We start from the raw sequence: 144,179 nt of genomic DNA, 5'->3' as shown, positions 1-144,179 counted from the left end.
TTGTTGAATTTAACAAACATAGATTTAACATGAGTAGTAGATAAACTTTCAGTTTTTTGTTTTTGTCTTTTAGGTTCATCAAATTTGTAATGTACAGATTTAGGAACAACAGAAGAAATTTTACTTAGCTTTTGTTCCTGTTTATCAGTATTATAAGAATCTATTTTAAAATAATTTAAAACTGTTTTAACAAACATATTCTTGAAAGATTTTTGGGTATACCAAGGTTGATACCCCAATCCAACTTTATCAAATTTAGCTCTTTGATTATTTATCATTAGGTTCAACTTTTCAGTGCTCAAAGTAAATCTTTCAACAATAGATTTTAATTTGTCAACTTCTTTAGTTAATCTTCTATTATCTTCTGAAAGCAATTCATTATTTTTCTTAAGTTTATCATGGCTTTCAGTGAGAAGTTGGTTTTTTTGATTAAGTTCTTTATTTTTTTTAATTAAGATTTCAGTTTCATTAGTTAGTTTCAGTTTTTCATCTATTAGGATTTGATTTTCATTCTTCAAGTTCTTATTCTTACAAATAAGTTTCTCATATTCTAAATACAAATCAGAAAAGGCATCATGAAGTTCATCAAATGTAAAATCAGATTGAGTTTCGGCATGTACTTCATCTTTGAATGAGAAATCACTTTGTGTTTTAGTACTTACCTCATCTTCATGTCCTACAAAGCAAAGATTTCAATTTCAGCTTGCTGTTCTTCTTCTTCAGAGCTAGTTTCAGATTCACTAAAAATGTTAGTGCATTCATATTTAACTTCAAGCATATTTCAGATTTTCTTAGCAGTTATGCAAAAAGATATGCTATTAAGTTCACTATCATCTAATGCACAATATGGAAAATTCATGATTTTTGAATTCTGTTGAGCCATTTTCTTATCATAATTAGTGTTTGTGTGTGGACCATTAACTATGATACTCCATAAATCATAGTCATGTGCTTGAATGAAAATGCGCATGCGTGCTTTCCAATGTGTGTAGTTTATGCCATTAAATAGTGGAGGTTTATCAATTAACTGTCCCTCTCCTAAAAAACTATCTATTTGAGTTGTCATGATCTTTGGCTCTTGATCGTGAGATCAATAATTAACCTTAGAGCACCTGCTCTGATACCACTTGTTGCCCAAGGTAACAACCCAAGAGGGAGGGTGAATTGGGTTTTCTAAAAATTATGTTCCCTAATTAATTCTGAATTGAATGCAGCGGAATGATAAGATGTTATCTTACTTAAGCTCTAGGCAATTACAAGTAAAGCAGTGGAAAATTAAGCTAGAGCAACTACACTATGGTTTTAAGGTGCAATTGATCTAAAATTAACTTATAGTTGTATGATCAATTTTAATCTATGTGAATGGTTTGAATGGAGTGGAAGTTAAGCAAGCTCTAAACAATCACATATAAATCAATAGGAAATAAAGCTAGAGATATTACACAATCAAGTATGAATCTAAGGCATAAAGCACAAAAGATAAGGCATCACAAATATGAAGATGTATAGTGGTTCGGTGCACCCCAACACCTACATCCACTCCCCAAGATCTCTTGAAAATTTTACTATAATTCCTCAGATTACAGCCGGTTGTTTTACAAGCTCACAATCTAACTTGTTGGTTTCACGATATCACAACGAACTCGGTCGGTTTTCACAGGCTCACCGACTAGAACCAATCCGACTGTTTTCACGGGCTCAAAATCCAACCCAGTTTGTTTTTCTCGGATTACCACCTACAACCTACAACATTGGTTTTCACTGGCTCACCAACAATCCTTAACCCCTTAATTCAATCCCTTGATTGAATCAAGTTACAAGATGTCAAAATAGGAGTTTAAACTAAATACAAACTTCTCAAACAAGCAGATATAAAAATCTAAACAAATAGAGTAAAGAGAAGAAGCCCTCAAACAAGTTTTGCAGATGAAAGAACTCGGCTTCTCCTTTACTTGATCCTCTTCAGATTTCGCACGAGATAGAGGATCACTGAGGCAGCACACAGTTGGAGAGAAAGCTTTGGGATTCACTCAGATGCTCTTCTTCTCTCACTTTTGCTTTTAATGGCCCTATTGTGCTTTTGAAAAGTTTCTCTTAAAATTCCTTTGAAATCTCTTTCCTATGTATTTTCTCCCACTTCTCCACCATCTTCCCTTGCTTTCCCCTTGATTTTATAGCTTTGGATGGCGTGGGAACAAAGATCTAGTCGTTAGAGATAAAAATAGAGCGTTGGAGTCGAGAAAAAAACTAGCCGTTATGCCTCCCAGCGTGCTCGAGTCGTCTCGCCCGTCCATGAGTCGGCTCGGCTGAAGTGGAAGACGTCTTGCATGATTCTGGAATTAGTTCTGGCTCGGGATCCCTCTGACAGATTATCGGTTGATTCTCGTTGGAGTCAGCTCGTGCGGTTCGGGAGTCGTCTCACATGTTGGTCCGTCGAAAACGAGTTCTCTGCCTTGTCTGAGAGACTCGACTCGTAATAGTTGGGAGTCGACTCGCACTTCATCCGAAGGATGGGAGAAGCCTCACGCTTGACTCGGTCGACTCGCGCTTTGCGACCCAAAATACTACTTTCTGTCTCTCTGAGAGAGTCATCTCGTAGCGATTGGGAGTCATCTCGTGCTTTGTGGAGACGGCTCGAGGGTGTGCCAAAATGCCATGCTTGTGCCGGAGTCGACTCGTACTTCCTGGGAGTCGACTTGAGGACTGTTCTTTTGAATTTTTCTTTGAATTTGCTCTCCAACTTGAATTCTTTATACTTGAAACTTGGGCCAATGAAGTGTGTTTTTCTTCCAACTTTTCTTGAGAGCTTTTGAGACCTTCTTGCATTTTTCCAACTTGCTATGTTCCTTACAAAACAAATTATCTTTCTTCTTGCAACACAAACATTAGTAATTATACTTCAAGATTTTGTGATCATCAAAATCAATCTTTGGATCAGCATAACCTATTTATCCTTTTCTTGTTAATGTGACCTAGCCTACAATGCTAAAGGTAGACATCGGAGACACTATCTATTCTAGGGCGCTTGCTTGACGTGCACATTACATTAACAGATTGCGATAATATGTAAATGCCATTACTCAATTGTCCATTCATTATAGTAACACCATTCATAACGATATCACAATAACTCTTCTTTATTGAAATTTCAAAACTATTCTTGGCCAAAAGGCCTACAGAATATCATTCAATAAAAACGTCGGACAAAAGTGACAATCACTCAAGACAATTACATGAGAGTTAAAAACTAATTTGAGAGTTCCTAAAGCTAGAACTGGAACTGATCTTCTATCTCCAACATTCAGGAATCTTTCTCTATCTCCAAATCTCTCACTGACCTAAAGTCCCTGCAATGAATTGCAAATATTAAACGGACTTCCAGTATCTAATACCCAGGTCGAATTATCACAAACAGAGAAATTACAAGGTATTATCATATAAGTACCTTGATCTGCAACTGATTGCACTTTTCTCTTGCTCAGTCTATTCGGATTAAGTAAGACAATGTATTGAGGACAGTTTCTTTTTCAGTGCCCCTGCTTCTTGCAGTAGAAGCATTCTGCTTGACTCTGGTCAGCTTTCTTCTTGGTTTGACTCTGCTGAGATTGCTTAATACGCTGCACCTTATTTTTATTTTTATTTTTCTTCTTCCTTTTCTTAAAGGGACAATGCCCACCCGATGATCCTCCCACCACATGCACCGACTCCTTTTGGAGCTGATGGTCCTTCTCAAAGGTTTGCAGTAATCCCAGCAATCCATCGTAATTAACTGCAGGTTTTGTCAATCTAAAAAGAGTAAGGAAAGGGCGGTAAGATGTAGGTAGGAAATTCAAAATCGCATACTTTTCCAATTGATCGTGCAGAAAAAATCCGAGCGTGTTCGGGCGCTCAATCAACTCGATCATGTACAGTACATGATCGGTAACGAGGCCCCTTCCTTCATTCGGACACTAAAAATGGCACAACTAGTCTTGTGCCTTTCAACATGATCGGGAACGCCAAAAGACTCGTTCAATATTTGAAGTATGTCTTCTGGCCGAGCGTTCTAGAACCTACGACTGAACTCGTCGTTCATAGCAACCAGCATAATGCAACGAACCATGGTTCGGTCATTGAGCCACTTTAAGTAAGTATCTCGGAATGCTCCCCGTGCATTCGGAGCAGGTTGCTTAGCTGCCGAATCTGTCAGAATATACAAAATTCGTTCGTGCTCTAAAACAATCTTCAGCTTTCTATGCCAGTTATTAAAGTTGGGTCCTATCAGCTTGTCGCTATCTAACAGAGATAAGAGCGACAAATTTGTGACCATTTCTGCGTAAAAAAAAATCATGAATCTTATTAGTATATGAATTAATTAGACCCAAAGACTTGGACTTTAGTCTAAAGGTTCTTCCACTATTTTATACAAATTATTAACATCTACATTCAATTTGAAGAATTACCCTAATCCTTTAGTGGGCACTAGAATCCACGTGATCGCATATGGGCCCGAGTGTGGCTCGACTAACCCATGTGCATCAATGGGTAGGTTCTTTACCAATTGTTTCATCTAAACAATCTCTAGTGTTAATTTTGCCCCAAGCATCTCTTCAGCAGGCGTGTGGCGCCTCCACTAAAAGTTCTAGTTAGGTCCAACCATTCACATGACAGAATTCAATGTAACTCACTAACAAATAGCCAGGCCCGAGTGTGGCTCAACTAACCTGATTACCTATTAGAAAGCAAAATTGAATCATCATATTATGGATGATAATTCTAATGGCTAATAAGCACCAGGCGTGTAGCGCCTCCAATGATTATCGAACCATTGGACCTATTATCATTCAACTTAATGGGAGACTTTGAGCTAGTTATCTCTACAACTATTTCATTTTAGGGATCTAATAATTTTTGAGGATTTGATTTAATAGAGAGAAGAGAAAAGAAGAAAAAAAGAACCGGTTAATCTTGATCCTTCCACTAACTTCACCTAATCCAACCCGATTCTTAGGCACCTAAATCAGTCATACTGATTTTATTTACAAGCATGGGTCAACTCGAATCATTAAGTGATCTAATCAAAAATGATTGACCAAGTCGGCCAGATAAGTAAGATCAGTGGAAGGAATATGCCATAACTCAATAAAGACGAATCAGTGCGAGTAGCTCCCAATAAAAAACCACCGGTCAAAACTGCCAAACTTACCTTAGACACCGACTAGTTAATCAATTTTGCTTTTGACCATCCTAATGACTCGGGCTCAACCACTGAGCCTCAATCAAGTTTCATTTGGTCTAATTAAAGACATGGACTTGATCAAGTACAACTATTGTATTTGATTGAGTATCCTTGACCTTATTTAAATTACTACTTAGTTAGATTTGATCAATTACTCCAATTAGTGCATATTTGATTTTTACCCTAGGTCTAACCCAATTCACTAAAACTTGATTTGAGCTAACCCAAATACCCCCAAGATTTATGCAATGTCAATTAGATTTCAATTCACAATTCTAGATCACTTAATTCTCAATTAAGTGTAAGTTTATAAAAAATTTCAGATCATTGCATAGGTCTTGAATCACATGTTAATTACAAACTTTTAGTTCTTAAAACTTATTTTCAGATCTGAGTTTGTCAATTAAATATGCTGATTTCAGATTTAATTCATGTTTAAATCTTATTTGATTTAAGTTCATACATCATATATACAAACTAACATGAATTTAATCTAAACAATATACATCATATGCATCTGATTTCCAGATCTGAATTATCATATAAAAATAGCAATTAAATCAATCATAAAGCTCTTTTAGATCTAATCTAAATATATCTATAATTTTAGATTTAATTACAAAGATTAAAACTACTTTAATCTTCTTTTCGTGGTTCATCTTCAAGGATTGGATCACAGTGGCATCCCTACATGCCATAAGATATCCCATTGAATGGAAAAAGAGGGTTATAAACCCTTCTTTCTCCTATAACTGGACGACCTGGTGATCATTCCAATCGGATTACTTGACTACTAGGATGAGAAAACTTGTTTTAGGCATAAATGTTTAAACTACTTTGAACCTGTGGCTCTGATACCACTGTTGGGAACCCTAGTGGTCGCATGCATATATTTTTAAAAATTTTACAGCGGAAGCATGAGTTAAACTATTTAATTTCTATGCATGCTAGAGATTATATCTCTACAACAAAAATAGATCCAGGACTTTAAACATTTATCCTAAACAAGTATGCATAATTCTATGTCTAACATGTAGTCATGCAGAATTTCAGCAACCTAGTTGATTTCTAATCCTAATTTCTAATAACATCAGATCTCATACCTTTTTGCTTTGAGGACTTTGATGATGCCCTGATCACCTTCTGTAGCCGCACATGCGTCCAGCTTCTACAGATAGTTCACGCGAAGCTCTAAGATGATCCACAACTATAGGAGTGCTAGCTCGCGCAGAGGTGTTGCAGTGGCTGAACTTTTCTCACTCAAAGCACTCAACTTTTGATTCTTCTTCGAGAGGATGAAGGATGAAGATGAAGGAGAAGAAGGAGGAGAGAGGACAGCTGGCTCTCAGATTTTTTTCAGAATTACAAATCCTTTCTAAAGACCATATCTTTCAAACTTTAGGCATGGGGCTCTTTTTATAGTCAAAAGACCCTCCATGCCTCACACCTATTTTGGCCAACGAATTTGGCTGATAAAATTTCCAAAAAATCCTGCTAAATCGAAAGCTAAGAGATGAACAAATCCTCTTGCAATTTTGTGCCATGAATCCCTAAAAATCAGGAGGTTCATGCACCCCAAACTTCAGCCGCACGCCACCCTACTTCATGTGCCATGCTATCCCTACAAATTAGAGATTTGATTCCAGTCTTTTTAGGAAGATTTGAGGCACCATATTTTTTTGAAAAATAGCCCCATGCCTTCTCTTTCCTCACGCCAAAAATTGGCCAAAAATAAAGAGGACAGGTGCCACTAATTTTAGGGATAAGGATGAGGTGTCTTTCTTCTCCAAGAAAGAAGTTAGGGTCCTAAAATTTAGGGATTCTTCTTCTTATCAATTTCTGAATTTTTGAACTTAGAATGCTTATCAAATAAGGACTTTTAATAGGCTCGGATCAAGCCCAATCCAATTGGGTTAAGTCTGATTAATTGGGTCGAGCCTAATCAACTCGGATCGAACCCAATCCAATTAGGTCAAATCCTAATGTAGCCCAAATTGAATTTTATTCAATTTTGCTTAACCTAAGCTCAATCATTCAATCAATTGAGTTCATTAGCAATCTAATTGCTAATTAATCCTTCAATAATTTAATAATTATTTTACTGTAATTTTTGCTTAGGGTAATTTGTCAATCGAATTAACAGATGTACCCCTGGACGATTCTTAATCGTCGATCAGCCATTTGATCAACGTAGAAACTTCTATGCGTGTGATCCCATAGGTTCGAACCTAAGCCGATAACATAAGCATGACTTTCTGTACTAATCGAAGTGACCATCTAGCAATGGTACCCGACGTCCGGATAGACTGAATAATCGCAAAGCAATATTCTGAAATCCTTGGAGTATGGTTACCGTATAATTAATCCCTATGACTCCAAATGCCTAAGATGACTTTAGAGTTCTGTCAACTCTTTAATCAGTGCATCTAAAATATGTTTCAACTTTACAAATTCTGTGACTCCTCACAAGGATTATCTTGGTCAAGATTTTGCTAAATTGAACACAGGGGCATTATCTCCTGTCACCAAGAGGGATCAATTCCATCTTGACTCACGCACTGCTTCGCAAGTACTTGACTGTACCCAGTAGCCTTCCATCACCGAATTAGAAATTCAGATAGTCCGGTACCAAAGTACAGTGAGTTGTTTGCAAGTCACTGTGGTGATCTCAGGTCTGAGGGACACTTATATCCATATCCACTCGGAACATCTCTTGACAGCAGAGCGTTCAGGAACTGGTCACGTTCAGTGAAGTGTACTCCTATACTTCACCTGTGTGACATATCAGTGTCTCTACACTTCTTGGTTAAGAGGACAACCAACGTATAAGGCATACAACGACCTATTCTTGATAATGCTATTGTCCTAGTGATAGCATATCATTTGGTCGTGAACTAGTTTAAGGACTCATAGATAAATCCTCTTTTATCCTTTAATAAAGTCCTAAGGACTTCATTACATTACTTGAGTTCACGAAGATGCAAAATATGTAATAAAACATTGCCAAATAATTTTTATTAATTTCATTAATTCATATACAATTCAATAATCAATAGGCTGACGATTGTTTTTCAGGACACAATTTCCAACAGTCCGATGGTAGCGGGGTGGAGGGTCCCCCCTGCGTCGGTGGAGGCTCCGGAGGTCCCTATGGGGGTGTCCACGGCAGGAGGCTCGGCAAGGGTCGATCAATTGGTCTTCAGGCCATGGATGGCAGCAATGTGCGTTCGCTAGCCAAGAGCAGTTGTTGGCAAGGGAGAGCCGAGGAAGATGACGGCCGAGGCGCCACCTGGGTCGACTTGGAGAGTGGCCACACCGGAACCGGGCCCAAGTTCACCGCGGAATGGGCCAATTTTGGCCAAGTCCTCGCTGGACACAGAGGGCTGGAAGAAGCCCAAGAAGGTGGCAAGGTGCAGCTCACCGAAGAAGGAGGCCTTGGGTGGTAACTCGACACCGGCGACCCAAAACTCAGGTAGACTCCTGGTTGACTTAGTTCGGACTGGGGCAGAAGGTAGCGGGCCTCGCCATGACCCGACCCCCTTTTAAAACGGGCCAGGTGCTGAACATGGCGTGGGCTGGCTTGTAGAGTCCTTGGGACCTGGCCGGGCCCACGTGGGTAGGGACGGCCTGAGCGTGACATGAGGGGCAGCTGGGCCTGGCCCACTAAAGCAGTCCGGGAGCCCATCTAAGAAGAAGAAGCCCGCCCTGGCCGAGCCTGCGGGCCTCGGGCAAAGCGGCCTCAAGCTCGCTCATCCCATGTCGGGCGAGGGTGCTGGGTGCCAGCCGGGGGATCGTCGCAGGTTCCATAGCTGAAGCTTGTCGCCAGCGGTGCATAAGGGGGGACTGAGGGAGCTCTAGGCTGGAGCAACAAGAGACACAACTGACCGACAGCATGGCTCCGATGGTCCCCCTCCATGGGCGTCATTCATTGAGTTGGCACCGGAGAACATATGTGCTGGAGTGCGGGGGTGGAATACAATGGCCGCCGAGTCCCTTAGGTGGAGTAGGGAGGCAGAGAGAATGGACGCAATAGTCGCTACCAAGGGGCTAGTCCCCATCTCTTCCGTGGGGTGGGGGGATATGCGGGGAGATAGTCTTAGGTGGGCAGTCCGATAGCTTGGACCTAAATGGGCCTCCACACTAGATGGTGGCTTAGCAGCTAAAGAAGATGCTGCTGAGACCTGGGTTGGAGATTGATTTGGAGTGCGCAAGACTTAGTGGGGATACCGAGCTGGAGAGCATGGACCGGGCGACTGCCACCCTACACACGTGATGAAGGTGCTACTGTGGAATTGCCGAGGAGCCAGTAAGCCTTCTTTCAAGCTAGCTTTCCGTAGACTTGTGCATATGCATGACCTAGACATTTGTGTTCTAGTTGAGACCCATCTGTTAGGAGCCAGTCTGCAGTGAGTGAGGCGTGCTATCCCCAACTCCTGGGGAAGCTATGTAGTGGAGTCACAGGGGTTGTCGGAGGGAATCCTTGCACTCTGGCGGCTAGGTGATTGTAACCTAGTCATATTTTACAAGTGCAATCAGCAGGTGATCATGGTGATATTAAAGGGGAGCAAGCCCCTGTGGGTCCTCTTGGTAGCTTATGCAAGAAGAGTGTAGTGGGATGAGGCCACTGGTCTTATCCAGATGGGGTACTTGTGATGGTGGTAGGTGACTTTAACTGTATTAATAGCCCAGAGGAGAAGCCGGGGGGAGCCCTTCACCAACAAGATGGAAGTTAGGGATTTCCAGGATTTCATCCAGTGTAATGGACTAACCGACCTTGGTTTCTCTGGACCGAGGTTCACTTGGTGCAACAACAGGTTTGGGCATGCTCGTGTCTGGAAGAGGATTGATAGAGCTTTTGCCATGGCCGGTTGGATCCAGTAGTTCCCGGACTTCTAGGTGCGACATCTACCCTGGATTGCCTCAGATCATTGCCCGGTTCTGGTGAGTACCTCACACCTTTTTTTCATTAATAGTTATTTCCTCTTTGAGAAGGTTTGCCTTTTTTATCCGCAGTCCTGGGAGGTGGTGCATGAGACGTGGAGGACACCAGTGTGGGGTAATGTGATGTACAAGGTCGTCCGAAAGCTGGAGTTAACCAAATGCCGTCTACTCAGATGGAATAGGGAAGAGGTGGGAAAATCTTTAGGAGGGTGGAGGAGACCGAAGAAGCCATAGCTAGCCTCCAGGCCTAGGATGTGCGTGGGCCCGACTTATCTGATATGGAGCAGGGGGAGCTTCGGGGTCTATTGTCCGGGCGCCACTCACATCTCAAGCAGCAGGAGGTATTCTAAAAACAAAAGTCGAGGGTCCAGTGGATCGTAAAGGGAGACAGGAAGACGAGGCTTTTTCACTAGTCAACCATTGTCCGAAGACAGAGGAACAGGGTTGGCAGGATCAGGAATAGCAGCAAACAGATGACGGAGGACCTTGGGGCCATTCAGCAGATCTTGGAGCAGTTCTTTAGGTCGAGGTGGACCGATCCAAGTGGCGGCGACGGTGCAGCAAGGGAGTCTCCTTCTGGGCCAAGAGACTCAAGGGCCGAGAATGAGGCATTGGTCAAGCCAGTGTCAGAGTCTGAGGTCAGGGGTGCCCTATGGTCCTTAGGCGAGGACAAGGCCCTAGGGTCAAATGGATTTTTTTCCGATATTCTTCGGAGGTATTGGTAGATCCTCAAGCAGGAGGTGATGGCGGCTGTCTAGCAGTTCTTTTAGTCTTCCACAATGCCTGATGAGTAAAAGAGGACCTTTATCATATTGATCCCAAAGAGACAGGATCCGATGAAGCCAAGCCATGTTAGACCGATCAACTTATGTACCACCTTGTACAAGGTTGTGGCGAAGATCTTGGTCCGGCAGATGAGGGGGATCCTTCCAGACTAATATGCCCGGAGTAGGGGGCCTTTGTGGGTGGCCGGTCCATCTCCAACAATGTGGTTGCTGCTCAGGAGTTCATGTGTGATCTACAGAAGGAACTGAGAGGCAGGAGTTTGATTGGTATCAAGCTTGATATAGAGAGAGCCTATGATAGAATGAGGTGGGACTTCGTGACTCACTCCGTGGAGAGTTTTGGTTTTCACCCACTATGGATCAGGTGGATTCAGGGGTGTGTTCAGTCACTGGCTTTTGCCATTCTAGTGAACGGCTCGCCATTGCCATTCTTTGAGTCTTCAATTGGGCTGAGGCAGGCCTGCCCTTTATCACCGCTCCTATTCATCATCTGCACCGATCACTTGTCTAGAGCACTACGACATCCTCAGCGAGGCAGGAGATGGAGGCCTACACACCGGCTTCAGATTTCATTCAGATTTCGCATCTGTTGTTTGCGGATGACTGCCTATTGCTGGCCGGACAACAAGGCGGTTGGCTCTGGTGATCTGGAGGATTCTGGGGGATTATTGTGTAGCATCTGGACAACAGATTAACTTGGCAAAGTCATCCATCTGCTTTAACCCAAAGATCCATCCAGATGTGAGGACGACTATTACTGGCATTCTAGGGATTGGGGAGTAGGAAGAGATCTTGAGATACTTGAGGGTCCCGATCTCAAGTAGGTGGCTACGCAGGGCAGACTGTACCCTGATGGAGCAAGGCATTGGGAGCAGATTCGAGAGCTGGCAGGTGGGCACCCTATCAATTATGGGCCGAGTCATTCTGGTGAGGTCAGTCCTGATTTTGATTTCTATTTATCCGCTATCCCATTCCTTGGTGCCCATTGCAGCATTACAGTGGATGGAGCGAAGTTTAGGAGCTTCCTCTAGGGGCGGTATGGGGGCAAAAGCGGTGTTCATCTTCTGGCGTGGGACTCTATTTGTCAGCCAACTAACAGTGGAGGGCTGGGGGTCCATTCATTGATCGAGCGACGTGAGATCCTCACGACTAGGATGGTAGCTAGGTTTACTCTACAGCCGGAGAGCCTTTGGGGCACTCTGATGAGAGCCAAGTATGGGGATCCGGTCGACTAGGGTGTCTTTCATACAAGCCGCCGCAGTTTCTTCATTTGGAGAGAGATCTGTGCTGCCCGTGCATCGGCAGTCATACCGAAGATCAGATGGGAGATTGGAGACGGGCGCGCCATCCGCGTTTTGGAGGATAGATGGCTATCCGAGATGCCACTGAGCAGCTGGCCTTCCATGACTGATGTGGGACAGTTGGAGAAGTCCAGAGTCTGTGATTTGTTTGCTTCTGGCAGGCAGACTTGGGACGAGGACCTTGTACGACGGAGCTTTGGAGATAGGTTAGCTGAGCATGTTTTATCGCTTCTGATTCCAGCTGAGGAAGCAGGCGACAGGAGGGTATGGAGCACGACTGGGAGGAGAGAGGTGAGGGCTCGGGATTTATTCCGGATGGTCAGGAGGCTTGCGGCTCGGCAGATTGCTGGAGGCTGGATATGGCGGCTATGCATCCACCCACATGTTGCCTTGTTTGTCTGAAAGGTGGCGTGGGGTTGCCTGCCTACCAGAGGTATGCTAGCTCGGCGTGGGATAAGCATCTCTTCGGACTACGTGGACTGTCGGGGGGTGGGGGGGGAGGAGTCTATTTTTCATGCCCTCGTTGGGTGTCTGAGAGCCGCCCAGATCTAGGGGCACGCCTCGAGCCCCCATGGTCCTCAGCAGAGATGGTCGTCTACTGAAGATTTCCTGCATTTTCTGGACACCTCATCGCAGAGCCCAGACCGGGATGTACCAAGCATCAGGGCTGCCTATCTAGCCTATCATTGCTAGTTGGATAGAAATGCCTGAATCTTGGAGGACAATAGAACGCTCCCGAGCCAGGTGGCAGAGAGGGCTCTTCTTCATGCGGCAGAGGTCATTTGCTCTACTACGTCATCGTCCTTTGGGATGGCTGGAGAAATCTGCCCCCCCCCCCCCCCCCCTTTTGCTCGTGCAGTGCCCAGGATCGTGCTGATCCCATAGGAGCCCCCACCTCCTGATTTTTTCAAGGTGAACTTTGATGGGAGCTAGAGGCATGAGATATGTCATCCATGACCACATTGCCAAATTGATAGCAGCTGGGGGTCGGCGGATCTTTGACACGTCCGTGGTATGTGCTGAGCTACGAGCTGTATGAGAAGGAGTTACCTGTGCGAGGCGTATGGTGGGGCGAATCGCATTATCTTGGAGGAAGACTTGGCTACGGTCATCGATTGGATCCGGAGTCAGGGACAGAGAGACGGCTCTAGTCTGCTTGTCTACGATATTCGCAAGCTTTTGGACGAGGGTGCGCTTCTGAGGACATCACACGTCTATAAGGGGGCGAACAGCACTGCTGACTGGGTGGCCTTCTTCGCGGTCCATCACTCTTAAGGCTTCGCTTGGGTGGACCACGGATCGGTGCCTACTCCATTGAATCATACTCTTTTTTCTAATTTTGTTGGTTGTATTCACACCCGTCGGGTGTAAGCCGCCGTTGTACCAAAAAAAAAAATAATGACTCATGACTGCTAAAGTTGTTGCTCATAGCCAGAGCAGCCTAACATATTTAGGCCTGCTAAAAGCTTTAAACCATATTCGAGTTACTCTCACCAGCTATCAATTCTATACACTTGAAACCAATTAAAATCATTGATGAGAGCACAAAAGTGCGACCTACATGTCACCTAAATTAGTATTATTGCTAACCGATAATGATAAATTCACTGGATTAATATTATATTTGGGTTTGGCACAGATTTTCATAAATCAGAGATAAAATGCACATTGAGTACAAATTTGAATTCAAATCGGGTCCGAGTCGGGTTCGGGTCCGAATCGGATCCATTTCTTTTGAGCCTTTGGAAAATAATTTTGGACAAATCTAAATTAACTATGAGGTGCTGGGTAACCCATGACTTGAAGGACTTGCAATAGACCTTCAGTCAGAACAAATGATCCCTGACGAACTGAGTCCGTCCATTTACAAACCAAATTTCGCATCACACTATTTGTTTTTTTTTTTTATCTATATGACTGAACTTAGTGTCTCCCAGCTCCCATATCAGGAGGGCCAAAGATCGCACAACGCCCGCGCCTCCTTCAACCCGTGATCCAGAGATCGCATGCCAGCGCCCCCCTCTTCCAGAACCGAGAGTCCCAGCATCACGCGTCCGTGAATGGCATCTCCAGTGGTCCCGAGTCCCTGTTTCGTCCGCATCCTTAGCGTCCCAACCGCGTGCATCACCGCCCTCTCCTTCCTCCTGAGATCCCGTGCGAAAGAAGGGGAGAAGAAAGAATTCACCGCGTCCGCACCTCCCAGCGCCCGGATCCGCGTCCCCACCTTCCGCTTCAGCTCCCAGCAGCCGTCCACGAAGCTTCCGCCCGGATCTCATCCGTGATCGACTCCTCCCCGCGTCCTCACCGCGTCTGCCATCACCTTCCGATTCCAGTCCGTCCGCGGCTATAAAAGGAGAAGGAGGAAGAGGAGGGGGTGTGCTCGGTTGGGGCTGGTCCAAGGAAAAAGAAGAGAAATGCTCTGTTTTCTCTTTTGAAAACAGAGCATATTCTGTTTGTTTTTTTTCTTTAGTTTTCTTTTTTTGTTTTATTAAGAGTTTTTATTTGAGAGCAAGTGTTTTGGGATTTTTAGTTTTATTCATGCTAAAGTTGTAATTTCTGTTTTTAATCTACGTTCTTCAAATTATGCAATCTTTTAATTTTTCTTTGATGCAATATATTTAATTTTCCTTCATGCAATCGATGTTCTAGTCTTCAATATCCCTAGCACTGTTTTCATCCATTTTATGCCAGAATTTTCTTTTTCATTAAATATATAAATGATCCTCGAATTTAAGTACCTGTCTTTCAATTAATTTCAATTAGAAAACATTCTCCGGTAGACCAGGGAATCCATCAACATCTTCAAAATAATGTTTTTCTTTAATCATTCAAAAATTGATTTCAAATCCGAGTGAATGTTCTAATTTTTATGCAACTCCAATCGCCTCCCTGTGGATCGACCTCTTACAACCACTATTCTTTGGGTAGAACAGGTAAGAGTAGAATTAAATTTAAACTTTGTTCGTCGGTTCTAACAACGATCTGTCTAGCATATTTTTAGGTAGACAGGAATCGGACGAACAGAATTTTGGCGCCGTTGCCGGGGAGGCAAATCGAGAAGCAAGAACGATCACGAAGATCAAATTGGATTTTGGATGCCCGGAGTGAACGCACTCCGGTAGTAAGTTTTTATTTTTATTATTTTGATTATTTTCAGTTAATAATTTCGTAGTTATTAAATTCTGAAATTTGAAATTCGAAAAAAAAAAATTTCAAAAAAAAAAATAAATAAATAAAATATAAAAAATATTTCAAAATTCAAAAATTCAAAAATTTAAATTCAAAATTTGAATTCTGAAATTCGAAATTTGAAATTTAAATTTAAATTTAAAAAAAATATATTAAAAAAATTCAAAAAAAAAAATTTTTTTTTAAAAAAAATCTATATTATTTTTGCTAGTAATTGATTAGGCGCAATCCCCCGAGGTGATCATACCTCTATTGGGGCTCCTCACGGAGTAATCTCCAGAGCTTATTCAACGGGCATTCGGAGATTGACTGATGCATAAGGATTAGTTTTAGTTTACATTCAAGTTATTCCTATATTAAAAATTAAAAAAAAAAACAACATAAAATTAAAAATAAAAAAATTAAGAAAAATAAAAAAATAAAAAAAAAAATTGCTTGCTCATTTAATCAGTACAACCTAATGACATTGCATAAACTAAAAAAAAAATTATTGATTATTTGTTGCATCAAGCATTTGCATAAAATAATTTAAGGGCAAAACCCACTAAAAAGATAAGGTCGGGAAGTCATTACCTGTCCTTAGCCCAAAAATCACCACATTGCATACTTATCCTAAGCCAAATTAAATTAAAATCAAATTAGACGTTGGCCTTAGGGTTTTCGAGCTCAATTAGGCTCCTGGAAAGAAGCGGCTGAAAGCCACTCCAGTGAGGATTTAGTAATTGGTGATGTCTAGGAAAGTTTTACAACAGTGAGAACTGTTACGGGTATTGTGGTATTGGTGTATCCCTTCTGGCACCACCACACACCCCGGGACTTTCCTGGTCACTGATTACTGGATCGCTTAACTGGTAAGCTCAAGCTTAATCTGAAAGGGAGATTAGGAGCTGTCTAATCTAGGAGAGAATTTCAGGAACTTTTTAACCTGATAAATCTCTGTGCAACTAGATTAAAAGCTACTAAACCTTCTTTAACCTCAAGATTAAAGAGCCAATCTATTGTGTGGTGTTGATTGTGGTCATCTTGGTCTAGCCCTTCTTCTTATCTTTTAGGATTTCATTTAAAAATTGAGTCTAATTAAGTTGTGGAAAATGTATGCATGGTAGAAGGTCATTAAAGGATAAGTTAACCCCATTTGATCCTGAGATTGACAGAACTTTTCATCACAACTTGCGAAGTGTAAACCAACTGTCAATCTCTACAATGGGTGAACACATTAGAACTTTGAATGAATTATTCGCACCCGCATCTGCTAGTCCCCCTACTTGCATAGTTTTACCAATTAATAATGCAACCCAATTCGAGATTCGGGCTGCAACAATAAACATGTTACCCAAGTTTCATGGATTCGAGAGTGAACAACCCTACATTCATCTAAACAAATTTTTGACAATCTGTCAAACGTTTAGAAATCAAAACTTAGATGAAGAGGGTATTAAATTAAGGTTGTTTCCCATGACTTTAGAGGATCGTGCTGCTGCATGGCTATATTCCCTAGCTTCGAATTCCATCACATCATGGGAACAACTATCTAGGAAGTTCATGGCTAAGTTCTATCCCATGGTAAAAACTGAAAAAATTAAGGATGCCATCAGAACTTTTAGAGGAAAATCTGAGGAGGAATTTTTCCAAACTTGGGAACGGTTCCATGACTTGTTGGTCAAATGCCCACACCATGGGCTTGATAAGGCTGATCTGGTCCACTTCTTTTATAAAGGACTAACTCCGGCACATAGAAATATGATTGAATCCATGCACAAGGGTAGGTTCATGAACCAAACCCCAGATCAGGCTTATGAATTTCTTGTTGACTTAGCTGAAAATGCCCAAAATTGGAGTAGCTATGGTGAGGAAGTAAATAGAGATGAGTTCGGGTCTAGAAAACCAGGTAATTATGAAATGAAAACAGACCCAGAACTCAAAAATGTTATGTCCAACCTAGTGAATGGGATGAACAATTTAAGTAAAAAGTTTGATGCTTTTACTGTTTCCACTAGTTCGAGTTCATACAAAGAGTCAAATCCCATCATGAAAGTGGAACACGAGTCATATAGTTTGTGTGTCTTGTGTAACAGTCCGGAGCATCTAGTGGAGTGCTGCCCTAATCTGCCCATCATAAAGGCCGAGCAAGCAAATGCTCTAAATTCATATAGTGCCTTTAAGAAGCCCACTCCCAACTCGTTCAGCCCAGTTTACCACCCTGATAATAGGTTCCACCCAAATTTCTCATACAAGCAAAATGAACCTATTCAGCATCAAGGTGGTCTACCAGGTTTTCAGAACAACTACCCCAGGATAGGTCCATCACAAATGAACCAACCCTTGGTTCCATCTGTACCTCCGTATAATGCCCCTATCCCACAGCAACCTTCACCATTAGAAACCATGATGGCTAATATGATGAAACAACAACAAGATTTTATCAAGCAACAACAACAGACCAATACAGCCCAAGCCCAGACTAACCAATTTCATGCGCAAGCGATTGCAAAACTTGAGGTTAGTCTAAGCCAAATAGCTAACTCTCTAGGGGATAGGAAGAGAGGTGAACTGCCAAGTCAGCCAGTACCTAACCCTAGTAGGCAACAGAATCAAGGGCTGAGAGGCCAGTTTCAGATTGATTCTAATGGAAACCAGAACCATGAAGTCCAAGCAATTACTACTTTACGGTCTGGCAAGCAAGTGGATAATAAGGTTCAACTTCCTATACAAGAAAAAGAAGAAAAGCATGAACCGAATCCCACTCAGAAAAAGGCACAAGAACAGAAAACACAAGGAATAGAGGAGAAACCAATAGAGACATACACACCCAAGGCTCCCTTTCCCAGTAGACTTCAGGACTCAAAGAAACAATCTAACTTTGATGAAATAATGGAAGTCTTTAAAACTGTTCAAATAAATATACCTTTTCTCGATGCCATAAGACAAATTCCCTCCTATACAAAATTCTTGAAAGATCTTACCACGGTTAAAAGAAAAACCAGCATTCCTAGGCAAGCTGTTATGGCTGCACAAGCCTCATCTCTCATTCAACAACAGATTGCCCCGAAATTTAAAGATCCTGGTTGCCCCACCATTGAAATAAAAATAGGAGAGACGATCATCCAGAGAGCCCTATTAGATTTAGGAGCCAGTGTGAACCTACTTCCCTACTATGTGTACCAAAAGTTAGGTTTGGAAAAATTAAAGCCCACAAATATTACCCTTTCCTTAGCAGATAGAACGGTGAAGTACCCCAAAGGGATTGTAGAGGATGTAATAGTAAAGGTAAATGAGTTTTACTATCCTGTGGACTTCGTTATCCTTGAGACCGAACCTGTAATACATCCAGACAATCACACACCTATAATTTTAGGTAGACCCTTCTTAGCCACAGCAAATGCTGTGATCAATTGTCGGAATGGGATGCTAAAGTTATCTTTTGGCAATATGAAAGTCGAACTTAATGTCTTTAATATAAGTAAACAACCACCAGACGACAAAGAAATCAATGAAGTTGACATGATTGAAAGTCTGGTTCAGGAGACTTTCTTACAAACTTATAATAAGGACCCTTTAGAAGCTTACCTTGCCCATTCTGAGGAAGTGGTCGAGCATGCACCCCCTAGTTCTGTTCCTCTTATAAGCATAGATCGTCACCAGCCAACTGTTCTTCCTTGGACTCTTCCAAAACCATTCTTAGATAATGGTTGAAAAAAAATGGGGATCTACATTTTGTCTGGCTGAAGACATAAAACTTAGCGCTCTTGGGAGGCAACCCAACATGTAAATATTCTCAAAAAAAAAAAAAAAATTTGCAGGTTTGGGGGTATTTTGCCCCAATTTACCCGCCCATATCAGGTACCTTCTTCTCTGTCCTTTTACTGCTTTAAATTTTCTTTAACATTGAGGACAATGTTAGATTTAGGTATGGGGGTGAGAATATTTTTGATTTTTCTTTTTTTAAAAAAAAGGGAGAGAATATTTTTGATTTTTTTTTTTAAAAAAAGGGAGAGAATATTTTTGATTTTTTTTATGCAATTAAAAAAAAATTAAAAAAAATTATTAAAATTTCAAAAAAAAATAATAAAAAAAGGGGGATTTCAAATTTTTAACTCAAACTCTAATCTTTTTGGCTGTACAAACTAGGAATTGCTCTGACAATAGCTTTGAGTTAAGAAATATGATAGCAGTTCTAGCTCAAGTTTTCATCCAACCTATCTTCTGCTAACATGATACAAGATGAGTTAGCACCTACACGTAAGCACATGAATAGTGGGGTATGTAAACTTACGACTAATATGAATACTTTTAATTTTTGGGATAATTTAGAGTTATATGTGTGATGAACACCCTAGCCTAACCAAAAAAAAAAGAAAAAAAAAAGAAAAAAAAAGATAAAATAAAATAAAATAATGAGTTTAATTTAAGTCTTCTCACTGAGTAACCGGGCCTCTTGCCTGGCAAGCAGCGAGTGTTCGCGTAAAAAGGTGAGGACATTGAGATTAAACTCTGAGTGACTAATTTGGCCTTGAAGCCTAGTTAACCTGAGTTATTAAGCCTGTTAGGGTGTCTCTACACCTGGTGCCCTAAGCCATCTGGATCGGGAGTCATTGGCCTAACACTCGCTACATGGGTTAGCTAGAAAGCTTAATAAGGCTAGATATTGCACAAGTCATTCTTCTTAGCACTCAGTCTGAAAAAATGAATAAATAAATACGGGGTGTTCATTACCATTTAACTCTAGAAAGTCTTGAAAATTGGAGTGATCATGTTGGAAGTAAGTGAAAGCCACTCATTTATATGATACTATCTTGCACCTCACTACAGTCTTGACTTGTTAGCAGATAGATGGGGTGTAATGAAACTTGAGTTAGAGTCTGTTTAAATATAATAACAACAAGTCTCTATTGTCCTTGCAATTCTAGTTTCATACAGTAATACTTGTTCAAATTTCGAGTTAAAATTTGGAATTCCCTAACTGATGAAGTTTGTGGGTAACTTCACTGCAAACCCTCACGAGACAACACTCGTCCACTAGGGTAACCTAGGGGTTTAAAGGCTTGTTGCACGTGCTAAGTGCAATCGTAATGCTCTACGAAAATGAGTATTTATCTTACTATTTTTAAATAATAAATTACACTTTTGCACTCTCATTTTATCATTTTCACACTAAATTGCTAGAGACTAGCAATAAGCTAGTTGGGGGGTGTGATGAGAGCACAAAAGTGCGACCTACATGTCACCTAAATTAGTATTATTGCTAACCGATAATGATAAATTCACTGGATTAATATTATATTTGGGTTTGGCACAGATTTTCATAAATCAGAGATAAAATGCACATTGAGTACAAATTTGAATTCAAATCGGGTCCGAGTCGGGTTCGGGTCCGAATCGGATCCATTTCTTTTGAGCCTTTGGAAAATAATTTTGGACAAATCTAAATTAACTATGAGGTGCTGGGTAACCCATGACTTGAAGGACTTGCAATAGACCTTCAGTCAGAACAAATGATCCCTGACGAACTGAGTCCGTCCATTTACAAACCAAATTTCGCATCACACTATTTGTTTTTTTTTTTTATCTATATGACTGAACTTAGTGTCTCCCAGCTCCCATATCAGGAGGGCCAAAGATCGCACAACGCCCGCGCCTCCTTCAACCCGTGATCCAGAGATCGCATGCCAGCGCCCCCCTCTTCCAGAACCGAGAGTCCCAGCATCACGCGTCCGTGAATGGCATCTCCAGTGGTCCCGAGTCCCTGTTTCGTCCGCATCCTTAGCGTCCCAACCGCGTGCATCACCGCCCTCTCCTTCCTCCTGAGATCCCGTGCGAAAGAAGGGGAGAAGAAAGAATTCACCGCGTCCGCACCTCCCAGCGCCCGGATCCGCGTCCCCACCTTCCGCTTCAGCTCCCAGCAGCCGTCCACGAAGCTTCCGCCCGGATCTCATCCGTGATCGACTCCTCCCCGCGTCCTCACCGCGTCTGCCATCACCTTCCGATTCCAGTCCGTCCGCGGCTATAAAAGGAGAAGGAGGAAGAGGAGGGGGTGTGCTCGGTTGGGGCTGGTCCAAGGAAAAAGAAGAGAAATGCTCTGTTTTCTCTTTTGAAAACAGAGCATATTCTGTTTGTTTTTTTTCTTTAGTTTTCTTTTTTTGTTTTATTAAGAGTTTTTATTTGAGAGCAAGTGTTTTGGGATTTTTAGTTTTATTCATGCTAAAGTTGTAATTTCTGTTTTTAATCTACGTTCTTCAAATTATGCAATCTTTTAATTTTTCTTTGATGCAATATATTTAATTTTCCTTCATGCAATCGATGTTCTAGTCTTCAATATCCCTAGCACTGTTTTCATCCATTTTATGCCAGAATTTTCTTTTTCATTAAATATATAAATGATCCTCGAATTTAAGTACCTGTCTTTCAATTAATTTCAATTAGAAAACATTCTCCGGTAGACCAGGGAATCCATCAACATCTTCAAAATAATGTTTTTCTTTAATCATTCAAAAATTGATTTCAAATCCGAGTGAATGTTCTAATTTTTATGCAACTCCAATCGCCTCCCTGTGGATCGACCTCTTACAACCACTATTCTTTGGGTAGAACAGGTAAGAGTAGAATTAAATTTAAACTTTGTTCGTCGGTTCTAACAACGATCTGTCTAGCATATTTTTAGGTAGACAGGAATCGGACGAACAATCATTTCCATGAATAATGAAGCATAGTATCGTGGTCATTACATATATATTATATTATAGGCATCTAGATATGTTTACAAGTGATTTTGTTTCATTCATGCAGTTGAATTACCAACCCTCTTATCTATAAATTGCCATGTTTTAAATTTCTTCTGTAAAAATTTACATGAACCATGGATGCATGAAGATCTTTCAATGCTTTATTTTGTGATTATTAAATGACTAAAGAACTTATAACTCGTTTGATTCGTAAAAAAAAAATTCATCACCAAAATATTCTTAAAAAATATTTTTTACATATTTGATTGATCATACAAAAAAGATATTTGAAAATATTTTATGTTTGGTTAAGTATCTATATTATATGACATACCTATTATGCTCTTAATTTAAAAAAAAAAATTCTTATCTCATTCCATCTAAAAACTTAAAAATATTTTTAATTTACAATTAAAAATTAAACTTTTCTATATCCCACATAATTTTTTTTATAAAATATAAAAAACTTATTTATATAAAAAACTACTTTCCCATCTCTATTTAATATATATATATATATTATATTTCGCTGATCATTCTTCCCCCTGCTCCCGAGAACTAAATGGGTGGGAAGCATTGGTAGGATTTCTATCATCCCATCTTCCCTGTTCTCATGAATGCAAGGTTGGCCCAGCTCAAGCCTCAAGGTCTGAGACTCTGGGGGACCATAGATCAGCATGCACCGACAATTAATTATTCCACGCCAACCATCCTTTTATTTGTTTCACCTTTTTGACCCTTCCAACTTCTCCCCCAGATATGTAAGGAAGAGAAGAGAGGATTACTTAACTCTTTCCCTCTCATTCTCATTCATTCCACTTCATCGTCCCATAATATTACTTTTTTCACCGTCACACATATCTTAAACCAGAATGCATGAGAATATGACAAACGTCTTGGGCGCATGGCAATTCTAAACCTATGGTGATAACAAATTAAAGTTTGTAAAAGTCTCAGATCCACATTAGCAGGCACACAGATCTACCAACATATAAACATATCCCATACATCCTTCCTTGTACTTCCCATCCATGTGCACCATTAAACTTTGTATTCAAAAGCAACTTGCATGAATCAACTTATCTTCTACTTTATTCTTCTTTAGCACAGCTTTTCTTTGTTTACTTTGACTTCCACCACAGCTCTTTATTCACTCAAAGAGAATAAGACTACCGTCCAGGCACTAATATATAGTAAAACATATGGAAATAGCAGTATCCAGTAAAACATGTACTCATTGGTGACAGCATATAAGCCCTAGCAGATAAAGTGAAACCATATACTAAGACAATTAACTAATCTCCGCCTCCATGGATTTACAGAAAAGAAAACAGGAAAAGGTTTCAAGAGGAGAAAGCCAGCCAGCCACCCTACCCAAATGGAATCTAAACTCCTTTCTGCTGGCCACTACGGAAAGAGACAAACTCTAGAGGTGGAATGTCTCTAGAAGATTTGGTCATCCAAGCTCAAGCTCTAACCACCAGTGCAGCTTGTGATCAAATCCTCAACAAAACCATGCCTGAGAATATGATGGTAAGGAGGAGAGAGCTCGTCCCAGCCTTTGAGGGGAACCCACCGGCGCTACCATCAGTAGATATGCTGTTTCCCGAGGGGCCCAGCCCTCCCAAAACTCCTCCTGTCCCGGTGGTGGTGGGCGGGCTGAAGGTGGTGGGTGTGGCGCCGGTGGTGGTTCCTGGGGTGGCGGTGCTTGGGGTGGTGGTTCCTGGGGTGGCGGTGCTTGGGGTGGTGGTTCCTGGGGTGGCGGTGCTTGGGGTGGTGGCGGTGGTAGGTGCAGTACTTGTGCCTGCAGAGCTGAGGAAAGAACAAAAAGAAAGGAGGAGAAAGTTAGGATTTTTCTTTTTCTTTTGTTGCTGTTGTAGAACCAAAGAGCTCAGTTTTGAAAGATTAGGAAACAAATAAATTATGGAGTTTATGTGTGTAATTTTGGTATATAATTAATACAAGCCATTAAAGCTTGCAAGGAAGTAGGTAGGAAGTAATCTTCAAAGAATGGGAGGAAAATTGGAATTCAGAATATTTTTAGAAAATACTCTTCTACCTCAATGGAGAAAGAAGCTTGTTCAAATACAATAAAATGTAATAGAAAATACTCTTCTACCTCAAACAAAGATGAGAGGACAATTCAGGAGGAGGAAGGAACCATACAATTGAAGAATAAGATGGCAGAAAGAGGCACTTGGAAGATCTAAAGAAAAGGGGATCAGATTCCCCTCAAAGTCCACTAGAATAGAGATCTTTTAAACAGGCGGTTGATGATAGAAACCAGACTAAAAGCTCTTATACTCTTTATAAGACTAAAATTTGATCAATGCAGCAACCCAACAAAATATAGATGAAGGAAAATAGGAATCTTAGAAACCAAAAATATGTCCCAAAAAATATTAGTTGGGGGAAAACCGAAAGAGAGTAGTCACAAGAGAGGAAACCAAAGCATATGGCAAAAAGTAGTCACTAGAGAGGAAATCTACCTTTCATTGCAAGGAGAAAATAAAATGAAACAAAGATGGTGTCAATGATTTCATCAAAGATCAGAGAAAATATACCTGGCACTTGCAGGGTATGTGCAACCAGAGGAACCTGCAAACCACAAGATAAAGGTTGATAGATGAAAATAGGGTAATTTTCTTGTATTTGAAAATAGGATTTTTTTTTTTTTCCCCCCTGGAGACTTACTTGGGTCTGATGAAGTGAGAGAGGCAGTGCCGGAAAAGTCACAAGCCTGCTGTGCCTGCCCCTTTCTCTGGTAGTAGCTGTTGGCAGCATATGAGCAATGGGCAAGAACAGTGTTAGGATTGTAGCAAGCCCCATTTTGCTGAATAGGAGTGCAGTCAGCCCCAGCTCCACAAGCATAGTCCAATGCCTTCTGGAGAGCAGGGCTGGCCTGGTCAGATCTGCAAACACACCAAGCAGCATCTACCACCACAAAAGAAACACTTTTAGCTCATTTTCCACAACAATAGCATAAGGTAGATTGGAAGAAGAAATTCTCTGCAGAGGAAAAAATTTCAGACAATCTGAAGAAGGCCCAATCCATTGCCTAAAAATCCATGGTTTGTCCATCTAAGATAGGAAAGGGGGGAAAAAGTGCCGATTCATAGATTTAACCAATCTACAATCCCTCAAGTACCTCCCCACCTCAAAATCCACACAGAAAGGAAAGGGGAAAAAGGAGGAAAAAGAAAGAAAAGGTAAAACTACAGGTGGATTTCAATCTCAGAACAGATGCAAGTTAGAGCTGTACATCTTGCCCCAGCAACTAATTTTTCAAGTGAAGCGAAAGAAAAACCAGGACATATACTCAGGAAAACAGATATGTTGGGGAAGTGAAAGATGGTTATAGATCTTGAGCTTGGGAATGATACAAAAACAGCTAACTTAGTTCTTTTGAGAAACTCTACACTCAAGAAGGAGAGAAAAAATGCAAGGAAAAACAAAGGGAACATTAAGTATAAAAAAACAAATCTGTGCAAAAACATAATCGTACCTGATCCACCAATCACAGCCAACATGAGCACCATAATCACTAGAGCAGCCATGCTTGAAAGAGATGAAGTCCTCTGAGAGAGAGAGAGAGAGAGAGAGAGAGGTAGTTGGGAGGTCTCAAACACAATTGATAAGAAGAAATTTTTGAAGTGGAAATGGTAGATGCGGCAGGAGAAGAAAGGAGTGTAGTTTGTGTCTATTCCTATATGCACCGGCCTTTATTTTTTACCAGCTGCTCCGCAGAGGTGTGTCGTTTGGGAAGCGAGCCACACTGGCTTTTCGCTTGCTCCTTTATAGACTCTCATAGGCCTACGGCTTCTCGTGGGTGGATTTTTGGGAGGATTCTGGAATTAACCGGCGTTTACAACCACGGTGGTTGCGCCGGGGGCTGTTTGGCTCGGTGCTCTTTTTGACCGTTGATGCGCTGTCCCCAGAATCCGACACTTAGCTGGTCCCCGGTTTCTCTGCTGGCTCGTTTGGTCTGACGTGGTTGGGCACAGCATTTTTGATTTTTTTTTTGGTTTCGGTACAAATTTTTACTTAAAAAACATCACATCATGATTCATATGACCCTTCCCTTCCATCCTCTTCAATGATTCTATTCCTTCCAGCTTTGGCCTCATGCCGGTCCACCAATAACTATGTGATCAATGATTTAAAAGGATGGAGGCTTGGCTATGAAAGAAAACCTCTCTGTTGAAGTCACGTAAAATTTTTTTGCACGGGATCCTGTGTGTTCCTCCGAGACACAAGCCATCCATCTCTAAATGGTATCGTGCACAGGTGTTAATTCTCTTAGGTGACGATGCCTCCGAGAGCAGATAAAATGAATGCGTTTTTCCATCCATCCATCTATATATATATATATATTTGTATAACCTTTTTTTTTTAAAATTCTGCAGGTATTTATTTTTTATCCAACACAAGTCGACTGGTCAATTTTTTCATGCTAAAGTGCTTACTTTCTGAGAGAACCTGGCATGTATATTTGCCGACGAAATGGCTTTGCAAAGCGAGGACAGGTGGAAGATTCGAAGCGCACTCATAGAATTTTTAAATATGCATACATGGGACATGCATTGCCTTCATATATATATATATATATATATATATATATGAATACAAGCATATATAAGGAATTATATGTGTTATTCATTATATTTGTTGATATAAAAAAAATGCATGAGAAAAGACATGCTCGGTGATAACGCAAGGCAACTTTGCCCGAGTTAATCAAATACATATGCTTGTAGGAGTCACCAAAGTAGGTTGGAAGGATGTGATCTCGTTGCAGATGATGATGGGGACCAGGCCAACAAGGAGCACAATGAAGAAAAGGGATGTCATCACCTAAAGCTTTCTATATGCTAATGTGGTCTTGTCAATATTACTGATCAGCGATTCCTCTCAAGCTACAACTGCTGAGAGATGGTTGCTATGCCTGTTATTAATTATCTCAGCATCCATTTTAAGATTGGAGAGTGAAAAGGACAAGGACTTGGCGTGTAGTTACTGTTGCTTTCTAGCCTGAAGGATAGGCTCGAGAAGGAACATATCATGAAATATTTAAGCCTTCTAGTATGGGACTATCTTGAGTTCTCTTGCATGGCTAAGGACTCATGACGCTTGGATGGTCTCTACCGCTTTAAATAAAGTTCGGAGAGTGATGGGGCTTTACTATCATGATCAACTTGATCACGGCTTTGGGTGGCACATCCATTTGAGAGTCATCCACCGGCCCACCAAAACTTTAACAGCCCTAAAGAATCTGCTTTCTGGACGATATAGTTCAAGATAATATTTGTGAACACGTACAACTGTTCTATCACAACATTTCTTAAAATTATCATCTTATATACTTGTCCGAGAGAATTATGCTAATCCAACGCAAAAATGGCTGAGTCAGGTGAATTATCTAAGCAGCTCGAAACCGTAAGAGCATCTAAATGGATTCGATGGCTTTGATGACTTATGAGAGAGCGATGACTATATAAAGTTGCACCACCTGCTTAATTATGTTCTAATGGTCTAGGATCAAGAACATTGTTTTCATGAACAGCTTGTGGAGGGTGGGATCAACTTCACTTCTTGATGAAAAAGAAGACATATATGTATATATATTAAAAATAGAATCAGAGAAAAAGCAGTATTGTCCTCAATAATTTGATGGCTTTCGGTTTGAATTCTTTCATTACGTCTAACAAGAGGTGGCATGCACAGACGCACAGTCACACACACACACACACGCTTATCCAAAATGCCGGTTTTATTCACTCTTTTCAGTCAGACTCGCACTACCTGTTTCTTTGGTGATAAACTATTACTTGAGATTCACAGCCATGCGTTCCTCAGTTCTTATCTCATTTAGCTGTTAAAAATATAATTATATCCAGTACAGTGAGATTTGAAGTAGAAGTGGCATAAAATAAAAAAGGGGAAAAAGAAACAGAATGGTTTTATGAATTTTGGCCGCACTAGATGGGACCCACAAAAAGAGCCGGTCACATGCGTTCTGACTGCACCGTGCAAAGTGCTGACGATACATCGCATCCCAACCGCCAGTACATTCTGATTACACACGCACAAAAAAAAGGACTCTTTGGACCGCCAATGGACAACTATACCCTCACTTTCATGAGTACTGCTAAAAACTAGGGGTGGCAAAATATGACCCGACCCGCCAATCCGACCCGTGTTCGACCCGCCATAAACAGGTTTGGGTTTGGCCTAAACAGGTTCGGGTCGTAAACAGGTCGACCCGTTTAACCTGTTTATTAATTGGGTCGGATACGGATTTTAGATGTCTGACCCGTTTAAACCGTTTAACTGTTGGGCAGGTTAAACAGGTCTAAACAGGTTAAACAGGTTAAACGGGTTAAACAGGTTAAACAGGTCTAAACAGGTTAAACGGGTCTAAACAGGTCTAAACAGGTCGGGTTGGGCAGGTTAAACAGGTTGGGTTGGACAGATTAAATAGGTCTAAACAGGTTAAACGGGTCAGGTTGAGCAAACAGGTTAAACAGGTCGGGTCGGGTTGGGTAAACAGGTTACCTGTTTATTAAACAGGTTAAACGGGTCGGATCGGGTTACCTATTTAATAAACAGGTCAGGTTCAGGTTTGTAATTCCTGACCCATTTAATAAACAGGTCGGGTTCAGATTTATAGTTTTCTGACCCGACCTGTATTTGACCCGACCTATTTATGCCTGATCCGACCCGATTGCCACTCCTACTAAGAACGTTTACTGTATGTCTGTATTAATGCTGTATATTCACCCACAAGAGGCAGCATGATCTTGCAAAGTCCGCCAACCTTTTTATGCACAAACGTTAAAGTTTTTATTTTTTTTTTGGTTCACAACACAGTCACGAGTTGGGCCAACAAAGTCATAAAAAAAAAAAATGATAAAAAGCAAACAAACACACACGACTTCTCCAAATGACATATTTTAAGTGCTGAGCAGTAAAAGGGATAATCCAATTAACAACAGCTCTATTCGCCTTTCGGTGCAATGAGCAGCCCAAAAAATGCTACAATCTCTCGTTAGCCTGCATATATCATAAAGCAGCGGCTGTCCGTTCACAGTCTGTGTTAGTCTCGAATCCACTCGGTGATCACCGTAGTAGAGTTTTCTTCAAAATATATAATATTTCCATAAATAGTGCCATCTCATGCAACTTTTAGCTTATCCCGATGACAGTCGCATCGAAGATGTGTCGTCCTCAAGTTACAACAAGTCTGAAGTCATGATCTCTGATCACAAAATTTATATCTTTTCTGCCTCCACCGTCAGATATACTTCCGTCGAAGTTCACTTTGAGATAATCAAAGAGTGGGCACAAACATAAAGTTAATTTTTTTATAAAATCTCTTTACTCCTTTTGTATTCTTGAGTTGTTATCCAAGTTTATTTGCCGAATCAGTTTTCAAAATTGTTCTCAAGTAATCAAATTTTTATAAATTATTTATATTTTTTCTGAATTGTTTATGAACTACCCATAGCTTGCATATTAAGATGATGCATTATAATGGTAATAATATTATTTCAATAAATACATTTAAGGAATATAAGTTGCATAAGAATTTGCTGGCTGAGTTTTTTTTTTCCTCTCTATAACGGATGATTCACTTTTAGAATATGAATCCATCAAAAATAAATAATAAATTTTTAAAAAAATTTGACAACTGTTCCTCATCCACCCAAAAAATAATAATAATAAAAACACTACCAGATGAAGCCACATAGTTTACGGCAGCGTTCGTCTTTCTGTGGTTATGCCTCGCCCCAAAGTAGAGTAACCACCGTTGCTTGCATACTAAATTATCCAATCAAACTAATATAGGCATTTCCATGATTAAAGGCTATTAAGATTAAAGAATTAAGAGTGCTCCTTAGGATACCACTTGAGTAATGCAGCACCTGATGTGACATGCTTTCATAATGTTGTCACATCCGTGGGGCTCAAAGAAAATAATATTTTTGAAGAAATGCTCGAGTAACATAGGTTCTCACACAAAAGAATTATATTACTGATGTATAGCTGATGAATAAAAAAGAAATAGTTTCAGCAAAAAAAATAAAAAATAAATAGTATTCTTTTATATGTGGTGCTATGATTGGGGTGTCACAACCCACCCAAGTATTCTTCTGACAATTTAGAGTCACAGAGCTCTGACTTCTGCCTTGAGGCTCGAGCGAGGTCCAATTTTTTAACAGGTCATGGCCTCGAGGAGACTGAAGTGGGGAACCACAGGGCCATCATGGCATTTAAACACTCACTGTTCAGAGCAGAAGGGGGACAAACTACAATGGTGGGGGTAAAAAAGACAGACTGCAAAGCCTGGAAGCTTCTCTTTGGCCAGAGTCATCGTTGAATGAATTTTAATATGAAGAGTGGAAAAACTCATTAAAAAGAAAAGAACAATTCTCCTAAAAAGAAAGAAAAATGGCTCAGTAAATGTTATAGTTCTCTCTCACTCACTCTCACCGTGTGTGGAATTCATGACTTAAAAACTCATTCATCGAATTCCCTTTTTCATTCGTATCTCATTCATCACATAGAATTAAGGTCTTGTTCAGCTGACAATGTGTTCTCAAGATCTGATATTTTTGCTCAGGTACTCTAATAATTGGTGTCTTTACAGGACTTCAACAAGTTACACTTGGTATTTACTTTGTCGCTAGCGAGAACATGATGACATGGAGGTGACAAGCTTAAGTGGTCCTGATAACCATGGTAGAGCAGCAAAAAGTAAGGTGCCTGGTGCAAAAGATGGTATCAAACTATCAACACGGGACAAAATTTTGACCATATAAAGTAAAATGACAATCAAATAAGAGCCAAATTCCAAAAGTACAGATGGGATATATCCTGTCCCTAACTCTACCTCTGATTCGGGAAAAAAATAAAAAATTCATTTAGTTGCACCCTGGGTCTGAAAAAATGTCATTTACTAAGAAGTTTTATCTTTAATTCAGTCTATTGGAAGGAACGAACTTATTTGCAGCAGATCCTCTACAACACAAGATGATTTTATTGAGCTATAAATAAATGGCTACATGATGTGAGTCCTTCCATATTAACCGGTTGACGTTAAGAACTGAGTGCGGTGCTTGATCTTTAGAATGAACTAACTGCTTGATTGACCTTTAAAGTTGAGGTAGGGGAATGGGCTCTTCTTGGTATCCATCTCTCGCCTTGAAGCAGATGTTGAAAAGTAATCTAGGACATAAAAGGAGTCCATTTTATCCATTGCAATGTTCTAGTAAGGTCATGTTGATGATTATAAACAAATCTTGAGCTTCATAAATCATCGAACGAATTGTTAGAATTTTTAAAATTTACTGCAATTATTTGTAATTTTAGAGATTTCTTTAAGGGGCTTTATGTAATTTTTCATATTGACTCTTTTAAAATTCCTTTTATTTTGGGCCTAATAGGCGGCTAATCTTTTACACGTGCTCGATGGTCCAAACCTAAACTATGATATGGCTAGGGTTGGCAATTTCCTTTATTTTGGTGAAGGTTGGTTATAATTAGGTGGGGTACAGGCTAAGCTAAAATATTAATATGAATTTGGCCCTCATTACCTGAAAAGAAATCATGAGCTCAATAAACCTATAAAATCCATCCCCCAAACAAAATGCTAAAAAAAAAACAGTAGAAGTACATGTTCAAGATTTCTCATATTTTCTTCTTCACTTTGATTTCTTTATCTACTTTTTTTGGATGCCAACAAAAATTCCCTTAGTTTTCATTATACTTTATTCTTTTTTCATTTTTCCGGAAAAAAAAAAAGGGAAAGAGGGGGGGGGGGGGGGGGGGGGAGCCCACCCCCGGGCAGCAATTCCCACTGAGCCCCCACTCCGCCAGGAGAATTGTTCGATGCGGGTAGAAATGACCATGTGTTGGACACTCCGGCCGGTTTTACTCATACCCACCCCATCCGTAGGCCCGGCATGGTTACCCCTCTGGGCTCCGGCATAAACCCTCCGTGTGAGTACGTCATATCTGGCACCACCAAGACTACCAGCAGATCAATACGCCCTTCCAGACCCCGTGTCCGAGTAGGGAGCATCCGGTCTTCACAATTTAATTGACGCTCACGCGTTTCAAACTCGGAACCTCTTGATTGGAAGTAAGGCCAAAGTACCAATGAGCTACTACCTCAGTGGCATACTTTGTTCTTTATTTGCTAAGTCATGTAAATGACAAAAGAAATGCTAATTGGATTAGCGGTTACTATAAATCTTTGTAAAATAAATGTATTAGGTACAGATTTGCTTTTCAACAAATTACAAGCGGGTCGGATATGGGCTAAAAGCTTTCCTGACCCGACCCATCACCACTCCTACCCCCCAAGTGAAGGCACCTGTTTTGGTCCATTACCCCTAATTGGCCTGCCTTTCTTGTGCCTCACGAGTCTCCAAACCTTGGCAGCCACCTCTACTCCCTGCTTCTTTGAGTAGTCTTTGCTCCTTTGAGTAGTTTTTACTTCTTATTTTCCCACTTGTTTTCTTTGTTGTTCATTGTGCAGATATGGAAAGTTAAATTCTTCCTTCGCCGTTACCATGCTTAATTGCTTATGGGGGAGTGTGTCAAACATGTGGGACCTCGTTGTACAACTCTGTCCAAGAGACGACAGAGCTCTTAAACCAGCAAGCTATGCCTCTACCCAGGTTAGAGATTATTTTGATTTATTTTACTTGATTTACATAGTCATGATTTATGATATTATTCATAAGTTTTGTAACACCACTCACTCGGCTTTCATCATATTCAAAGCAACTTTAGTGGCTTATCTGCCCAAATGCCATGAAAAAATAAGCTACCGTCAAAATACTTTTTACCTATTACCCAACACAAACTTCTTTCCAGTTATAGTGCAACCTAGTATCTTGAAGAACATCTTGGATCTAAGAACTAAATAGCACACTGTTGAGAGTATATCACTATAAACATTTCTGCTGCACTAAATTTGACATGCGAGAATCACAGTCAATTGATTCGTACAATATATGTATATATATTTTAAATTCAACAGGATCCAGCATTGCACTTATTTACAAAGTTATGGCAAGCGACCAATCATCTTAGGCAGCTAGCTCTATAATCGCACTTTGAAAAGATTGTATAGCTTACCATGTTGAGGTATTAATCCCAATCAGCATCAAAAAAACCAGCATCCTTCATCTCAGAGTAGTACACATTCTCCAAACGCAAATCTTCCTCCTGTAACCAACCAGAACAGAGAAAATAAAGCAAGGACATTGTAGCAGTTATGGTAATTCTTAAATGATCTTAAATATATGAATCTAATAACAAATAAAGGGCATATGGAAGCTGACCTGGAAAAAATCTGCTAGGAATGTTACATACAGAAGTGGAAGGTAAAGAGAGTGGTAGCATATAGTTGCTAGATTGAACAACCTGTAATGTAGAAGAGTATTACATGTTAGCAGAAATTATTTTGAAAATGATACCTTGTCTTTTGAAAAGGCAAATAAAATATACCAAAACCCAAATCCAGCTCCGTTTCCCATAAGCACGCAGGCAAACAGCGATAACAGATTCAATGAGAACATTGCACAGATGTAGTTATAAAATGCCGGTCTTGCTGTAGAGGGTCAAAAGAGACGAAATTATTGGATAGCCCAGCAGAGAGCATGGCTTAGAAAGACAATTGGAGAAGATAAGCTACAGAAGGATACCTGGTAACCTCTCTCTCCACTTTGAATGGTGCATGAACAAAATTATGCCATAAACTGCAGTAAGCAACAGCTTGTGCACAATCCACAGACCCCATTTCACACGATTGGCTGATTCACTATAATCAATGAATAGCGGAACTCCAAAACCAAATGCATAGATAGCCTGAAGAAGAAAGAAAAAAATTCAGAACCATATCAAATACATGCTTGATAGACATAATCAACAGCCATGGGAACAAGTGATCAAGCTTTAGCGGGAAATTTTCGTCTCAGCATTTGCACATATTCAAACTCGTCAATTTGGTTCTGGAAGGCCATAAAGACCAGAATCAGCAGCAGACAAATGCATATGGAAAAAAGATTCTGTCGATCTACTGCAAGTCATGCACCTCGTGCCCAAGCTGATGTAAGCTAATGAATCATATAGTTAGACTGTTCTGTTTTTATACTTCATGTATTTTAAGTTATGAAGTTTTGAAGTCATAGCGGGCGTAGAACTACTCATATTGAGCTCATATATTAAGTTCATCAATTTCTTTTTTCTGAATGGGAACATCAAGTTCTTTGGAGTCAACTCACTTTGATGGAATTGTGTTAATTGGTCATATTTTTGATTGAAAGATGGGCCGTGGAAGTCATGGAGCTAAAGCCATTATGAAGTGTAATTCTTATCAGTGATGATGTCTATATGTAGGGCTTTATGCAGCATGACAATTTGTATTTCAAAAATTTATCCATCCTCCCCAAGGCAACAACAAAAATAGAAATAAAGGGAGTACAGCAGGTCATTCCCCCTCTTCTTCTCAAAACATTCTTTTCCATTCCCTCCTCATCTTAATTCGTCCAAATGGAAACAAATTGTTTTTCCTTCTGAAGGTGGCTTCCTTTTCCCTTTTCCATATGGATTCTTGTTTTAGTCTTTTAGACCAAATTCTTCTGGATTTAAGCACCTGCTTTCTCAGTTTTATGCCATGAATTATCATACCTTCTCTCACTCTTACTAAAAATCTGGTGCATTGCTTATTATCAGTTTATTGACATTACCTGTGCTGCTCCCTGGGAATAGCTAGCGTTACTGCATAAAGAGTTATAGAAAGAAAAGATAAATATTTGTATTTCTCAATTATCATCCTCTTCTGTTAGCAGAATATCCAATTACTTCAATACGTTGAAAGGTATATCAAGAAGTTCCCCTCTGTCTATGAGTTATACAAACTTCTCATCTTTGTAGAAACAGGTAATGACATTTAGGTATGAGACGCATGCAAGTTCTTCCATTCAGCAGTTATGACCCCTACCAAGCAAAGAGATAAAAAAAGTCAAAAAATTCCCTAAGTCACATACTGTGGCAATCTAATCTTTTTATTCCACAGGAATTTGGTTGTGTTAGTTCAACACTCCTACACCCTGCTCATCAAGATCACCTATATCCAAATTTTGATATATTTAAAGGCAAATCAGGATTTCTCAACACTTCAGCATCATTCTTGCTGGTGCTCTATCAGTTATCATCATCATGCATTCATAAAATTGCCAACAGTAGTCAAGAGTAATGAAATCCTAAACTGCTATGCCACAGAAACTGATAGGTATTACATACTGTTGGTGTAAGGATAATTGAATGTCTGCTCATTTATCTCTTCTAATTGTTCAGGTCATAGGTTTCATTAGTAACAGTTGACACATGGCAGCATTGAAATCATTTTCTTTTATATAAGATTAGAAATAAGAATACCTAAAACTGTTCTAGACAAAGCTAACATAAAAGTGCTAGCTGTTGGTGCAGACATAAGTTGATGAAGGATGTCATAAATTTGATACCTAACCTATGAATGAAATCGAAAAAGCACGTTGAAGGACTATATAGAATTTTTAATTAATAACAATCACACAGACTTAATGCAGCAATACTTACCTTGATTAATATATCTGCAGCAACTATGACACCTGAGATAACAAATGTCCGTGCTAAAGCTTCCAGCCCACTTGCATGATTTCCTTGAAGTAAAAAGGCCACCAAACTAACTTCCAAGAACAACATCCCTGATTTTGTAAACAATGACAACATGTTCCATGAGAATTCCTTTTCTGAAGTGCATTGCCATGCCTGTGTTTCCAATGAAATAATGATCATCAGAAAATGAGATAACTAGATAAGTAATATGGAATATAGTTTAAAAGTAGATCCATTATTCAGAAGTCCAATGTGAAAGATAAATCAAATCAGTGATTGGTATCATAATGCTAACAAACTAAGATTAAATCCACACTCGGGTCAAAACAGAAACATGTTTTGTTTGTAAGCAATAGGGTCAACTTGACCTCAACACTTGGCATGGGTGCCAAGTGTCCAAGTGTAACAGAGTGTCCTCGAGTATTGAACACGGCATCCTCCACAAATCTAGGCATGGCGACATGGCATATGTGTGTAGCACGCACGCGCGCACACATATCTTCGAGTATTGCTTTTTAAAGAAAAAAAGAGAAACTTAGTGTTATAGATGCTGCCTGACAAGAAAATTGATGGAATAGCCATAAGACTGCAAGTTGTTTAATTTATTTGTTAGGTTCATCTAAAGTTACTTACAATATGTTGAAATACTTAAATCGATGACTAATCATGATACATTTATGTTTAAGACATCACAATATTCGCTTGAAGTGCTCATATAATACAAAGACACTTTCCTTGAAGTGTCCACAAAACCTCAAGGACACAACTTAAAGTCTAGCACTAAAAACCAAGAGTTCTAGCATGACACTCCAATAAAAATGCTAACTGCCAAGTGTCAGACACTTTTTACTGATATCAAGCAAGTCACTTCAAATTGGAGTGGCCGACCATGTCTTGTTGTTTCGTGCCCTGTCCAAGTGTCCAAAAGTGTCAACAAAGATTATTTTCAAAATAGAGTATGAAACTGACTTGCATATATAGTTAACAAAATATTTTTCTCTGCAATGATGTAAAGTAACAAAGTTCATAACAAAGCAGCAATGAAAGTTTAACCAAGAAAACTTGGAATGAGATTGCTTCAATTTTCTTCTAAAAATTAATTCTTGTTGCTTCAAAAAATGTCCTCCTATAAAACCCTAATACCTTGGCAGACTTTTCCATGTCAAGCTAATGTACTCGCATATTATTGGAGCTAATGCTGAACAGAAACATAAATAGAGTGATTCTCTATTACTAGGTATGGTAATCACCATATCCATGAAAGTCCTAACCAAGGTCCGCCGTACCGGTACCGGTCGGCGTACCGGTACCGGTCGGCGTACCGGTGGCCGGCCGGACCGGTACGGTACCGGTCCGGTCCGGTACGTACCGGCTGGTACCGGTCCCGTACCGGCCGGTACGCGGTGGTTTCAAAAACCACAGCGCGCGGCGCTGTGGTTCTAAAAAAAAAAAAAAAAAATCGTACCGGTGCGAACCGGCCGGTTCGCACCGGTACGAGGTGCGTACCGGCCGGTACGGGTGCGTACCGGCCGGTACGCACCGGTACGATAAAAAACCGGAAATACCGGTTTTTAATCCGTTCCGGTACCGGTCCACGGCCGGACCGGTACGTACCGGCCCGTACCGGCCGGTACGGACCGGTACGGCATTCCATGGTCCTAACCATGGTCTGCCGTATCGATCGGTACGGGTCGGTACGGGCCGGTACGTACCGGTACCGGATGGAACCGGTACGGTACAGCTATATTTTTCGGTTCCGACATTCGCAACTGGTACCGGCCCCGTACCCTGTACCAACCTGCCCGCACCGATCTCAAATTTTTTTTGGCTTTTGGCTCGAACCAGCCGAACTGGTACAGTACCGGTTCGGTTCGGTATGGTACCGGTACCGTACCGGTACCGGTGCCCACCAGTACGTCGGTACGGTCGGTACAACAAATCTTGGTTCTAACTAAATTCATAGATTTAATTCACAAGACGACAAAAACAACATATTGAATCTTAATTTGTGAAGGCAACTCACAACCAAGGTAAATCTTAATTTGAGCAGGCAACTCATAAGCAAGGACTTAAGTCCTAAAGAGGTACTGAGACACCCCACTGTCTCGAGTGTTGATATAGGGCATCATCTTGAGTGTCGGGATGAGACATCACTAACCCCATCGTCAAGATTCGGTATGTCCCATTCCATGGAATAACCGGGAGGGCCTCATCCCATAGGATTTGCATCCTTGTTAACTGTTATACTTTTTTTCCTTAAAATTCGAATTTTCAAGTTAGATAGTATTCTACATGACAGAGCCCAAATACAAAGATGATTCCAAATAATCAGCACATAGTTAGCAATCTTGATCTATGAATAGCAAATGATCTTCTTTCATGCTTGTATGCATGTGAGGATTTTCATATTTATGAGAGTCCCTCTCTAGAGGCTGTTCTCCATTAACATACATGCTATGGAAAAAGGTGACAATGACCAGCAGAAGTTAAAACAAACCATGAGGTAACCCTTCTGCTGATAGTACAAAAGCAGTTATCATGCTCCCTAGTAATCCCTTTTGAATACATTCCATGGACATCGTAAAGGAGATATGTTTGAAATTAGGATAACCATTAGGGGGTTGTGGCAGGTAATCATACAAAGCTGCAAGCGCTTTTCACAGATAATAAACTGAAAAGAGACCTCTTCCTGACAAAAATAAGTATAAAAAAATATGTTCAAGTTTGTGATTGTAGTTTGTCTATATTGAGGACTAGCTACAAAGAATATCTCTTTTCAATGATTCGACTGAGTGTGCAGAAAAAATTGTCATTGACTTTAAAAATTGTCAAACCAAAGTAGTATATTATAGCATGTTATAGTATAAACTTCGATATATTTTTTTTTGAAATCATAGGCTTCCAAATTTTTCCTTCCGATGGATGCCCAGTAGTAGCACAGTATGACACTGGCTACATGCTGGCATAGGCAAAATATATGACACAAAATTTTTAATCTGAAAACAATATCCATTATAAGGTGATAAGTTGCATGAATGACAGGGTATAGCTTGAATTGCATCATATGGTTTGTGTGCTCAATTATGGTTACGATTCCAGTCTAAACAAATAAAGCCACTACTTCTCTCGTTAGATAGATTTAAAATACCTCCTTCAATCCTAAATAGCACAACAGTTGGATCACTTTAATCAATTCCTTTGAAAGAAACCATGACATTAGTTTGATTCAGGTTAAAAAAATTATCTTGCAAATATTTACTCCAATTATCATGCTTTTAAATCACATGATGCATCATAAGGCAAAGAAAAAAAAAATCAACATCCACAAAGTTTAGAGAGAATTTTTCAATTGTGCTCAGTTCACCTCTTAAAAACTATCACGAGAACTTAACCAAAGAGAAAAAAGAACACCCAAAAGTAACCCTGGCATCTTTAGCTAGTCGGGAAAAGATTGGTGTACCTGGAGAGCGCACCACAAGAGATTGAGAATGCTAATGAGCCAGAGTAGGGCGTAGTACGCGATCATGATGTAAGACCGGCCATAGGTGAGCTTCGCGACGTTCTTCCGCGCCTGGGAAGCCAAGTACACGACGAAGAGGGCCGACGGAACGATTACGGCGAGTTTGTACCAGATTCCGTGACATTCCGAGACCGACGACGAAAACACCGGCCCGTTCGCCCCTCCTTCCGCCGGAGGCGGCCCGTCCGGTGAGACCGCAAGGGGGATCCCCGAGATTTGCTCCAGTCCTCTCATCTTCGCGGCTCTTCGTGGAAGCGCATCACGAGAAACCTTCGCCTCCAAGGTCCGAGTATAGAAATCGGAGAAGGCCGGAAGTCAAAACTCTTGGTGGAGATCAGGAAGCGAGGTTCTCAGAAACCCTAGTTCTTGGTGTTCGCGGGTTCCGTAGTCGCGATGAGAACGAGGACCTACGGGTCGGATATAAACCGACCGAATTCGTATCCGCATCCGATTCGGACCGGATTCGGATATAAATTTTCTGAGTCCGACTAGATCCAAATACGAATCCGGATACTTTCCCGGATCCGGATTCGGATACCGTAAATATAAATATATAGCCAAATAGCCAGGAGGTCCCGGATCCAGGTTAACCCGATCCGCGTTCCGCTGTTCCCTTCCCAATTCCCTTCGATCCCACTTCGACTCCGCTTTGAAGTCCGGCAAGGGTGCGTTCCCACTTCCCCACCTCTTCCCTCCTCCGGAGCGAAGACAGGTAATCGTCTGCGAGAACCCTTCCTAACCGGCGAGACGAGCATCTCGAGCGAGACGACCATCCCAGTGCAGTGCCAGGTAGTGGAATTTGAATCTTGAGCCTTGTTTGGAAGAATTTTTGGAGAGCCAAAAAGCATTTTCTGGCACTTTTAGATAAAAAATGGTGTTTGGTAAAATTTTTGGAAAGCTGTTTCAGCTTTTGCGGGAAGCTGAAAACAGCTTTTGGGAAGAAGCTCCAATTTGGAGCTTTCCGAAAATGCTATTTTCATCCTTGTCGGAAAGCTGTTTTTTGGACCAAAATACCCCCATTTAAATCTCACTTTTTTTCCCAAAACCCTCATCCCACATCTTTCTCTCTCACCCATCCTCTTCCTCTCCCTCTCTATCTTCTTCTTCCTCTCAACGTCGCCGCCTCTGTTCCTTCTTCCTCTTCTTTTTTTTCTTTTTTTTTATTTTGGGAGCTCGTGGCTGCCCACGGTGGCAGCCATTCATTGCCAGCGACCCCTCTATATTTCAATGAAATAAAATAATAAATAAATAAATAAATAAAATAAATAAAAAGAAAAATAATGAGTGAGTGGCAAATAATCTGATCTAAATAAATAAATAAATAAAAATATTAGTAATTATTTAACCAATTTTACCACCTAGCTAGAAAATTTGTTAGAAAGATAAATGGTCATTAGAAGATGAAAAATTAATTTACACTAATAATTATAATATTTTATATATTTATTATTATATTATACTATAAATATAATATTATATTACATTATATCATAATACATTGATATGTTATGTTAAATAATTTAATATTATATTAAATTATTGTTCTATAATACAAATGTTATAGTACTATATTATAATAATATTATATTACATTACATTAATATTATATTATATCATATATTTATGTATTAATATATATTATATTTTATTATGCTCGTTGTATAATACTGGTCATGTCATTTATGGTCATTTTGTCACACAAAAGTAATTTCTCAATTTGTTTACCAAACACATGTTAAAGTGCCACAGCACTTTAGAAATGTAGTTACCAAACAACAAACAGCTTTTTATAAACGCTCTGCTTCAGACAGCTCTACTTCCAACAGCTTTACTACTAACAACACCTCTAAACAGGGCCTTGGTTTCCTTTTTATTTGCATGTCGGTTTTCATGATTTATGGGTCCGGAGTTGGACGGTTGTGGGGTTTTAATCCGCGAGGTAGCGTGGATTTACTGGTTTGTTGGGTTTTGACGCTTCTTTTAGTGGGGGAAGTGTGGAAAGATTAAATCTTTTGGAGGTTTTTTAGCGGGGGTTTCTGGGTTCTTGGGACACGGCGATAGAGGGAGGTCTCGGATTTTGGAGTAAGGTGGGATTTCTCTGGGTGCTTAGTTACAGGATTGTGCGCCATCTGCAGTTGGTTGTGTATACTCAGTTGCAGATTCTTCTTGCACCATATGTCTACGATCAGTTTATTTTTGTTCTATCTAAGGCTGCAAATGGGTCGGGTTTCGGGTCGGGTCGACCCGAGACCCGACCCGGCTTGACCCGCGTAGATCCGATCCGATTCGAATTTTAGGATCCGCAGGTCCGAGTCGGGTCCTAAAATTGGATCCGAATCATTTTCTGGGTCAGATCTGAGTTTACCGAACGGATCCGATCCGACTCGAATGGACCCGACGAGAGAAAGAGAGAGGGAGAAAAAGCAAAAGAGAGTTTTTTTTTTTTTTTTGTGCGGGTTGTGGCACTATTGGCCCGTTCGGATCCTCTCTCGATCTATTACACTGTTGATACCTCTGGTGTCTCGATAGCTGGCTTTTTTTTTTTTTTTTCCTTTCTGTTTTTTTGTTTTCTTTTTTTACTTTTGCAGGGAGGAAGTGAGGGAACACTGAACTGAATATGGGTCATGTGCCAATTTTCTGCAATGGAATTGGATTTTGGAAGAAGGTCTGGGATTTTTTTTATCCTCGTGAGAGGGGAGCTAGGAGACACCAAGTTCCGTCTGTTACGGGGGAACTAAGCCGCCATGCTCCACGTGACCGGCACGCGCGCCCATGAAGACTACGGCTGTCCTTTGATCCAGCAATCCGACCCCGAGTCGGACATCTTCGGCTCCACAGCCCGACCTCGAGTCGGCTGCCCTTTGATCCAGCAATCCGACCCCGAGTCGGACATCTTCGGCTCCACAGCCCGACCTCGAGTCGGCTGCCCTTCGATCCAGCAGTCCGGCCCCGAGTCGGACATCTTCGGCTTCGCAGCCCGACCCCGAGTCGGCTGCCCCTTAATCTAGCAATCCGACCCCAAGTCGGATGTCCTCAGCAACGCAGCCCGACCCCGAGTCGGCTGCCCCCTGATCCAGCACTCCGACCCCGAGTCGGAGATCTCTTGATAACGACAGGCTGCTTCCCAGAGGCACGCCGAGGCCTCCTGCTCCACTACTCCCTGCAACGGCTGTATCCGATGCTGTTTCACGATCTCCTGTATCAACCGTATAAAGCGGAACTCCACTACGCCCTGTCATGGCCGTACCCAGCGCTGCTCCACGACGCCCTGTAACGGCCATGTCAGTGGCCACTCCATCGCGCCCACGATGACAAACCCCCCTCAGAGACCCCCCAGCCAGGTATATATGCGGCTGGGGAGAGAAGGGGGGGTAAGCGATATCTTCCAGAGCACTCTCTTGCTTGCGATTATTATCTCTCCTTCTCCTCCAATCTCCTCTGACTTGATCGTCGGAGGGCCCCCACTACCCCAGTGGTGGTGCGAGGCTTGCTCGCAGGTTTCCCGGTGGAAGGTGGAGCGTAACCAACACCAACCAAGACAACTCAGACGGAACCCCGTTCACACCGCTGTGTCAATCGTTCTCGGTTGGGACCACCAGCAACAGTTGGCGCTAGAAGGAGGGCCTGATCTCAGAGCGATCGTAATGGCACGGCGAGGTGGTCGTGGAGCTTCCAATGCCTCCGGTCGCGGGGCCTCTCGCGCCTCCGGCCGGGAGGCCGCTGCGTCTCCAACACTCCACCGTTCCACCCCCGATTCAAATGGTCGAAGCCGCTCAGTTCGACCAGTTAGCCCAGCAGGTCCGCACCCTCGCGGAGGCGGTGCAGAACCTGCAGGGTGTGATGTCTCGGGCGCCGCAGCGGGCCCAGGAGCCGCTGCTCCCTGAGCGCTCACCTGTCCTCCTTAACCCGCGCTCCTTCCTCTCCCATGGGGAGGAGCGCCGGCGCGAGGGAGTTTCTCGAGCACGGTCCATTCTGCCGGGACCGTCCCATCGAAGCTGCGCGGGGTACAAGAGGCGGGCCCGGGCGCGTTCCCAGACCTCCCAGTCCTCAAGGAACCCGCGCTCCAGTCGGTCCCCCTCTCGGTGCTCCTTGTCCCCCACCCATCGGTCGCGCTCCCTGGACCGGCGGGTGGACGATCTCCACCGACAACTCCAGGTCCTGAAGGGCCACTCTAAAGATCCCTTCGCCGACTTGGAGATCTCCTCCCAACCGGCGCTTGCCTCGAGGATCCTGCGGACCCCAAATCCGCCGGGATTCAAAATGCCGGCGATCGAGCCCTATGACGGGGCGGCGGACCCGCGGGATCACGTGGAGAGTTTCAGGACTCTTATGCTCCTCCATGGAGCATCAGATCCTCTCCTCTGCAAGGCCTTCCCGGCGACCCTCCGTGGCCCAGCCAGGGCGTGGTTCGCCGGCCTGGAGGCTGACTCTATCCAGTCCTTTGACCAGTTCACTCGCCTCTTCATCAGCCATTTCGCCGTCAGTAGCCGGCGGCGATTGGTTTCCGACTCCCTCTTTGATGTCCGGCAAAACGAGGGAGAAAGCCTGCGGGATTACCTTACCCGCTTCAACAAGGCTACATTGGAGGTCCGGAACCTGAGCCAGGAGGTGGCTCTCTCAGCCCTGAAGCGTGGCTTCCGGAAGGGCAGACTCACCTTCTCCCTGGACAAACGCCTGCCGCGGAGCTTTCCGGAGCTGTTGTCTCGGGCGAACCAGTATGCAGACGCCGAGGAGGCAGCCGCCCACCGGAACAAGGAGGCCGCCGAGGCCCCTCTAAAGCTCGGGAAGAAAAGGCGAAAAGAGGCACCCCAGAGGAGGAGCCCGACGCCTCAACATCGGCGCAGAAGCCCGTCACCGGCGAGGAACCACGGCGCCCCACGCCCTCGTTCTCCGCACCGACGCTTCAACCGGTACACCCCACTCCTGGCCCCCCGGGCCCAGATCCTTATGGAGGTCACGGGGCAGGAGAACCTCCCGGTCCCGAGGCAGATGAAGAAAATCCCTGGGAGGAGGCCCTCTCGAGCGTACTGTGAGTACCACCGAGACCACGGCCACGACACCGAAGACTGCTTCCAGCTTCGGGACGAGATTGAGGCTCTCATCCGCCGAGGGCGTCTCGGTCGATATGTAAACGACCGACGTCCCCCCGCAGACCCGCATCCGGCCGACCCGGCCCCTCAGGAGCCTCGGGAGCAGATTCGACCCGTCGCGGGCGTGATCCACACCATCACTGGGGGCTGCTCTCGGCCCGTGAGGAACGCAGGGGGCTCGGTGGAAGCATCAGGAGTGGCCGTCACGAAGAGGCAGCGGGTCGGAAATGTAATCACTTTTTGTGATGAGGATGTAAAGGGGGTTCAGACCCCCCATGATGATGCCATGGTGATCTCCCTCACTATGGCGAACTATGATGTAAGGCGTGTTCTTGTGGATAGTGGAAGCTCAGCTGATATTTTGTTTTACGAGGCCCTAGTCACAGGACTCAAACTCACCAAGGAGCTCGGCATCCGGCGTTTGAAGGTCTTCACCGACTCCCAGCTGGTGGTCGGGCAGGTCCGAGGGGAGTTCGAGGCTCGGAGCCCGACCATGCAGAGCTATGTCTGGAAGGTGCAAGCACTCATTCCCGACCTCGGCAGTGTTGACATTCAGCAGGTCCCAAGAAGCGAAAATGCCAGGGCCGACAGGCTGTCCCGCTTGGTGGGCGCAGACGCGCACAACTTGTCAAGGGCGATCTACCTGGAGACCCTGGATGCCCCGAGCATCGGCGAGGCCGGAGCGGTGATGGCGATTGATCCGGAGCCATCTTGGATGGACCCGCTCGTCGCCTACCTCGCCGAAGGGATCCTTCCAGAGGACGAAGATCAAGCTCGGCGACTCGTCAGGAAGTCCGCCCACTACGTACTCTATGAAGGGAGGCTGTATCGGACCTCGTTCACCGCCCCCCTCTTAAGGTGCCTCCGCCCCTCGGAAGCGGCCTACGCCCTCAGCGAAGTCCACGAAGGCATCTGCGGATCGCACCTGGGGGCTAGGTCCTTGGCGCATAAGATCATGAGGCAAGGCTATTATTGGCCTACCTTGTTGGAGGACTCAAAGGATCATGTGCGGAAATGCGACGCCTGCCAGCGCCACGCCAACGTCCAGAGAGTCCCTTCTGTCCCCTTGGCACCAATCACTGCACCCTGGCCCTTCGCCCAGTGGGGAATGGATATCCTCGGACCATTCCCCGTCGCTTCAGCTCAGCGGAAATTTTTGATTGTTGCAATCGACTACTTCACCAAGTGGGTGGAGGCAGAGCCGCTGGCCACTATCACGGAGGTGCAAGTCCGGAAGTTCGTGAAGAAGAACATCATTGTCCGATTTGGGGTACCTCGGGTCCTCATCTCGGATAATGGGCGACAGTTCGACAACAAGCATTTCCGTGACTTCTGCGAGGAGTTTGGGATCGAGCATCGGTTCACATCTGTGTCGCATCCCCAAACCAACGGCGAGGCCGAGGTCACAAATCGGACAATCCTCCAAGGAATCAAAGCGCGAATCGGTCGGACGGGGCAAGCTTGGGTCGAAGAACTCGAGAATGTCCTTTGGGCGTATCGGACCACGCATCGGACCCCTACCGGGGAGACGCCTTTCAGCCTAACCTATGGCACGGAAGCCGTTGTCCCCGTGGAGCTCGGACTCCCCTCACCTCGGGTGGCCGCGCACCGACCCGAGGCCAATTCGGAACAACTCCGAGGGAACCTGGATCTCTTGGAAGAAGCGAGGGAAATGGCGCAGGTTCGGATGGCGATGTATCAGCGGAGGGTGGCCCGATATTACAACTCCAAGGTCCGACCGAAGCTTTTCAGAATCGGAGATCTGGTGCTAAGGCGAGCTAAAGCGTCTCGACCTGCGGAAGGTGGGAAGCTAGCGCCAAATTGGGAAGGCCCATATAAGGTTCGCTGGGTAAACCGACCTGGCTCCTACCAGTTGGAGGCCCTAGATGGTCGAGAAATTCTAAGGAGCTGGAATTCCGCTAACCTGCGGATGTATCACCAGTAGAACGACGATGCCAGAAAGACAGTTCAAAAATGTATAACATTTTGCATTTCAATAATTTCTGGTTACAACGGCGTGCTCGTGTGATTACAAGGAATTCCCAGAGGGGAATTAGGGTGTAAAGAAAGTAAAGAAGAGGTGGAGACTCCGAGGAGCTGAAGATCTGGGATCCCGAAACCTCCATCTGAAGCGGTTGCAATTCCGTCGGAAGTGGGTGCTTCCAACCGGAGGCGCCATCGGCGTCTCACGAAAGAGACGAAGAGCCGGCGCGGATGAAGAAGAAGTGGACGAAGGAGAAGTCCACACTGCCTCCAACCGGAGGCGCCATCCACGCCCCACGAAGAGGATGAGGAGCCGTCGCCGACGAAGCTCCCGCTGCCTCCAGAGGAACGCCACCTCCAAGGGATATTCCGGTCCTCCCCAGTGTTAGGGGAGAGAAGGAATACAAGGGGGAAGAGCATATGGAGGCGCGGTCCCGGATCAGGCGTCTGGTGCAGAGCTCAATCGGGAGGCTGAACTTCAAGGAGGGGAGATGTGATCCCGGATGAAACGCCTAGAGCGGAGTTCCGCCGGGGAGACCCTCCTTGCTGATCCCAGATGAAACGGCTAGTTGGCTGAAGTCGCGAGGGGCGCGCCTCCCGTTCCTTCGGCAGGAGTCTCTCAGCCATGCGCCAGAGAGAAGGTCCACGATCCATGACAACTTGAACAGCTCCGGCTTGGCAAACTCCATCGCACTTGCACCTGTATTTATAGCCAAACTGCAGCCCCCCGGTCGTTCCGATGCGGGTGGCTCCCATAAATGCGGACGCATTGAATCCGGAGCCGTTCTGGCTCTCGAGGCGTATTTTTCCGCGATTTCCTAAGCGTCATTCTCCTTAACCGCATTCTTTGTGCAGGACACTCCGGGTGGCACGTACCCCTAGGACCACATATCTCCGCTCGCGCCCAGGCCGCATCCGCCTCGAAGAACGCGCGCATCGCGGCCGCTTAACTGACACTCCTCGCAAGCAGCAACTGGCGATCCGATTTCCCAGGTAACGCATCAATTAGCGTTTAATGCCCTTCTGGTGTTCCCCAGGCAACGCTTGGAGAAGAGGAGAAACACGATCGCAGCTGGCCACGGAGAAACCCCGTCGGGCTGCAAGCGACAGGCGCATGGCCAACGAGCGGAATTTCCCGAGGCCCGGCCCTCGGATGCCAGGCTAACCCGATGATCATCCCGGGAGCAGACTAGCCTGAAGCCCCGACCGGTCGCCTTGGCTTGCGCCAGCCTTGGCCGACCAACGAGCGGAATCTCCCGAGGCTCGGCCCTCGGATGCCAGGCTAACCCGATGGTCATCCCGGGAGCAGACTAGCCTGAAGCCCCGACCGGTCGCCTTGGCTTGCGCTAGCCTTGGCCGACCAACGAGCGGAATCTCCCGAGGCTCGGCCCTCGGATGCCAGGCTAACCCGATGATCATCCCGGGAGCAGACTAGCCTGAAGCCCCGACCGGTCGCCTTGGCTTGCGCCAGCCTTGGCCGACCAACGAGCGGAATCTCCCGAGGCTCGGCCCTCGGATGCCAGGCTAACCCGATGGTCATCCCGGGAGCAGACTAGCCTGAAGCCCCGACCGGTCGCCTTGGCTTGCGCCAGCCTTGGCCGACCAACGAGCGGAATCTCCCGAGGCTCGGCCCTCGGATGCCAGGCTAACCCGATGATCATCCCGGGAGCAGACTAGCCTGAAGCCCCGACCGGTCGCCTTGGCTTGCGCCAGCCTTGGCCGACCAACGAGCGGAATCTCCCGAGGCTCGGCCCTCGGATGCCAGGCTAACCCGATGATCATCCCGGGAGCAGACTAGCCTGAAGCCCCAACCGGTCGCCTTGGCTTGCGCCAGCCTTGGCCGACCAACGAGCGGAACCTCCCGAGGCTCGGCCCTCGGATGCCAGGCTAACCCGATGACCATCCCGGGACCAGACTAGCCTGAAGCCCCGACCGGTCGCCTCGGCTTGCGCCAGCCTTGGCCGACCAACGAGCGGAATCTCCCGAGGCTCGGCCCTCGGATGCCAGGCTAGCCCGATGACCATCCCGGGACCAGACTAGCCTGAAGCCCCGACCGGTCGCCTCGGCTTGCGCCAGCCTTGGCCGACCAACGAGCGGAATTTCCTGAGGCCTAACCCTCGGATGCCTGGCTTAGTGCCGGAAGAATTTCCTGAGGCCTAACCCTCGGATGCCTGGCTTAGCGCCGGAAGAATTTCCTGAGGCCTAACCCTCGGATGCCTGGCTTAGCGCCGGAAGAATTTCCTGAGGCCTAACCCTCGGATGCCTGGCTTAGTGCCGGAAGAATTTCCTGAGGCCTAACCCTCGGATGCCTGGCTTAGGGCCGGAAGAATTTCCTGAGGCCTAACCCTCGGATGCCTGGCTTAGCGCCGGAAGAATTTCCTGAGGCCTAACCCTCGGACGCCTGGCTTAGCGCCGGAAGAATTTCCTGAGGCCTAACCCTCGGATGCCTGGCCTAGTGCCGGAAGAAATTCCTGAGGCCTAACCCTCGGATGCCTGGCTTAGCGCCGGAAGAATTTCCTGAGGCCTAACCCTCGGACGCCTGGCTTAGCGCCGGAAGAATTTTCTGAGGCCTAACCCTCGGATGCCTGGCTTAGGGCCGGAAGAACTTCGAGAGACAGGAGTCGGCAAGACGCTGCCAAGAGTTAAAAAGAAAAAAAAAGGAGGACGAAAGCGAGATGAAGAAACATTCGACTTGTATTAATTTTCATTGTTTCAGGGCCAAGGCCCATACAATTTGGCAAAACGCCGACATACAAAAAAGAAAAGAGGACAACGAAAGGTACAAGAGGTCAGCTTGGAGGAACCCCCGGGTCGGGAGCGTCGGGCTCGTCCGCAGGGGGTAGGGAGGCGGTAGGAGAATCAGCAGGCGATGGCGCCGGAGAGGAGTCGAGAAGGGAAATCCCACTCAGGTCAACTTCGGGGTACTTAGCCGACACCCTTGCCAGGCCCTCCTCGAAGCCTAAGATGAAGGATTCGGACCCCGCGTCCGACGCGTCACGGACGAACTCGTCAGACTGACGATAGGCCTGTACCGCCTCCGACATATCACGGGTGAACTCGGCGGACTGACGATAGGCCTGTACCGCCTGGCGCCCGATCTCCGCTCTCTTCTCGGCCAGCGCCGCCTCTGCTCGCTCCGTAATCTGAGCCTTAGCCTCCAAGACCTTCGCCACAATCCGGTCATCAGCCTCGGAGGAGACCCTCAGCATATTAGCCTGAGCCTCCTTATGCTTCGCCTCGGCAACAACGGCAGCGCAAAGGGGAAACTCGAAAATGTCTGTAAAGAGGAAGACGGACGGGGGAGGGCCCCCGGTTAAATAGGCGGAAAGGCGGGTGATGCCTCGATGACGCCAGAGGACGCCTGGCCGCCGAAGGGTCGCTCGCGCCCCAAAGGCGAATCGACACCATTAAGGAAGGATGTCCGCCGAAATCCTCAGACTGCCAGATCAGCAACAACCGCCATACGCCATAAAGAAAGCGGGGAGCTCGAAGCGCGCGCGCCTCTCCGAGGGATGGCGGCAATCTCGAAGCATCACTCCCTTCACCCGTTCCCCTTCTGGTTCCAGGCTCGGAAGTGGGGGGCTACTGTTACGGGGGAACTAAGCCGCCATGCTCCACGTGACCGGCACGCGCGCCCATGAAGACTACGGCTGTCCTTTGATCCAGCAATCCGACCCCGAGTCGGACATCTTCGGCTCCACAGCCCGACCTCGAGTCGGCTGCCCTTTGATCCAGCAATCCGACCCCGAGTCGGACATCTTCGGCTCCACAGCCCGACCTCGAGTCGGCTGCCCTTCGATCCAGCAGTCCGGCCCCGAGTCGGACATCTTCGGCTTCGCAGCCCGACCCCGAGTCGGCTGCCCCTTAATCTAGCAATCCGACCCCAAGTCGGATGTCCTCAGCAACGCAGCCCGACCCCGAGTCGGCTGCCCCCTGATCCAGCACTCCGACCCCGAGTCGGAGATCTCTTGATAACGACAGGCTGCTTCCCAGAGGCACGCCGAGGCCTCCTGCTCCACTACTCCCTGCAACGGCTGTATCCGATGCTGTTCCACGATCTCCTGTATCAACCGTACAAAGCGGAACTCCACTACGCCCTGTCATGGCCGTACCCAGCGCTGCTCCACGACGCCCTGTAACGGCCATGTCAGTGGCCACTCCATCGCGCCCACGATGACAAACCCCCCTCAGAGACCCCCCAGCCAGGTATATATGCGGCTGGGGGGAGAAGGGGGGGTAAGCGATATCTTCCAGAGCACTCTCTTGCTTGCGATTATTATCTCTCCTTCTCCTCCAATCTCCTCTGACTTGATCGTCGGAGGGCCCCCACTACCCCAGTGGTGGTGCGAGGCTTGCTCGCAGGTTTTCCGGTGGAAGGTGGAGCGTAACCAACACCAACCAAGACAACTCAGACGGAACCCCGTTCACACCGCTGTGTCAATCGTTCTCGGTTTGGACCACCAGCAACACCGTCCAATCAGTCATATGGACAAAAAATAGTGTGATATGAAATTTGGCTTGTTGACCGACTTAGTTAGTAAGTCGGGGTCATCTGTTCTGACTGGAGGTCAATTGCAAGTCTTTCAAGTCATGGGTCACCCAGCACCTCATAATTATGATATGACCAAATGAGATTTGCCCAAATTTTTTATAAAAATATAAAAAAATTGGATCCAATTCGAATCCAAATTCGATCTGATTCGGATCCGAACCCAATTCAAACCCAATTTACATCCGATCTGATCCATTAAATTGAGATCATCCAAAATCCCATCCGACCCATTCGCACCTCTAGTCCTGTCTAAGCGTCAAACCAGCCGTCTAGTCCTGTCTAAGCGTCAAGATACCAGTGAAATCGAGTTGTGGAATCAAGTTAAATTGGTATTCGGATTCGCGATCGGACGCGGAGTGAAACCCGTTACCAAGTACCAACCTAATCGTATTTTCCCTCCTACACGGCTTCGACGTCCGTCTCCGGCGAGTTGGAGACCTTTATTCCCCTCGTTGGTGCGGGAGCACGCTTTTTTTTCCCCTAAGTTCGCAGAGCCCGGAGCCCGTTCCTCAAGAGTTCGTGGTCGTCTGCCGTCGGAGGTTAGCTTTTTTTTTTTTTGCTCAGATTTCCAGGTTTTAGTTTCTAAGTCGGTTCTTGTTTAGGGTTTTGGGTTTAAGATTAGAAATTTCGACTTTGCCTACTTTTGATTCCATGAATCATCAACATGAAGTGTCTCCCTTGGTTTCAAGGTTGTTTTCTTCTTGTTCTTCTATCTCACGGAGTGTAAAATGATTTAGTATCAGAGTTGAGAGACTGGAGTTGAGGTCAAGATCAAATTGGAGTACGCAGTTTTCTCTTCTTGTTTTCATCTCAACGTGAGTTTGTTTGATCACATATTCAATTGCATAGTAAGTATAGATGCTTTTAGTTCATCAGCCGAACCCTTTTGTAGTTTACAATTAGAGTTGAGTAAGTTAATTCTATGAATCATATGGTCTGTAGAGAACTCGAAGTAGAAAAAAAGAAAAAAGAAAAAAAGAAAAAAAAAGAGAAGAAGGGAAAAGAAGAAAAAAAATTCACATTTAAAATACGGATAACTGCCCAAGAAATCGGCAATTTCTAGAATGAAGATTAAGCACATGATGCTTGTGTGACACGTAAGTAGTGATTCATATACACTCTCCTGAGGAATATTAAACTGAATAACATATCCTTGTCTGCTAAAATTGGAATAAAGATTCTAGAAGCTATTCAAGCATATATTTTGTTGAGAGTTTTGACACCAAGGACTCTATTCTGCTTTTAAGTAAATGAATTTGTTACATTCCAATTCTGGTATTAGAAATTAACATTTAGCATTGGAATTTGGGAGAAAACGTAAAGAGTTGGTGGATATGCGTTAGTTGGAGATTTATTGCATAAATGGATATGTAGATGTACAAATTATTTTCTGTGGTCGTGTCTTTGTTGAACATCATTTGCATGGGCATATACCAAAACATTCATGACTATTACTGTAGTTGGCAGAAATTTTCAGGAGCTTTTTTTTTCTGGATAATATGATCATTGATCGTTGAAAAATATTTCAGGGGGCTGCAAATTTACTAGTGTTTTTGAGTCTCTTGGGCATAAAATTTTTTAATTAGATGTATCCATGGTGTCATAGAGATGACTCTTTTGAAGTTCATCATGACAAGTTTGTGGCAAAGCTCTTTCTACATGAAGAGCCCAATACTTGTTCACTCAATCTGGTTGTTGAAATCATCCTCTTGCTTTCTTCAGTTCAGAAGGAAGTCTACAAAGAAGGTGCTTAACAACTTAGGTGGACTGAATTTTCACCCTTCACATTTCTTGTCATTGCTCTTTCATTTTTTCCATCACATGCCTTTATTAGCACCGCAGTCATTTAAATTTTTTTCAGAATTTGTTGCACATTTTCTAACTAGCCATAGGAACATCAGCCTTTTAAAATAGTAACATCACTAATGCAAATATTCATTAGCATATTGGTTCCTATTATATTCACCTAACCAAATGAAAATCTTTTGAACTGAAGATTCTTCAAATGATTTCTTGTTAATTATGTTGGAATTTTCTTTCACTCATGTATACATTTCAATGCGAATTTAAGGCCCTCTTTGCATTGGAGCCTTTTGCCTAGATAATGCATGTCCAAGCCATCCCAACTGGTTATCCAGCATTTTGTCCTTTGCTGGTGCTACTCCCATGCTTCTTTATTTTTCTTATTTTTAACTTTATAATTATACTACTATACTAGTATTCTGCATGTGTTATCCATGTGTTTTAATTATAGTGGATCATTACCTTACATATGCGGGTTCATCCATAGGTATCTCACTTCAAGGAATAGGAATTGGTATGTATTGGCTTCCTTAAATCTCTCAGATTCATGAAAAATCAAAAAAAAGAAAAAAAAGAAGAAATGCATGAAGCATTGGAATCTGGCTGCATGTTGAACTCCAGGCATTCTGCATTATAGATAGAGATCAAGCACACCAATTGTGCAATGCACATTAATTCTAATCCATCTAGAAAGCTATTAATCTAATATACTCTGCTATGAAAGCCATAATTTGACTTTTTAGACCTGCTTTCATATAATTAATTCTCTATTGTGGTTTATAATATTCTTTATCTGTCATATATTACATCTAATTTATAGAAAAAAATCAAGTACAACTGTTACGTGTAATGAATGAAACGTCGTTGGATTGAAGTGGTTTTGTACAATTGAAGTATAATATGCAAAACAAGGATGTTTGTACCTGATAAAGCACTTAATTATGCTTATGTTTTGCTCTTAGCTTATTTAATTTTCATTAAGCAATTATGATTTCCTAAAAATTGTCATTATTTGTCTTGGATGGTACCCTTTTTTTCCTTTTTCTGTGGAGGTTAGAACACGGGAAAACACATACTCTGCTTCCTGAGAGGTTCAACCCCTGTCCTTTTTTGTAGGAGCCAAGAAAAACGTCAAACAACAAATCATTGATTGAGCCTTTTTCTTTTTCTTGAGAATATAAGTACGTTCACTCAGCCAGCTGCAAACTTAGGAGCTCAAACTCATCTGTTGTCAGTAAAGAGGGTTGCACATATTTACAAAGGGGTGCATTTACTAGTTGACCAAGGGACATATGTTATCAGATATATCACCGAAGTTCTAGACTTTCCCTCTTGTTTTCTATTTTTTGTTCCATGATTCAATCCTTTTCTCCCTTTTATCTGTTCTAGGTTATTATCTTAGGACTGAAGCACTATGGCTTCAAATTGTCAAGCTGCCCCATTGGTTGCTTCTCCGTCATATCCAAACTCCATTGCATGGTCGAAGGAAAATCTGGTGGCCATTGCTTCAGGCCATCTCATAACTATATTGGTAAGCAAATACATGAAGGATGTTGTATCAGTTATTATTGAAGATCTAATTTTCCTTTTGTTGAAAAAATATTCTTTATCTAAATGTTATTTAGCAAGTTATGTTTTTGTACTTTTTTTTTTTTTTCAGAATGCAGCTTTGCTTGCGGGTCCTCGAGGGTTGATTACGCTTTCCCCAAATAAGCCATTTCCTGTAGGGGTGGTGAGAAGGGAAGGTAGGTTTTGTGATTTTTCCTTTAGGTTTGTGGATATGCATATTAGGGGTGGCAAAATATGACCCGACCCGCCAACCTGATCCGTGTTCGACCCGCCATAAACAGGTTTGGGTTTGGCCTAAACAGGTTCGGGTCGTAAACAGGTCGACCCGTTTAACCTGTTTATTAATTGGGTCGGATACGGGTTTTAGATGTCTGACCCGTTTAACCCGTTTAACTGTTGGGCAGGTTAAACAGGTCTAAACAGGTTAAACGGGTTAAACAGGTTAAACGGGTTAAACGGGTCTAAACAGGTCTAAACAGGTTAAACGGGTCTAAACAGGTTTAAACAGGTCGGGTTGGGCAGGTTAAACAGGTTGGGTTGGACAGATTAAACAGGTCTAAACAGGTTAAACGGGTCAGGTTGGGCAAACAGGTTAAACAGGTCGGGTCAGGTTGGGTAAACAGGTTACCTGTTTATTAAACAGGTTAAACGGGTCGGGTCGGGTTACCTGTTTAATAAATAGGTCAGGTTCAGGTTTGCAATTCCTGACCCGTTTAATAAACAGGTCGTGTTCAGATTTATAGTTTTCTGACCCGACCTGTATTTGACCCGACCTGGTTATGCCTGACCCGACCCGATTGCCACCCCTAATGCATATGCTTGGCCAATAATATAGCTTCTTTATAAAATATTCCTACTGTTATAACATTGCATGCGCATAGATATTTCTGGAATGTGGATACATGTTTGCACATGTAAGGCTTTGAAGTTCCGAGCAAGTCAATGTGCTAGTGCACACTGATTGTAGGGAGGATCGGGCTTGGGAACATCGATGTCCATCAATAGTAAGTAGTATGTGTACAAATTATAACTGATGCCTGAAAGTCTAACACTAAACGATGTTCAGGTTATTATAATTTTGACTACTAGTAGAAGAGAAACAATCACCAGCTACTTTTTTAGTCTTATCATTAACTTTGGTGTATCTGACTGTTGGTAGGATGACAATATTAAAGCAATCAAGTTATTTGTACTTTAGACATTCTGTAGGCAAAATGTAAATCATGATAAATTACTGTATATGTATATTATGATGTGATTGATGTTCCTTGTTTCATAAATTTTTGGAAATATTTGCAGACCTTCTTACTCCCTGTCTGATGTCTACTTGTTTATCACGTGACTTTCGTCCTTGTGCTCGATCCATTTCATGGTCTGATCCAGGATTTGCACCAAATTCAGGGTAGGAAGTTGCCTTTAGTCTCAGTTCTTTTTTGCTAGAGTTAGATCTGTTTTATTACAGCTGTGATGCTGCTTGCTGTTGATTTTTCTTTTCTGCTTTTTTTCCCACATTTTTTCAAACTTAATGCATGTCATCTGACTTAGCTGTTAAGTCCTGTCTTGTTTTATGGATGTGATACACATGTATACTTGAATTGATGCAGATCCTTTCTTGCTCTTTGCACTACCGAAGGCCGTGTGAAGTTGTATCGCGCACCTTTTTGTGAATTTTCTGCTGAATGGGTTGAGGTATGTTTTAACAGAAAGTACCTCTACTGGAATTAGTGACTAGGATACCATTTTGATCCTCAATATATAAAATGACATTAGAGGCATGATCGCATTAATCTTATATGATTTGCAGATCATATTTTGAGCTCTTAGAGTTACAAGCAATAATCAAGATTATAAGCATTTAGACTGACATGAGAAGGAAAATCTTATATTTTACGCTGACTTATTAATTGTCATGTCAAGTTACTTTCTTGTGATGTTGGCTAGCGGATAATAAAGATTTTTGAATAGTATTTACTATTTACATCATGTATGTAAACATTGTTCTGTTCAGGCTTCTTTAATGGAGTGGAGAGAGGCTAGTGGTTTAAGGGATAGTCATGCAACAGTTAGGCTAGTGGTTTAAGGGATAGTCATGCAACAGTTGTTGTACTTCGTTAAGTCTATGTTCCCAATTTTCCCTTCTTATATATTACTATTTGAGTTGCTCATGATGGTAGTTTGAGAAGGAAAGTAATCAATAGTTTTCTTTGGAAGGGGCTGATGAACAAAAACCATTAGATCCTGAAATAGTTTCCAAATCCAAAAAGAGGTAAACATAATTTGATTTTACTAGCTGAATGGCTGGATACACTTGGAATATCAAATTAGCTGGAAACTGGTGCAAAAGTACTAGCTATGGAGAGAGTGGCGCTGGGTCAAAATATAAGAGCAGGAAGAAATATCTCCAATTATGAAGGAAAATAATTTATATTACTAGATACTGATTTGTTTAAAATTTTGAAGTGGACTTCAAATTGATGAAGAATACCAAGTACTTTTTTCTAGGCATATTGAGGACATTAATTCTAAGCATAAACATGAATTTGTATGAGCAAATGATGGTGAAATAATTTTGGAATGTCAGAGTACCTTCATCGATGTAGTTTCTCGAAAAGGAAAAGATGTCTCATAAGTAATGACCAATCGTCAAGTATTTAAATTTAGAAAACTCTTCAGGTGAACTGAAATATATGTACATGAATATTAGATAATGAGCCATATTTTGCTTAATTACACATAAGGTGATTTTCATAAACAGACTGGCAGTAGATGAATATTCTAGTGGATAGCAACACATGGATAGCAGTAGTACAAAGTGTTAAAGAACTCTAAGAAATAACCTAAGGGGTTATGAAGTGAGGCTTGTATGAAGTAGGGAAGAAAACATTTGTCGAAGAAAAACTGTGGTCTTTTGGAGATAATCAAAGGAAGAACACGTTATGGACAATTTCTTAAAAAATAATGAAGTCCTCGTCATTTTCTTCTATTCTCGATCCTAAATGAAAGACTTTTTTTTTTAAAAAAATTCTTTTCCACATGTTTCCTTGCAAACAGATAGGCAATATTTTAGTAATATGTGTATCTATTCTTCATAGCTACAAATTCATGGAAGGTGGCAAAACATGGAAAGTCTCATTAATCTCCTATATTCTTGTTGGTTTTCCAATTCCATCCAAAAGGAATGAAAATAGAAAGATTCACGTGGTAGTGGATTGCTCTGCTTTGTATCTGGATTTTGGACTGACATTGACTTTTGATGCCCTCCAACCCCCACCCTTTTTTTCTCTTTTGAGAACTAACTTTACCGACTAGAACCATCTAGATGGATATGGAATAGCTACCTATCATTGCCTAGACTATGGTTTGCCATACAACCTCTTACCGCCCCGGTATGGAGCGTACGATACCGTACCGAAGAAAATCGGTACGTAACTTAACTTCAAGTCCGTACAAGCTCCATATCGAGGCGTACGGGGATAAAAATTAAGAAAAATGACTAGAGAGTTATTTCGGTACAGAGGTGTACCGTACCAACTTGAATCGATAAGGTATTGATAGAGTCAATGAGTGCCGGACCGGTACTGAGATCCGTATCAGTCGGTGATCGGTATGGTTCGGTACTGAACCGAACCGGACAATACTGAGATCCGTATCGGTCGGCGATCGGTATGGTTCAGTGCCGAACTGAACCGGACGAAACCGTCCGGTTCCGTCAAATTCTGGCCGGTTCCTGCTGGATCCGGCCTGTTGGAGATCGGGTCAGCTCGATTCGGGCTGAACCAACCCGTATGGCTCAGTTTAGCATTCCTTGGATTTAGTATTTGGTATCGAGATTGTAGATCTTGGCCCAAACCACATGACATTTTGATGGTGCCATTCCCTTTTATATTCTAAAGTTAGGTTAAGATTAGTTCCCTTCCTAGATATCAAATAAAAAGAAAATAGAAATTTTCACGCGAGTTTAAGACATTTGCATTTTTATGCCGTTTTTCATGATACTTGGGTTTCACTTACTTTTGCATTTAAGGACTACCCTCTATTGGTGGTGATGTAGTCCTTGTGGAGGATTGAGTGTGAAGAGAAAAATAAGCATCATAGGTACTAATTTTAGTCCACATCTGATGTCTTTGGAGTCCATTTATGGCTGTAGAAAGTTGTTTATATTATTTTAAGTTTCTAGGGAGATTTATGCAACTTTTTAATTATGTTTTGGTTGGATGGCTAATATGAGATCTTGTTCTGGTCTTTTCCTTTTAATTTCAGTCCTTGATTTAGTTCAAGTCGGCAAGTGATGGGGTCATCCATGTAATCTGATCTTGGTGTCCACCTCGAGGAAAGAGGGGGAGCCCTTGCTCCCTCCCATGGTCGACATAGAGAAAAGGGACATCTAGATCCTTCTAGTCGTCTAAAACACAGGAAGGGGAGAAAGGAATTGAAGGAAAAATAAAGGGAAAAAGAAATGAAAAGAATGGAAAAAAGAAAAAGAAGAGAAAGAAGAATAGGAGAAGGAAAAGTAAAGTAGCTAAACATTCTGAGCGGTCTATCAACTCTTCATTTCACATCGTCCTACTATACAAGGACTTAGGAGCCTTTTGTGCTGGTTAGTACCAGCTCCTACATGGCACTCCAAGATGGAATTTGTACAAATACCTCTGGGCATTGGTTCTTGGGGGAACCTCTTCAGCCTGTAGGTGCCTAGCTGGCACCTGTTGGTATCATGCGTTATGGAGTTTAAAGGCATGAAAGCTCCTTTTATTTTCACTTTTTTGGTTGTACCCATTCCTGTTCAGTACCTGTTTTCTGAATCCTTGCTATCAAAGGCATTTTCATTTTCTTATTTATTTAGGAGTCCTATTGTAGTCTTTGACTAAATTAGGTTTCCCTATGGTGCACTGAGAGGAGGAATAAGGGTGTATTGAGAGGATAATTACTGCGATTGAATTAATTTCCTAATTTTTTTGTTCTTTAACCTTTCCAATCTCTTTTTTATGATGTTTTCAGTGATTGGTGTTGACCTGAGGCCCGTTCTTTGTCTCTGGAGTGTCTCTACATCCTTAACATGCAGATTTTTCTATACTCTATCCTGAAAAGTATAGATCTCAAGTAGATTGGTGTCAACCTGAGGCCTCTTCTGTCTGTGGAGTGTCTCTACATCCCTAACATGCAGAATTTTCTGCACTCTATCCTGAAAATTTTAGATCTCAAGTCTGAATTTCAGATAGTAAAATCTGAAATTTTAAACCTCACATATATTGAGTTTTGCCATTGGAGGACTGATGTACAGCAGTTGGCCCATCAAGTTGGTTTCGTGCTAGTCAACTTAAATTATATTTTTCTTATTTTCTGTGGCTTTCTGTCCTTGGCACCATCTCTTTTGTTTTTCTCCATGAGCTTCATATCAAGCACATCATGTACCTTCTCTATTCCTCCTTAGATGTTTTTGCATTTATTCCATCAAATACGTTATCGTGATTCATGAGCTGCATTTCACTTAGCTTTCCTAATCAATTTCCAGTTTATTATAGGTTTTGGACATTTCTGACTTGCTGTATGACTATCTTGAAAGTATTAATTTTGGGGAGTTGAGTGCATCGTTGCCATCGTTTTCTCAAGTGAGTTTTTACGGCTTTCCTTGCTCTGGCTTGTAGAATGCTTTTGCATTTAATTGTTCATTCAAAATGTCCTTATTGTTCTTTGTTCGATGATTTGTGTAAATATTTACTTAATTCCAATTCCTTCTACTTATCTCAGAAGCAAGCCAATGCAGGCTTTGTTAAAGAGAGAGGATGCGACACTGAATTGCATGGTACCAGTGGCAGTGAGAATGCCAGATGTAGAAAAAGAGAAATTTTAAGCAGAAGGTACACCTCAATTTACTTTAATAACATCGATAAGATTTCCTATATCTTTTCTTCTCATTTTTTAATGAACAACATGAATCTTTTTTTGCTTTGCACCATTACACACACTTTGTTCTTTAATCTACTATGGCCAGTAAAGTTTAGCGCATATTATATTTGCATCTTTTTAACATTATTGGGGGTATTTTATGTTTTGTTTCCTTAACTTTTCAGAAATTTTACTGCTAAAATATGGTAATTATAAGCTTAACTGTTTCTGTCCATAGCCCATTGGCTTAAGTTCCATATGCATGTAATAACTGAGGCATTAGATATGCATTAGAAATACATGCACACCTTAACATGGTTAATTTCATTAAACATGGCATGTTCTGTTATGATATTTTACTATTTTAATGGAAATCTCTCTCTCTCTCTCTATATATATATGTGTGTGTGTGCGTGCGTGCGTGCGTGTGCGCTCATGCGCGTGCGTTTCAATTTATGACCAAAGTTTCATCTCATCATACAAGACCTTTATAAATTATTAATAACTAAGCCAAATATTATTTTATTAATTTAGTATGACCTTTCAAAAATCATTTTTCTCAATTTATATGATAGCAACTCTGAATGATGTCTAGGTGACCAAACAGCTATCATAATATGAGCATGAAGAGAGAATGTAGTTTGAGCAGATTAAGTTTACAAGAAAGCAAATATCCTTTGGAAGGTAGTAGGAGGTAGGAAGAATAATTAAAGTTAGAAACAAGAACATTGAAGTAGCCTAAGATTTGCATCTTGGAAAGGATAGGATATTTAGATTATATATTGGTTTCCTCATGTACATTGAGGTCCTCTGAAGGTACCTATAAGGAGAGGGGTGCAAGTACTAGTAGTAGAAGGGACAAGGTGGATTATGCATTGGTTCATGTCGATTGAGGTGACGTATAAGGACCTAAAAGGCTTGACTTGAATGTTGGCCTTGCCTAGATTGAAAGAACTTTATAAGAGAATTCTGAGACTTAGTTTTAGCCAATTTCAAGGCAATTATGATGTGTGGGAGGTCAAGGGACCACCTAGTGCATATGATCTATGTGGGCAGTGTATATAGTTAATATATTAAATATTTTTTTAAAAATTAAAGCAACAAAAAGTGATAGCAATATCTTTATGAATAGTAATAATATTAATAATAGTAATATCTAGTAATTACTGCTCGCTATTTAGTGCTTTAGGCTTAGTGGCAACAATTATAGCATATTTAAGATAGTGAATTATTAATTTTACACATTTGATCCATCTAGGATCTGCATCCAACCCACCCATGAGCTTGAACCATTCCTTTTTGTATGGGCCTAGATAAGAGCGGCCTCAGTGCGTCGCACAATGCTAAAAGGATTACATACAACATACAATAATATGCAGGCCATGTATGCAGCCACAAAATGCTAGTACTGCTACATATGCATCCACACGGTGCTAAGTGAGCCGTCTTTTCAGCCCATAGATGACCTTGGAACATCATGTGCGTGTATAGCCACATATAAAGAATGCATTGTTGTCCTGGGACACAATATGCATATGCAACCATATATGCAGCTTTATGCATCGCATTCTACAATAGTTGTCGTCACTAAGGTTTTGGCCTGCTAGTAATGTAGTGCTAAAGTGAAGATGGTATAGGAGTAGAGGTTAGAGTAGTTTAATTGTGGTCTAGATGTTTCTGTTGTGGTTTGAGGGTGAGACTTGGTACAATAGTAAAGTTGCTCCATTGTGACCCATAGGTCATGTGTTGAAAACATGGAAACAACCTCTCTCCATACCAAGTGAGGCTGCATACATCTGACCCTCCCTAAACCCTACAATGGGGGGAGCCTGATGCACTAGGCTGCTCTTTTTTGTTTTTGTGGTGGTTTGATTGCAATTTCTGAGGTTCTTTTGGTTGACAATCAGTCATTTGACCATATCATTTTGTGGAGCATTTTGATAAGAGTTGTACTCATGGTCTGACGAATCGGGGCGAACTGGCTGGTTCGGGCCGTATCTGACTGGTCCGGCGTGTAACTGGTAAGCTGGAGCTGTGGAAACCGGTACGGGCCGAACCCAGCCAGAGCCGGGGAAGACGAAGAGAAGAAGAGAGAGAGCGAGGAAGAGAGGGAGGGAGGAGAGGCCTCCGCTGCCCGCGGAGGGCCGCGAGGGGCCGGTGGAGGCCGAGGGGGCGGGGAAACCCACGAGGGCCCAGCGGAGGCCGAGGCCGCGGCTGCGTCACAGGGGACGCGGCCAAATTAAAAAATTTCAAAATTTTTAAGTGAAGTCGGCAAATCGGTTGCCAACTTCACTTAAAAATCTCCAAATTAAAAAATTTAGGAATTTTTAAGTGAAGTCGGCAAATCAAATTTCGAGATTTTTAAGTGAAGTCGCAACCGATTTGCCGACTTCACTTAAAAATCCTATATTTTTTTCCGCGGCCTCTGCCGCGCCCCCGCAGGCTCCCCTGCCGCCCCTCCGGCCTCAGCCGGCCCTCCGCAGGCGGCCTCTCCTCTCCTCTCTCCCTCCCTCCCTCCCTCCCTCGCTAGCTCTCTCATTCTCTTCTTCTTCTCCAGCTCGGGCGGAAAAGAGTGTTTTGGTTCGATACCGGTTTAAACTGGTACGAATTGGAACCGTACCAGTCCGGTAGGCGACTGGTACGCCTACCGGTACTGGTATCGGTACGGCGAACCTTGGTTGTACTCATAGCAGGCGCCTTTGATGAAATAAATCTTGGCTACTGCTGTTGTTTCTGAATATTGTGTCTTAATATTTGTATCAGGCCTTGACATTGTACCCTGAGTTTCCCTACTATTTGTTGTCCATATGTTTCAACTTGGTTTTAGCTTTCTTCTAGCATTACTAGTTTCTTGTTTGTTGTTATATTGTTTTCCTAGATTGCTTTTTTTTTATTTATTTATTTGTGTTCTGTAATTTGTACATCTCCTTTTATGACTTTTGTATTGACCTTTGTTTTCTTCAGGTTGTGTTTTACAATGATTGTATATTTCCTTATACGACAACATATATCTCTTTGTTGTTTTCTTTCAACATCTTGTGTAAGGTTCACTGTCTCGATACTGGTGCCACATTAGCTCTGTGTCTGTATGGTACGGTACGCCTCCTACCATCCGGTTCGGGCCAGTACGGCAAACCATGATCTTGTGCATTGGGATTATTCCTGAAACAATTTTTTCCTTTGTCATCTTGCCAGGGTTGCGCTGCAAATTTTGAGTCTTGTAATACATTCTGCTTTGTCATATTGTAATCTAAATCGATTTTTTTTGCAGAGTTAAGCGCAATGAATACAGCGAATCTCCTGTAAAAGAAAGAGAAAATGACCTCCCTTTGATAACAGCAGAGCAGTATGCTTCTCGTAGTTCACTTTTATCATCCCTTGTTGTTGCCTGGTCGCCTGTGTTGCAGTTATCTGGAATCAGTCCTTGTTTCTCTAATAAATGTGCTATACTTGCTGTTGGGGGGAAGTCTGGTAATATATCTTTCTGGAAATTCAATGAACCAAAATGCTATACTGTTGAGCATGGCAGCGTTTCTGTTGATGCAATGCTCATTGGACTTCTCCAGGCTCATAAATCATGGATCACTTCAATTAGTTGGGGAACTTGTGCTGCATGCTCTTCAAAATCCCAGCTACTGTTGGCTACTGGGAGTTCTGATGGAAGGTGAGTCTACTCATGCTAGTAATTTGTGCTACTATTGTTTCTCCTCTTTTTTGTTAGTAGTAGGGTTTGCAGTTTTTCTTGTCACATTTTATGCGATGCACTTATGAATATCTGCCTCTTACATGATTCAAGATGAAAGTACATACATGATGCAATCAAGCCTTGGAGCCTGCTAAATGAAAGAACGGATTTGATACACCTAAGAACAGTGCATGTAGTATCCTGGATCTGCACTAAGTTGTCAATCCTTAAGCTACTTTTTCGTTGGATATGCTTTCAGCACAATTGGCTGACAATTGAAGCATTTCCATATGAAAAACATGGTGCAATGACCCAATCTGATGTAAAATCAATTATGGCCAGTTTTGTTGGCCTCTATTTAATTTTACAGGAGCAAGTCTATGGATTTGATATTCTATTTTTTATTAGTGACAATCTAGTATCACTTGTTAATGAATTATCTTGAGTTCTTGGCTATCATAAAGTGATAGATTAACCATTTTGGATCCCTTTGAGGTCTAATGTGATATTCTGTATGCATGTTCGTCTGTCTCTTCACCCATCAATTGGTGCAGATCGGGAATGCCTATTTGAGACTTGATGGTTGATGCCAGTTTGACAGTCAATTATAAAATTCTGCCCAAACCATGAAATTTGGTGAGTGATCTTTAGGGTTTGCTGGAGTTAGCAGTGTGGGTTTTTGTATTATTCTAAACCATGAAATTTGTGACTTCCAACTTCTCCTAGTTTGCATGCTGTTAGTGTTGTTGTATAGATGAATATTTTGAGTGAAGTGATTTTGATCAAGTTTTCACATTGAACAAGGCTTGAAACCTTCCGCTCTTTGGCTTCTGGTACTTGTAGATAGAATCTAGTTTATGGCAGTGTATAGTTGAGATCGTGGTGGTGGACAAAGTGATTGACTGAAGCTTCATCTTTTCTGAGGACACCTTTTGGGGTCGGTTCCTTTTTCCTTTTGATCATGTGACTATAAATCAGGCTGTATACAAGAAAATCCATGCTTCTGCTGTTTCTGCAGGAAGAAAGGTGTTTCCATTTTTGGCAAATAATCTAAAGAGTGGTAGAGAGAAAAGTGACAGTTCTACCTAAATTGGTTTCCTGTTCATGTTATTAGCATTTGTGTTCTCTCTACCTCATTTTTATCAAGAACATTACTCCTATAGACAGCTGATTTAAAGAGAGAACAATATTCAAATTACAATTGATCATTTATTATCAGTGTGAAGATATGGTTGGGAGATGTTGAAGAGTTGATCCAATCTTCAGATGCTAACAAAAGTTCCTTTACCTTATTAAATGAGGTAAAATTCTCTTTGTGCATGCTAGTGTTATTTTTCCTCGTCTTCTTCTTTCTGAAACTTGATTAACCAGCTTAACTGGCATTTTAATTCATCTGTATTTACAAACAGGTGACAGCTGTTACACTGTCCCCAATTTCAACAATTTCGTTGATTGTGCCAATACAATCTCAAGATAAGGTGGTTTTAGCCATTGGGAAAGGATCTGGATCAATTGAAGCATGGATATGTCATATATTTAGCAACAGAATTCAAAGTGCTGGCATCTATGATGCACATGACCAAGTGGTATGTCTACATTTTCATGGAATCATATGCCATTATGCTTATTATGACACCTGACATGTTTCTGAATATATTATAGGTGACAGGTCTAGCTTGGGCTTTTGATGGTTGTTGTTTGTACAGCTCCAGCCAGGTTAATTAACTTCTGCTGTTCAAATGCTCTTGTTATTTGAATGATGTCTATCAGCTACTTGTCCATGTCTGGCGATTATATTATATGAACTATGGCATTCACAAATTTGTATTGTTCCATAAGATTTTTTTCTCTTGTTTCCACTTAGGTAAAATCGGAAGATGGAGGTCTAACAATGATGATATATGAACATTGAATGTGATATATTACCTCTAAACTGCTGACATACCAAAAATCATATGTAGTGACTTCTAACTAGTGCATTAAGTGGTCAAAAACAGACATTATATTATGTTATTTAAATTATCTATTTTTGACTATTCGACGCATAGGCTAAGGGTCAAATTACATGGTGTTTTTGTCTATAGGCAAATTAAAGGTAGTAGATTCAATAGCTTAGATTGTTGTTGTTAGATCCCTTGTCTTTTGATTTCACCTAGTTGGATTCAACTTCAAATCTGGTCGACTGGAGCCTATATATATGTATTATACACACACATATATATATATAGTGTGAGAGAGAGCTAGACTTGGCTACACTCAAGTGAATCTTTTTTTGTAGATCCGGTCAGGTCTAGATTGGGCAATGGAGGTTCCTCATCAATGATTTGAGCCATTGGTTATGATCTCCTACCTCTAAGCTACTTACACACCATAAATCATATGATTTGAAAATCGCTAGCCTATGCATCAAGTGGTCAAAAAAGTGTACCGTTTAAATAACACGAAACAATACATATTTTTTTGACTAATTGATGCATTGGCTAATTGTCTCTAAATCACATGATTTTTGGTGTGAAAGCAATTTAGAAGTAGTAAATTGCATTCAACAGCTTGGATCATCCCCTATCATCCAATCTTGAGATGACAGGATATGAGTGGAGATCCACTTAAAAAAGTGTAGCCAAGTCAAGCTCTCCCTCTCCCTCCCTCTCTCTCTCTCTGTCTCTCGTACGCACACACACATATATATGTACATATGCATGTCTCACCCATTATTGTTTCATTTTACAAGAATAGGGATTATTAATTTATGTCTTCCTATTGGGCTTTATCTCAGCACAGCATGTGTTGGAGTTTCTAGGTAAAGATATGGTTGAAGTTTGATGTATACATGCTGTACTAATTACCATTATCTAATTCTATAGCCTGGTTATAAATTTTGGCATGTTTGTCTGTTATAAAATAATGAGGTTAAAATATTTTATGTGCCAATGATTTTAAAACCAGTGACTTGGTTTAGGGTTTGAGATCCAAATGATTGAGCTACAGTAAGAACTTAGTTGAATGACATAAGCTTTGTTTGGTCATTTCTGAGGTGCTAGATGTTAGGATTCAGGACTTATTGGCATGAACTCTATTATTAGATCACCCTCTCTTAATTAAATGAGAAGCCAGATGGTTCATTTTTCTCTCTACCATAGATGGGAGTAACAAACCAACACCTACCACAGCTCTCCCACTCTCACCACCAGAATTATCATTAGATGACTTTTACTTGGTTCCTTCAAGTTGCTTCCATCTGGAGTCATCTCATTATTTTCTATAACTGCCAGCATATTGGCGGGAACTGAGAAGTGATCACCTCAGCCTCTAATTCCTTCCAACTTGAATCTTTTTTTGGCTCTCTCTCCATGGGGCTGTTTGGTTGACAAGTTCTGCTAAAATAAGTCCATAGGAAAACCATGGTTTGAAGTATGCGGTATGGTCAGTTTTTCAAACCTTGACAAAAACTCAAAATGGATGAGTTCTGCAAAAGAAGTTGTTGGTTATTTTCCACAGAACCTGTTTTGCCAAAAATTAGAAGTCATAAAACCTGAAAAAAATGAGTTCTACTGGAAAACAGGTCTTCCCTCGTTTTTCATAAAACTTGCTTTATGAGAATCATGTTTTATGATCTGTTTTACAAAAAACTCAGACAACCGAACAATTTCCAAAGGAAAAAGGCATATATGCAGATTTGTGTTATGAGCTCAAGACAATCCTGGACTAGGGCCAGCCTAGCCTATTGACTTCTGTTTGAACATTATGTATCATGTAATTATAGTCTTGCTCCATTTCCTTCTTTTCCTCGGGGGTGCTTGCATATGTATTACTTCAGTTGATTGCTTATATCATGGAGAATTTATTATAAAGTTGTTTCTGAGAATTTGATAAATCAATCTTCAGATTAGATGGCGATATGTTAAAATATGCTCCTCCTTTTTGTTCGTTTTATAAAATGTGTTGTTCGAAAGCTCAAGCTTAAAGCTTTGGATTCTGTATGCATATATTGGAACTTAGTAGCCACTAGCCAGAATCTTCTATGCAAGGTAATGCACCCGCTTGAGAATCGTCCTAGAATCTCAAATTCAGAAATGCTTCTTAAGCATTTCTTTGCTGAAAATGCTTCTAAAATATCCGCTCCCCCGCAGCTGCATGCGCTCCCGATTTTGGCAACTAAGTATTGAACTTGTTACTTTTACTTTTGCTCCTTCAAATTGGATTAAGTTGATGCATGTGATGGACGTGTTCTTGGCCCAAAAAATTGCGTGATGTGCATCAATGATGAAGAAAGAGATGTCAGAATGAGTTTCACTAGTCTTGCATAGCTTAGTTGTCTTCCTGAGATATATGGTATCATTGATTTTTTCCTAATTAGTTTGAGACTTTGAGTTGTGAATTTTTAACTCAGGTTGGAAGGACTGATGGTTGGTTTGATTATTTTATACGACATCTTTTTTCAAAGTGATCATTAGTCCCTTGTGGAAAAGGCACTAGAGAGTTTGTGACAACCTTTTGAATTGTTGGATGTGACATGTGCTTCAGTATTAATTAAAAATTCAAGAGGAATGTGAATGGTGCAGGAATTGGTTAAACAGGGAACAAAATTTTTAGATGCAAACAAGATAATAGGTTTTATATGAAAAATGAAGGTACTATACTAGAAAGGAAAATAAGGATAAAGCATGAAAGTACATAGGAGCAAGGTTTTAGGTGCTGTGTTAGCACGACACTGGCATCTTATATGCCTTGCTGTGCCAGTGCTTGGCATGCACTAGCATGCATCCCACATCCTGGTCCAGGCCTAACAAGGTATGTCTGGTATAAGTGCCATGCCGACTAGCATATTCTGTGTTTAAATCCTGACAGGGAAAAGAGGAAAAAAGTCATTGAATTGACCACCAATTTTTTTTCTGTGATTTTTTCCATAAATCAAGTTCAGAACCAAAAGAGTTTGTGTATTTATACCAGAATAGTCCTTCCCCAAACCTCAAAGAGAGAGAGTATTTCTTTCTTTTTTTTTTTTTTTAAAGAACACTTCTTTTATTCTTTGACCCTTTTACTATTAGGTCAACCGTTCTCCCTTAGGAGAGCATCTAAAATATTCTGTGTTTGAATATCCATCTTCTTTGAAAAGGAAGCATGAACAAAAGGCCTTCTAAGATACGCAAGTAAATAGCTTAGATTTTGTCAAAAGAGGCCAAAACTATGGGCCTCTGTTGAAACCTTCGGGCATTTCAGAGCTTGCTTTCTTGGGTGCAATTGTGCCTCACTGTCAGAGGAATTTAGTACTCTGTTGCTTTGGCTACTTGTTGCAGGCTAACTTGGAAAAATTCTGTTTTACAGACGAGGTACAGGTGGGCAGCCACAACCTGCTTGTTCACTTTTTCTGTCTAACTGATGCTGCTCACTTGTGGCTGGCAACAGCTAAATACAGAAAAACTTGACGGGTGGACGGTGCCACTTGAAATGCAACTCCGAATTGTTTGCAACATTGGTACTCTCTGCTTGTAGGGTTGCCAATTGGACAACATATTCTCTTGCACGTTATGTAATAGGTCGACATTTATGAAGTCTTTTACCATCATTATGTCTCTACGATTCTTGGGGCCTCTGTTTGCTACCTCTTGTAGCAATGCTACGTATGTCCTTCCTTCATTTTTGTTTAAAATCAATGGCATCCAAACAACAAAATAATGCGTCAATTTCTTGATAGCCAATTAACTCCTTTAATAGTGGAAACCTTCTCTGTAACACTAATTACTTCTTTCCTTATTTTTGTAAACAATGTCATCAAAAGTATGGCATTGGTTTTGTTACTTATCACTTCTGGCACAAGCATAGGTGTTCACTTTCGAATTCCTACATTGTTGTCATGTGATGGGATGACTCGTGAGCTGGTTAACCTAGATTCAGCTTGTTAGGGAATTATAATTGGGCATTATCCACTCCAATATCATTTGTATGCAATTGTGAAATAACAATATTTCTGCTGTTTTGAGTCTTTTGACCAATCTATAATCTGCATATTATGTGGTACTCTTGATCATTAAATTTGTTCTTTTTTCTTCTTTATTTCCCTGGCTTCTTTTCTTTCTGCTAGCTTAATGAAATTTCACACCCCTTGTTAAAGTGAATCAGAATTTAACAAGTAAATCTGCCACATTTGTAAGCCTACATTATCATATGCCATGTATGGCTGTCATAGAAATGTAGAAGTTATCTCATTATCATTGATTTATCATTAGCTGTAATTGACACCTTAATTTTCTGCCATTCATGACAAACCTGTTGCATGGAAATTTTATTGTCACTTAAACAATGTGTTCTGGTGACATATCACATTAATAAGCATCAAATTTAATCTCCCTCCCTCCCTCCCTCTCTCCCTCTCCCACTCCCCCCCCCCCCGGCCCCTCCTCCCTCCCCTTTTTGGAGGCCACTAATTAGGCAGGCTTTTACTGAAACAACTATATTTTTGCAATGATAGAATAACTCTGTCCGTAGTTGGGTCTTGCACGGGAACTATCTTCATGAAGTGCCTTTCCCTTCAAAATTTCCTTGGCTCAGAAACTCAACGGATGTAAGATTTAATGCTTCACATTATTTATTTTTATACCTATAAAAATTCTTGGTTTTTGATCGATTATGAAATCCACATGCAGCTTTCACAAGTCTCTGATCAATGTTTTGGTCTTGCACTATCTCCTGGAGAATTGATGGTTGCTGTGGTATGTGTGACCAACACAATCTTGTGTATCTTTTTTTCTAGTTTGTTTCATTCACTGCCTTTAAGCATGTGACCCTACACTTTTACTGTCAGCTGAACTGTATATACAATTTTAACAGTAAATGGTTTAGTCCTTGCTGTTTTTGAGCTACTAATTTATGCTGATCTGGACATATAACATCAAATCAGAGACATTTCAAGTGCCTGATATCAATCTTTATCACATTAAATATCATACATTCCAACTAAAGCATGTGAAGGTGATTACAAATTTTTTTTTTTTTAATTGAAAACTCCTGTGGGGAATGGAGTGATTATTTTTTCAGTTTGCATCATGAGCTCATACTGCAACCAACTGTAAGAGCTCTCAGCAAGATGAATGAGAGTCATGAACGAAACGATATGATTGTAGTAGGGACATGATAAAGAGTCGATAAAACTTGAGATTTGTAGATCTCACTAAAGAACCAACTTCAAAAGCTCTTTGAATGGCATGACTAAAATTTTTGCTAGTAAGAGGTAAATCCAAGTCAGAAAGTTCTTTCAAAATTAGAATGGTTAACCTTTCTCTCAATATTTCTGCTGAAAAGAGAACTTCAAGTTGTAAAGACTCAGTTTGTCAGACCAAAAGGCCTATTTGTGTTTTGACTGACTGGCCATCACTCACTTTGAAAAATAGCAAAAGACCTGCTTTGCCTTTTCAAAGTTATGGTTGCAATGGTGACTTGGCCTGTAGTGGCAAACAAGGATGGAGCCAAGGGGTTCTGCTTCTATGTCTGCTCCACAAACTTTCTCTTATAATGTGCCCCCGAAGCCAAATACTTTCCCAAGAAAGCCGGCTCCCTGCCTCCGCCACTGCCACCATCAAGTTTTCAATCAATCTTTGGTTTTCTAGACCACTATTTCTATTTTTATCTAATGACCTATTTGGGTGCATAGGCCAGAATTACCATGCAACCAAAATTGTAAAAATAAAGTGACGCGACAAGAGGATCTTATAAAAACTAATAATATGGAACTTTATAGCATTTGCTGCTTGTCTGCTCGAAGGAAATTTTGTAGGGAAAAACTAACTGCAGTAACAACAAGTTATTTGCAACTATTATGAGCTTGTTGTATGCATGGTCTCAAATCTCAGTGGGACATCTCACGGATACCGGGACATGGATACTATCTCGAGTGTCGGGATAGGACCATCTCTCCGCTATTCTAGCATTTTGATCGGCACGTCTTGGGACATCTCCTATCCCAAGTGTCAGGATGGGATGGGACGGCAGCACACTCTGTTCCATGGGCAAATTGGGACATTCCTGCCCCATGGGATTTAAAACCTTGGTTGTATGATTATAGCCATCACAAACCAGATCTTATTTGATGCTTTGCATTTCACAAAAATAAAATAATATTTTATTAAATATAAATTAAAATAATACTTTGAAGTTTCAAATCTCTATGTTAGGTGGAAAATGTTTTTAATGATAAGTGGGACAAAATATTCATACTTAGCTAGTGACTAAATAAATAACACTTTTATTGCTTGTTATTTTTTTGTGGTCATAACTTTTTTTTAATCAAGGCATGCCGTCTCGGTGCTGGGCCTCATACCAGCGCCACCCTGTTACTATAGCGGTGCATCTGATACGGGGGACAGTTTGGTGTACCGAATGTTGGTACCCCCTCTCCGCGTACCGCGTAGTGGTATCGAGCCAGTACAATACGATATGTCTCGTACTGTCGAGTTTGGTACAGTATGGTGTACCTTGTAATTTTTATCATTACTTATTTGATTATATTTTTCACGGTCAGGTTCTAGAAAGGGAGAGACAATTTACAGCTGAAGTTTTAAGTACTGCAAGACTAAGGCCAAATTGTAGTTACATTCTAATAGCAAGCTGCTAACAATATTCTATTTTATGGCTTCTGGTGGATATTTCGTTTTATTGAAGGCTTTTTACTGTTCATGCTGAAAATCTATATTTCTTATATTTCATCACTTTAGGTGAAAGCTCTTAAATTTAACACTTTCCCTTCGAGTTGTATAAGAGTTATGCTGTTGTTTTGATTTATAACATTGTAAGCACATTTTATTGCTTTTGCTAATATATTATAGCTATCATTTTGCTAGCTTCAAAAATGGGGTACCTTTTCAGGTTGATCTTCATTATTATCTTCTTGCTTTAGTTTATTTGTTTGATTGAAATCTATAACTTCTTTTCTTGAATGTAAGCATTAGTGAAAATCTTGGATGAGAGTTCAGGTCACATAAACCATATAAATACAAATTTATGGTGTCATAGGCAGTTACCCGACAGGTTTTATTTTTAGTGTAAGTGGAACTCAGACTTGTATCTCCAGGATCTTTTGTTCAGTCATAGATGCAAGATGCTGCAGGGGAAGTTGTTATTTGAAAGCATCCATGGTAATAAAATTGGTATATGCTTTGCCATTTTCATTGTTTTAAACCTGTTCTAAGCAGCGCTGGAAATGCCATTGGGGTTGTTTCATTGCAAATACACGTCAACTCCTGCAATATTCATAGTCAATAATTTAGTGACCTCCTGCAATATTCATCGTCAATAATTTATTCTTTTCTTATTTTATCACGGAAACTGTATTCTCTCATATGCTTTCAAACAAAGATTTGCTCTATTTCAGGTCCGCAGCTTTGATGCCAATCTCTTGAACCAAATGTATCAGGCCAGGTAGTTGTCTTTCTAAGAAGCATGTAAATCAGTGGTAGAATAAGCAATGCCAAAACCTTGAGACTAGAACTCTTTCTAATAGATTAGATTTCATATTTGTCTATCGCTCTGAAATTAAAATACTCTTGTTGAAAATATGCAGGACTCAGAAAGCAGTGGTCGAGTTTTTCTGGATTGGAGGCCAGTCACTCGAAATTCCATCAGAAAAGCACCTAAGTTTTAGTTCTGAACCTTCATCTGATTTTTCTGAGAGAGACTTGTTTAACTGGGAAACCAACATTCTGCAGTCTCTAAAGACTTATGAGAATGTTGACAAGCTGCTTGTCCTATGGGATATTTTGGCAGCATTGCTAGCTTTTAAAAAATTGAATCCTACTTTTGTGGAAAATTTACTATTCAAATGGATCACAAGTTGGTTTTTGGACTATCAGTCGAGCATTTCTATTGAAAAGATATTGTCTCATGTCCATAGTATGCTGCCGAAGATAAGCTCTCGCAAAATTCACCTTCTCAACATTATTTGTAGAAGATTGATGCTAAGCGATGAAAGAGCTGGTACACCTAAACGAGAACAGCATAAACTTACTAAATTAAATAATGATGAAGCGAAAGTAGCGAAAGTAGAATTGTGGAATAAATTGCTTTTCAAAAATGAAAAAGAGCTACAAGAGAGGCTGGTGGCTTTTAATTTTGCAGCTGCTCTGAGTCGTGCAACTTGTTCACCCAAAGATTTTCCAGTTGGTACAAATTGGTTCCCTATTGGAGTTCCTCAGATGCAGCAATGGGTTGCCATCAACGGTGGACTGGTGCACAATCAGCTGAAAGTTCTTAGTGCAAAAGTTGAAGAGCTTGGAAGCAGGTATTTACCAGTTAGTTATGTAACTATTTCCTGTCTAGAATATTAAGACAATCTCTCATATTTTTTCACTGTTAATTCCTGTTAATGCCCTTGCATCGGAATTCTGTTTTTCATCTCTAATAAGATCTCTCTTGTGATATATAAAAAAGTTTGTTTGAAGTTGAGAGTGATGTTACTTGCATCTGCGTGCAAAGGAAAATTGTGAACTAGTACTTGTTATGCATCTCCTGGAGTTATTCATGGTTTTGCCGTTGATGCATTTGCCATAGAATTATTGGCCTGTATACTTTCTCGCTAACCAGGTTTTATTTTAGATACCAATTTCCTACATTTTGAAGTGTTTCATCTCCTATTTTCCTACACTGTCTTAATTAGGATATTTGTTTTCTGTTTTTGGAATCTTCTCTGAGAGGACATGAATGAGCAAAAATTATGAATATGTCCTGTGCAGTCATCTTGCTATTGCATTGGTGTCTGCAGAATTTGCTCCAAAATTGTGTTTTTGTTGGCAACTACATCTGGAAGTTACTAAATTGCATTATCTAAACATTTGTTGTCGAAGAAATATTGCATTAGAGTACTGATGTGTGGTACAGGGTGCTAAGATACCCCCCGTGCGATGCGACATTCGCAACGAAATTCGCACGGGACGTCATTCATCGGATGAACGTGCCTCGGATCGTAGAATTCAAAAAATTTTCTGGATCCAAATTCAGAAGATCTTTGAACTCATTAGGAAGGGGAGATTAGGATTTGAAGAAGGTTGATTAAGATTCATAAAATTGAAACAAAAATCAGAAGTTATAGATTTGAAGATCTCATTTTCAAAAATTTTGCAGGTGTAGAACACCGCAGCTTGATGATCTTTCTAGGTTCCTGGTTAAGCCGCACGTGTCCGGCCTCTACAGGTATCCACACGAGGATCTAATCATCTGAGATAGGGTCTTACCGGAGTGCTAGCTCCTTGCAAAGACCTCTCATGACTATCAAATAGATTGGAAGATAAAAATCTGCAGCATACCTTTTTGAAGAAGAACCCTTTCTTCTTCAACCTTGCTCGCGATAGAGGAAGATGAGGGATGTAGCTTTAACCGTGGATCTTCCTTGCCTTGATGCCGTGGAAGAAGAGGATGCAGAGGACCCTCTTGCTGCCGTGGAGAAAAAGGAAGAAGGGGGCTTGGCGTGAGGAAGAACTCCTTCCTTACTGCCGTGTGGAGTGCTCTTCCTTTGGATCTTCTTTTTTTCTTCCAACGCTTGGAGGAGGAAGAAGATTAACCTTCACCTTGCTGTCGTGAGAGAGGAGAAAGCTCTTCTTTTGCTGCCGTGGGAAGGGAGAAGAGAGGGAGAGAGGAGGCGTGGAGAGGATTGAATCCTATGCACATGCCACACCCCTTTAAATAGATGTGGGTTTAGGGTTTTTTCTAAAGTCTATCATGAGTAGGAGACAAACTTCTCAAAATAACCCACCCTTGGATTAATGCCAAGTGTCCAATCCATGTCCCTATGGTGCCATCAAATCAATGCATGACATGTGTCCACTTAATCAATTGATTAAAGCCTAATCCAATTAGGTTTAATCGCTATGGCGCCATGATCAAGTCTTAATCCAATTAGGTCTTGATCAATTTCAATTACAAGCCCAATTCCTAATCTTATTAGGACTTTAGGCTGGCTAGGAGAGAGATGGTGTGGCGCCATGCATGATAGAATGCCATGTGGACGTTAGAGTCCGCATGGTGTGAACACGACTTAAGTCCTACGACGACATGTGGATTTTAAAATCCGTGCAAACCCTGGTTTAATCCAATTGACCCAATCATGAAACCAAATCAATTTGGGTCGAACCCAATTTAATTTTGGCTCATTTAAACAACCCAATTGCAATCAATTTCACTTAATTTTTCTTCCATTAACTCAATAACACATAGTGGGTTAATTCAATCACCAATCATATTGATGATTGTCTTCTATTATGATTCTAAATCACAATTATAATAGTCAGACTAATTAAATCCTCTATAGGCTCATTTGGTTCGCGGGAAAAGAAGGGGGCAAAGTGTGGTCAACGGGAAAGTAATGAGATGCCTCTTGTTTGGTTGGAGTTTTCAAAGGAGAGAGATGAGAAAGTTGTATTCCCATGGGAATATGATTCCCACATTTCATGGAAAAGTCTTTCCCATGAGGCGGGAATCATTCTATTTTTATTTTTTTCCAAAAAGGCACTTCAGCATTAAAGAAGCATTAAAGAGGCTTTAAAGACCTAATTTTTATTAAGGGCATAATACGAATTATACATAACTTTCACAAGAAAGTGGATGGCCAACCAAACATAAGCACTTTGGAAATTTGTCACTTTTCCATGGTCAACCAAACATGCCAAAAGTACTTTCCTAGACATTCTCTTCCTAAGAATTTGTTTCCTAGGAATCATATTCCTAGGAGGAAAAATGCTTCCCGCGAACCAAACGAGCCCTATGTGTGTGATCCCGTAGGTTCTATTCTGACTGGTAGTGAGACATATTGAGATTTCTATCTTAATATCACTGAAGCTCTTTTCAGTGGACTGAAACAATTTCAGTTCTACTCTCAGGGTTCACTGATCATCAAGTGAATGCCTTTGAGTCTCACAATCCGCTAGTGACACTTAGCAGTATGTGGTAATAATCCAGCAGAATAGAATGTCTGAACCTCTCGGTGCAGTTAGCGTATGATACAGCCCCTCTATCATGGATCCCGACATGACGGAGGTTATGGATATCTCGTCAAACACCATTATCCCGACGAGATATGTCAAAACCAAGAAACCTTCAAGATTGGGTTTAAATATGAGTACTATATATAGGGGGGCCCTGGGCTTTTGATAAGTAATGATGATGGTCTTCAATAATAACTTGGCTAGGGTCGAAATCATGCGAAATGATTTAACGTTCCGTACTAATGGTGGATGAAAACCTTGAGGGGAAGATTGTTTATATTTATGCCAAAGTATATGTGGGTAGGGTATAATGGAGGCAAGACATTGCTAGGGTTTAGACTTAGAAATTGTTTAACAAGTTTCACCTAAGTCATGGGTTGGGTCTAAAACTTTTTGGGCCAGAGGTATCATTTTGAGTTGTTTTAACTTGGGTGAGTTTGTAATTATAAGACCCAACCTAGTCAAATAAGTGGGTCCAAATATGTTTTTCAAGCCGTACCCAGAAGTCCAATTTTCTTGTGATTTCTTATGCATAAACCACTTTCAACTCCAGGCTTATTCAAGCACACCTATCAAGCATTCAGAGAAGCCATCGAAGTAAACATGTTCCTGAATTATTGGTTGACTTATAATGCTATAGATACTGTGCATAACGGCGTATATACATACAGAGAAGTGCAAATGCTTCTGGCTTGGCAGCATTTTTTTTTTTCACCAGAATTATTCCCATTTGCATGCTTTTCAGCTTCGCCAGTCAAAGCCACTACAATTAATCATCCTTACGATATCCATATTTGTCACAATATAGTCATTTAATTAAGTTGTACTCCTCTTTCAGGATTCATTCTGTTTGTGAATATACCATGGAGGAGAGCTGCAGTTTTTGCTTGGCTTCTGTCCCATTTGAATCTGAAGAGGTGGCCTGGTGCAAAGGCAGCAAATCTGATGATGGGTCAAAAGAAAGCCATAGACTATCAAGATGCATGGTTTCTATGCAGCTGTGCTCTGTCACAGCACCAATGTGGTTTTGCATTTGTTGTCAGAGGTGGGCTGCCAAACTGGCACCTCAGACATTATTTACCATGTCAAAGTCTCCTCTGGCTGTAAATTATGACAGTGAATCCTTTGCTTTGTTTGAGCGCCCAAAACCATTATGCCCTTATTGTGGAATACTGCTACAAAGAGCTATGCCAGACTTTTTGCTCTCTGCATGCCCTGTGTAATCTGAAATATGTTATTATTTCTATAATATTCATTAATTATTTGATTCCTTCAACAATTTCTTTGGTCTATCTTACCTTGTCAGAGTTTATACCGATCTACCATTTATACCCAGATAATTTATGGTATATATGCATCATATGCTTTGAGCTCTTTCTGATTTACCAGTGTGGGAGGGAAAAGAAAGATGTGAAACGAGCTCGAACCAGTCATGTTCTTTGAATCTCTCTGGTTCTGAAACATGCTAACCTCGCCAAAGTTTACAACTTATTTGCTTGCTTTTAAAGAATAACCAATTAATCCACTGTCACTATTTTCATGTGGTTATGTATGTAGAAAATCTAACTCCTTTTCTTTTTTACTAACCTGTAGGACTAAATCCAAGTATCAATCTGGACTTCCTATGACCCTGTTGTTGCATTTGCATTGTTGGCATTCTTTGGGGTCATTTCCTTGACTCTGCTTCTTCCCATTTAGCTTCTGTTGGCTGTCATGGTATCGATTCTAACTCTGATTTATGGCCTCTTTCAGCTTCCTGTCTATACTGAGTTCCCACTGCTACGAACATCTCCATATTGTTTTCAAAGAACCACGAGATCAGAAGCAAATAATTTGAACCCATCTTGCCTAGCATCTACTCTCAATTCATCATGAAAGACTCCCCTCACTGGTTTCTGTAATTCATAGTGACCTACAGATATTTGAAAGGCTCTGGACCACCAATTGCATGTACTAATATGCCTATCTGGCCTAGCATCCGCTCTCAATTCGTCATGAAAGACTCCACTCACTGGTTCCTGTAATTCATAGTGACTTACAGATATTTGAAGGGCTCTGGGCCACCAATTGCATGCACTAATATTTGAAGGAATACTAGATATAGAAAAGCTTCGACCAATCAGCAATGCATGCTGCTCCTAGATATACCCTTGAGGAGGCTCCACCTTACTAAGTACATGGCCAATCTGATATACCAGCTAAATGCTGTCACACCAAATGCTGGATCTGACATTGGACTTCAAATATGTTCATAATTATTCCAGGTAAGGTGTAAACTATTTATTCAACCATTAAATATGTTAGATAAATTTAAGATCCACAATGTTCCTCAAGGGACAAGGACCAGCCCTTTATAGCTTAAAATTAAAAAAAACAAAACAACGGAAAAATGGTGAAAACAGTTTGTTGTGCAACAACCTCAGCACCAAGTTCAGAGTCTCTTCAGAGCCCAGAGCACCTGCATCAATTAGGGTGCCCAGTGCCAACTGCTGAATGTTGCTGGAAATTGGACCCGGGGGTGACTGCGAGCTGAGGAGGAGCTTCGGCTGTGATGTAGTGGCGGGCTGCTATCTCCGGTGGATCTGCAAAAAGCCTTTGGCCGGAGGTTCCGACGAAGGCTCTCCGATGCTTAAGTCAGATATGGACTTTTTAGATAATGGATATAGTGGAGATATATTTTCTAGCCATGGAGAGGAAGAAGAAGCTCCATCGCCTAGAGCTTTCCCCCCTTTTTATAGGAGGGGGTGTAGCGGTTACCGGCAATCAGGCGTGATTGTGCGAATCAATGAATTACCGTAAATAGCTCGGGATTTTGGGCTAACTGGCAATCCTTTGAGATCATGTGAATTCAAACGTTGACAGCCGCTGAGGCGGAGATTGCAGGATTTGATTCCGGATATGAAGGACTTGATTTTTGGTGGAGTGGGGGTCGGTTTCTCCCTTTGACTGGATCTTTTTTGGCCTTGACGTCAATCGAGCTTAACTCGGCCGAGACCATACCTGCCGAGGTCGTGCCTTCCGAAGACGGGCCTGTGGAGGTCATGACTGCTAGGGTCGTTCATGCCGAGGTCATGGGTGCCGAGGTTAGCACCGACCCTCGGTCTCACTGACCTCAATCAGCGCCTCTTTGCCGTTTGCCCAATGGGGAATCGACATCTTAGGACCTTTTTTCCAAGCCACCGGACAAAGAAAACTTTTCATCGTCTCTATCGATTACTTCACCACGTGGGTCGAAGCTGAACCGGTAGCCCAAATCACTAAGCCAAAGATGCGAGATTTCGTCTAGAAATCGATAATTTGCAGGTTTGGGCTCCTCCGTGTTCTTATATCCGACAACGGCCGACAATTCGATAGTGTCCGTTTCAGAAAATTCTACTTTGAGCTCGGCATCGACCATCGCTTCACCTCGATCGCTCATCCCCATACTAATGGAGAGACGGAGGTGACAAATTGGACAATTCTTCAAGGGCTAAAAGCCAAACTCGACAGGTCCAAAGGGCAATGGGTTGAAGATCTCTACAACGTTCTCTAGGTCTACAGGACTATATTCCGAATCCCAACTGGAGAAACCTCCTTCAACCTAGCCTATGGAACGGAAGCAGTCATTCCTCTAGAAATCGGGCTTCCATCGCCAAAGGTGGAGAACTATGATGCAGCCTCCAACTCATCACGGCTCAGAGGCAACCTGGATCTCCTTGAAGAGACAAGGGAAGCCGCTCGAATCCGCATGGCTAGGTACCAACAGAAAGCGGCACAATACTACAATTTTAGGGTGAAAGTCAAGCTCTTCAAAGCAGGAGATCTCATTCTGAGGAAAGCTGAAGCTTCTCGACCTACGGAGCAAGGGAAGCTTGCCCCGAACTGGGAAGGACCGTATCGAGTTGCTCAGGTCCAATGGCTTGAAGCAAACAAGTTGGAGTTCCTTGATGGGACCCTCATTTTCCGAAGTTGGCACTCCGAGAATCTCTAGATGTATTATCAATGAAGCCCTTCTAAGGGTCTCCAACGTTTGAAAATCTAGCCAATAAGGCATTTTTCAGAGATCTCCCTTAACTACTCTAATGATGATCTACTTGTGAATTTCAGGATGTCTCTAAAATGTCTCGAGTCTTTAAGGAAAATCTGATGATGCCCCGACCAAGCTCGGGATGCCCCGACCAAGCTCGGGACGCCCCGACCAAGCTCGGGACGCCCCGACCAAGCTCGGGACGCCCCGACCAAGCTCGAGATGCCCCGCTGTGTCGACCGCGAGCAAGGTCTCCCTCGACCTCGGGTACAATCTAATGATATCCCGATCAAGCTCGGGATGTCCCGCTGTGTCGACCGCGAGCAAAGTCTCCCTCGACTTTAGGTACAATCTAATGATGTTCCGATCGAGCTCGAGTTGCCCCGCTGTGTCGACCGTGAGCAAGGTCTTCCTCAACCTTGGGTACAATCTAATGACGTCCCGACCGAGCTCGGGATGCCCCGTTGTGTCGACTGCGGTCAAGGTCTCCCTCGACCTCGGGTACAATCTAATGACGTTCCGACCGAGCTCAGGATGCCCTGCAGTGTCGACCACGAGCAAGGTCTCCCTCGACCTCGAGTACAATCTAATGACGTTTCGACCGAGCTCGGGACGCCCCGCTATGTCAACTACGAGCAAGATCTCCCTCGACCTCGGGTACAATCTAATGACGTCCCGACCGAGCTCGGGACGCCCCGCTATGTCGACCACGAGCAAATTCTCCCTCGACCTTGGGTCTTATCTAATAATACCCCGACCAAGTTCGGGATGCCCCGACTAAGCTTGAGACGCCCCGCTGCGTCGACCTCGGGTACCACTGAACGAAAATCCGACTACGGATCGAAATACCTGAGGCAGCCAGAATCGCATTCGCACTACAATTAGATCCGAGCCAGAAGACTCAGTGAAATTCTTCAAAAAACACCAGAATCACATTCGGAAGCGAATGACGCGCAAAGTTCTACTCAAACAGCCAAAGATAAAGGTTCGTTGGAAGCGTGAGCGGAAACAAGTCCAAAGATACAACAAAGTCGAAGAAAATATGTATTTCATTAATAAAGAGCCGTAGGGCAAAGTACAAAATATTAACTCTGAGGTCGACCCCCTTGGCCGCACAATGGCTTCAGTGGTCGACCTCGTTTACAAAAGAAAGGAGGAAGGAAAAGCTAAGTTCTAAGCAATACAAAAGCAAGTCTAAAGCAATGATCATGACAGGTGAAGAAAGTTAAAGTTTCATTGACAAAAGCCGTAAGACTAAGTACAAGATATGGGCTCTGAGGCCGACCCACTTGGCCGCACAATGGCCTCAGTGGCCGATCTCGTTTACAAAAAAGAAAGAGAAAGAAAAAACTAAGTCCTAAGATATCTCCGAGGAGGCGATGATCTCGACGCCGGCCTTGGGTTCTTCTGCAAGAACCGCCTCGGGTTCTTCTGCAGGAGCAGCCCCAGGATCCTCCACAGGAGTAGCCCCAGGATCCTCTGCTGGAGTAGCCTCAGAAGCGTCCATTGTGGCAGCCTTGGGTAAAATTTCACAGGTTGCCTTAGGAGCTACCTCAGACTCGGGCTCGACGAGCACAGGGGCAGGGCTGTCCGCAACATCCTCATCTGCGGGAGCCCCCAACCGAGGTCAAAGGTTGCTGAAGTCGAGCTTGGGGCAAATCCTCCGCACCTAAGCCCGAAAATCCTTGAAGCCGCGGATGAGCCCGTCGACTGCTTCCTCCTCCAACATTTTGCGGAACTCGGCCGACTCGCGGAAGATCTGCACCGCATTCCGAGTGTGCTCCAGCGCCTTCCTCTCTTGAGCTTCAAGTTGCTCGATCTTCAGCCGGAGGAACCCTGCTTCGTACTTTTGGCCTGCAAGCTCGGAACGGGCGTCGGCCAAACGTGCCTCAGAGGCACGGAGCTCCGACTTGATCAGAGCATGCGAACCCTCTTCCTCATCAAGGCGCTCGACCTTGGATCGAAGCTCGGCCTCGGCAGCCTCCATCCTCGCGGTGGCCTCCGTCTGCTTGTCCTCGGCTTCGGCGAGCTTCTTCTCGGCGAGCTTCTGCTCCCTTTGACTCTTCCAAGCTTGATCCTGATAGTTAGCCGATGCCGAGGCTAACATATCAATCTCGTGGAGGTGCTGCAACGAATGAAAGCGATGGTTAGCTAAAGTCAATAATTTAAAAGAACATGAAGGTGAAAGCACAAGGAAGACTTACTCGAACGGCGGAACAGTAGGCCTGATTGATAAAATCGCCGATCCCACGAGCTTCGAGCTTGGCCCAGTCAGCTGGGAGAAATGTGCACCAGACGACCTCGCGAGCAACTTTGCTGTGGTGGAGAGCCGAGTCGCCTTCAAAAATTACCCACTTGGGGTAGTAGAGCCTCCTCTCAGGGCGATCATCGACCCCTGAGGAGCTCGGAAGATCGGGCCTTGAAGAGCTCGGCGGCGGCGCGCTCGAAGAACTTGGGACCCCGAGACCGCTGCCTAGCTTGGGTCCTGAACACTGCAGACGGATGACCCTGCGGGCTTTTGGAGGGCTCGAGGTCGGGCGGGCACCGGCCGCTGATCCTTCTACAGCCTTAGCAGAAGCTGGGCGCTCGGCGGGGGGAGCCTCTTCTTATCTAGCCTCCCCAACCCTCTTCTTGCTGTTCTTCCGAACGAGCTGAAGAGTTTCTGCTTCAAAGTCTTCGACCTTGACAGGGGAGGAAGTCGAGGTCAGCTTAGGCCTCTTCGTAGACAAAGGACGAGCTCCCCCATCCTCGGCCACTCTCTTGTTGTACTTGGCGAGGAGGGCCTCATTGCTGAATACCATCCCTATGATTTCTGAACAAAGGGAGAAGGAAACTCAAGTGTTAAACCAACCCTAAAAAAGAATGAAGCAAAGAACAATAGCATGAAGAGAGGAGCAATGCACCGCCCTTATCCCCAAAGCGCGCCGAGCTCAGGCCAACATTTATCAGGGCCTCTTCGCTCAGGAGGTCACTCAGAAGAATATCCCCTTTGAGATCGCGAAGAGCCGCAAAGACTTTCTGCTCGCTCGCGGTTAGGTCAGGGGCCTTATTATTAGCCCTAACTATCGGCAGGCTCCACGTTGGGTTGAACCCCCATGGACGCTCGGAGGAGAGAAGAAAAATTTCTCCTTCCATCCCCGGATGGAGGTAGGAGCACCTCGGAACAGCGGCCTACCTCCCCGAAGGGCAAAGCATAGCCATCCTCCATCTGCGGGGTTAGATTTCAACATGTAACACCCGCGGAAGACGTTCACTGAGGTCGGTATCCCGTGAGCGAGGCAAAGGGACAGTAAGCCCACGATTATCCTCCACGAGTTCGGAGCAAGCTGCGCTGGGACGAGGCGATACCTCTCCAGGAGCTCATTCATGAACCCGTGCAGTGGGAACCTCAGGCCGGCCCGAAGTGTTTCTACATACACTCCGACCCGACTTGGAGGGGGCCTAGTAACTCGATCCCACGGCCCAGCGAGCTCGAGCTCGAACTCGCGTGGGAAGAACAACTGGGTACGAATCGTGCCCAATTCTTCTTCGATCAGGTGTGACCTAACCCTGTCTGGACCATGGCTCACCTCTGGCCTGAGCTCCATCCCACGAGAAGAAGAAGCCCCAGTAGAGGGAGAAGCACCGCCCGGCATTGTCTGGCTCACAGTATAAAAAAGAAGGAAAGGAGAAGAAGAATGGGGAAGCAAAGAAGAAAGAAAAGTAGGCCTCCGAGCGAACGTGAGAAGAAGACCTACTGTGGTTCTTGCTAGAAAGGCTAATGGTCAGAAACGAAGGACCAGGAAAGATCACCAGAAAATGCCCTGGAGCACCTCCGAGGAAGACTAAATGATGATCGGGAGAAGGAGAAAATGAAAGAAGAAGAAGACAAGGGCTACGACAGCCAAATGAAGGTTCTTAGGGCTGGCTTGGACCTTATATAGACTCCTCCGACGGACCGGATCGACAAGAGCAGACCGCGACTCCCGCCCAGATCACGCCACGTGCCGGCCTCAGAAACTAAACCAGCATATCAACCTGGATTGTCGCTTTAAAAGCAGAATCAAAGCGGCGTCCCTTTGAATACTAGAGCCTCATCATGAACCCGTGGCTCGAAATCGCCTCGAAGAGCAAAAAGCTGCCACCTCATGCTCTCATTGAAGACATCCAAAAGTGCCCTTTCCCCTCCTTTCGAAATGACGAAATGATTTGAAGCCGCCTAATCTCATCAACATGACAAAAATGACTACTTACTTCGCCCGAGCTGGGAAACGGCTCGAACTCGGAAATCAGAGGGTAGTGTTGGGGAAAAAATGGATCACTCAGAGCACGTGGTCAAATCACTGAAGCTTGGTGACGAATATGATGACGACAAGCGTGCTCTCGGCAGTCATGACCTCAGCGTGCCCGACCTCGGCACCCACGGCCTCGGCATGAACAACCTCAACAGTCACAACCTCGGCAGGCTCGTCTTCAGAAGGCATGACCTCGGCAGGCATGGTCTCGGCCGAGTTAAGCTCGATTGACGTCAAGGCCAAGAAAGACCCAGTCAAAGAAAGAAACCGACCGCCACTCCACCAAAAATCAAGTCCTCCATATCCGGGAACAAATTCCGCAATCTTCGCCTCAGCGGCTGTCAACTTTTGAATCCACACGATCTCAACGGATCGCTAGCTAGCTCGAAATCTCGGGCTATTTACGGTAATTTATTGATTCGCACAATTACGCCCGATTGCAGGTAACCGCTACACCCCCTCCTATAAAAATGAGGGGAGGGGGGGGAGCTCTAGGCGAGGGATCTTATTCTTCCTCTCTCTGGCCAGAAAATATATCTCCACTATCTTTATTATCTAAAAAGTCCCTCTTTGACTTAAGCATCGGAGGGCCTTCGTCGGAACCCCCGGATAAAGACTTTTTGCAAGTCCACCGGAGACAGCAGCCCGCCACTGCATCACAGCCGAAGCTCCTCCTCCTTGCCTCGCGGTCATCCCTAGGTCCAATTTCCAGCAACACTGAACATGACATCACAACAACTATAGATTAGGTTGTATGCAACAGAAATGGACATTCTTCCAAATTTTATAAATTGTATTGACATGTTCAGGTGATGTTTTGCTCCAAAATGCGGTACGATGGTGGATGGAATATAGGTTTATTTGCCTGATCTGTGATTGGAATCAGGCACATGGACACAGTATGATCATTAACTAGTAAAAGAGAAACTGGCAGATCAAAGCCATTGGTGTTGATTCATATGCATGAGTTTCAGACTGTCGCCTCAAGTTCCCTTGGCTCCTGTAGCATGCCAAAGGTTGACGGTAAAGCATCGAAAATAGGCAAGGGTTCATGAAACCAGTCAATTTTCAATATATACATGTTATAATATCGTTTTTTCCATGCAACCTCTCCTTCACATGTCATGCCAACAAATGAATGATGGTTGCGTGTTGTTTCTAGCCACTGCCGACGGGCTCAATTGACTGACTGGTGGGAAAGAGTGGCTAGAAATTTCTTTTGGGATATCGCGTCGAGTTTGGATCCTGTCGTGCGTGTTTTGTGCCGTACAGAACTCAATCGCCGCCACGTGAGCTATCTGTCTCGATGATTGATGATGCGGCGGTGACTGAGAGCTGTAGAACGCTCTTCGGTGCAAGCAAGCGCCGCAGTGGATCCCGTTGGAGTCAATGCCTTTGCTCCCATTTCCTATTACATTCCGGCATCGATGCGCAAACCTGATCACCGATAACCTGTGAGAGAAATCAGATCTAGCTGTCTCTAGCTTTGCCCCCAATTAGTCTGGGAAGAAGATGGCGATGATATTGGAGGCCTTCGTTTCAAAATTTGCTGAAATGCTGGGCGAGTTGGCGAAGGAGGTTGACATGCTCTTAGGTGTGCCTGGCGAGATCCAAAAGCTCCAGAACAAGCTCCGTAAGGTCAGCAAAGTCCTTGCCGATGCCGAGAGGAGGAGGATCAATGATGAGGCCATTGATGACTGGATCAAGCAGCTCAAGGATTTTATGTACGATGCGGATGACATCCTCGACCTCTGTCGCATTGAGGCGGACAAATGTAGCGAAGGATCTTCGTCCACTTCTTGGTTGCGCTTCCCCTTTTCCTTTCTCCCTTGGTTCCGAAAGCCTCTAGTTTCTCATGAGATTGGCACGAACATTAGAGAGCTCAATCAGAAGCTTGGGGAGATTTCGAGGTGGAGGTCTGAATTCAATCTCGAGCTCACCACCCCTGACAAGCAGCAAGGGACATCTCAAATTAGTCGCAAGACATCTCCTGTAGTTGAGATTGATATTGTAGGATCTACAATTGAAAAGCACACTCAGAGCTTGGTTGATTCGCTAATTAAGGATGACGGACGGAGAAACATTCTTGTTTTCGCAGTTGTGGGTCCTGGGGGAATTGGCAAGACCACGCTCGCTAAAAGAATATATAATGACCAGAGGATTCAGGAGGGGTTCTCAGTGAAGAAGTGGGTGTGTGTATCGCAAGAGTTTGATGAGATAAATTTGCTGAAAGATATCATCGGTGATGCCCAGGAGCAGAGTAGGTCCTCGCTTGAGCCCAAAGTCGAGAGCAGTCTTAGGGGAAAGAAATTGTTTCTTGTTCTTGATGACGTTTGGACTGCAGAGGTTTGGTGTGACTTGTTGCATAACACGCTAAAGAGTTGTGTTGCTGGCAGTAGGATCCTTGTTACTACAAGAAATGAACAGATCGCGATGCAGATGTTGGCAGTGAACATCCATCACGTTGACAAATTGTCTTTAGAGGATAGTTGGTTATTGCTTTGCAAGAAGGTGTTCCTGACAGGAGATGAGGTCGAGATCCAGCATCTCAAGGACATAGGGATGGAGATTGTTAAGAAATGTGATGGCCTTCCTCTAGCCATCAAAGCGATTGCAGGGGTGCTATGCACGAAGGAGAAGACTTGGACAGCTTGGAATAGAGTTCTTGAAAGCACTGCATGGTCCACATCCGGGCTACCTGAGGAGGTTGAGGGAGCATTATATTTGAGTTACGAAGACCTACCAAGCTATCTGAAGCAATGTTTTATATATTGCTCATTGTTTCCTGAAGACTATAGAATCCCTAAGAAGGATATTACTGCACTTTGGATTGCTGAGGGATTTGTGGAAGCTGAGGGAAGTTTGACTGTGGAAGAGACAACAGAAGAGTACTACAGAGAGTTGATCATGCGGAATCTTCTGCAGCCATATGCGGAATCTAATAGTGATCGGCCTGAATGCCAGATGCATGACCTCCTGCACTGTCTTGCTCGGTATCTGGCACGAGATGAGAGCTCGATTGTCAGGAAGGTGCACGAAGTATGCAGCAGAAACGGGCCGATGAAGCTGCGCCGTGTATATATAAGAGACCATGAAACAACGAAAATATTTGATGTGTTAGTAAAACAGGACTCGCTGAGGACTCTAATGTGGAAAGGCAGCCGCATGTCTGAGACTCAGATGGATGTTGCTTTTAATAAAAATTCTCATTTAAGAGTGTTGGATATCAGCTCGTCGAAAATTCAAAAGCTCCCAGATTCTTTGGGTAACCTCATACACCTGAGGTACCTAAATATCTCATGTTCCCAGATAAGCGTGATACCGGAAAGCATAGGGAATCTCAGAAATTTACGGTACTTGGATATCTCATGCACCAAGATAAGCGTGACACCGGAAAGCATAGGGAATCTTAGAAATCTACAATCCTTGAATATGTGGATGTGTTTGCGCCTTTCTCGCCTTCCCAACAGTATCGTGAATTTACACAACCTTAGGAGCCTCGATCTAGATCATACAAGTGGGGTTGGGATGCCGGCAGGGCTAGGAAGGCTTCAAAATCTTCAACTACTGCGTGGATTTATGTTGCAGAGCAACCGGACAGAGGGATGTTGCACGATGGAAGAATTGAGACCTCTCTCGTGTCTCACGGATCTCTCAATCGAAAAGTTGGAGGGCATACCCAGCAGCTCCGAGGCAAAAGCAGCCGAAATTGGAAACAAATCCAAGCTTAGGTCACTTGAGCTGAGTTGCGCACGAGACCTTCAACGCACTAAGGAGGAGATGAGGAGAATCGAGGAGGTGTTTGAAGAGCTCCACCCTCCATCTTGCCTGGAAGCACTGTGGATCAAAGGTTACTTCGGCCGTGAGTTCCCAAAGTGGATGGCAGAGACATCTTCATCAACATCAATTCTTTTCCCAAATTTAAGGCGGTTGGGGCTATATTTTTGCAATTACTGTGAGCGGCTTCCACCTTGCGGGCTGCTCCCTTATCTTGAACATCTTGACGTCAGGGGTGCTGCATTAGTCATAGACGTTGGACCTGAATTTTTGGTCGGCAGCAAAGCAAGAGTAGATTCTTCCAAGCATGCATTCCACAAGCTGGAGACACTAAGGTTTCTTGATATGCATAATTGGCAGGAATGGCATTGGGATAAAGGAACACAAGCAATGCCACGTCTAAAGTACCTGAGCCTTGATCTGTGCCCCAAGTTGAAGTCTCTTCCCGAGGGTCTCCTGCTCCACGCAACCTCCTTGACAAAATTGGAGATCTGGAATGCCGGCAGCCTAACAACCATTGAGAACCTCCTTTCGCTCAAAGAATTGTATATAGTGAACATTCCCAAGCTAGAGAAAGTTTCAGACCTTTTTGCGCTCACAACCCTCAAGGTTGGCCACTGCCCGGAATTGCAAGTGGTGGAGAATCTTCAATCTTTGAAAAGGATGACACTGATCGAGTTGGAGATGAACTCACTCCCATCATACTTACTGAAAGGAGTGCAAAGAGGTCCAAAGAAAAGGAAAAGAGTAGATAGACCTACCAAGACAAGGAAAGGAGTACATACAGCTCATCTGGAGGAGCTGGTGATCCACTGCAACTTGGGACTGATGAGAAAAATTTGCCAAAAGGCCAGCCCGGAGTGGCCAACAATCCAAGACATCCAGCGGGTAAATGTATACACAAACTATGGATCGGTGCATGCCTTCTATAACAAGTCCCCCTTCAGCTTCACTACAAATTTCAACGGCACCAGCAGCAGCAGCAGTGGCCTTGCTCTGTGATCCATGCCGCCTCCATACTCCTTTTCAACTATGGCTACAGTTCTTTCTAGGTATATACGTTGCTTTGACCTTCTTCATTTTATGTCTCTTTGCTTTCATTCCCTCCGAGACAGGTTATGTTCGTCAATCCTAGCAACATCTTATGACATCTTTACATTGCAATAGCAGCCAGCTGAACCCTTTTTCCAATTCTTTGTTCGGACACAAAATATATATTCCTTGATACATATTTTAAATTCATTTTGATTGGACCCTTTCACCAATAATGGAGAAAGTTTGTTAGAACCTTTTTTCTTCTTAGGGGAGCATGTAAATGAACTAGAAGAACAGGGACTCTAAGCTTCTTTTTAGCTAATGGACTTAGCAATTGTTCTTTAATTTTCCTTTGGCACGACATCTATTCTTGTGGATTGGGTTTCCGAGGAATAACTGGATTTTCAGAAGATCTTCTAAATCTTTATCTCAAATTCTGTATGATATTAGATTTTTTCGAAGAATGGAATTCAGTTTCTACTGCTAAAAATGCGACTGGTTTAGATCAATTTAAAAGGCCATGCTTTACTTAGACAGTTTTAGAAGGCAATGTTTTCACTAGACAATTTTTGATACTTACAGTTGCATTCATTTCCTTTCTCATGAAATAAATTATAGGGGAAGCCTTCTTTTTCTTAAAAAAAATATTAATATAATGGCATTTCAAAAAGACTAAATATATTTATGTTGCATTACATGAACATAGGTAAAAATACAATTTTTCAGGGTGTTAATTTTTTACATCCTTAGCCTTCACAAAATGAAGGTAAATTAAGGTTAGATTAATTATCATCACCGCTCATCCTCGTTGCCAAATTTATGCTTGTCTATATTTATGTGGTTGTAGAGAAAAATTAGAAACTTGTTATTGAAAAGGAAACTACAATTTATTGATCTAAGATGACATTCTTGTGTTGGAGATTGTTATTAATATCCTCCACATTCTCTTTTAAGTTATATTTTATATGGCTCTAGATCATGAAGATGGAAACTTAATGTAGCACGCCACAGATGTTATAATTAATCCAAAGTTTATGTATCACATTTTGCAGGTTCACCTGCAAGAACTGTGGGATCATGGGATCCTGGTTTTATACATACAAGTTTTCCAAAGGACTTGTAGCCAAATATAAAGTGTCTAATTTATTCTACATTTTTGTTTTGATATATTGATAGCTCATCTATAGTTAAACTCATAGTGCAAGTTACACAAGATGATTCCATATTCATTGTCATTTTATTGACTTTGAAAATTAATGATTGCTTCTATGAGCAGTCTTATGAGGTCATAATAATCATATATAATAATGTTGCTGGTATACATAATGGCTTGGGCATAGATTATTTAATGGTTCGTACATTTGGACTCAGTTATACAGTTTCAAAGCATCTCCTTACCGTGGACAAGACTCGTTGCAGCGTGTTGTCATCTTTGGTGATATGTGGAAGGTAAGAAATTTTCTATTAGCTTCACTCCATGATTGTGCCCAATTCTGTATCCTTTTTTTTTTTTTCATTTTTTGATAATTGATACCTATCTTGTTCCTCAGTATGTTAAATCTTTGTTAATGCTGTCTCCATAGAGTGATTTCTTTTTGTTCATGTTTTATGAGTCCTATTCATTCTTTTCTTGAATAAATGGTATGATACTGCATATTCTGAAAATGTGAAATTTTCAGACAACGCTCAGAATGAGTTTCAAAACCTAGGAATAAATCATTTAGATAAAGATATTTAAGAGTAAAATGTATAATAATAATTGACTTTAGATCCTCTATATGATTTGTTTTGAAATTAGATTTCTCTAGAAGAAAGTACTAGAGACTTAGTGAAAAATTTTCATGGACCAAGTTAACTACATTTTGGCAATTGAAACTTTCATGGATCACTATCATAGGGATTGAAAGTATGCTAGAAGGCGAGAAAGATTAAGTGGTAGTCAGCCAGAGAGCCAGTGATGAAACCTAGGACTATAGGTGGCTGCATTCGTGGACATGTTTTGATGTGGTATGGACCTACATGATAGGACTTGGAAGACTGGAACTAAAGCACATTTAAGTTAAAGAATTGGCCAATGAGTGGCTTGGGTGGGGGTGAGTAAAAATGCAAAAAAGTGAGATTCTTGTCAGCATGAGTGGTATAGAAGTTTACAGGAAGAAGGCAGAGCTTGGCAGGAATGATGCACTATACCAGTCCCAGATTTGAAAACATCATAACCATCGAAAACACAGAATAGTTTAACATCAAAAACTGATCAAAAGTCCAAGAAAACTATTATAGTGGCTTGGAAATCATAACGGAAAACTATTTTAAGAGGAAACAAATCCAAGAAAAGCATGAGGTGAAGGGACATGAGAAAAATGTAGTAGAACCATCCACCAAGAGCCATTACTTCCATAACACAAATGGTCATAGCTGTCCAGCCCCAATTTATTAATCTTTTTTTCCTTGTCAAACTGGTCACATATCCACCTAGTTGCATCTTTTCTATATAAATGAATTACAGATGTCCATCAATGCCATCCGCTGCTTCTTTCTGGATGATTTCAAGGCTATCTGCTAAAACTATTGTAATTCACCATCATCACTGTCTTCAACTTCCCATCTAGTGAATCTTCCACTTTTTGGATGTGCCTTATTGCTTTACCGAAGCATATGTTCACTTCTGATTCTATAACCTTTTCCTTTCTGCAAGCACTTGCATGGTGCATGGTTGCCCGATGCCAATAACAATAGCTGGAAAAACTTATTCCATGTGATTGGGTCAAAAAATTTTATATGGGACATGTTATCAATGCTGTGCTTTTTATTACTATAAGTTTTTTTTTTTTTTGACGTTGTTATCAGAATCACATTACAAATACATTCCTAAAATGGCTTTTTTATCAATAATGAGCCGACAATTATCTAATATAAATTACGTGGCCAGGTAAAAGGTGTCAAGTTCTTTACTCATAGAAATATTAGTGAAAAATGGAATTTGTTCTAACATATCCTCACAAATGTTCTTTCTGGATTCTATTTCAGGTGGAAGCTGATGGTTCCAATGAATACAACAATTTTCAGCCAGGTTCCTTGAACACCACGTACCAGCTAATTAAGGACCTGAACAACGTAGATATGGTTATTAATATTGGAGATATATGCTATGCAAATGGATACATATCACAGTGGGATCAGTTTACATCAAAAATTGAACCCATTGTTTCAGTTGTGCCTTATATGATTGGAAGGTTAGTCTCATTAGTTCGCTGTTCCATAGAACATCATTCTCTTGTTAGCATAGCAAATAACATTTGAGTATGTTTTCCCTTCAGTGGTAATCATGAGCGTGATTGGCCTGGAACAGGGTCCTTCTATGGAAATAAGGATTCAGGTGGAGTATGTGGCATACTAGCTGAAACCATATTTTATGTTCCTACAGAGAACCGGGCGAAATTCTGGTATACGACTCAAGAAAGTATCTCTGCTGAATTTATTTTTTCTGGGGGTCCTCTCTGAAAAGACATAACATTTGCTTTTATAGGTTCCATGATCTAGTTGTTTAATGTAGTACCCATTAGATCGCTTAATTCAATTAGTGAAATCTCTTCTGGATCAAACAACCAATCATTTATATTTTTTCATTGATTAATGCCTTTTCCTCTCTAGTTATATCTATCAATAACTTAAGAGATTCACTGAAAACTTTTAAACAAGCAAAGTTTCTTTTGAGTTGAATCAAGAAATGACTGCCATATAAGTTGTCAGTATGGATGATATTTTGATTATCTTATGCGTCATTATTTTGTATGAACGTAATACAGAAACATTTATGGTTGTACGGTACTCCAGTTGAGTTCGATCCATTAGGCATCTCTTTTGAGTAACAATTCTCTGAGAATTTCTTTGTGCAAAATCTTGTATGGAGAGTGAGATCTCTTCAGCATTGTAGGGCATTGCACCCTAAATTCCATGTTTTTCTTCTTGTTTTGATTTGTAAATGCCTTGCAGATTAAGGACATGGTATTGACTGCTTGTCTTTTTCTTGCATTGCTATTATAACTATAATAAAGCTGCTGTAACTTCTACCATAGGAATGCCCTCTGCTTATAATATTGAAATATTTAAAATTCTCGTATCATGATACCCACTTACATTGTGGCATCTTGTTTCTGTAGCCAAATAATTCATCTTAAAATTTGTTGTTTTTATTGTTATCATCAGGTAGCCGGCAGATTATGGTGTGTTTCGCTTCTGTATAGCTGACACCAAGCATGACTGGAGACCGAGGACTGAGCATTATGAATTCATCAAGACAAAAGCAGCCATGGTTGATCTTCTTTCTCATCGGGTTCTTGGTTATTCCTCTGGAGCATACGATGGTCTCAAAGGATCCTTTGAGGAGCCAATGGGAAGAGATAGCCTTCAAGAGCTTTGGCAGAAGTATAAGGTTGACATTGCCTTCTATGGTCATGTCCACAACTATGAAAGAACATGTCCAATTTACCATGTAAATATATTATCGGCAATTGGGCATTCCATTTTGTTAGTCCAAATACCAGCCATGCTAGCATGAATACAAATCCTTCTTAGAGGCATTGGCTGCTTCAAACTACACTAATCACATTGAACCATTTAAAATTTAACTGTTTCTTTCATTTTATTCCTCCAGTGAGAAGCTGATGGTTTCATAGATTTGTTCCCCACTTTTCTTATCTATTCCTTTCTTCTTTTTGTTTCTATATATTGAGCTTGATAAATATATCTTCATTTGGTTGCAGAATACTTGCGTGCGCAATGCATCACACCATTACAACCATCCATTTGCAAAAACCACCAATGAAGTTGTTGGAGGTGGAGGTGCCAAGCCTTTCCACTTTCTCCCCCGTTCGAACACTGTGGAGTTATTTTCAAGACTTTAACTTTGGATTTGTGAAAATCACTGCTTTCAACGATTCTTCACTGTTGTTTTGAGTACAAGAAAAGCTGCGATGGTAGGGTCTATGACCCTTCACGATCTCACCTGATCATCATGACATCGTAGTTTGCACCGTTGACAGTTGCTCCAGGACCACATTGGCTACTTGTGCCTGCCTCTGAAATGTATTAGTCAATGTATTGATTAGAAGGGAGGGTTGTTATGTGATGACCAATCTTGCTTAAGGATGATATGCTATCTCAATGCTAGCAAAACTGCTAATAGATCATGTACTGCCAGTGCTTAGATGTGTTAGATTCCCACCAAGTTCATCAGTTTGAATTTTCAATATAAGTTGCATCTTCTAGCAATGTTCTAATTTCTATGTCATGGTAATGTTATATTCGGGGACAACCAAGCAAGCAAGCGCAGACTGGGCTCAAACCAGAGTACACTAAGGATAAGGCCAGGTTTGTAGGCTAAAGTTCTAATGCTAATCTAACAACTTGAAATATCATATAAGACCATCTGGTTAAAGACAAATTTAACTTGTTACACACCAAACTAGAGGCTATAGCAGGTGTTCAATAATAGTTATGTGGGCCAAATAGAAGGCCTATAGGTGCTATCAAAACCCAGGATCCAACAACCATCCCAAGCCCCGCCAGATTTGCACCCTTTCAATTTAATGCACTGTATCCCCATCAACGTCCAGAATACCTCGTCGGTGACATTTATACCCAGATAAAATAGGGGTATACATGCATCATATGCTTTGAGCTCTTTCTGATTTGCCGGTGTGGGAGGGAAAAGAAAGATATGAAATGACCTTGAACCAGTCATGTTCTTTGAATTTCTCTGGTTCTGAAGCGTGCTAACCTCACCAAAGTTTACAACTTCTTTGCTTGTAATCCACTGGCAGCTATTTCCATGTGGTTATGTATGTAGAAAATCCAACTCCTTTTCATTTTTACTAACCTGTAGGACTAAATCCAAGTATCAATTTAGACTCCCTATGACCCTGTTGATCCATTTGCATTGTTGGCATTCTTTGGGGTCACTTCCTTGACCCTGCATCTTCCCACTTAGCTTCTATTGGCTGTCAAGCTATCGATTCTAACTCTGATTTGTGGCTGCTCTTTCAGCTTCCTGTCTGTACTGAGTTCCTGCTGCTACGAACATCGCCATGTTGTTTTCAAAGAACCACAAGATCAGAAGCAAATAATTTGAACCCATCTTGCCTAGCATCCACTCTCAATTCATCATGAAAGACTCCACCCACTGGTTCCTGTCATTCATAGTGACTTACAGATATTTGAAAGGCTCTGGACCACCAATTGCATGCACTAATATTTGAAGGAATACTAGATATAGAAAAGCTTGGACCAATCACCAATGCATGCTGCTCCTAGATATACCCTTGTGGAGGCTCCACCTTACTAAGTACATGGCCAATTTGATGTACCCGCTAAATGCTGTCATACCAAATGCTGGATCTGACATTGGACTTCAAATATGTTCATAATTATTCCAGGTAAGGTGTAAACTATTTATTCAACCATTAAATATGTTAGATAAATTTAAGACCCACAAGGTTCCTCAAGGGACAAGGACCAGCCCTTTATAGCTTAAAATTAAAATAACAAAATAACAGAAAAATGGTGAAAACAGTTTGTTGTGCAATAACCTCTGCACCAAGTTCAGAGTCTCTCACCAGAGCCCAGAGCACCTGCATCAATTAGCGTCCCCAGTGCCAACTGCTGAACATGGCATCACAACAACAATAGATTAGGTTGTATGCAACAGAAATGGACATTCTTCCAAATTTTATAAATTGTATTGACATGTTCAGGTGATGTTTTGCTCCTAAATGCAGTTTGATGGTGGATGGAATATAGGTTTATTTGCCTGAACTGTGATTGGAATCAGGCACATGGACACAGTATGATCATTAACTAGTAAAAGAGAAACTAGCAGATCAAAGCTATTGGTGTTGATTCATATGTATGAGTCCGGTGAAATGTGCGCTGGTGCAACATCTATTCTTTCTGCCATGGGGGATATTGCAGATCCAACTCACCAGTTCTTTTTCCATTCACTCGTCATCACTATCAAAGATAACTGCCTTCCTACGATTTGCTGTTTTTTTTCTTGGAGGAGAATCTCCATCTATCTCCTTGTGCTTCAGACTGTTGCCTCCAGTTCCCTTTATCTTTTCCCTTGGCTCCTGTAGCAGGTCAAAGGTGGACAGTAAAGCATCAAATATAGGCAATGGTTCATGAGACCACTTAGTTGGAAGTTCATGCATATCCTGGCCAATTTTCATTAGCACCTCGCAATTTTTATAAGACCAACCCATTGGTATACCGCTAACCCGCATGAGCCATGCATGGCCAACGTTTGAAAATTTTGAATAGGAATGGGATCGCAGTTAAAGATTGTCATCTGTAATCTTTTAGTTAAGCAAAAGCATTTAATATTTTGGTAATTTACTAAACAACTGTCAGATATAAACTCATTTATGAATTAAGTTCTGATCAAAAAGTAAAAAATAAAATTGAAAACTGGAGCATCAACAAGTGTTACTGGTCAACATCCATCTGTTAAATGCATATCCAATTTCTAACCAACTTAAGTAAAACTAGAGTATGGCATGTGAATGCACAGTACTGTGGATATGTGAAGCATCGAGTTTCATAGATGCTTCACCAAGCAGTCCGGTTATATAGTAGAAGAGACATTGGTCAAAAAGTAAATTACAATAGTTAACGAACACTTTCTTGCTACTAATCTTGTTAAAGTGCTGCCTATTTTCAAGACAATATTTTTATACCCTAGCTAATAACTTTAGATATTATCAAAAGCATGGTATGTCATACCGTACCAAAACAAACGGTACGGAGTGTACCGTATTGTACTGGTTTGGTACCGGTATGGGATGTACCAAATACCGGTACATGGTATGAAGGGCGTATCGACACTCGGTATGCCGAACCGGCTCTGTAATGTACTATACCAACATAGTGATAGGGTGGCATCGGTATGGGGCTCGGTACCGAGATGGCATACCTTGATCAAAAGTAAATTCTAACAGTTAACAAACACTTTCTTGCTACTAATCTTGTTAATTTTGCTGCCTAGTGTCAAGGCAAGCTTTCTATCTGTTTTCTTACAACTTTCATCCATATTATCATAGGTGTGTGATGGCAACACGGTATGATTAACAACTTTTATCCTGAAAGTTATGGAATGATCTAGAATTGATTAAGTTTGAACTCTGAATCTTGACCTATAACTAATATTTCTTGATCAGAAAATATGAGAAAAATGAAACATTGTAGATGTATTGCATGCACAGTATGGGCGTTCACAACTTAACACCCATAACAATAAGAACTTCAAACCGAACAACAAATTTATTACCCAGGTATTCCACATAGAATAGATAGGGCTTACTGAAAGAGATACGATGACTAATAATTCATATTATTTGTTCACAAACTTAAATGCTTTACCAAGAACATAAACCTGCTTTATTCCACAAATATAATTACTTAATTCAGTCACACTTTTTCTTAAAAGGCTTCTTTGAATCCTTGATCATGACTTCTATCCAAGATTTCTTAAGCTACCTGCTCTTTTCAGCACATTTGGCTCAAACTGAGCCATCTTAGCGAAGCAATTTGTAGCCATGAAAATACATGGCAAACCATTAATTGCTGCTCCATCACTTTATGCTCTCCTGGTGCAATTTTAAACATCACTCAATTTAATCCAATTTCTAACTGTGACCTTCCTAACTATATAATAAATCCTTTCCCATGCCGTGGATCTAGCAGTATTTCTTTTAGTCCAATTAAGTTGCACTCACTGACAAGCATCCATGTTCATGATTTGCACATGTTAGGTAGTTTAATAAATAGGCACAAAGTTCTCATACTTAGGAAAAATTAACATATAAAGAAATCAAGTTTAGGGAGAACATATGTATAACCTTATCTTCATCTTCTTCAGATACAAAATTTGCACCAGAAGCTTCTTTGTCTGCCTCATTCTCCTTGTATTCACCTTCATGTTCTGGCTCATTTGCTGGATATTTCTCAATATTGTGGCCTTTGCTTTCATATTCAGATTCCTCTCCCTCACTCTCTGGATGTTCCTCTACTGGGCGCCTTGCTGGACGAGCAGTGGGCAAGGATGACTTGCGAGTGAGATTTTTCCGTATATTTGGCTGCGAATTCATATAAAAAAGCATTCATGCTTTAGGAAGTAGAAAAAAGAACTGGCAAATTAGATGTGTATGGAAACAAGAAAAGCAGATGCAAACTAACCCTCTTTTTTGCATTAATTATGCATCTCTCAACCTGTGCTTCTCCTTTCGTATTTTCCTCAAAACAACTACGAGCTGAAGCTGACTTGCAAGAACTGTAATAGTCTTCAGGCTCATCATCCTGAAGTCAAGAAAGATAAGAGTCAGGTAAATAAAATGTCATGACATTACCATCTGCAAAAATCTCATTCACCAAAATGTCATGTGCATCCTTTGCATTTAAATGGCAAGAGGAAAAGAGCATTGGTTGGCAATTCTGAACATCACTGGACATAAGGACCTAATAAAGTACAAACAATTACTAAACAAAGACCATGAAATATGTAATGAGCTCAGATAACCAGAAAAAGTGAAAAGGGAATCTGATAATCACATAGGCATCTCAAATTTACCAGCTCTGTGACAATGACGGAACAACACTTTGTTGAGAAAGAGGTTACTAGCATATGCACACTGTTCACAACAAAAAGACAAGCAGAAATGATGGAAGAAACAGAAACCTGGTGCATACGAGAATGAAGATTAAAAGAGTGATAACAAGATAAGAAATAAACAATAAAATAAGCATGCCAACAATAATTCAATTCATTGCAAACAGCATATTTTTTTGTCTAAAGTTGAGATCCTTATTATTACATGGACATTATAAGTACTAGTATATGTGTTTTATATGATTAGTGGAAGAAAAAAAAAATATAAAAAGTTTATGATGTAATTCACAAATCAGATATGCAAAAGCATTTTTTCTCAATTTTCTGAAAGTATCCCAGGTGACATGCAATGTATGAGTTTATTGAAAATGTTAAAATAGTTTCATGCTGTTTTATTCAACTTTGTGATTTAGTGACTAATATAACACCGAAAATATAATTAAGTATAATGGAAATTAAACCTCATCTAGTGCCGCCTCCAACAACCCAGGAGAGAGCAGCCGTCCTCTGCTCACAGTTTGTCGATATTTGTGATTCACTTTTTCATGTTTCTTCTGAAGTACATTGGTTCTAATTGTTTGTCCTTCAACCTGCAAGAGACTTTTTTTCTTCAGTATAAAGATGTAGCACATCTAAAAAAGTGAACATTCATCAAATAACCTTATATTTTAAGTGGTGAAATATTTATTCATGTAGATTTCCTCATATTTGGATGTATGCTCAAAATTTAACAGGCAAAAGGTCCAATGCATGGAATAGTTTTGAACAAGTTGGAGACCAATCAGCTTAACTCTACCATGCAATGCAAGTTCCATACTTCCATGTATTCTAATAGAAGCTAACTGACCTAGATCAAAGAAGATAAATTTGTCAAAAAGGAATAAACAAAGAATTGTAGATATCTGGTTAAGCAGTAGTGTTTAAGAATGTTGTGTTTATTGAGAATTTGAGATTAATGTAACTACCTTCCATGTCAAAACCTGAGAAAGCCAAAAATATTACATGAGCACAATTCTTGCTCCTTTTATTTAATTTTTTTTGGGCGTGGAAGGTTGTTCTTTAATCATTTGAAAACGGTTCATGAAAATATGAACGTTCAGAATACGTCTGCTGTAAGATTATGTAGGATCACCAAGCATAAGCAACCATAGAGCCTTGATAAGTTCAGGAATTCTTAATGAAAAACATGTTTTCTAGAAATTACTAGTTAATTCAGAGGTTCAAATTAAAGAATTGAAAAGTTGACGGAAAGAAACCAGGGTAAGGTGTCAGAAAAGATAATGGCCATCAGAGTGAAAAACATTAGCTACCTACAGAGAACAGCACCTATTTAATCTTCGAGAGGAAAACTAAGATAAGTGAAGAAAATAATCAAAAATAACCCAGAATTTTTAGGATGTCTAGGACCAAATGCTGCATACAAAGGCCTCCTTAGAAAACAATCCAGCAAGGCAATGTATTTGCAAGCTTGAAATCTCCAAATCAGGAAAAAAAAAGTTTGATGTAAGCGATGCATGTTAGGCCAAATTTGTTGCTAAATTCTTCAAAGCGACAATTTCACTCCCTAGCCAGGCAATTCCAGAATATAAATTTAGTATACTACCAGTATTCTAACAAAATTGCTGGGTTACCAAACAGCAATAGTCAATGGATAATCAGGAGGATGCAAAATGCAATTAGGAGCTGGTAGCAATCAATATCCATCAGGAGTGTTAGTGCAAGGTAGCTGTTAAGGGAAAAGTGAGAGGCATGGAAGCAATTTGGCCAGGCAAATGATATCAAACTTCTTCATGCCTTCAGAAAAAGATACAAACCATAGATCAAACTCTAGTCGTAAATAGTGATAATGAATATCTCGACATACTAGATGAAACACGAAAAGGAGAGGTGAGGATGATAGTGTTATTTTGATGATTAACAAGCAATTATCTAGAGCATGCTATAAGTTAAATTGATACTTCATTTATAAGTTCATTACCCTCAGTATATTTGTTTAATTGAAAATGGATAAATGGCCTTGTTCATTTGGATGAATCTAACCTTGAGAATGCAGCAAAGTGTGGTTTGAGTCGACCCATAGGTTGATTGGGTCGACCCCGGCACATCAAGAAGTCATCTGGCACACTCCTGCAAAAATGGCACAAATGAACAGTGAGTTGGGTCGACTCAAGGCAAGCATGAGTCGACCCAACCTCCAAAGAACCTCAAAACACAACAGAAGAATGCTCTCTGGATTTACTGAGAGGGTCGACCCACACAGTGGTTGAGTCGACCCAAGCTTGAGTCGACCCAAACCCTGAGAGGGTCGACCCAAAGGCAAGACAGAAAGACAGACAGAAAATGGTTCTCTGGAATTACTGAGAGGGTCGACCCAAGAAGAAGTTGAGTCGACCCAAGTGAACTTTGAGTCGACCCAAAGAATGGTTGGGTCGACCCATGGGAAGGAAGGCTGAAATTGAGGTTTCTGTGGTTTCTGAGAGGGTCGACCCAAGGAATGTTTGAGTCGACCCAAGGCAAAGTTGGGTCGACCCAAGGACAGGTTGAGCCGACCCAAACACGGGCTGAACATAACGGCTAGTTGTGCAGAAATGCTTTTTGGACTCCCAACGGCTATAAACGGCTAGTTTCTTCAATCCAACGGTCAGAAAGGACTATTTGGAGGTTGGAGAAGTATTTAAGAAGGAGTATTCATCAGAGGAAGCAAGCTTTTGGGAAAATACATCAAGTGCATTCAAGAGAGAACCCTAGCAAGGCAAGCTTCATCCAAGTGCTTCATTCAAGAGTCAAAAGAAAGGGGTTGAGCAGATTCAAAGAGTCATCAAGAGCTCCATCCCCCTTAAAGAGTGAAGCATCCTTGACAAAGAAGAGCAAAGCCACTTCAAAGCGATAAATACTTTCTAACTCTTCCTTGTAGCTTATATTGTTTCATATGCTCATTTAGGAGTTTGAATCTTTCCTTTGTTTATTAAACACTTTGTAAAGGTTCGTTGGTGAGCCCGTAAAACCAACAAAGGTTTTTGGTGAACCCGGAAAACCAAAGTGTAAAGGTTCGTTGGTGAGCCCGTAAAACCAACATAGGTTCGTTTGTGAGCCCGTAAAACCAACAAAGGTTTTTGGTGAACCCGGAAAACCAAAGTGTATAGGTTCGTTGGTGAGCCCGTAAAACCAACAAAGGTTTTTGGATTGTGAGCCTGGAAAACAATCCAACTGTAATCCGCGGGATTATAGTGAATTCCCAAGGGGACGCTTGGGGAGTGGACGTAGGTGCTAAGGAGAGCACCGAACCACTATATATTGTTGTGTTTGTGTTGTGCTTGTGCTTACGTTTATTCTTGCATCATCTTCTATCTTTGCACTAGTTTAAATCATTCAAATAGTTTAAGGAAGCATCCACCGCACTTAATTAAGAAAACGTTTAAAGCACCAAAATTTAGAAGAAACCAATTCACCCCCCCCCTCTTGGCTTGTCACCTTGGGCAACAAGTGGTATCAGAGCAAGGTGCTCTAATAGTACTCATTGATCTCACAATCAAGAGTTAAAGATCATGACAATCCAAGTGGGATATTCTATGAGTGAGGGACAATTAATTGATAGACCTCCACTATTTGATGGTATAAACTACACATATTGGAAAGCACGCATGCGCATTTTCATTCAAGCACATGACTACGATTTATGGAGTATCATAGTCAATGGGCTACACACAAACACTAATCATGATAAAGAAAGGGCTCAACAAAATGCAAAAGCCATGAATATTCTATATTGTGCATTGGATGATAGTGAACTTAATAGCATATCTTTTTGCATAACTGCTAAGGAAATATGGAATATGCTTGAAGTTAAATATGAATGCACTAACGTTTCTAGTGAATTTGAAACTAGTTCCGAAGAAGAAGAGCATCAAACTGAAACTGAAAATCTATGCTTTGGAGCACATGAAGATGAGGTATGTACTCGAACACAAAGTGATTTCTCATTCAAAAATCAAGTACATACTGAAGCTCAATCTGATTTTACATTTGATGAACTTCATGATGCTTTTTCTGATTTATACTTAGAATATAAGAAGCTTAGTTTAAAGAATAAAAAGCTAAATCAGAAAAATCTATCTCTTGCTGAAAGCTATAATATAACTCAGAAAAATAATAAATTACTTTCAGAAGACAATGAAAGGCTAACTAAAGAAGTTAACAAATTTAAGCCTATAGTTGAAAAATTTACTATCAGCTCTGAAAAACTGAACTTAATGATAAATAATCAAAGAGCTGAATTTGAAAAGGCTGGATTAGGATATCAATCTTGGTACACACAAAAATCCTTTAATGATATATGTGTTAAATCCTCCACTATCTATCCTAAAACGGATTCTAATTTATCTAATGAACCTAATAGGCAAAAACAGAAAATTGTAAGTTTATCTACTACTCATGTTAAATCTATGTTTGTTAAATTTAACAAGATGATGCAGAAATTCACTCCTTATAATCCTAAATTCTGCAAGCCTATGGACAAAATAGCCATTAAGAAAATATGGGTTCCAAAAGGAACAATAATAGCTAACCTACAAGGACCCAAAAGAGCTTGGGTTCCTAAGTTGAAAATCTGAATATTTTCTGTAGGTGTGTCTAGCACTCAAGGTTTAGAAATTGGGTGCTCTAGACATATATTAAAGAATGAAACTTAAAATATACTTTAGAAAAATAATTGAAATGAAAAGAATAATGAAATTAGTAATCCTTGCATCTCATCATTCTCTTTGCCTTAGTATCTAATTAAAACATAAATTGGAGGTATTAATCAATTTTGTGATATAGGTAATATTTTTAAAAATATAATCAAATCACTTCATTTTATAGTATGCCTTACTTACTGCTGGATAAGTTGCTAAATGATTAATCAATTTATTAAGAATAACTCTATGAATTCTCTATCTACTTGATTGAGAGTTTTTATCAATGGTATTATCTTATTGATCATAGACATGAGAATGTATACTTGGTATGCCTTTAAATATATGCACTATGAATACCAAGATTAAAGAAACCACTTTTGGCATATAAAATCAACTCATACTAGTATGGACTTAATCTCAAAAGACCTTGTCATTGGTTCACTTAGATTAATTTTTGCAAGGTCAAAGTTTGCTATGTATGTCATCTAGAAAAATAAACTAGAATCATTTCTAAATTTGAAAATATTGTTTCCATCTTTTAGCCGTTGGAAATTCTCCATAAGAACTTATTTGGATCTCTAGGATTGTGAACCTAGGAGATAAGCTCTCTAATTTTGTAATTATGGGTGATTTCTCAAAGCTAATGTTGGTTTTATTCTTGGCACTTAAATTGAAATATTTTCTGCTTTGACACAAACTTACAAAAGGTTTCAAATGAAAAAGGTTTGCAAACTGTGAAAATTCATGGCACAGCTTTGAAAACCAATTTGTTGATAAAATGGTATTGAATACAATTGTGCTTGCACCAAGAACACTATTGCATATAGGGGTTATATAAAAAAAAAAAAAAAAAAAAAAATAGAACCTTTGTTGTGTAAGGACAATGCTTTGTGATAGCAGTTGATTAATACTATCATCACAGCTTGTCATATTATAAGGTTTCTATTAAATCTATTTTTAAAGAAAACCCCATATGAACTCATGAAAAACAGAAAATCAAATGTTGCATACCTTCATGTTTTTCAGTTATACATATTATGTTCTCAAGAATGAAATATATGCCAAATCTGATAAAACAAGTATTTCTTTGGATATTACTCTTTAAGCAATGCATATAGAATATTCAATGAAAAGATACTAGTTGTAGAAAGATCAATTTATATTATTCTTATTAAAACTAGATCTTTTATTGAGAATATAGTTTATCACTTTGATTCTATGTAACAATCTGAATTTTGATAGAAACAACTATTTAAGATAATTTGATTAAAACTTAACTGGTATATCTTATTGATAATTATCTTAAGCAAATAGAATCTAAGCTAAATTGCTTTTGAAAATAAGAAATTGGTTTGACTTTGATAAATCTTCTTATTGCCTCACATGGGTGTCCTTGAACCATATTATTTAATAAAGTTATCTCTTCAGTTCAAGTGACTTGTGCTTGCTTATATTTAGGCAATCTCTTGAGTAAAGTGACTCAAATTCAATTATTGTCATGTCTCATGTTGAGTCATCTAGTTAAGAGATATGTTGTATGAATGTTTTTGTATCCTAGAGAACCTAATGAATTGCCTTCAAGAAAAGAAAAAGATTTTGCTAATGATACAGGATTTGTGAGCAAGAAATTTCAACTTGAAGGACACCTCGATGAAAGATACAATAAACATTCCCTTGGAAACAAAAAAAAAAAGAAAAGAGGAAGATTTTCTTCAGCCAAGGGTGTAAAGAATCTAAAAGGTATTTGGCTTGAAGAATGCTAAATGTACTGGTAATCTAAACTCTTCTCTTGTGAGTTAGTTGAGCAAAATCAATAGTCTGAAATTATATGGTAGCATGATTAAACCTTTAATTGCTGATCATCTTGATATCATGCTTCATTCTCATGCTAGTGATAATTGTTTAATGGTGTGATTAAATTGAAGTTTACTTTTTCCTATATAATGCATAACCATGAAATATACAAGTTTATGCCTCAAATCTCTAATTCAAAATAACTTGTGATAAGCTATGAATCATTGGGCATAATGAAAATGCTGTTTGCATGATATACATTTATATGCAGCATATTAGATTAATTCTTTATTCTGCTCTTTCATGTAAATTACTTGAGAATAACAAAAAGAGGGAGAGATAAAGAAAAGAAAATGAACAATTATTCAAGGAAAGTAAAATCTAAGTAAAGGCAAATGCTTCAATCTTTAGGAAAAGCAAAACAAGCATAATATATTTGGCACATTTGTAAGACTAATATGAACATTCCTTTGGAAGAGATAAAATCCATAATTAATTACAAGAAAAGTTTGAAGTGAACATTTTAACCCTTCTATATTGCTCATTATAGGGATGGTGTCAATGGGGAGGCTAGTGGTAGTACCCGACACTATTTGACCCAACTATTCGGTGTAGGGCATATTAGGGACGGCACAAGAGGGAGGCTAGTGGTAGTACCTCGTGCCCCTTCCAACTCCACCGGATAGGGAGCAAATAGAGTATAGAGCATAGAAAAGTAAAACCAAAAGAAATAAAGATTAGAATGTTCACTAAGTGGTTAAAGGAAGAAATTCAAAAATGAGGAAATGAATGATAAGATAAATGAAAGTAAATAAAAAGCTTGTGAAAAACCAAATGAAGTTTCGATCACTTGAAAACACACCTTTAGGATAAAATCAGTGTAGAATTATATATAAATAGGGAGAGTTTATTTAAAAAGAATAAATTTTGATCCTTGACATGCTTGCTCTTAATGTTTTAATACATGATGTTATGACTTAATGCATATTATGTTTTACATGTAACATGATGTTATGAATTATGTGTTTTCAATATTCAAATAACAAAGATCTTTCCTAAATATAACTTGTAATGGTTCATGCCTATAAAATTTGATTGAAACATGTTATTACCAACAACAACATCATTTTGTTTTAATAAATATATTTTGAAAAATAAAAGAAAAGAATAATTTGAATTTGCAAATTAGGCAAAATGAATTGATTCTGATTTATCTTTTATCTTGTCTAACATTAGTACATAATGTCCTCCAATTTGTACCAAAATTCAATATGAATTACAAAGATTCTGGATGTGCTCTAATGTTCTTGAAATATGTGTTTTCAATCTTAATAATTTAAGATGAGCTACAATGTAGAAGATGCATATCTCAAATAATAATCCTGAAAGCCTCCTTGAAAATTTTTATGAAATTCAGAATCTGATTTTGTATAAAAGCTTAAACTTAATTTTAAAAAAAAAAATGCTTCTATCATTGCATTTTTGTAACTTTCATTATATGCTTCAATGATTGCATCATTTTGAGGAATAACTCAATATGATTCCTAGATGAAAACTACGGTCTAAGAAAAATAGAATTAATTTTGATGCCTTGATTGTTTGCTCCGATACGCATCTGAAACATATCATTTTCTATCTTATAAGTTTATTAAAATTAGTCTAAATGATGCGTTTTTCAATGATCTTGATTGCAAATAAATGGTTCTAAACATATGATATTATTTTGATATTAAAAAGATTTATGGTGCTTCATATATACATTGCTGAAAAACTATGACTAAGAAATTAATATTGTGAATATACACTCCTACATAATTAAATGCTTCTATCATTAAAAAGAAAAGCTATTTTTAAGAAGAGAGTTAATGATCCTAAAGCTTAGAATATTTCAACTCACTTCAATAATTCTTATAGGAAAGAAAATGTAATTACTTTTGAAAGAAATTTGAGCTTCAAAAGAATTATTTTCTGATTAATATTTTCATACATATTCAAAAAAAAATAAGAGGAAATATAATTTATTCTTGAAAGATTAAAAAGAATGATTGCTATAAATTTTGAAAAATTCTAGATCACTCTACATTCTTGATATTATAGAAGAACAAAAAAAAAAAGGTTTGAAAGAAAATGCATCTTTTGAGGGGGAGCTTTAAATACTCAATCTCTTTATTGAAAATTATCTTCAAACTCTAAACTCTCAAATGGAATGATTAATTAAGGGGAAGAAAGAAAATTTCAGAGTGAGAGATCATATAGAACTTAATCGTATAAATTCGCATCTAAAGATGAGACAAAGAATACTAAATGTAAAGTGGTATTAAACTTTGTGCTTCATTGAATATCTTTTGAAAGTTGGATTTCCATCTGTATTCATCGGTAAATCATTTATTTCTGAAAATTTAATTGAAAAGGATTCCATCTGTCTTAGTTTTGAAAATTTATCTTGGAATCTACTTATGAGTTCTTATTGGCTTGCACTTTGGTGTTTCAATCCTGAGCCAATTCATTTTAATTGATTTTGATGCTATGATCTTTAAAGGAGTAAAAGAAAGTTTTTAAGAGAGCTCTAAAAGAACTTTCAAAGCCAATACTTTTATATCATGAAAGAACTTTGAAGTCATTAAGAATTAAGGATTCAACATAATCTTATGTTTTTCGAGTATATAAGTTTTGATCTTTATTTGCTCTTATACTATACTCTGAAAATTAATTAGATTGCTCTCATCTTGTTATATACTTAATATATATATATATATATAAAGATGTTGAGTTTTCATTCGTGCCTTCTTTGAATATTATTCCTGATACTCCTTGAAATAACTTGAAAAAGATTCCATCTACACTTGATTTGAAAAATATCTTTGGAATCTACATTTAGAGATCACTTCTGGCTTATATCCTAAATATCTCATTCCTAAAGCCAAACACATAGAAATTAGATATGATTTTATTAGGGATCATGTGCAAAATGGAAACATATGTATTGAGCATATATGCACTGAAAAACAATTAGCCGACATATTCACAAAACCCTTGAGTGAAGATAGATTCTGCACGCTAAGGAGAGAATTAGGTATATGTGATCCTTTTTATTGAAGAAATATAAAAGGGAGCCAGTAGTCTCATGATACATTCCTCCAATTTCTAAAAATCCATGAAACATGAGTCAAACTTGTTATCTATAGATTCCTTACTCATGTATCATTGTCCCAGAAAGAATTTATAAGGATTGGAAGCAAAGAAAATTTTTAGAAGCAAAAAGAAAGAGAAAAGAAAAATTCTGCACTTGGGTCAACCCAACCCAGAATAGGGTCGACCCAACGTTGAGTCGACCCAAGAAGTTTCTTGAGTCGACCCAACGTCGGGATCCCACTGTTAAAAGGGGGACCCGTGAGCTATCTAGGGCACTGTTTACCCTTTGTCCTCTTCCGAAAACCTTATTTTCCACTCTCAAATCTTCTCCAATCATCTCCAAACAGTAGATTACTTCAAGATCTTGGAGAAATAGGGACCCGAGAGAGCCGTAGCCAAGCGATCCGGGAGAGTCTCACGATCTTGTTTAGAGACTAGAATATGTATCTAGTTCTCATATGTATTTGGTGGTTATCATGCATCTTTAAACTTTGATTGAGGAATATTGTATTTGCTTTTGCTTTTGATATACTAAAATGTTCCTATTTTGATCAATGAAGTTTGAAGTTTGGTATTTATTGCATCTTTTTTCATGTACCTATTTGATGATAACAAAAAGGGGGAGAAGTAAAGAAAGAGTAATAGGGGAGAAGTAAAGATATCTTTAGAGTTAATAGAGTAACAAAAAGGGGGAGAAGTAAAGAAAGAGTAATAAGAGGAGAAGTAAAGAAAGAAAGAGAAATAATTTGTAAAACAAATTGAAAATCATATAGGAAAGCATATACATCCAAGGGGGAGCAATTCAAAGAGTCAAATTGGCAACATTTAAATGATATAGGGGGAGATTTCACAAGTATATATGAAAAGCTGAAATTCAGCAGTTTAATCCCTTTTATAAACTGATTTTAAAGACAAGTATCAATAGGCTTATACTCTTTATTTTGTAATCATCAAAAAGGGGGAGATTGAGGATGATAGTGTTATTTTGATGATTAACAAGCAATTATCTAGAGCATGCTATAAGTTAAATTGATACTTCATTTATAAGTTCATTACTCTCAGTATATTTGTTTAATTGAAAATGGATAAATGGCCTTGTTCATTTGGATGAATCTAACCTTGAGAATGCAGCAAAGTGTGGTTTGAGTCGACCCATAGGTTGATTGGGTCGACCCCGGCACATCAAGAAGTCATCTGGCACACTCCTGCAAAAATGGCACAAATGAACAGTGAGTTGGGTCGACCCAAGGCAAGCATGAGTCGACCCAACCTCCAAAGAACCTCAAAACACAACAGAAGAATGCTCTCTGGATTTACTGAGAGGGTCGACCCACACAGTGGTTGAGTCGACCCAAGCTTGAGTCGACCCAAACCCTGAGAGGGTCGACCCAAAGGCAAGACAGAAAGACAGACAGAAAATGGTTCTCTGGAATTACTGAGAGGGTCGACCCAAGAAGAAGTTGAGTCGACCCAAGTGAACTTTGAGTCGACCCAAAGAATGGTTGGGTCGACCCATGGGAAGGAAGGCTGAAATTGAGGTTTCTGTGGTTTCTGAGAGGGTCGACCCAAGGAATGTTTGAGTCGACCCAAGGCAAAGTTGGGTCGACCCAAGGACAGGTTGAGCCGACCCAAACACGGGCTGAACATAACGGCTAGTTGTGCAGAAATGCTTTTTGGACTCCCAACGGCTATAAACGGCTAGTTTCTTCAATCCAACGGTCAGAAAGGACTATTTGGAGGTTGGAGAAGTATTTAAGAAGGAGTATTCATCAGAGGAAGCAAGCTTTTGGGAAAATACATCAAGTGCATTCAAGAGAGAACCCTAGCAAGGCAAGCTTCATCCAAGTGCTTCATTCAAGAGTCAAAAGAAAGGGGTTGAGTAGATTCAAAGAGTCATCAAGAGCTCCATCCCCCTTAAAGAGTGAAGCATCCTTGACAAAGAAGAGCAAAGCCACTTCAAAGCGATAAATACTTTCTAACTCTTCCTTGTAGCTTATATTGTTTCATATGCTCATTTAGGAGTTTGAATCTTTCCTTTGTTTATTAAACACTTTGTAAAGGTTCGTTGGTGAGCCCGTAAAACCAACAAAGGTTTTTGGTGAACCCGGAAAACCAAAGTGTAAAGGTTCGTTGGTGAGCCCGTAAAACCAACATAGGTTCGTTGGTGAGCCCGTAAAACCAACAAAGGTTTTTGGTGAACCCGGAAAACCAAAGTGTATAGGTTCGTTGGTGAGCCCGTAAAACCAACAAAGGTTTTTGGATTGTGAGCCCGGAAAACAATCCAACTGTAATCCGCGGAATTATAGTGAATTCCCAAGGGGACGCTTGGGGAGTGGACGTAGGTGCTAAGGAGAGCACCGAACCACTATATATTGTTGTGTTTGTGTTGTGCTTGTGCTTACGTTTATTCTTGCATCATCTTCTATCTTTGCACTAGTTTAAATCATTCAAATAGTTTAAGGAAGCATCCACCGCACTTAATTAAGAAAACGTTTAAAGCACCAAAATTTAGAAGAAACCAATTCACCCCCCCCCCCCTCTTGGCTTGTCACCTTGGGCAACAAGAGGAGAAGTCATGACCCTAATCAGAAAATAATCTCAAACTTCACCAAGATGAACATGAAGTGTTATCACTTATCAGTACATTGGCTGGAAATATCTTCTTGTAATGAATAGAGACACTAAATACCAGTTATTCTGTTCGTATCATTCTACTTGGTAAAGGTTTTATGCTAGCAGTACTGTAGCACAGAATAAAGTAGCTATACCAACATTAAAATCCCCATGTTCTTAAATCTGGAGACCCAAAACAGAACCTAAGAACCCAAGGACATGGGACTGCCATAAGTGGATAGAGGGATCCAGGAGAATGTGAACTATACTCTCCAAGGCATGCAACCATTGTAAGACACCTAAAAGACTTCTGAATTATGTTTGAACATGTAGGACCTACTGTTGACCTCTAAACAAGGTAAAGTACATCCAACATGGCCACTCCCTATCTTTTACTCTCTACATTTTATTTTCTCCTGTATTTCTTTTCCAGTTACAAAATTGAAAATCAGATTCAACAGGATACATCTCCATCAATTAACCTAGCTTCTACAAGTTTCAAACAGAACCCAGGGGTTTCAACATTAACCGTATATCACTATGTCCAGGGGAATGCAGAAACTTTACATCTAGAGCATATAGTATTTAAAGACTAAACCTTTCCGGTTTAAGCACTAACAGAAGCAATCTACTAGTCTATAAAAATAATTTGAATTGTGCTAGTGTGAAATTGATGAAAAAGGTCTTGAATTTGACCTGATTATTCAGTGTCAGACAGGTTCAGTTGCAAATACTGGATAGGCAAAGCAACTTCTTAAGTAATAGATGGAGCACACTTTGGTACCATAACTATAGGTATCAACCCGTTCACACGGGTTTGCCAGGTTGGCAATAAAAGCACACGCTATATTGTAAAAATGTGGTTCCTCAAATGACAGGACTCGGATTTGAATGGACTATATGCCATGTTGGGCTATATCGAGCATAAAATTATGGGACGCAAGCATCTCTTACCCTTTCCTTCTCTTCTTTTTCTCTTTCTGTATAAATGTCAGAATTACAACTTTTCACTTTGTAGACCTTTTTATGACGTGATTCAACAATAGCACTGAGTAAACGGTGAGACTTTGATGACAAAGAAGATGGCATAAATCTCATCTTGCGGGGCAGCCTTCCTTGAGATTGTAAGATTCCCTGCATTAAAAGTCACAACAAAGCAATTTAAATTTACCAAACATACTTTCACCATGGGAAGCAAATAACTTCAATTATCAGAGGATGGATCCAGAATTATAGTTATCAATCTATCATCTATATGTGAAGAAGTAAATTGCTTGAGGCTTGGAGCATAATTATTTCACAAAATATAAGACATGAAAATAACCTTGCCATGCCGAAGAAACAAGTGGGTTTGATCATGGTCTGAGTCATGCACAGATATATTCAGCACCTCATTCCCAATTAATAACTGTATACTTCCATCTTCCCACCGTACAAAACGTGCATTGCTTTCATACTCCAAGAAAGAAATGCATAACATGTTAGCCACATATATATCAACAAAGGATTCAGTTGAATACTTGAACTAAAGATTAAAATCATAAAATTATAGCATCTGTATAAATAACCCCTGTCGAGACCACTTAGAAGAAACATATCTAAATGAGACTGTATCCAACTGAGGCACAATATTAAAATGACATTTAGCACAGTATACTACAATATGACAAGAAGAGGAGAAAGAATGTACACTCAGGATCAAACAGCTTCAACCAAAGGTAGGCAGCTTGCCCAAGATCTAACTGCCACAAGCCAAACTGTGAAAAGCAAGCTCGGGATGTCATATGTGCATGGCATGCAATGTTTATGCAACCCAAAAGTTAAGTATGCATGCTGGAGCCATGCTGGCCTACCATTGGCAATTTATGTGCCATGCCGTGCCAACCTTTTCCCCTCATTAGCACACATGGATATCACAGCATGCCAAGAACTCGAATGCAGTTGTCCCATGTGCTTGTACAGCTCTGGTATGGAATGAGTTAAGCAGTACAAACCAGCATGGATGGTAGCTAAATTTATGTGCACCTTAAAATTATCTCAAGTTGTAAAGAATATGAAATGGATGGAAAATTTGAATTATTTTTTTCCCATAGAGAAGCATACAACATGAATCTTACTAACAGAGAAAATCGAATAATCGAACCAGGAAACTGAACATGTAACACCTTGGGCTTAACCAGAAAAGGTTAGGGAATGAACCAAATTTGGAGAAGTGTAGATGGACATGGTTAACAAGTTTGGATAAAAGAATCTGATGATAAGTTATAAAAAACAAAAAAGAACAAAAATAGCCACTAGAAAGTTCAGAATGAGGCGGAGTTTACAAATAAAGTGGGATGCATGGCTACAAGATTACCCGAATCTCTGCCAGGGGCTTCAACCCACACAAACATTCCACCACAATCTGGTCCTTCACAAGCATTATAATTAAGTATTTTACAATAAGCTAATAAGAAAAAAACTCTTTGAAGAAGGTGTCCAGCCAGTGCATGGCAGAAAATAGATGATCCGTTGGTTCTTTCTCCATATAAGCTAAGACACCATATGATATCTAGATACCATTTCTTTCACCTCATCTACATGTAAGCAGGACTTTTTTCCTGTACCAACTACTAACCTCAACTTTAGGCAGAACAACCTTCTTTCAAATATCCTGGGTGCATTTGCCCCTCTAGAGGCAAACAAAGCCTTACAACAGAATGATGAGATATAATTCCATTAAAAGACCATTTATAGATCGTACTATCATTCTTCTGCAGATCCATCATGAAGTTTGACAATGTACCTTGCAGATCCACAAGTTTCCCCCCTTTTTATTATAAAGCAACTCAGTTCCATCCACCAGTTCAAAAATGAAAAATCTCCTCATCCATTTGATGTCATTTGAAAGATAGAACCAAATCCCTGGAACCCTTTTCATACTGAACAAAGTCATCAACCTCAGACACTTTCATTATCAGTGGAAAAATTAAAAAAAAAGGAAATTGCAGAAGCAATACATTCACACTGGATCCACACTGCATTCATACTTACACACCTTAAAGTTCATCCACCACAGGATCTAAAAAATGCTTCTTAAGTTCCATGCAGAAATGACCCATGTAAGGCCCACCAAAGGTCTCCAATCTCCATTGAGACTCTGACTAGCACACACTTGAACTTTCCTATTGTCTGACAATCCAATAATGTTAAGTTTGATAAAATATACCCTTTATGGGATGCCAATTGACACAATCTTAATATTACCCTTCTCTGAATGGATAACAAAATGCAAGTGGCATCTGCTAATCAGATAGTGAAGATATGTTAACATGCTATCCTGCAAAGGGAAATGAAAAGAACAAACAGAAAAAAGATAAACCTCCAAAACGATTATCAACTGACTTGTTCAAGGCTGTCTTGTTTTGATGTAATTGTTCACTACCTGTAAGAAAAAAAAGAGTTCCCCTAGAGACACCCATAAATGCACCTTTTCCAAGTTACTGAAACTCATTCCCCAGATTACACAATCAAGTAACTTTTGAACGGTCAAATCAGATTCCATGTTCTTGCAGCCAATTGGCATATAGAGATATGAAACCAAATGCACTGATAAAAATCAAGATATGCATAACAAAAGAAAATATAACACATTAAAAAATAACTGTGATTAAATATATGAAAGGTATAATTATTGTGATTCAGTAGGCCTTCACTTACAGAGGTAGTGCCATCGGGTTTCTGGACAGCTCTCCAGCGTACAATATTATCCTCTAGGTGTATACGTTTCTTAGCCCCAGATTTATCAGTCACAAATGCGTCCCCTTCTACATATGTTTTAGGATCAAAAGGTTTTGGATCAATGCCCATGATATTAGTTACTTTGATCATGTTCATCTGCAAGAAAAGAATATTTCTTAGAGGTAAGAACTTATCAGTCAATGTTAGAAGATCTGAGAAGGATCATCGAGCTCATAGAGCAGATTGAGCTACAGGTTCTGCAACAAAGCAGTCTTTCAGATAAAATAAAGAAGCAGATGTGCTTTTATGTTTTCCAGAATGACAAAATAGTAATTTCCAGTTATACGAAATGACTGTATGTAGTAGAGGCAAAGTCATGAATGTCGTCCACTATTTTGAATGCATTAGAAATATAAGGCTGAACAGATAACACTTCGCAGAAAATGTGTTGAATAAAGAAATGAGCTTACAATAAAATGGATGATGAATGTCCAATAATTTACGCCTCTGTGCAAGATAACTCATGAGTCAGAAAAAGTTGCATGGTACTAATACAGACATGCTTCTTGAGATTTGTCAAGACCACTTAGAACAGGAATAGACAAAAAGTTAAAAAAGGCATTAAGCGTAAACCCAATACATATCCATGTTTAAATTGGGCAAACAAGTCTACTGCAGATTACTTAGTAATGATCCCTTAAGTTACAGTTCAGATGTTGGATAACATAGAAAAAGATGCATAGAAAAGTGTATTCTGTCATTGAGAGGAAACCAGAAGATAAAGTCTCACCCTGTCAGGCTGTCCTGGTGGGCGATGCAGCGGAATTTCCAATTCCAATGGTGGACCGACAGCTTTTCCTGGTTTTTTTCCAAGATTCTCATATCCTGACTTGTTCTGCACTTCATCATCCGGTACTATCTCCTCTAGTCCCGATCCTTTGGCATAGCTACCTTCCTCCTCCATAAGTGATCTCTATGAGAAGAGAATACCAAAATATTTTTACTAGGAAAAAAAATTAAGCCAGCAAAAGCAAATAAATTTTCATGCAGAGCAAATCATGAATAATGTGTTAAATGCCAGAGGGGAAAAAGGGATATGAAAGAAATTGATCTTCATAAGCACTTACTGAATTCCTAGGAAATCTTATGTAAGCTTTTTCTCGGTAAGTTAATTGCAGAGAGCAGTTAAACACACCTCATAGTCCTTCAACGGACTTACTTTAACAGATAAGTAGCTATCTCCACTTATTGATTCCATAAGAAGTAGTAATAATATCCTAGTTCTTTTATTTGCCTATATAAATAAAATATCAGTCCCCATAGAGTTTGAGTTCATGTGCGTACTCATTGTTTTCTACATTCACAATCCTTCTTAATAGAGATGTTCTCAAGTCATTTCCTGCAGATTCCATCCAGGTATCCTTTTTGGTGCCCCTACCACATCCTCCAGGCTGCAGGTATACTAGTTTCGTACTCTACATCTTCTAGTTCTATTGCCTGTGTTCATAATGTTATAATCTTTTTTTAAGCTAACAACTGAATCATCATACATCTTTCACTCCACAGCCACAAATACAAGCCAGAAAATTTGGTATGCCATGAACCTGCATCCAGCAATCTAATCTATGTGTTGATATCAAAATTTATGCATGGCTGCATAGGTTAAAAAGAACTCCTATAAACGATAACCTATTTTAATTTTGCAAATATAAATAAAGAGCATGATGTCCAGTGTAACTAAGATAACAGCATTCCTTTTCAGATAAAACACAACAAGAACTCTATGTCCCAGTCTCACATGTGAATCTTGCCCAATTTCATTTTGAGCGCCATACTCAGCAGGTTCTTCTTCATCAGAATCCCTAAAAACATCACGAACAACTTTTTGGTCCTTTTTCTCATCTTTTGACCTGGTGCAAAGTAAGAGAGGACACGCTTTTTTAGTTTTAAAGATAAAGCTTCAATAAGAAGTCAACAAAATATATAATTAAAGAAGATAAAACCTTCAAGCAAATGTATGAAAAAGGATTTCAGCTGATATCATCCTAGCAACACAGTCTTAACCAAAGCAAAGAAAACAATCCATAACCATCCCAAGTCCAAATTACAGAAAGACAGAACCAGGGGGTGCGGGGTAGTAGTCAAGCCTCAGAGGTTGGAGACGAACACTGAAAACAGGACCCTAGAACACCCCAACACAAATTGCAACTTCTTTTACCTCCACCAGCTTATAGGGCACCTTGATGGGATTTGGCAGTAGGACTTTGCCCAAAAAGTGTGAGTGTAAGAACAGGTTGGTCTATGAACTTGTAGACAATTCAATTTTCACTATTTTGCCCTTGCTGATGAGTGCAACAGTAAACTTTTAACTCCAGAGTCCAATTAAATCAGACTTGTGCTTGTGTTAATAGATTTCCTAAGCAATCATCTAGCTATTTTCTTTCTTTTAATCACAATTTACATATAATCATGGACACATAAAGATACAAATATGTTGTGCCAGGAAAAATGCACGATGAATAGAAATTTACCCTGGCTTCATAGCTTGATCAACATCTGCATATTTACTATAATGATCAGCATCATGATTATTCTCAGATCCCTCTGGTTCACTTGCAACTACTACTTGTCTTCTGCTTCTAACTACTCTTTGCTCATACCCTTTCCCTTCACTTTCAGTATCTTTTCCCTTATTCTCCACCCTTTGATGGCTAATTTCTCGTTCTGGGGACTTTTGAATCCTTCCCCCTTCATTCTTTCCCTGGTCAACATCCAAATCATGTGGTTCAGATTCAGTTTCCACAGCAACTTTTCCTTGCCCCTCAACTTCACCTTCCCTATCACCCTGAGAAAAAAACAAGAACAAGAATTAGATCAGAATATGTGTTTAATATATAAAATAAAATTAAAAAAAGCTTTGCTCTCATAAGTCATAGATTACAGTACTAAATGCTCCAACATTAAAAAGATTATAAAATTCATAATAGATGTAATGGTAGAATAACCAGTTCAACACTGATGAAATCATAATTACCTAAATAAGAAAACCAGGTCCAAATGCAAATCAGTACAGTGGGTAGCATAAAGTATATAATCGCATTTCAGCTCAAATGCAGTCCAGACTCATTTGGCATTCAAGAAAATCCTCTTGAAGGATCATTTGCATTCCTTTAGAGCTTGTTTTTTAAACTTTTCATCATGTAGTTTCTTAAAGTTAATATATTGTACAAAATTAATAAATGTCTTGAAGTTGTGAATATGCGTACATATATATTTTTATGATAAGAGATGATTGACCAGCATCAAAGTGTCTTAATCTATTTAGGATGAAAGCATTCTAATGGCGAATAGTTTGGTGACTTTGGTCAATGTTGTTACGATCGGGATTGTGTCATAAATCGTAGAAGCAGTCCATTCAAATTGGATCGTAAATTGTACGATTCTTTATGATTTCTTTTAAACATAAGAAATAGGGTTGAAACAACATGAAAGGTAAGAAGCATAATTAAATTGTGATTTCAACAAATAATAAGTATGAAACCATCATATAAGTACATAAGAAATTCAATTTCTAACAACCATAATTTTATACCTATCAGGTCATAGAAACAATCTCTATTTTAATTAATTAATATAGTTTTAATTTCACCATATAAGTCCAATAGAAAATCATCACTCACATGAGTTATTTGCCCAATAAAATGTATATTAACATAGGCTTATTGAACACAATTCTCCTTTGAAGTACAAAGATATTTTAGCAGGAATCAAATTATTAGAAACGATATAAGAGATAACTCCTAGTCTTAGCTACTAAACAACTAAATCTATTTCTTTTACTCTTAATAATCGAAATTTTAAAGGAGATTGATTTGATGTTTTGGAAGTTTATTAATGATAAATTGGTCATTGTAAAAGCCAAAAAAAAACATTAATTGATCTTAAAAGATAAAAACATGATCTAAGTTTGGATCTTATATCCAAAGGATCATACTAAGAATTGTCGAACTGTGCCGAATCAGCTGGTTCGGATTATACTGAACCGGACTGATCGGTTATCGGCATGATTCAACGACTTTTTCTGAAACGGTGGATTCTGGCTATTGGACTAATTAGAAATAGGCATGGGCCAATTTAAGAGCTATTGGGACCTGAAGGGATTTAAGCTCAAGTTATAAATCCACGAAAAAGGAGCCCGGCTCGAGCTCGACCCGATTCGAGCTCAATCCAATTTTGCCCACTCCTAACCCTCATCCTAACTTATTATACCCCTAAAGTGCCCCCTCTACCAATCTCTCTCCCTATGCCCCCTGATGCTTCAAAACCCTCGTCTCCACTCTCTCCCCCCTCTTGCCTCCTCATTTTCTTATCTCCCTCTCCCCCCCCACCCTCCATCCCTCGCTCCCTCCCTCCCTCTCCAATATGGTACGCCGTACTGGTCCGAACCGGACAGTATAGGGCGTATCATACTGTATCGTACCGGTAAATGGTATGGGTGGTGTACCGACACTCGGTACGCTAAAAAAATTTCATACTATACCATACCGACACTGTACTAGTGTAGCACCGGTACGGGGTCTGGTATCGAGATGGCGAACCTTGCTCTCTAATCCCCCTCATTCTCTTTCGCAAATCCGATATCCTCTCTCTCTCCATTTCCATTTGATCCTTCTTATTCCCACCCCGATTCTCCTGATTCAAGCCCTAATAGCTAGTTTTGGCAGAATTTTAGGATTTCTAGGGTACTTGGGGCTAGATGATGGCCCTAATCCTCTCGATTCAAGATCCGATCCTCCCTGGACAAAGATGGCGACACCGATGATGACAGCAATGAGCCCTCTCTCTCTCCCTCCCTCTCTCCCTCTTCTTCTTCCTCTTCCTTCTCTCCCTCTCCCTCCCTTTCTTTCTTCCTCTTTGGCCCTCTCCCTCCTCGTGGTTCAGGTACACCACGGTTTCGTATGTATGGACCAATACTATACCATACCGATCGCTGACTAGAATGCTTGTCGGTACCCATTCTGCAATCCTTGGATCATACTATGCACAACCAGATCCTACGATCCCAATCTGGATCTTAAAATCTATATTGATTATAATCTAAGAATCCAATATGAATTTTGAGGGCTATATAAATCCTAAATATATGATTTCTGTTACAGATCCAAGTTTCATAGGACCTAAATGCCGATATAGTCTTATTCTTGGTATCGACACTTGGTACAAAGGGCATACCAAGTATTGATTTGCCATTAAATGAGCTGTATGTCCGATATGATCTGGTACTGCAAACCATGCATGGATCACAAGATAATGATAAGTTGGCAATGATAGTTTTACTAATAAATCCTCAACAACAATTTCATCATAAAACTTCATGATCAACTATTTTCCATTTTAGTTGTAAATTTTAGCTTTTAACAACATTTAATTCATTTACATAAGTAGTTAGAGTCAATATCTATATTTGGTAAGGAAACTTGGTGTGCATTAATAAGATCTACTCCAGCTGAATTATGACATTGCAAACATCTTGAAAATAGTTATAGGAAATAACTAAAAAAGAATCATACATTAATAGATTGGGTGAAGCAAATATGGGGCAGGGGTGGGAGGTAGACTTAGAGAGAGAGAGAGAGATAAAAAGAGAGAATTCATGCAAGATCTAGACAAGTGTGGCATAAAGAGAGGTCTACAAGAGATAAAAAAGAATTGATATGGCAAAGAAACATGCTTGAAGTAATGATCATGGGCATAAGATATGAAAGAGATGTTCAAGTCAAATTAAAGAGAACCATTAGCTATGAGGGTCAAGCCAACATGTTTAGCTAAATGGCACCCCTCTCAACTTGGGAGAGGTTTAGTTTTGAACTCTAGTGGTGCTGTGGTGGTGTCCCCACCATATTTCTTAATAAAAAAGGATAGATGACCAACCTTATCTTAGCTAGTCGCTACACCTCTCCACTTGGTACAGGTCCATTCAAGCCCTAATGGTGGTATCCACACCATGTTTCTTTGCACCAAAAGAAATTAACCGATCGGGCAAATGATAATTAAATAACTATTCAAAATGAGAAACAGTAGATTGAGAAAAGAAATTATTAAAGGAGCTATAAAAGTTGCACAAATAAGGACAAAGTGATGGAAAATCAATTTATATAGTAAGGGTATGCAGTACGCGGTACCGACTATACCGACGTACCGGTGGGCATCGGTACCGGTACGGTACCGAACCAAACCGAGCCGAACCGGTACTGTACCGATGGGGTTAAAAGCCAAAAAAAATTGGAGCTGGTACGGACTGGTCGGTTCGGGCCGGTACCGATTCGGGACGGGCTGGTACCGAGTCGGTATGGGTCGGTACCGGTCGGTACGGGCTGGTACGCGTCGGTACCGGTCGGTACGGGCCGGTAGGGTCCGGTACCGGTATGTACCGGCCGGTACCGACCGGTACGGCAGACCATGGTATGCACAATGAAGAACTGAGGGGGTTCTAGGTAAGGAGAATTTGTTTCAAAACTTGCAGAAAGAGGAGAAAATTTTTTAAAGTTATCTCAACGGAAGTTGTGAGGAAAGGCATATAAAAGCTTGGGACAACATCAAAGGTGGTCCTAAATAGGAATAGTAGTGAATGAGGAGCATAAAGGCGAATCCCAATATTTTGGACAGGCCAGATGGTCCTGGTTATGGTTAGCTAAGAGGGGATGGGCTACGAGAATGGCGAAGGGATTTGCGAGCATACTGCCACTACTATCTACATCTAAGGATGCAAACTTATTTTGAGCCTCTCCAAGATCTAACCCTAACCCAAACCCAACCCACACAAATGATGGGATCATAATGGGTTTTAAATCCAACGCCCAGTTACATGGGGTTTGGACTAAATCTTCCACTTTTGACCAACCCACTATCCAACCTGACCTGACATCCCCCAAATCAAACCCATATATATAAGTATCTATATTAATTATTAAATATTTAAAATGTACATATATACCTAGATAATATATTTGTATTAATAAGTGGTGTTTCACCAAGATAGTCATATAAAAAATGGTGCAATTATCTTTCCACGATAGCTAGTTATAATGCATATGCATTACCTTTCGATGCTTAGATGGGAATTTTATACAATCTAACTAATTTTTGCTAGTAGTTAAAATATTATACAACTTTCGATGCTTACTAATCTACCTTTTGACCCTGATTCCAATCTTCATCCAACCGCAATATATGGCATCAAATTTCGATGTAGATCAACCCAACCTAATCCTTTTTCCCTGTTGGACCTTATTTTAAACAAAAATACCAACCCATCAAATTTGAAAGTGAGTTGGGTTGGATCTAGATATCAAATTCAAATATATAAGGACTTGAATCTTTATAAAAAAAAATCTAACCCACTTGTAGCTCTAAATACTAATAACTAGTTGCAGTCAATTAAAAGGCTCCTAAATTTATCACAATTTATACAGGCATGAGTTTGGAAATGGAAAAAGAGACTATATCAAATTATATTTGGCATATTTATACAAGTTCCCATTTCAAATACTAAAACCCCTCCTTGTGTTAATATTTCTCTAAGAATAGGCATGAGATAAGAAATAAGATAGAAATTAGATTATATCTTTTTGAAGGAAAATTGATATTGGTGGCCTTTATAGATACTAAACATGATATTGGTGGCAATGAAAAAATAATACTTTTCTAAATAAAGTTTAGTTCATAATGCATAGACTTAAGTAGTTAAATAACATGGCCCTTTTCAAAGGTCAAAATGTTATTTTTTGATAACATTTATACACATGCACACATAAAACTATGGAAAGTTTTGGTTGGGTGAAGTTCTCCATGCTTGCATCCTAAAACCCCCATATGCTTAGAATACACCACTTTATGTGCCAACTTATGTTCAAAATGCACTTAAATTGCCAGTGGGTTTGTGTATTTAAAAATCTCTTCAGTATATAAGCCATTTAGCTAGCCAAATAATGGTCAACTGCATAGCATAAATTCTTCAAAGCCATTGAAGAACCATAGGTGCAAAGCACGATCTTGATTTTATATTTGGTTGAATTTTTGTTATTGAACACCAAAATTGGAACACCATTAGGTTAGTATGAGAGATCTTGCAAAGCAATCATTGAAGATCCTGCTGCATTAATGACAAATTGTTTGGAACAACCATTAAGTTGTATATAAACTCAAATTATTTGTATAAATTACCGATAGTTCATTTCTTGTTCCATTAACACCTAAGCTCTAAGCATAGATAGTTTAGCAGATTATGTTTCATGCAACTATCATTCAATTGGTTATATTGTGCAACTAGATTGGAGCAAGGGTTGATCTTATCTAAATCCATAATTTTATTGCACATCCAATGGAGAAATTGTTATAAATGCATTTATATGTATTCATTGAATCCATGGTTTGCCGAACCGGTCCTTATCGGCCGGTTCGGCCCGGTACAGATCGGTCCGGCATGGAACCGGTATCTGGACAATGTGGATACCGGTTTCAGTTGTTTTCGGGCTAGTACTGACCGATACGCATGTGTACCGGCTGCGTCCGGTCTCGTACCAGTCCGTACCGGTGCGAAAGCCGTTTCACACTGGTACCGATTTTTTTTAACTACAGTGCGCACGCGCTGTGGTGCAGAGCACGTGGCCCTTCCCTCGGGGCAGATTGCCCCGTGCGGGCGTGGGGCCGCGCGCCCGCTCGCAGTTTTCCCTGCGCGTTTCCGCGCACGGTGCAATTCCACGGCACGCGGGCACGATTCCCCGCGCTGGGAATTGCCCCGCGCAGGCGCGCTGCCCCGCATGGGTCATAAATGGCCTTTTTTTTACCCGCATCTGTGCACGAACGAGAACCGAAAAAAAAGAAACCTGTTCATACTGGACCGGTTCTGGTACAAACCGGTCTCGAACCGGTCCGGTAGGCGACTGGTACACCTACCGGTACCGGTTCAGCATACCTTGATTAAATCCTTTGGTACCCAGTACACTAAAGGGAACTACTATATTCCATGTATCAATTGCTTCTCGTGTTTCCGTATACAAAAACAGCAACCAAACTAATCACAAATAATTTGGTCATAAATATGGATTAGTAATAAAAACAAGTAGAAAATAATAATGATAATGATGATAAGGACCAAGGTTGGAGGAACCGGCACCGGGCGCCATACCGGTTCTCTGGTAGCACGAGTCGGTACAGGCCTGGCACAGCCTGACAAAGGGCATGGTACCATGTGAGAGAGGAAAAAAGAGAGAGAGGGGGGAGGAGAGGGAGGGAGGCTAGCAGAGGGTGGCAGATGCCGGCGAAGGCCCCGGCCGGACCCTTGTTTTGTTCGAAATAGGAAAACTGGCCGCGGCCTCCGTCGGCCCTCCGCCAGTGTTCCGACCTCTTTCTCTCTCTCCCTCCCCTACTCACTCTCTTTTTTCTTCTCCTCTGGCTCCGGCAATGGATTTCGTTTTCATTACCGGAACCGTACTGGTGAGCCACTGGTATGGCTCAGAACGGTCAGAACCGTCCGGTTCCGGACGGTTCTGCTGACCTTAATAAGGACAATAATCATGGTAATAATTATGATATTCGGTGTTAATTTTCACTATTGTTAAAATCTTTTCAATCGCAATTTGGATCTTACAATCTAGATCATCCAACCCTAGTAAGTTCTGAAATAAATGGCCCTAAATAGCATGGATCGCATCCTTGGATAAAGATCAATTAAAATCATAAGATCTAGATAGATACAATCCCTTAGTTCAAAAGAACTTGAACATGTTAACTACACATTAAATCATATGAAAATCCTTTTATAATTTTCTTGACCTAGAATTACTTATCTATCATTAATAAGCTTGGAGCACTTAATCTTGCAAGGTGCTTAATCATGTTAAGATCAATTAAAATCATAAGATCTACATTTTTAAAAAGTAAATAAAATGAAATTTTAGAGTTCATGAAGTCAAAAGCAAGAGGCAGATCTTCTTAAATTTACAACAATTTGTTAAAACATGAAATCTTTTCCTTAAAAATCTACATAAAATGGAAATTGGATTGATAGTTAGAGTAGCACCATATCAATGTCTTGAACAACTACACATGCCATTTGTTTCATTCACTTGCTATATATGGACTTATGACGGTCGAAACCGAGGTTCAAAACACCGAGGATTGATAGCATATCAACTAAGGATGGGTATGGCAGGTGCCATATCAAAGATTGTAAGGCAAGGATATAAATGGATAGGCATACATATGTCCCAAACACCCTTGGTACAGCAATTTTTGGCCTCCAAACTCTGATTTTGGATTTTGTTTAATCATATTTTCCTATATAAGTGTATGTTATTTTAAGAAATAAGCTATGAATTTCAAGTTAATTGTGTTAGTCAAGGTTTTTTGTGTATAAAGACCTAAACATGCATAAATATCACATAACACTATATAACCTGTAACCTGGAATCCATTATTAAAAGATGTGTTAAAATTAGTCCTAAATTTATTACTTTTGATCTTGCATTTATGCTGTAGGGCATTAATCTGATAATCAAACAAAATTTAATCTCAATTTGATGGACTTTTCCCCTAATTTCTCCAATTAGTCACAAATTAGTGATCGGATTGTTGATGAAATTAAAAAAGCACACACATTGAAGAAAATTACCTAGTAAAAATGTTTTTAAATTGGACAAATCCAAATAGAAAACACCTTTAGCAGCTTGTCCCCTGTTCCTCTTATTTCCACTTTCAAATAGTTGAAAACAAGGAAAAATCAACCTTTAACCTGCTTCCTAAGTGGCATCTAGGTATCACTTAGTTTGGGAGGTATTCGAGTTCATCTGGATAAATTGGCTACAATCCATTTCTGAACCCCTTGAACCACGCTTGGTTTGGGTGGCTTGGAACGGTTTGGATGGTTTTTGCTAGAAATGAGCCTCCCTATGCCAAACTGAGCCTTACCATACCATACGTATCGAGAACTTCTTGGTATAGTAAATATCGTGCCGAACCACTGGGTATTTCAAACCTTAGTGAAAGCTAGATTGTACATTTATGGGATTGTGCATGGATTGATATTCTTTACTTATTTGCTTACGCAAATAATTATCAATTTTTGTATATTATATTCTTATAGTTATGGGAAAAACTAAATCTTATTATCCATGATCAAATCAATGACAAAATCCAATTGACCCCCTTATGACTTCACGTTGAAACAACATAGTTAATCCTCAAGATAACAAAAGGTAAAAAACCTAGAAATAGGTTTCTAAAAGCATTAAAGCAAACCCTAGGCTAATACAGAAATCTAACTAAAAAATTTACTCAGCAGCGCAAAAGCCTCACAGGGTCAGGACGGGTAGGCAGGACGGTCGTACCATTTCGGTCCATTTCTAACTATATTTTATTATCAAATTTTGAACAAAAGTCAGTATATGGTTTGTCGACTTCAATTGAAAATTTGAAAAAAAAAAAAGTGGGGGCTAGTTCATTCTTTTTCTCGGAGAGGGATAGGGAGGGGGAGAGGGAGAGGGAGAAAAGGAGAGAGGGAAGGAGGGAGGGAGAAAAAGAGAGGGAGGAGGGAGGAAGGGGAGGGCTGCCTCAACAAACTATAACCCTAACCCAAAGTGCATGCGAGGGAGGGAGGGTGGGGGAGGGAGAGGGAGGGACCTACTATCGGCAAGGGGGTAGACCAACGAGAGGGAGGGCATGGTGCTCATGAACAGGAACACTCTGTCATGCACTCTCTATTTTTTTGATCGTAGGAGGGTGCTCTCTCACAATCTCTCAATGCTTCTGAGATAGGGAGGGGAGCGAACTGATTATGTAGCTCAAACCATGCCAGTACCCGACCGGTTCAATTCAGTACAACTCGAACCAACCGATTTGGCATTCCTTGTTGACATCTTAATACTTTGATTTTGTATATACTAAGTCTTGATTTTACCTTGTAGGTTAAGATCTTGACACCTAGATTCCTACATATCAACTAAGAGTAAGGTTCGCCGTCTCAGTACCGAACATTGTACTTATGTCATACTGATACAGTATCGATATGACCGGTACTAGGATCAATTTGACGTACCGAGACTCGGTATGCCCTCCATAGTGAGTTTCAGTTCGATACTGGTATGATACGGTACACCCAATACAAAACAGTATGTATCAGTATAATAAACCTTGACTGAGACATTAATACCTCAATTCCTATATATTGGTTGAGTAATGCAATCGAGCTTTCGTTATGTGCACAAGAAGTGTTTTCTTGTCTTGGAGCAAATGGGAGTTGGTGTCACTTGTAGAATCTGCCGCCGTACACGAGGGTGGTTGATCATGAAACTGCCAAATTAGCATTTGTGTGTCTAATGAACTTTTCATATGTGCATAATGGAAACCTGAAGCATTTCCATATTGGCTGAGATATTAGATTTTTTGGATGTTTATAAAAATTTTCCCACGTTCCATCTCAGTAGAGATAAAACAAGATCTTGGTATATCAATTATTTACTAGGATAACTAATATCTCAACATTTAAAACCTTGTGTAGCTGCAAAGAAGTAACTACCATACCGACCGTACCAACGTACCGGTGGGCACCGGTATTGGTATCGTACCAAATCAAACCGGTACCGCGCGGGCGCCCCGCGTGGGCTCGCTGCCCCGCTCGGCATTAAATGGCCCACGTGGGCCACCCTGCATCGGCTCGCTGCCCCGATCGGAGAACCAAGCGCAGGCGCGGTTCTTTGTGCATGGAATCACGCGCGGGCGCGAGCTAGGTACGCGATTCCCCGCTTATGCCCGTGCGGGCGCTCCCTTTTTTTTCTTTTCTTTTTTTTTTCCTTCTCGTCTTCCTTCTTTCCGGACGTTCTTTCCTTCCTTCTCCTTTCTTCCCCTCTCTCCTCCTCTCTTCTCCTCTCTTTCCCTCCTTCTCCCATGAGCAAGGAAAGAAAAGAAACCGCGAGCAAGGGGGGTGATCCTCGTCGGGGTGCTCGGAAGGGAGTTGGCCCGAGGCCCGGTGCAAACCGGTACTCTTCTTCTTCTTCTCCTCTTTCTCTTCTTCTTCCTCTTCTTTCTTCCTCTTATTTTCTTTTCTTCCTCTTCTTCTTCCCTACCGGTGTGAACCATTTTGAAAGATTGTACTGTACCAGTCCCGAGCGGTACCGGTACGGTAAGGTTGCAAACCCTAAGTAACACCCTACGTGCAAAATTTGCTTGTAAGCTCTTCATAGCCACCACAAAGCACTACATGTTGTGATCAAGATTCCAAACAACCAATAACCAAACTATAACGTTCAAATACTACTCAAAGGATTCTATTTGTCTTGCTTGCTAGCTAAAAGCTTGAGTCCTCTATTTCAAAAATTGTATCTTTATAAAACCTTATAGTTTTTGCTCCTGGAAAAAAAATCATCTTGTACACCATCAAAACACACAATCTCAACAAGTAAACCCTAAATGAATAGCTAGGACCTAGCCCTGTAGAATTCTGGAGTTCCAAATGGACATAATGGCAGGACCAATAAAAAGCAGCAATTAGCCATTTCCTATCTGTCTTTTCATGTCCTTTTTCCTCATAAAATTTTTGCAGCTCTCCCAGTCGCTCTATCATCTGATCTTCATGAGCACAGTCTTCCAAACCAAAGCTCTAAGTTGCTTGATCATTTGCAAAGTTTCTTTAATTGGAGAAAAGTCAAATAACAAATGGCTTGAACAGCAGAATTGATTTTTCTTGTGAAAGGATCAAAAGTAAGTTGGTGTGATATTTTTTCTAAAATAGGTTTTATTCCTTAGCTTCATGGAATTAAGGCGATAATATAGATAGTAAGCACTGCTGCTGCTTTCCTGAATAGAATTGGAGGCATAAGCATAGGCCTCCTTGGCATCGATACCCATAAGCATAGGCCTCCTTGGCATTGATACCCATAAGCTGATAAGCATAGACCTCCTTGGCATCGATATTGTTTTTGTGTTTTTGTTTCTCTGCAAGTAAGTGAAATACCATATGGAGACGGACGTTAAAATAGCATTTTTGCAAAACTTCTGCTATTCCTTTCTTTTATCCTCACTTTTTTTGAAAGCAATAAACCATCAGAAGCTCTAAAGATTTTACCAACAATTTCAAAAGACAAAATAGTTCCATCAGACATGTCACGTATTGTTCAGTCTTGTTCATTTTCCTTCTTGATAACAAAAACAGAAAGCGAAGGCACTAACAAACAGGCCCCAAATTTTTCGAATTTTCTGCTGTCCTGCATTATGTAATTCCTAAGAATGTAAACTTTCATTCAGAAAACAACGAAAATAATATTAATGTCTCACTCAAGATGCAAACAGAGGTTCAAGAGATCTTCGTACATTGACATCAATGATACAGCGAACACAGGCAGTAAGTCATCTTATAAATATTAACGGAAAAATTCACGTCACTACCTAAAACCCTAACTCGGGCACGAAAAAATTAGCTCTTTTGATGAACATATAAAAGATCGGATCATTCATTCACTTCAGATACCCGAAATCAAGCCCGAAACATTAAGAAATGTAAGAAAAACCAAAGAAAAGACCAAAATTATCAGAACGTTCGGATTTTTTCATGGATTGAGATAGATACCGAACGGTTGCCGGAGCGGTTGGCGGCGGCCTTGTGCTCGGAAGTGACGTCTTCTTCCTTCGCGTCCTCAGACTGATCGCCGAAGAGCTTCTGCATCATTTTACTCCTTGTCGACTCCTTCACGTCTGTCTCCCCGCCCATTCTCCTCCCTCTGGATCTCTCTCTCTCTTACTTACAGCTCTCTCTCGTCTCGCTTCGCTCTCGTCGAAGCTCAGGACAACGGAGCTCTCGGGTTTTTGTAGTACGGAGTGCGGCCACCTGCTGCTTTGCAAACACGTGGAGATGGTCTCCTCTGGCCTTGAAACGTAAGGCCGTGTCACTGCGCGCTTTTATAAGGTGGAGACTGGGAGCTTACCGGGTTGGAACTAGATCCGAGAATACACCATCGGTTACGGATTATTAAATTTGGACCATTATGGTTCAAGAACCAGATCCACTGTCTCAGCGACGGACAAGTCCGAAGCTACATGCACATACACAAATAAAAAGAAATAAAGAGGAAAGTGAGCAATGAGGATTTGGTTCAATTAATAATGTCCCCAATAAGAAACTAAATCTTAAATAGATTGTAGAAAGATATAGTGATATCCAACATATCAATAGGAGCAAATTAAAATTCAGTACAAATTTTTGTTTAGATTTTTTTTTGGAAAGACTTAGGCCTCTTCCTCTTTTTTTATATTTTCTTTTCACAAAAATATAACATGCGTATTGTAAGGAGCATAGAAGTTCAACCTCTTGAGTAGAGTTTCCACCACCACTCAATAAATTTCTATTAATAATAAAAGAAATTATTTTTTTTATAAATTATAAAAAAGCTATCAAAAATATATCATTATTTTTTTTGATCCAATCGGGAAAAATCTAGCAAATACAAAAGAAATTAAGAACTTAAACTTGAACCATTGTTAGGAGTTTAACGGTCTACTTGTCCATAAAAGTAGGTCATATATGGGAACAATAGATATGTAGAGCAGTGAAACGACCAATAATGGATTGTCGTCAAATGATTTACAAACATAAAATCCAACTTGAATGGATAAAATTAATGACAAAGACATCTAAATGTGTATCAGGCCTAAGTTTGATTTTTAGACCCGAGGCTAGCACAAGTTGATTGAATTACCTAGACCTAGGTTCATTCATTGGCAATCCCTATAGTAGTTCCTCGATTTTACTAAAAGTAAATCAATACAGTCAGAGAAATTTGTGCAAGCAAAAAAAAGTAAAAGTAACAAGAGAAAACTTGTTGATTCGTTGATCTCTTTTGTTGAATCATTAAGATCGAAAATGATTTCATGTAATGTCTTCAAATGGATCACATGTAGTTACAATTATGAGAAGCATGTGATTGACCCTTCTATAATATATATGAGGCTACAACTTGCAATATATTTATTTTTACCCAATTGTGAGTAGGAATTAAACCTATCAACAATAATAAAGCAACAAAATTGAAGAATTGGAATTTATCTTGCTTGTATGGTCCTTCACATATATAATTTATGATTAGATAGATTAGATATAGGAAGTGTATGAACAAGTATGTGCACAAAGAGAGAGAAGGGGGGGAGAGAGAGAGAGAGGAAGACAATGGAGACTAGAAGATCTAAAAGATAAAATTAAAAATCCATTTAAGAATAAAAAATTAGATTTTACTTAGGAGTGGCAACTTATCATCCTATCAAGTACTCGACCCGATCTAACCCTAATGGTTTGGATTTTACCTAACCTATAGCGAAACCGAGGCAGGTACAGGTAATAGTAAATTTTGCTCTAAATCCGACCCGCATATATATAGCTATTTACTAATCCTTTCTCTTAGGAAAGAAAAAAAAATGATTTGTATGCACAAAATAAATAATAATTTTTTATCTTTATTGGATAAGCAAAACTACTTTTGTTTTTCTTTTCTCGACACTCTCCAATCCATCCAACCCATCCATCTAACTTTATCTGTCTCTTCCTGCCCTGAGATAAGTACAGGACGAGAATGGTTAATGGCCTACTCGACCCATTGTCGATCTATTATCATCTCTAACTTTACCGCTTAGAATAATATTATAAAATTTATGAAACGTGTCCAAAAACTTGTGTATAAAATAATGTAACTTACACTTTTACAAAACAAGCAAGAAACATCAACCACCATATTTTCCAAATGAGTGTAGTATGATATTTGCATATAAGCTATGAAAAAAATTTAAGGAATTAGAATTACATAATTTTAGAAGGATGGGCGCTTATTGAACCTTGATTGCAATACAAAGCTTCTTATGATTATGGCATCTTTCTCTAAAAAAAATATGAAACTTTAACATGACTATATATATACTAAGAGTTTGAGATGTGGGACATGAATGATATGGTGTCTTCGAAAAATTAACTAGTGTAAAAGAAAAGACAAATTAGATACTCTTGATAAATATGCTCTAGGATTTTTGAGTAGCTTAAAATTGAGAATTGCCTAATTTTTTTTAAAAAAAAGGAAAACGTGTGTAAAGAAGATTGCCAATCTAGAGGTTTTAAAAGCAACAAATAAGATAATTTCATGTTAGATCAATTTAAAGATGAAAATTTTCCATCAAATAGTATTAAATGACAAGGAGTGCTATTAATCACTTATCCTATGGCATCCTTTGAATAAATAATATATATTAAATTAGAAAGTCTATTTGTAGTTAAAGAGAAAATGGAAGAAGTAATAATAAGATATCCAAATTAAGTAATGTCTTTAAATGAATCACATATAGTTACAATTATGAGAAGGATATGACCGACCCTTCTATAACATATATGAGGCTATAACTGGCAATATATTTATTTTTATCTAATTTGGAGTAGGAATTGAACCACTTTATACTAACAATAACAAGATCAGTAAAATTGAAGAGTTGGAATTCATCTTGCTTATATGGTCCTTCATAGATATGATTTATGATTGGATGGACTAGACATTGGAAGCATATGAGCAAGCATGCACATAAAGAGAGAAAAGGGGAGGAGAGGAGTATGATAAAGAAAAATTAGATTGTACCTCTTAGAATAATGTTATAAAATTGATGAAAGATGTTCAAAAATTTGGGTATAAAATGGTGTAACTTACACTTTTACAAGATAAGCAAGAAACAACAAATATAATATTTTCCAAATGAATGTAATATGGTATTTGAATATAAACCATGGAAAAAAAAATTAAGGAATTAGAATTACATAATTTTAGAAGGATGAACCCTTATTAAACCTTGATTGCAATACAAAGCTTCCTATGATTATAATACCTTTCTCTAAAAAGGACATAAAACTTTAACAAGACTATGTATATGCCAAGAGTTTGAGATGCGGGACATGAATGACATGGTGCCTTTGAAAAATTAACTAGTGTACAAGGAAAGCCAAATTAGATACTCATGATAAATATACTATGGGATTTTTTTTTAACAGCTTAAAATTGAGAATTGCTTGAAAAATTAAGAAAAGGGGAAGGATAAAGATAATTACAAATTTAGAGGTTTTAGTGAAATCATTTTATGTTAGATCAATTTAAAAATAAAAAAAATTCCATTGAATAGTATTAAATGACAAGAAGTGCTATTAATCATTCATCGTATAGCATCCATATAGGTTAATTTAGAAAGTATATTTATAGTTAAAGAGAAATGGAAGAAGTAATAAGAAGGTAGCCAAAATAAGCCCCCCACCCACCCGTGTCATGTAGGTAAAATTAAAAAATCATAGAAAAGTTATTTTTAAAATTTAAATAAAGTGTAACATGGTTTTGTTACAAATATGAATGATCACTGCCCATTGTATGAAGTTAATTTTCTTCAAAGAGGTATGTTACTTAAAGAATCATGAATGAATCTAGTTGTATGGATAGGGTAAGCCTTGCTATTAAATCTAAGATGAAGTAATCAATGGGACATTTCTTGAAGTTACCCACTTAACCTCTAACTGACAACTTTTTTTTATTGGAAATATGGTGGGGATGCTATCGCTAGGGTTTTCTCTTGTAAGTGGAGATGGACGCTAACCAGCTAATCTAAAACCAGTTGACAACCTAATTGATAGTTCTAACTTGTTACGAATGACGAACTAGCAACATTTTTGTTAAACCTTAAGTATTGCAATAATGAGGCATCCATTAATTATGAAGTCTAATAAGAATTTGTAATTGCACTTGCAGGCAAGTTTAAATTAGCAATTCCATCCTTTTATTTGAACCTACAAAATACCTTAGCATCAAGCATAGATCTTACTATCAGTCTTTAAGCAAACAATTAATTCATATACCTTCTAGTTGTAATAGCACTACCTCCAAATATAATGCATCAGTCTTCATTTGCCTTCCCAAATTTAAAGAAATGATGGCAATAATTTCATGTACTCAATCCTCTCCTTTTCCAATTATGAGTTTTTTCCTCCTAGACTATGCAATACTTGTACTTAATTGTAAGATAATATTAAATCTTGAAAGCTCTCATGTTTTTCACTTCATTGACATGTAGACACTTTGATGTCATGATGATTTTTGAATATTAAACTTTCATTAGTCTCTGATATTCATAAACTCACATGCACCTAGGCTTCTATAAGAGCTATTTGGTTACTGATGGTCGATCTAGTGAATTACATCACTACTTGACAAGTGTGTTTGCCTTTCAGCCATTTTAGTAGTTTTTCGCTGCTATGATTGTACATAGACTATCTCCAAATCTCAAGCATCAATCTTCATTTGCCCTCCGAAATTTAAAGAAATGATGATGGTAATTCCTTGCACTCAATCCCCTCTTTTTCCAAATGTGTTTGTCTTTCAACCATCTTTTTAGTCTTTTGCTTTTGTGATTGATACTTGGATCCTAAAAGAATTATATCCTTGGCAAATCCAAAGTATTTGCACACTATCCAAAAGCTAATATTGAAGTTTATAAGTAATATTAAATTTATCCGATATACACAATTTCATTAAGTGGTTATCTCTCTATGTTCTTACTGCAAATGATAATGTAACATGAATCTCTAAAAAAGAAGATCAATTATAGCCTAAAAGCTTTCTTATAGCACTAATTATATCCTCTTTTTCTCTTTTTTTTTTTTTCTGTGTGCTATCTTGTTTTTGTTGTTGTAGAAAAGTTGCATCTGGGACACACGTTTTTAGAAAAAGAAAAAAAGAAGTCAAAGAACTTCACAACAACATAGGAACTTAGCTTCATGACCCCTCTCTCTCTCTCTCTCTCTCTCTCTCTCTCTCTATATATATATATATATATATATATATATATATATATATATATATATATATATATATATGCAGCATCCCCCCAACAATTTGTGCCTAGATAACTATAGTAGTTGATTCTCCTTCTCGTTCTTAAAAAATATTGATGCTTCTTTTCTTTGTTATTTTGGATATATCTTAGTTTTTTCTTCCCTTGCATGGTGATACAATATTATGCAAGAGCATCGTGATACAATATCATGCAAGAATAGAGACCGTGGATGAAAACTATGAGCTTGACAAATAAGAGAAAAGGCAAGCATCTTAAAACTAGCAAGTTTATGACATAACATATAATTTTTTTTCATGTAATTGCACAAACTGTACCATGTCATATGGTAAGCAAAAGCTATAAAAACTCTAGGGGCCTCCATATGTACAAATTGGCCATCTATAGTTATCCATCGTCTATTTGACACAAGAACATAACCTTGGCATCATCTTTCTCAACCATACGAGACAAATTAATAAATATTTGCCACAGTATTTATCATCTTTCTAACACATAATATTGCTTGATTAGTTCTGAGGTTGGAATTGAAAAAGAAATACCAAACTCAAACGGCTAACCAAAACAATCCGTGACAAGATCTTTTACATCTCGGAAAAACACAAAACAATCCGTCACAAATTTCACACGCTGTGCAAGCCTCACACCCGTTCATGGAAAACGACCTCAACATGGATGTTGGAATGTTGGATTCCGTTCTGTTCGCTATAAAAAAGCCGGTCTCCCCTCCTGCGACTACGTCCCAATCATTGGCCAGCTCGCCTTACCCTACAACGTTCCCGCGGGGGCATCTCAACCCCATCATCATCACCCGTGGATGGATTTAGTAAAATATTCAGATCAAAGGGGACGAGGTAAGGATGGACGGCTGTGATCGAGTGGCCCGCAGCCGACGTGGAGCCCCGGGTCTGGGGTTCAACATAAGCGAAGGTAGGCCGGCGGTCCACCGAGAGCGCAACGTCACCATTAGAATAAGTATGATTATTCCCACATCTGGTGAAAATAATTTCGGTCTCTGAGCGCGGGGCCCACCAATCTCGTCCTATAAAAGGCTGTCCCCTCCCCTCTGCACCCCTGTCTCTCTCTCGCTGTCAGGGACGCAAGAGTGGATCCGTGGCCCGTTGGAATGTAACCGTTTCTCGTTGTTCTCTTCCTCTCCGAAAGCGAGAAGGGCACGAAGAAAACCCTAGACTTGGTCTCCTCCGATCGAGTCTTTCTTGAAGAAAAACTATTCCGCATTCGTAGTTTGATCGGATCTGTGATCGATTTGAAGCTCCCGACGGAAGAGATCGTCGCGTTTGACGTCGGAGATCGCCGGATATTGAGATTTGGTGCTTCGGTGAGTGAGATTTGTTGTTCTTGTTTTGGTCGACGTTTTTCTTTGCCGTTTCGAAAGATGCTTGTCGGGGATTGACGGGAAATTCGGTTCTTGATGGCGTGGGAGGTTGAGCAGGGTGGTAGGGTTGGTTTACTCTGAGAGAGGCAGTGATCTGGATGCGGGTTTGTTTCGATCGTGCTGGCGATATTGCTCTTTGCCTCTTTGGTTATTGTGGATGGATTTCCTGATCTTCTGTTCTTTATCTGGAGATCTGGCCTTATTGTGCTCCATTCTTGTTTCTTAATCTTCTAGTCATGGTGCGGAATTTGAATGCTCCTTCTGGCCTGATTCTAGTTATGCTCTTCAGTTCTGTACAATTTTTGAGGATTATATGGTATGAAAGTTGAAAGCGACTTGATTTGAGCTCAGAGTTTCAGCAATTGGTAAATCCACTGAGGTTAATTTTTATGACCTGATTGCTTTTTGTGCCTTTTTTATTCTACTTTATAGTTTACATCTTGTATTAAGTGTCGTTATCGGTGAAAAGTATCTGTTTTTTGGATGGATCTGCTTGTGGAATAAGAATTATTCTGATCATCAATCGTGTGAACAGGAAAGCTTCAAATCTGATGTCATTTCTGATTGCTTTAAAACAATATTTATCAAGATTCAGGTTGAGAGGACAGGAACTTTGCTAGCGGGCCTGATTTCAGTTATTAAAGGAGCGCTGTAATCTCCGTTGGTTTGGACATGAGAAAACCCTCGGCTCACGAGCACTTTGTCAACTTTGGCCGCTGCCCATCATTGAATTCATTGATTCTTTACTTCATCATTGTTATTGCATTAATCACTGTGTTAAGCTCACCATATCCAACTACCTGGAATTCCATAGGTCAATCTCCAGTACCTTACATATACAGGAATTACAGGAAGTTAAGGGAGCAAACAACAAGTGATCTTTCAGAGATACAGGCATTTTCCTTTGGGATAACACCATTGGGGGAGCTTCAGTTTTGTGGGAAAGAAAGAGATAACCATGTTCCTTGTTACAATGTTTCTGCAAACCTGTTAGCTGGGTTTCATGATGGGGATGAAATTGATAGACACTGTGAAGTGGATGATGTTGACACAGGTTGTCTGGTTCGTCCTCCGAAGGACTACAAGATCCCGTTGCGGTGGCCAGCTGGTAAAGATATAATATGGAGTGGCAATGTGAAGATTACAAACGATCAGTTTCTTTCTTCTGGCAGCATGAAAAAAAGGTAAAGTTCTTGCATCACTGAAATGTTTATTTCGTATGCAGCCAAGGAATTATATACCGAATCTTGTAACATGTAAGCATATCTCACTTGATTGGCTGCAACCCTGGCACTGTCCCAGCTCACATTTTGAAAGATTCTTGAACTTACGTGTATCAGCATTGATATTGAAACACTTTGTTGCATAAAAAAGGAGTATATAGGGATGGTTGACCGGTCCTCTTGTATCTGATGGTGTAATCATTTTGTTATAATTTTTCAGGATGATGCTTCTGGAGGATAATCAGATTGCCTTCCACTCTGAGGATGGTCTGACTTTTGATGGCGTCAAAGATTACTCACGTCAAATTGCAGAAATGATAGGCCTAGGAAGTGACTCTGAATTCCTTCAAGCTGGTGTAGGTTTTTCTTTAGAAAAAAAATCTTTTCTGGCACAACCTATTGACGTTACATGTTAGTGTGCTCTTTGCTTTATATCTATGCATATTGATATATTTGACTAAACATAAAGCACAATTCGCTCATCATCTTCCAGATGCAAGACAAGATTATGATAATTTGGTGGATTTATTGCCTAATTTGTTTTGCTTTCCTTTTGATCCTTTCTAATACTTCCATATTATGCATCTTCTTTCACTCTCAAAGCTTTCGTTCTCAGTTAAGTTCCTTCCTGCTGCTGATAAGTGAGAAACCATAAAAGTTATTGCCTATTTAGCTGCAGAGACTACTTCTACAGAGCCTACATGCATGCATTTATGCATGTATGTTTAAATACATGTGAAGTATGAGATTATGTTATAAAGTATAAAAATAACTCAAATGGTGGTTATGATATATCATCAGGAAGAGCACATCCTTTTCAAACATGGGAAGATGTTACAATGGCTCTGCAGAAGCAATAGTCTTTCTTCAGTTTGAAAGGTGAAGGCGCATTAATTTTGAGTAGGGAAGGATAGAATTTGTTAACACTGAATGCACAAAAAAGAAACAGCTCACTTTTGGGAAAACGAGCAAGATGTACCAAACAGTAATTTGGTACATCTGATTGCTTTGGTTAATAATTCCCAATTCTATTATTTTCTAGATAGAATATCTCTTAGGTTTCTTACTTGTGACTTAGATATTTTATTATATTGTCTGTATAATTAGAAATTATTGTGAACGAAGTAGGAGTGGTAATGTGTTTGTGGGCTTGACTTCGTCCCTAGGTGCCTTTTAGATCATCAAGTAGCTATTTACTGAGTTCTACAGATCTTTTAGTTGAAGTAGTTGAATTTGGTAAGCTTTAACGGTGTACTTTTCTTTGTGTAATCCAATGATCATGTCCAACAATCTACAAATTTCATCCTATCTACTTAGGGCTATCTTTTGAAGCCTTGTTTGCTATATTCTTAATATCAAGAGGCTTACTTTCTAAAACATTATCTTCTCTATTTCTCTGGGAATAGTCCAATCACCATAACTTCTGACTTCAATCATTTCTTTTTTTTTACCTTTTTTTTTTTTTTTTTTGATTTGGCGGGTTCATCATACAATGCGTGTGCAAATACACACTTCAATCATTTCTTTTAAAAATAAATGTTTGTATATGTTACAGTTTCAACCAATCCTTTGTCACTTTTATCAGTAGTAGTTCTAATTCTACTCTTGTATCTCCATATAAAGACTTCCTTTGTGCTACCATATACTTCTTACATGCATTTACCATTTTATTGCTTGGCATTTTAATATGTACGGAATTGTTGGCTTTTTTGGTTGTTTTCTATATTGTCCTGGCATGTAATGTTGTCTCTTGGTTCACTCGCAAAAACATTTCTCTTCTTCATTTTACCATGTACTGTTTTTGTCCTATCTCTATATCTTTTATCGTTGAAGTATTGAAAATAATTTCTAGATACAGCCACCAATGGTCAAGATTCTTAGTCCTAGTATTTGGTACCTTACCAATATAGTATGATATGCCCCATACCAATGCAAGGCATATTGTTAGAGTTGACATGACACTCATACCATGCATTGATATGGGGGCATACCGAGCTCTCATACTAGAATGGTACTATACTAGGTTGATAAGGTAGGCATCACACAACCCAAATATGAGTCAATACTTACAACTTTGTTCACAATAATCGAGAAGTATTTTTTTAGCTTCAGATCCATGCCTTTGCAGTTGATTTTTTTTATAGTTGATTTTCAATTTTCAACATTTCTTTTGATTATTCAACTATATCGAAGTGTTAAAGTATTAAAGTTTTAGATAGTTGGATGAAGTTGTCCAGATTGTGGAAGTCTAATTACAAAATATATAGAAAGCTATTCTATTTAAGGAACATTTGCATATATAAGAACAAACAAATCTTTATGCATTTTTACATCATAAAGAACAAGGTTGGCCCTTCTTTTATTGTTTTTGTTGTCATTTTCGTGCTAATTATATATCTGAATTATAATAGAAAAATTAAATCTGTTAATGAAATATTGAATTTAGAATAATAATGTTGTTCTGACAAATTATACAAGAAGTGCTTAAAAGAAAATAATACGGCCACATGTTGAGTGCCTACAATAACAGGATTTGTAATCCTTTTTCGGAGAACCACATTTGATGATATGTAAAGGGACAAGAAAATGAATCTTGGTGGTCCTAAAGAGGGAATAAGGACTAGAGATTTGTTTACTTATGCAGAAGGGTTTGGGTACCCTTAGATTGGTCTGTCTCATATATTTCACACCTTTGCAGGTTTATTGGTTGTAATAATAAAACCAGGGAGAAAAGAAGAAGCGTATTGTAACATTATATGCTTTTCAGGGGTTTCTAACTATTGCTCTTTTTTTTTGTTTGATAACTAGTATGAAGATTCTTGGTTGATTAAGAATTTCAATGATATGTCAATGTCGGAGGCTGTAGTTTGTTCTATACTGGTGATGAATCTACACAATGAACAGGAACTGGTCTATATAAGATTTTATCCTGCAAATAGGGTTCTCTTCTCCCCATTCTCCCCCACTTTATTATCCTAAAGTTTTGGGAGTGATGTTGAGCATGATTGCATGGGCTACTATGGATGGTTGAAATCTGAAAGGTGGGAAGAGTGTTCTAAACATGTCAAGGCCCCTTGCTCTCTAGCAAAGGCTGGATATTATAGGTGACGACAGATTTCTTTGGCAACTGAATTGTGGGATGAGGATATGAATAGGGGGTTTTGGAGCTGTCATTGGTGAAGTAAACAATTTCATGGAAGAGAGCAGATAGGACTATTTTGGTAGAGGAAATGATGAAGATATTATTTGTATATGTTTGTGACAATGTTGCAAGCTATTTTTATTGGCGAGACAGTTTTTTTTTCAGGTAAGTCAAAAGAATGCCTAAAATTATTGGGTAAATTGTTACTATAGGGATTAAATCTGAATTGTGGATAAAAGGACAAAGAGGTGTTTCCTATTTATTTGATGCAGAATAATTGGCAATTCAGATTGCAAAATTGAAACGGAGAAGATCTTCAACTACACTAAACTTCATATACTAATAAACATGCTAACATATTCTAGTTGTTTTGAGCCAACACAGTTCGAAATTCAATATGCATTTCATATAATTCGATTTCGTAAAAGATGGTGAATTTGATACTTAGAATGATGGTCATAATTCAAGTAGAATTATGAAAAGCTGTAGTGTTTCTGACATACTAGATGATAATTTTCAATTGCTGATTCTTTGGCACAAATCTTGATGGATGGAAATTTTGCAGTACTGGCTTTGGACAGACGATGTTGAATATTGTTTCGCCATGTTGGCATAGGCACACATAGATTCTTTGAAAATAAAGATAAAACCACAGCTTTGTGAGTCCTTTTGGTTGCTCCATATTCTTAGCTTCATCAATACTTTCTGAAAAGCAAACTTGATCTTCAGAACTGTGTTAGACTAAACTATTTTACCATTTAGTTCTTGTGCATTCTTCAGTTCAAATACTTCATTACTTGTCTTTGGATTATTGTTGCAGGCATTAGTATTTTCTCTCGCCCACTACATAATGTATTATTCTTGCTCTGGATGTTGTTGCAGCATGAGGAGTGCTGATGCAGGACAAATTGGGGATGGCCTGCATTGCATGGGAGAACCTAGGGAGTGGAGGAGACTTGGGTTTGGGTCAACAATCACCCTCCTGTCCTGTCATGGAAAACAGGGCGGAAAATGTGTTTTTGGCATTCGCAACATTCAAAAGGCCAAAAAAGATTTCTATTGTAGGTCTTTAGATGAGGTACAAGTCCAAAGAACAAGTTTGTTTCTAAAGAAACTTGTCGAAGTAGTCCTATAAACAGAAATTTGGATCACAGATTTTATGTTTACATAGGAAGCAAGATCAAAGTGAGGTTTAGAGGAGGAAAAAAAAGATGAAATATAATAGAAGAGATAGAAGAGAGATCAAGAAGGAGATTGGGGGGGGGGGGGGGGGGGGGGTGGGTGGAGGGGAGGGGGGAGACAGAGAAGGGTCGAACCTGGTCTAAAGAAATCCTTTCTTCTTTCAAAAAAAATGGCATACCATGCTTTCCATGAGCCATCCTAATAGGCCCTTTTATATTATTCTGTAACTTGTTTTACAAGTGAAGTAGGACTATCAATAACCAAGAAACTAATCGCCAAAACCTCCTCTTAAATGGAAAATTCAGAATCCACAATGCCCTATTTAGAAAGAAAGACACTTAAAACAGCTTAAAATCAATTCCTAGTTGCTTATAACTTGCCCAACACAATATGCACCTAAAATAGGGCTCTTAATACCAGTTCTCCTCGAAATAGGACTCTAGAACCCACTTTAAAAATTATATAAACAAATAAAAATATCAAAAATGCAATAACATTTTGGTAAACTGATTTTTCTTTTTTCCATGAAGTGCTGTAGCCTTCAGCATGCTTTCAAATCATTTTTGTCAAAGTGGCATTGTTCATCTCTTTCTTGTTCTAAGGAACAAGACAATTTCTCATATTTATTTCTTGTGATATAGTTTAAGAAGATAAGTCTTTGATAATTTCAGGTCCGGACAGTGTTGGACATGGAATGTGGTTTTGGCAGTTTTGGAGCTCATTTATTCTCATTGAAATTAATGACCATTTGTATAGCAGCTTATGAGGTATTTGGGAGTCAAGTCCAACTTAACCTTGAAAGGGGTCTTCCTGCAATAATTGGGAGTTTTGTTTCAAGGCAACTTCCATATCCATCACTCTCTTTTGACATGGTCCATTGTGCTCAGTGTGGAATTAGCTGGGACAAAAAGGGTACTGGAATCACTGTCTTCTTTCCCTCTATTTATGTTTAATAGATAATTCATCCAATACGGCAACTTATATAAGCTTCTAGAGTTGTTTGCCAGAACAGTGATCTGTACTCTTTTCAATACAAACTTCTAATCATCAGAAAATTTGCTTCTGCTCTTGGTTTGAAATTATATCATAATTTATAACATGGTAAAAGATGTCGTTTATTATCGCTTCTCTTGTGTTATTATGAATACAGCTGTACTTTTTTAATTATTATAGAAAGTTAGTGCACTACTTCTAAATTGTAATAGGATACAGATATATTCAGTTTGCTTTCCATGTGTATACTATCATTCCTATACATGAGTTCTATGCCGAGTAATATATGGTGTTTGGAGTCGTTTACACATGCAATCCATAGTGCAGTTTCATGCACTATTTTGTGTCTCTTAATCCCTTTCTTTTTGGAGCAAAATGATGGCAAGCCAACTCACATTTTATAGATAAATGAAATGAGACAAGAAGAGCGAAAAGATTTATTCAGCAAAGTATGTCTCCTACTCTTATACCTGTGCATGTTTGGCTTAATGGTCTTTTACTGCACTTTCTTAACTTGCTTTTCGAGTTTCATGGCACCAAAGCATGCGATTGTCACTCAAGTTCTTAAAAACATTGTGCTAGATTCTTTTATGTCTGGCAATCTCCAACTTTAAATCATTCTCCATTCCTCACAGTGCTGGACCATTAGAATATTCAATTTTTGTAACTGAATAATATATCCTATGATGCTTGTTGAGAATTTCCAAGAATCAGATGGGCCCATATGATTTTGTTTATCAAAGTATCTGCATTAATACAGCCACATTTGA

The 144,179-nt window shown here is 40.3% G+C and overlaps 7 protein-coding genes across 19 annotated transcripts in view; 4 read left to right on the top strand and 3 right to left on the bottom strand.

Moving 5' to 3' along the window:
- Positions 1–23,342: 23,342 nt before the first annotated feature.
- On the bottom strand, positions 23,343–26,040 carry LOC103714539 (PLASMODESMATA CALLOSE-BINDING PROTEIN 2-like). The gene is made up of 4 exons (XM_039126171.3): positions 25,659–26,040; positions 24,848–25,087; positions 24,718–24,751; positions 23,343–23,965 (listed from the first exon to the last, which is right to left on the bottom strand). Exons 1-4 carry the CDS (start codon positions 25,708–25,710, stop codon positions 23,650–23,652), a joined length of 642 nt encoding a protein of 213 aa, XP_038982099.2. The 5' UTR covers positions 25,711–26,040; the 3' UTR covers positions 23,343–23,649.
- Positions 26,041–30,676: 4,636 nt separating this feature from the next.
- On the bottom strand, positions 30,677–39,753 carry LOC103714538 (protein CANDIDATE G PROTEIN-COUPLED RECEPTOR 2-like). 2 transcript variants are annotated; one of them, XM_089930529.1, is made up of 7 exons: positions 39,285–39,734; positions 35,786–35,977; positions 33,871–34,033; positions 33,674–33,776; positions 33,508–33,589; positions 33,302–33,391; positions 30,677–30,919 (listed from the first exon to the last, which is right to left on the bottom strand). In XM_089930529.1, the coding sequence occupies exons 1-6, from the start codon at positions 39,576–39,578 to the stop codon at positions 33,314–33,316; spliced, it is 912 nt and encodes a 303-aa protein (XP_089786655.1). In that variant the 5' UTR covers positions 39,579–39,734; the 3' UTR covers positions 30,677–30,919; positions 33,302–33,313. The 2 variants fall into 2 exon arrangements, with proteins under 2 accessions (XP_089786655.1, XP_008800042.3); XM_008801820.5 differs by lacking the exon at positions 30,677–30,919 and having other exon boundaries at positions 33,107–33,391; positions 39,285–39,753.
- Positions 39,754–51,320: 11,567 nt separating this feature from the next.
- LOC103720062 (Transducin/WD40 repeat-like superfamily protein) lies at positions 51,321–78,156 on the top strand. 3 transcript variants are annotated; one of them, XM_039126173.2, is made up of 16 exons: positions 51,321–51,508; positions 54,162–54,303; positions 54,433–54,517; positions 55,641–55,743; positions 55,946–56,030; positions 59,864–59,950; positions 60,090–60,199; positions 63,499–63,891; positions 65,132–65,213; positions 65,322–65,498; positions 65,575–65,628; positions 70,382–70,474; positions 70,557–70,622; positions 73,277–73,323; positions 73,466–74,182; positions 77,716–78,156. In XM_039126173.2, the coding sequence occupies exons 2-16, from the start codon at positions 54,187–54,189 to the stop codon at positions 78,098–78,100; spliced, it is 2,601 nt and encodes an 866-aa protein (XP_038982101.2). In that variant the 5' UTR covers positions 51,321–51,508; positions 54,162–54,186; the 3' UTR covers positions 78,101–78,156. The 3 variants fall into 3 exon arrangements, with proteins under 3 accessions (XP_038982101.2, XP_038982100.2, XP_088577481.1); XM_039126172.2 differs by having other exon boundaries at positions 51,374–51,508; positions 53,889–54,303; XM_088721355.1 differs by lacking the exons at positions 54,162–54,303; positions 54,433–54,517 and having other exon boundaries at positions 51,383–51,508.
- A 7,720-nt stretch (positions 78,157–85,876) lies between these two features.
- LOC148715150 (putative disease resistance protein RGA4) lies at positions 85,877–95,240 on the top strand. Of its 9 annotated transcripts, none has more exons than XM_089930527.1 (6): positions 85,877–89,986; positions 91,349–91,418; positions 92,997–93,202; positions 93,287–93,412; positions 94,176–94,401; positions 94,733–95,240. In XM_089930527.1, exon 1 carries the CDS (start codon positions 86,670–86,672, stop codon positions 89,934–89,936), a length of 3,267 nt encoding a protein of 1,088 aa, XP_089786653.1. In that variant the 5' UTR covers positions 85,877–86,669; the 3' UTR covers positions 89,937–89,986; positions 91,349–91,418; positions 92,997–93,202; positions 93,287–93,412; positions 94,176–94,401; positions 94,733–95,240. The 9 variants fall into 9 exon arrangements, with proteins under 9 accessions (XP_089786653.1, XP_089786654.1, XP_089786650.1 ...); XM_089930528.1 differs by having other exon boundaries at positions 94,176–94,461; XM_089930524.1 differs by having other exon boundaries at positions 91,341–91,418; positions 93,319–93,412.
- Positions 89,967–94,873, top strand: LOC149768569 (putative inactive purple acid phosphatase 27). Its single transcript, XM_089930461.1, has 9 exons — positions 89,967–89,986; positions 91,022–91,057; positions 91,146–91,254; positions 91,341–91,418; positions 92,997–93,202; positions 93,287–93,350; positions 93,963–93,974; positions 94,180–94,461; positions 94,733–94,873. The coding sequence occupies exons 1-9, from the start codon at positions 89,967–89,969 to the stop codon at positions 94,871–94,873; spliced, it is 948 nt and encodes a 315-aa protein (XP_089786587.1).
- Positions 95,241–96,401: 1,161 nt separating the features above from the next.
- LOC103720077 (protein LEO1 homolog) lies at positions 96,402–130,459 on the bottom strand. 2 transcript variants are annotated; one of them, XM_039126290.3, is made up of 12 exons: positions 130,186–130,459; positions 118,097–118,410; positions 117,364–117,475; positions 116,356–116,538; positions 115,545–115,721; positions 113,170–113,301; positions 112,800–112,979; positions 100,092–100,220; positions 99,201–99,320; positions 98,864–99,100; positions 96,950–97,096; positions 96,402–96,629 (listed from the first exon to the last, which is right to left on the bottom strand). In XM_039126290.3, exons 1-11 carry the CDS (start codon positions 130,324–130,326, stop codon positions 96,965–96,967), a joined length of 1,857 nt encoding a protein of 618 aa, XP_038982218.3. In that variant the 5' UTR covers positions 130,327–130,459; the 3' UTR covers positions 96,402–96,629; positions 96,950–96,964. The 2 variants fall into 2 exon arrangements, with proteins under 2 accessions (XP_038982218.3, XP_088577471.2); XM_088721345.2 differs by having other exon boundaries at positions 96,519–96,626.
- Positions 130,460–136,502: 6,043 nt separating this feature from the next.
- The window catches only part of LOC103720064 (putative methyltransferase PMT5), a 14,361-nt gene continuing 6,684 nt past the window's right edge, over positions 136,503–144,179 (top strand). Inside the window, exons 1-3 of the mRNA XM_088721334.2 lie at positions 136,503–138,053; positions 138,313–138,448; positions 143,088–143,328. Coding sequence (XP_088577460.2) covers positions 137,542–138,053; positions 138,313–138,448; positions 143,088–143,328 — 889 coding nt within the window. The 5' untranslated portion in view covers positions 136,503–137,541. The remainder of the gene's footprint in view (positions 138,054–138,312; positions 138,449–143,087; positions 143,329–144,179) is intronic.

Source organism: Phoenix dactylifera, chromosome 1 (genome assembly GCF_051530095.1).
Source record: "Phoenix dactylifera cultivar Ajwa chromosome 1, Ajwa_hap1_PhDact_Kaust_v1.1, whole genome shotgun sequence".
NCBI classification, from domain to species: Eukaryota; Viridiplantae; Streptophyta; class Magnoliopsida; order Arecales; family Arecaceae; genus Phoenix; species Phoenix dactylifera.
The sequence above is the reverse complement of the archived record's forward strand: the minus strand, read 5'-3'. Positions and strand labels throughout refer to the sequence as shown.

Excerpts from the sequence above, each read along its gene's own strand:
- LOC103714539 (XM_039126171.3), bottom strand. The coding sequence starts at position 25,710 with ATGGCTGCTCTAGTGATTATGGTGCTCATGTTGGCTGTGATTGGTGGA. Across the intron at positions 24,752-24,847 it reads TCTCACTTCATCAGACCCAA|GTTCCTCTGGTTGCACATAC; the intron begins GTAAGTCTCCAG and ends TGTGGTTTGCAG. Across the intron at positions 23,966-24,717 it reads ACATACCCTGCAAGTGCCAG|CTCTGCAGGCACAAGTACTG; the intron begins GTATATTTTCTC and ends TTCTTTCCTCAG.
- LOC103714538 (XM_008801820.5), bottom strand. The coding sequence starts at position 39,578 with ATGAGAGGACTGGAGCAAATCTCGGGGATCCCCCTTGCGGTCTCACCG. Across the intron at positions 35,978-39,284 it reads TCTTGTGGTGCGCTCTCCAG|GCATGGCAATGCACTTCAGA; the intron begins GTACACCAATCT and ends TTGGAAACACAG. Across the intron at positions 33,777-33,870 it reads GTGGAGAGAGAGGTTACCAG|CAAGACCGGCATTTTATAAC; the intron begins GTATCCTTCTGT and ends GACCCTCTACAG.
- LOC103720062 (XM_039126173.2), top strand. The coding sequence starts at position 54,187 with ATGGCTTCAAATTGTCAAGCTGCCCCATTGGTTGCTTCTCCGTCATAT. Across the intron at positions 54,518-55,640 it reads AGGGGTGGTGAGAAGGGAAG|ACCTTCTTACTCCCTGTCTG; the intron begins GTAGGTTTTGTG and ends AAATATTTGCAG. Across the intron at positions 65,499-65,574 it reads ATGATGCACATGACCAAGTG|GTGACAGGTCTAGCTTGGGC; the intron begins GTATGTCTACAT and ends AATATATTATAG.
- LOC148715150 (XM_089930527.1), top strand. The coding sequence starts at position 86,670 with ATGGCGATGATATTGGAGGCCTTCGTTTCAAAATTTGCTGAAATGCTG.
- LOC149768569 (XM_089930461.1), top strand. The coding sequence starts at position 89,967 with ATGGCTACAGTTCTTTCTAG. Across the intron at positions 91,255-91,340 it reads TCTATGAGCAGTCTTATGAG|TTATACAGTTTCAAAGCATC; the intron begins GTCATAATAATC and ends ATTTGGACTCAG. Across the intron at positions 93,203-93,286 it reads GTGCCTTATATGATTGGAAG|TGGTAATCATGAGCGTGATT; the intron begins GTTAGTCTCATT and ends TTTTCCCTTCAG.
- LOC103720077 (XM_039126290.3), bottom strand. The coding sequence starts at position 130,326 with ATGGGCGGGGAGACAGACGTGAAGGAGTCGACAAGGAGTAAAATGATG. Across the intron at positions 116,539-117,363 it reads AAATTGGGCAAGATTCACAT|AGATCACTTATGGAGGAGGA; the intron begins GTGAGACTGGGA and ends CTCTTCTCATAG. Across the intron at positions 115,722-116,355 it reads CACCAGGACAGCCTGACAGG|ATGAACATGATCAAAGTAAC; the intron begins GTGAGACTTTAT and ends CTTTTCTTGCAG.